The 144,179-nt window shown below is 44.0% G+C and overlaps 3 protein-coding genes, 1 long non-coding RNA gene and 1 other non-coding gene across 13 annotated transcripts in view; 4 read left to right on the top strand and 1 right to left on the bottom strand.

The window, feature by feature from the left end:
* LOC119168738 (Kv channel-interacting protein 4) overlaps positions 1-22,056 on the top strand; it is an 850,622-nt gene extending 828,566 nt beyond the window's left edge. For all 5 annotated transcript variants that reach the window (XM_075865793.1, XM_075865791.1, XM_075865792.1 and 2 more), the window contains 2 exons: positions 9,118-9,259; positions 18,600-22,056. In XM_075865793.1, the coding sequence (XP_075721908.1) occupies positions 9,118-9,168 (51 nt within the window). In that variant the 3' untranslated portion in view covers positions 9,169-9,259; positions 18,600-22,056. The remainder of the gene's footprint in view (positions 1-9,117; positions 9,260-18,599) is intronic.
* Positions 22,057-43,192: 21,136 nt separating this feature from the next.
* On the top strand, positions 43,193-44,772 carry LOC142764739 (uncharacterized). 2 transcript variants are annotated; one of them, XR_012883850.1, is made up of 4 exons: positions 43,193-43,344; positions 43,953-44,167; positions 44,290-44,449; positions 44,546-44,772. It is a non-coding gene; the product is annotated as an uncharacterized LOC142764739 (long non-coding RNA). The 2 variants fall into 2 exon arrangements; XR_012883849.1 differs by having other exon boundaries at positions 44,290-44,772.
* Positions 44,773-53,578: 8,806 nt separating this feature from the next.
* On the top strand, positions 53,579-53,662 carry TRNAL-UAA (transfer RNA leucine (anticodon UAA)). The gene has a single exon. It is a non-coding gene; the product is annotated as a tRNA-Leu (tRNA).
* A 9,025-nt stretch (positions 53,663-62,687) lies between these two features.
* Positions 62,688-115,643, bottom strand: LOC119168753 (uncharacterized). 3 transcript variants are annotated; one of them, XM_075865788.1, is made up of 8 exons: positions 114,915-115,643; positions 110,504-110,717; positions 79,671-85,766; positions 76,468-76,673; positions 72,730-72,804; positions 65,659-66,524; positions 63,135-63,294; positions 62,688-63,037 (listed from the first exon to the last, which is right to left on the bottom strand). In XM_075865788.1, exons 6-8 carry the CDS (start codon positions 65,824-65,826, stop codon positions 62,775-62,777), a joined length of 591 nt encoding a protein of 196 aa, XP_075721903.1. In that variant the 5' UTR covers positions 65,827-66,524; positions 72,730-72,804; positions 76,468-76,673; positions 79,671-85,766; positions 110,504-110,717; positions 114,915-115,643; the 3' UTR covers positions 62,688-62,774. The 3 variants fall into 3 exon arrangements, with proteins under 3 accessions (XP_075721903.1, XP_075721902.1, XP_075721901.1); XM_075865787.1 differs by having other exon boundaries at positions 80,620-85,766; positions 114,915-115,640; XM_075865786.1 differs by having other exon boundaries at positions 76,468-85,766.
* Positions 92,871-114,200, top strand: LOC142765186 (uncharacterized). Of its 2 annotated transcripts, XR_012884081.1 has the most exons (5): positions 92,871-93,596; positions 97,558-97,850; positions 101,727-101,912; positions 109,203-110,000; positions 110,426-114,200. XR_012884081.1 is itself a non-coding variant. In XM_075865785.1 (4 exons), the coding sequence occupies exons 1-4, from the start codon at positions 93,113-93,115 to the stop codon at positions 109,782-109,784; spliced, it is 1,545 nt and encodes a 514-aa protein (XP_075721900.1). In that variant the 5' UTR covers positions 92,871-93,112; the 3' UTR covers positions 109,785-114,200. The 2 variants fall into 2 exon arrangements, 1 of the variants encoding a protein (XP_075721900.1); XM_075865785.1 differs by having other exon boundaries at positions 109,203-114,200.
* Positions 115,644-144,179: the final 28,536 nt, after the last annotated feature.

The following is a 144,179-nucleotide window of genomic DNA, read 5'->3' as shown; positions in this document are numbered from 1 at the left end:
TGGTCTTTAGAACTAGTTATCGAGTTAAACAGAATACAATAATCTGCAAAAAGTCGAACGTTAACAGGTGGGTTTACACAATTTACAACATCATGACAGTATATCAAAAATAGTAGGAGACCGAGTACACTGCCCTGTGGGACACCTGAAGTAACCAGCAGAAGAATTGAGTTCTGATTATTAATGCACACAAACTGGGAGCGATCAGACAGGTAGTTAGAAATCCAGGCTAATAGAAAATTTGGAAGTCCAATAAGCTGTAATTTAACCATAAGTTTATCATGGGGAGTGCAGTCGAAAGCTTTGCAGAAATCTAGGAATATGACGTCATCTTGGCCACCCTTATCAATCACAGATGCAAGAGAATGAATGACTGTACATAACTGAGTTGTTGTCGACAAGCCCTTTCGAAAACCATGCTGATACGGAGATAAAAAGTTATGCTCATCTAGGTGTTTGATATGAATGTTGTGACAGTGTGTTTTAACATTTTGCTACAAGACTATATAATCGAAATTGGCCGATAATTGAAGACAAGAAGAGGGTCTCCCTTTTTGGGAATAGGGTTGACACGAGCCATTTTCAATTCTTTAGGTAACGTTGCAGTACGGATTGAAGCTTCAAAATTTGTAACAAGGTATTTCGACAAGGGCTCGGCACACCGTCGAAAAAATTCGTTCGGTATTCCTTCTGGCCCACCGGAGGATTTTATTTTTATTCTAAGAACCAAGTTTAAAACTCCCTCATATGAAAATAAATTTTCTGGTGGAGTATCTGCGGAATCATGTACAAAAGCCACAGGCTGAGAAGACTGACAGAAAACACTATGAAAAAAAGAGTTAAAATGATCAGCAATCGCTTTCGCATTCGATACCAGAAAACCGTTCACAGAAATTTGTTCTACGTTCTTTTTGCGATCGCTAATGTAGGCCCAAAACTTCTGCGGGTCATCTTTAATAAAATTAGCCAGTGTGGTATTGAAATAAAAGCTTTTCTCGCGTTGAATCGCTTCGTGTAAAGCAGAACGAACTTCACCTAGGCGCTGGGGAGCTGCCCTCTTTTTCCTGAGACGTTCAGCCTTTCGTTTTAGATGCAGTATAGGTCTCGTGACCCACGGAGTGAACTTAGTGCGTTTTTTTAGCTTAATGGGAATGAATTTATCTAAACAAAACGTACAGATGTTCTTAAATTTCTCCCAAAGGTGTTCCACATTGTCACCACAAAACTCAGCCACGTGATCATCCAAAAACTCAAAAATACGCGAGTCTTGAGCGTGCGCAAAGTTTTCAACAGCTTGGGATTGGGCACGGCGGGCATGGCAGCGGCATGTCGCTAACCAAGCCGTTCTTCTGCCTTGTGCAGGGGCTCTTCTGCGCAGGATTGGCTATGCAGTGCTGCTACTTTCCAAACTCGACCTCGCCGACGTTTCAACAACCAGCTTATGCGGCAACGCATTTGCTGCAAAATGATGCAACAACAAGCGACATCACCCTTCGTCCATCCTCAGCTATCACTCTCCAAACCGTGACGTCAGCAGATACAACGCCTATATATGAACCCCTCCTGAACTTCAACTTCATTGGGAACTGATACACATCCTCGGCAATGCCCTTCAACAGTTGGCCAACTTTGTCTTACTCTGACATAGAAGGGCTGAGAATCTTGCAGAGATGTTGTAGGCCCGTGTGCTCAGATTTGGGTGCACGTTAAAGAACCCCAGGTGGTCGAAATTTCCGGAGCCCTCCACTACGGCGTCTCTCATAATCATATAGTGGTTTTGGGACGTTAAACCCCACATATCAATCAGAATCTTGCAGAGCTTCAAGATTGCCTCTACATAGGTCGTGCACGTCTCTCCTGCGATCTGAGCTCTCTGTAGTAACGTTTGTTCGGCCTGCTTTCTCTTAGCTACGGAGTCTCCAAAGCACGCTCTTATTTCGGAAACAAAGCGATCCCATGACGTGAGGGCATCTTCGTGGATCTCGTACCACACGAGTGCTGTGTCCATTAAGGAAAATACTACATTGGTCAGCTGGGTCGCCGCGTCCTACTGGTAGTATTCGCTCACCCGTTTGTAGTGTGTGAGCCAGGCGTCCACGTCCTTGCCAGATTTGCCACCGAATGTGCCAGGCACTATCAGATCCTGATGCAACCAGGGACCAGCCGCACGCGAACCTAACACTAGCGGTGCTGCTGGGACTGGTAGAAGGTCTGCAGCTGCGGGGATCCGGCTTCCTTCTTCGCCGTGAGACATCTCAGCTGCCAGTGGTAACGGGGGAAGTCCAGCAAGGCGGCGGCTTCGTCGTAGATCAGGCGCTTGAAGCGTCGTGTTGCTTGGTTGATTACCCAGCGCCTCCACCACAAAACTGTTACGGTTGAATTAAAGGATATGTGAATTTATTTACAGGGTGAGGATGAAGTTCGGCAGTCGCGGTAAAGATGGAGTCCTCAGGCCGCACCAGCCAACGTCGTCTTCCTCTTTTACCTACCCGGCACATTCTACAGCCCGGCTCATACCGTAGCAATATTGTCAAAGGCATGAATACTATCGCATTCAACGCCCTTGCGTCGCAAAACCCTACCTGGACTCAAGATGTCGTCACCATTTTCCAGAGACTAGAAGAACTTCAGTCTCTTCGTCTTTGCCATGATGCCTCGGACATTCGTCTTCCTGCGGCCCTCAACATCCGTGCCCTGGTCCGCGACATCGTTCGTGAGGAGCTTCATGGGCGCTGATCTTCCTGTGCCTCACCGTCTACTTTAACCTCAGCTCCAACCAACTTGCGGGACATCATTAGGCAAGAGATGGCATCTGCGTCACATTCATCTTGTTCCGCCGAATCCAGACCTCGTCAGGTACCAACGTACGCAGAAGTCGCAGACGCTTCAGTCCACTCACGAACTACCAGCGCACGCCTTACCGGTTTTCTTTTCAGCGTTCGCCCTCTCCACCTTACAGTATTGGCCTGCCTGTAAACTCCCATGAGACTCACTGCTGCTCACAGTCTCCCAATTGCCGTTCTGTGTCACCTCTGCGACCCGCCTCCAATCTTCTGAATGTCCACTCGGAAAACTCCCCAATGCAGTTTTAGGAGGGGAAACTGCATCCACTGGACAGCCAGCAATTCCTCCAGACAGACCATTGAACTAGTTAACAGTGTTAGTCGAAGGTATACGCGTTGAAGGTCTAGTGGATACTGGCGCTGCTAGTTCCACTATTTGCTTTGACCTTTGCTCCCGTCTCCGCAAAGTAACAACACCTTACTCTCGGGCCCGTCTCTCCGTGCTGCGACGAACGCCATTTGTCGTCCACTCGCCCAATGTAGAGTTCGTGTTTTCATAGACGGTATTCGTTATCATATTGCTGTTGCAGTTCTCCGTGAGTGCACCCACGAACTCATTTTGGGGTGGGATTTTTTGTCGTCTGCACGCGCTTCTATGTCTTGTCGTCAGCGCTTCATCCACCTCAATCCCACCGACTCTTCTGTATCGGAACCCGAACAGCGCATTCGTTTCGTCACCACTTCAGATTATGTTCTTTGGCCATCCCGAGAAGAAGTAATTAGCGTTGACTGCAGCAACATTGTGGATAGTGACGTGATTCTACTACCTTATGGCCGGCCACACGGTACATCGAGGCATTCCGATCATTCCAGGCCTTGTTCGTTTTTCTGAAGGGTCTGCTTTTATTGCCGCGTTAAATCAGACCCCCGAACCCTTATTGTTGCCCTTTGGATCACAGTCACATGCGCTAATCACCCGCATCCCGTTGCAATTGTCGCTCTTCCAAGTCAAGAAGACCTACCAGAGCAAAGCACGCCACCCCTCAACTCTCCCACTCCTCTATCGGTGACGATAAGCCCTGATTTGACAGCAGCCCAGAGCCAAGAATTGCTGAATTTACTGAACAGACATCGCTCTTTGTTTGACGTTCATTCCGCTGTCCTTGGTATGACAGCTTCTGCGGGTCACCGAATTCATACTGACGGCTCCCGAATAATTCACCGGCGCCCATACCACGTGTCTCTCGCAGAAAGGAAGATAATCGAGGAAAACGTATCAGACATGCTTCGACAAAATATCATACGTCCTTCCTCGAGTCCGTGGTCTTCGCCACTTGTGTTGATGCAAAAGAAAGACGGAACGGTACGTTTTTGCGTTGTTTACCGGGCACTGAACAAAATAACGCGCAAAGATGTTTACCCTCTCCCACGGATTGATGACGCACTAAATTTGTTGCATGGCGCAGAGTATTTTTCTAGCCTTGACCTGCGATCGGGCTACTGGCAAATACCAGTGTCCGAATCTGACAAAGCGAAGACGGCTTTTATCACTCCAGATGAGCTTTATGAATTTAACGTAATGCCTTTCGAACTTTGTAACGCGCCTGCTACCTTCGAACGTATGATCGACAGCGTACTGCGTGGCCTGAAGTGGAAAACCTGTTTATGCTACCTAAACGACATCATAGTGTTTTCGTCTATCTTTTCGCCACATCTACAACGTTTAGAAGAAGTCCTAGGTTGCCTTGCAAAAGCTGGTTTACAGCTGAATACAAAAAAATGCACCTTCGCAAGCAAGACGATCAAGGTTCTAGGGCACTTAGTCAGCAAAGACGGTATTCGACCGGATCCTGAAAAGCTTGTCACCATCCTCGAGTTTCCCCGTCCGTTGCGTCAAAAAGACCTGCGTAGTTTTCTCGGCTTGGCATCCTACTTTCGGCGCTTCATACGCAATTTCGCAAGGCTTGCCTCTACGCTCCATCAACTGCTCGCAAGAAACACGACCTTCGTCTGGTCCGATGACTCTGAAAAGGCGTTCCTGGCGTTGAAGCAAGCCCTGACATGCAACCTGGTACTATGTCATTTTGATCCAGGTGCACCCACAATTCTTCACACTGACGCCAAAGGTCATGGTCTCCGTGCCGTTCTACTGCAGCGTGACAACTCCGCACGGGAACCTGTCATCGCTTACGCCAGTCTTGCTTTGACTGCTGCCGAAAAAAATTATACAATAACCGAACAAGAGTGCCTTGCTGTTGTATGGGCGGTACAAAAATCTCGTCCATACCTCCACGGTCGCCACTTCACAGTCGTCACCGACCACAACGCATTGTGCTGGCTTTCGTCGCTAAAGAACTTATCGGGTCGTCTTGGCCGCTGGGTGCTTCGTTTACAAGAGCACAACTTTGATGTCGTCTTCAGGTCTGGTAAGAAGCACCAAGATGCTGATGCTCTCTCTCGCAGTCCTCTACCCAACCGTAATAGCCCACCGTCACCAATTTCCACCACAGCATTACCCACCGCAGGTCTTAGTTGGCTAAGATCCGGCCGCCCTTCTACCCTTGTGTCGCATCAACGCGTTGACCCTTACCGCCGCTCTCTAATAGCACGCTTAGAAGGTACATCCACTCCTCCGAACGCACGATGGTGTTTTACATCGCTATATTTACCACGTTGAAGGAAACAAATGGGTCCCCGTTATACCACGTTGCCTACAACGTCAGGCTCTTGAGACATTCCACGATGATCCTGCTGCTGGGCATCTCGGCTAACACAAAACGTACGACAAAATACGCAGTCGGTTCACCTGGCCTGGCCTTTCACCTGCGATTGCCAAATATGTTTTTTCGTGTGCCTTATGTCAACGGCGGAAACAACCCACTACTACTCCTTCTGGCTTTCTCCAACCTCTTCCTTGTCCCACTTTGCCATTTGAAGTCGTCGGGATAGACTTGTACGGCCCCCTTCCCGTGACCTCCAATGGAAATCGTTGGATTGTAACGGCTGTTGACCACCTCACTCGTTACGCAGAAACCGCCTCACTGCCCACTGGTACAGCCACTGAAGAAGCTTATTTTTTTTCTGCGTAACATATTTTTACGCCATAGAGTTCCACGTGTTCTGCTCAGTGACCGCGGTAAGGCCTTTCTTTCCTCTATTGTTGCCGAGGTTCTACGCACCGCCAACACCATCCACAAGACAACTTCTACTTATCATCGTCAAACAAATGGCTTGACGGAACGCTTTCATCGTACCCTCTCGGACATGATTGCCATGTACGTTAACCCTGACCACACGAACTGGAACGCCATTTTGCCATTCGTAACGTTCGCCTACAATACAGCTACGCAACGCACCACCGGCTTTCCTCCCTATTTTCTGGTCCATGGCCGCTCTCCAAGTGTAACTCTGGACGTCTCCTTCCTTCCGGCTCCTGCTACCTCAGCAAGCCCTTTATCCACACAATTTTTGTCTAGCCTTGAGCAATGCCGTCATCTGTCCCGAATCAACACCGGCATCTCTCAGGAAGCTCGCAAGTCTCGCTACGACTAAACACACCGTGCTGTCACGTTTTCCCCAGGAGACGAAGTTCTTCTGTGGACTCCCGTGCGTGTGCCCGGCTTATGTGAAAAAATTCTCAGTCGTTTTATAGGGCCTTATACGGTGATTGAACAAACGTTCCCCGTCAATTACCGCATCTCACCACTTAACGCTCCCTCCGACCACCGTTGCCGTGGGACAGAAATTGTGCACGTTTCTCGGCTGAAACTGTACATCCGACGCAATTCCTAATATTGTCTCTCGCGCGGCCAGGAGGCCGCTTCCAGCGTGACGGGGAATTAGTGTGAGCGCAGTCACTGACACTTCTTTATCAATTGGATGTGTCATCAACATTTGTATAATTTCCCCATCTGTATATATCATCATCAGTCTGTGCCAGTTCGAGCTCGCCTTCCTCATAATAGTTTCACACAGACCATGCGAAGTAATCCGTACAGTGGGCCATATTTTTGCAAAAAATTTTATTGCTCCACGTGTTCGGTCGTTTATTCAAGGTGCCCAAGAAAGATTAGGTCAAATACCGCATTTATTAAATATCTTCACTTTCTACGGACCCAAGTGAGAAAAGTATTTTTGGGGTTGTGTTTTGCCAATGTTTATCCTTGCAACGTTTGTACCCTGAAGAGTGGCTGCCGTCTCTATAACTGACATCTTAAGATAAGGGCAATTTGACAAAAACACGTATTTCGTGGGCGTTTTGGTTTGTCAAAACACCCTTATCGTAGAGTCTTAGTTATACACACGGCAAGCACTCTTCAGAATGCAAAGTGCTTTACAATGATAGGAACGTGTTTCAGTGGTAAGAGCAAGCTGCGCGGATGTGAGGTTTGCCGCGTAACGCCTAAGCAACGTAATCAGTTTTTGTCGAAGCTTACATAAATAATTTGCTAGTGACCTGAATAAAGGAGCCATCCAGCGGCTTGAAGCGGCCCTGGCTCGGCAAAAGCGAACGGAGCAAGCTCGTAGTAGCTCGTGCTGGGCCTGCCGTCGTTGAGGTCTAGATAGACAGGAGGGTGCGAACCCTGCGCGGCGCTCTCAGACTCTCCACGCAGGATTGCCCAAGAAAGTCTATTTCTCTCTCTCAGCTGCTGACCCGATGGTCACGGGTTCGCATCCCGGTTGTGGTGGCTGCATTTTAGATGGAGGCTGAAATGCTTGAACCCGTATGGTTATGACATAGGTGCACGTTAAATAACCCCACGTGGTCGAAATTTTCAGAGCCCTCCACTACGTAATCTCTCATATTCATATGGTGGTTCTAGAGCATTGAATTTAACCGCACGAAGCTGTGCACTGACGGTACGCAGAGAGTACTTCCGCAGCACTGGAAAGTGATAACGATTTGCATGATCGTTCGTTACATGTACCTCAAGAATTGAAAGGTAGAATATGACAATTAAAAGTGCATTTGTTGCTTTATTGACAATAGGTTGGATCCACGAGTGAACACAATGGCTCTCTCGACAATGAAAAGTGAATCTGTTGCTTTATTGACAATAAGTTGGATCCACGAGCGAACACAATCGCTCTCTAAGTGGTTCTAATAAGGGAAAGAAACGTGCCCCCGTAATTGTCTCTCCTTAATACGACACACACTTCAACTGGTCGGCACAGGAATGGGATAATGAGAGTAAACAATATGAGAAGGAAAATGAAGTAAAAAAAGATGAAAAATAGGACACATACGATCTACCTTTTTCAGCGCACGCCCGAAACACATCATAATCATTCCTAAATGACCTTCTTTGAGTAGTCACCATGTCTTGCCTCACAACTGCAGCTTATCAGCCATAGTAAACGACAGATCCTTTTTCATTTTTTGATAGCTCCATTATTTTATGGTAGTCTTCTTTCCGCAAGGGTAAACGCAGTGGGCATAACCAGCTTGCTCGATTCCCTTGGTTTCGCACGAGTCAGTATCACGTCATCAAAACTTCTTTTTGTGTTCATTGTAGAGCAAGAAAGTGAGAGGGCAACAGGCAAAAGTGACAAACGCGAACACACGAGCGCTTGTGGGTCGGTGTCATCATTCTTACTAGTGCGCTGTTATTTTTCCTCACTCACCGATATCACTTGACACTGCGTAAGCATCCTCCGTGGGTCGTCCTTGGAGAGTGGCCAGTTATTCTCAGAGAAGTTCGCATTTCTCGTTCACTTATTATAATGCTCGCAAGTACATGATTTCGAGAAGCACTGGCAAAAATGCTTACGTTTCCGAGATGTTCCCTATTCGCCTTTGTATGTGAAGAGAAAAATAATTTTTGCGTCACATTTCTTTCAGTCGTCTATCAATTCATAGATAGACACGCCCCGTCGCAGGAGTATTTTCAATTGTAATAAAATAAGTGTGAATTAAAAATATTTTTATTAACATTCAGGCTTCAACTGAATATCAATAGATTTGAAAATATCTGTGCGCTTGTCACGAGAGAGTATCATTATTTATGAATAAATAGATGAAAAATCACAAACGTTGCCCCAACGACATCTAGGGTCTACATGGACCTGCGCTCTTTGTTTTCTTTTTCCTTTGACCTCCTCGCCGCTTCAGCGTGAGAATTAAGTTGTGCGTGTCTTTTAGAGTCGTGGGAATGTAAAATTCCTAAATATATGAAATGCGTTGAATAAAATTTGTTTCACCATTATATTATTACAATTGTTTTGCGCAAAGCTTGCACAACAATATTGCCGACATATTAGGCGTTGTAAATGCTTCATTCTGAAGCTTCTCTAAAAACATGTAATGTTCTGTGTTGTACAATGTATTTTTCAGGACGAAGACATTGTTAAATCTCTGAATGTCCTGGACACGGTTCTGGACTAAAAGGTGCTGCCTTCGGCGTTAACTACGAAGTGTTCACAGCTGGACATCACAATGAAAGCTGGGCGTCAGCAGTTGTGTTATCTATCAGCAGGTGTGGTATTCATAAAATATTTAGCTTCTTCCTTAGAGCTATTTTAACCGAACTTCTCGTTTTTGACTGTCTCAGATATCACATGGTCCTATTGCTTCTCTATCAGCAGCTCCTAGACCACTTTTTCTGAGTGAATATGCATGCCTGCTCATTCAATGCAGTGTGTATTGATAGTACCAGTTCTACTATTATTGTTATATGCGAAACGTTTCTTGGTGAACTGCAGAAAGATTCTTTTGTATAACCTACCTACCTACCTACCTACCAACCTACCAACCTATCTATCTATCTATTTATCTATCTATCTATCTATCTATCTATATATCTATCTATATATATATATATATATATATATATATATATATATATATATATATATATATATATGAGATATAACAGACAGTAATGCCAAGGAATGTACAGGGGAAGTTATTAACATTAATGGAATGTAAATAAGAAGAAAGAAAAGTGGATGAAAAAATTACCAACTGTAAGCAGGAATCGAACCTACGACCTTCGAATTACGCGTTCGATGCGTAATTCGAAGGTCGAACGCGATGCGTAATTCGAGCATCGAACGCGTAATTCGAAGGTCGTAGGTTCGATTCCTGCTTACAGTTGGTAATTTTTTCATCCACTTTTCTTTCTTCTTATTTACATTCCATTAATGTTAATAACTTCCCCTGTACATTCCTTGGCATTACTGTCTGTTATATCTCTTTATTATTGTGTTAAAAACACGGAAAAACGAGCCCTTAGGTATACACTTCTTTCCCTTATATATATATATATATATATATATATATATATATATATATATATATATATATATATATATATATATATATATATATATATATATATATATATATATATATATATATATATATATCTTTTTTTCCCACCTGCGTCCAAGTGATCTGGACTTAAATTCGCATAGGAGAGTAAGGGGGCTGAAGGAATATAACTGTCCGCTCATTGCATAGCATCCAGTCATGGCATAGCATCTGGTCGTGGCACCCTTTCCTCAAGGCACGTATGGCCAGTGCTAGGCAAAGATACAATGAATTTGTGGGGCGATACAAGGTATCCAGGCTAGAAGAATCAGAGATACAAATACACACTACCACGAAATTTCTACCTGGTATTACACTTGCAAAATGAATTTCAGGTCATTAAATATATTAGCACATTTGTTGTTATTGGCCTCGTGTACTGCTGATGCGATGCAGGTGCGCTTAGAGTTGCACCTGCGTGACGTCAGTGTGGACACTTTCACGCTTTCGAGGCCCAGCGCTTTATAAAACCCAACGCGGTGCTAATACTCGACAAAGAAGATGGTTATCTTGTTCGTGGTTGCTACAGACGCTATTCGAACAATTTCGGTCTCCAATTTTAAAGTTCAATTTAAAAGAATAGCGCTGTGTTTCTGAGAACTGTGACCGCTCTTCTCCACGGCGAGCAAGGCGCAATGGTGAAGTACTGCTCTGTGCCTCTGTACAATCGTCAGCCCATGAAAAGGGCGTTAACTTTCACTACTACCCTACTAACCACAAGGTGAGGAAGAAGTGGACAGTCAGGCTCAGAATGGGAAAGCGCACCACACTTTCGTCGATCATGTGCAGCAAGCAGCTTATCACGTGGCTTCTCTGCTGTACCTGCCGTACGCGCCACTCTTCTGTAAGCTTCTACCCTGTTTCAGTGCCTCGCCAGTACTTAAGCCATACATTGCACGCGGACTACAAGCATAAGTGACTAACACTAGGTGCGGTGCTTATCCAAAACCAACCCCGAAGGCCACTAGAGAGAGAGCCGACTACGCGGCCTGCGAATCACATCGGGTAAGCGCGTCTAGTGAGCTCAGCTGAGCGGCGTAGGATATCTGAGGCGGACTTTATTTAGTTCGTGCACATACGTTTATACGTAGCTTACTGATTAAGACAAGCGCACGCCTAGCACGCTGCTAATCAAATTCATTATCAAAACTTGTGGTCGCTGCTTAGTGCACAATCTCTTAAGGTTTTTAATGAGGCAGTGTAGACACTTCAAGCAGAGCTCCTTAAGCTTTTCGTTATGCCTCGTGCATAAAAAGAATCTCTACCCAGCTTGCCGTTCACATGCTCTTCTCTGTGGCCCTGATTGTGTTATATATACTTAGCGAAAAATACTTGTTATATTTTTATAAAGCGGCGGGCCTGTGCGGCATTACAATGAACTACTTTTTCATATCGATCTCACTCTCACTGAACCAGCATTACATGAGCAAACTGCAGTCATTTTTATCAGTTAGGAGGTGCAACACGGCATCACATTCCCCCTTCTCTGGCCACGGCAGAACCTGCCCCTTGCTCAAATACAACACGTGCTTGCGCCCTCAATACAAAATCCTGCCGACGCCGAAGACTGTTTCCGAGCCCGATGAGACCAAATTAGGTAACTTTTGGCTACTTTCAATTTCTATTAGGATCTATACACGGTCTATTGACTGGCCGAAGAAACAATATAGACTACTGCGCTGAAGTAATTATCTGGTGCATTGTTTGCTAAAACCAGAGTGACGGAACAAAGCGATTGTGACACATTTCTTATGCTGACTGTCACTAGCGTTACACTGCAGAAAAAACTATCTAATGTTGAAGGGCAAGCGCGCAGTTTTCTTTAGAATAGTTGCGAAAGCTAACGTCCTCCTCACGGGCTGTCGGAGTGCACTAAGGCTCAGAGCAGTACATTAACAGTGTGCAGCACTAGATTGCCGCAGAGCAAAAATATATTCATTTGTAACACACTGCGCTCAGAGAAACTGTTCGGGAATTACTCGTAACGAACTTAATCCCCACAGAGACATTGTGTGGCGAGTTCGCAAGCCCATTTGTATGCAGGACCGGAGCCGTGACGGTGAACCGGTGACAGCCTTCACTACGCATCCAACAATGTGGCCTGCGTCGTACACCACCGCGCAGTCTATGAAACGCCGAGGAGAAGCACACTTATTTAAATATTGACGAAAGGCTCGAACTATATTCTATTGGGTGGTGGGAACTGCAGGTATGGTTTGCGAGAATGCTCACACATATTTACACTTCCTTACCAGCAATGCGGCCGGTGGCATGGGCAGGCTCATTTGGCCATCCGGGAGACTTTCGGACCTTGTAGATTGACCCGCAACTATAATAAGTTCATAACTGCAAGCCAAACATCCGTTGCACTTGTTAGCTGAACCTCGTCAGGCTGTTCGCTTGATATTGTTCCCGCCCGAAGTGCACGATCTGCGTAGAGGAGCAGCGGCTGCCACAGCGCGGTTGAGAGTCGAAACCACGCTCCTACTTCACACTTGAGAGGGTGCCCCTACAATATCTCGAGGCCCCGATACTGCTGTAGAGAACGCCTATGAACAAAAAGGTCTTTTTAAAACATGATTAGTTTCATTTATTTTGATTAAACTGCGTGCTATATTTCAAAAGTATTGTCCTGTGTCAGAGTACACTATAGTTTACTTACGAATGAAGTTATTAGGGTGGTTATAACCATTGCTCACAACAGCTCTTGCTTTGTGATTTCTGTAGTAGAACCTCTTCAAAATTCTAAATTTAGATTTCGTGCTGTGCTGTTTGCACCAATGGCGACTTGCCATTTAGTGAAAATGGTCTGTTAAAGCGCTGTTTGCTTACGCAATGACGTGAAAATGTTAAACTGCCTCTCTTGGCATAAAGGAAAGAAGCGTAAGCCTAAGGGCTCCTTTTCTTAGTTAGAAACATACTAATGAAAACTGACAGACAAAATGCTGAGGGAAGCATAGGAAATAAATAGGAAATAATAATAAAAATAATTTCATTGTATATGTGAAAAAATCTGTATGAAAAGATAACCTGCCGTGAGCAGAGGCCAAACCTGCGACATTCGAAAGACGCTTCCGATGCTCTGACCTAGCACGGCGGCTATGCCCCATTCACTCTATGGTATACAAACACTCATAACATACAAGCACGTTCAATTATGTACGCATCTCCGTAAGGACTAGAGGTGCCGTCATTGCTTGTTCGAATATACATTTTAAGGAAGTGGACTTACGTATTATGAACAGTGGCCATTCATGACAGTCGCTACAAAGCTTGCCGAACAGCTAGTATCCTGCCATCAGCCAGATGGAAAGATAGTGCTAGTAGCAACTTCTTTGGGATACACTGTGTATACGTAGAGCACATAAAAGTTCTATTACTATTCACGTGCTTATTATCTTTTCTAAACCATTCGTTTTCTAAATGGTCCCTAACGGGCACGCAAGTACTTTTCAACGAGAGAACATGTGCATCCTAGAAAATCCTCAATTCTATTAGGTGACGAATTGGAGACTACAAAAATTCCGGCAGTCTCTTTCAGAGAGACTAACCTCTCTAGTGGGCTACCTATACCAACAAGATTTTATTATTGAAAACTATCAGACAATGAAGCTAACAGATGTATGAAATAGATTATTAGAGTTATAACGTAAAAATAAATAAAGTGAATGAAAAAGATAACTAGCCACCGGCAGGATCTGAACCTGTGACCTTGGGATAACGTTTCTGGCTTACCACTGTGCTACAGTGACGGTCATCTCCCCGTTTACATTAAAGGAGGAACTCCGGTGGGTTTACGACCTTCGCCGCTTTCAAAAAAATAAAAAATTGAACATGTGTTCTCGTTGGTATCATAGTGGTATATACACTTTCAGACTGTAAAGAGAACGAGCTGTTCAGTTTACTTGAGGAATTCGGCTTCAAGTTTTCGGTCATTACCCCGAGTGAAACAATGATGCCAGTTTTGTGAATATAGATGGATAAAATGCAATTCACATGAGCAGAGAAAGAAGGTAATGGGGTGTACGCATAATTGTTAAAGATAGTGTCAGCTATGAGTACATTCATGATTGGTCATAAGGCTGTCATGTTTCTGAGAGGGTGTATTTGAAGAATGGAAAAATCTCATCACTCTTGTCTGCAAACCACCACATGACAGCATCAATAGTTTTTTCGACTTCCTAGACGATGACTTAAGTTAGCAAATTAGAACTGTTATACTACAGCGCTTGAAAGACGGTTGAACAATGACACGCTCAAAACATTCAAGAAAAAAAGTTGCAGCTTTGCCGCAAAGGCGAAGCAATGGACGAGATAGCAACATTTTTAAAGGCCACGCGCAGAATAGAAAGCAGATCGAAACGTGCGCCGTGTTTCTCACCCACAATTTACGCACGAAACGTACTCACAGGAACGAATGCACGCGAATGAGCGTCTCATTTGTTACTTCGCTGAGTCTGAAAAGCGCACACCTTTCGCGAATGGAGACTGCAATGATTGCAGTGACCTTTGCGCACCCGCTGACTACAGCAGAATTGTTTCACGCAAAGTCCGAGGCCAGCCAAGGCGTACGATACTCTCCTACTCGCCACCGCGAGATAAGGGAGCGCGGGGACGTACCTCTCCTTCTCTAAGCCTGGCAGACTACGCGTAAGAGATTAGAGCGGGTGCCGCTGCCCGATGTGGTGACGTGCGCTCATTGCGCCATCCTTTTCGTTGTGCCGAAAACACAACAGCGGTAAGTGGCATATAAATAGCTTGCCGCTTAAACGAATGAGAACGTTCTCCGGGGTGGCTCTTAATAAAAAAAAATTCTCCGGGGTGGCTCTGTGGTAAACACCTCACTTTCCTGACGCCTACGTCCCACGTTCGATTTCGCGCGCCGGAGTGTTTTTTTTTTTTCTGGATTTTTCTCTTTCTTGCATTTTCACACACATAGATACGTATACATATACGATACATGAAATCGACGCCGACGCCAACCCCGGTGGCAAAATCCAGCCGAGAGTGTCCATATAATTGCTATCGCAATACAAACTAACTTTTAACTGCTCTTTTCATAAATTTTTCCTTATGGTATAGCTGCCACTGCTTACGTCGCAACCACCACAATGCATTTATTATGTTGATAACAAACACTGCTAAGATGCTAAACCTTGGCATGGTTATGATTACAATTAGTCATTTGCCCATACATCTATTTACCAGTGTACTTGCTTTTTCTCTACATCTATTTACATACATCTATTTACCAATAGGTACTTGCTTTCAAGAGATGAATACACGGTAACTTGCTAAACTCAAATGACGTACTCTCTTAGTTTTTCATCACCTGAAAATTTCTATGACCACGTTAACGATGCCTTGTGCTTAGTATATTTTATTTATTTATTTATTTATTTCCTCATAACGCAGGCTGACGTCACCGGCCCAAAGCCGAGGGGGGGGGGGTAGACATATGTGAGAACATCAACACAAACAAGCGTATATAAAAATACACGTTCATAAAAGGTTGTGTACACAAACTAACAAAGTGAATGTATAAGCGGCACAACAATAACGCGATCACAGGTAAGTTTACAAGTAGTGCAAAAAGCCTATACAGAAGCCGGTACACCAGACACCGAAAGACTGCTATAATAGAATAACTGACAAATATTCTTCCAGACAGTGACAGAAATCAAGCGCTTGATTGAGGAACTCTGGGAGCTTTTTTCATTCAGATATCAATCTAAAAAACTGTTACTAGAAGCAACAATGAGGGCAAATATAGGCTTGAAAGCATGGGTTGATGTGTCAGGCGTTCTTCGTGACGTCAGTTGCGCTAAATATGACGGCCGCGTTATATTCACTCTCTTCCTTCTGCTCAGAGCAAGTAAAACGCTCGTAAACCAAGGAGTCTTGTTCATCCTATCAAAGTGATGAAAGAAAGATATGCACTCTACCATTTCTTCGTAGATACTCGTGACCCATGTGGGTGAGAGAAGTTAAGCGAATTCCCTACTAAATCGGGAAAGCTGGTAAAAGACGCTAAACGCGACTAATATACTCTGTATTTTTTTGCCTTGTGAATTGAAAGCAGATGTCAAATAAGCGGAATTCAATCGCATCACTATGGCAGCCCACCTATTGCTAATAAGGTAAGCGATAATATTTGGAGGTGAAGCCTAGCAGATAAACGCAATCGATATCATTTATAACTGGCTGAAATCACTCATGATCAGAATGCCATGGCGTTTTTACTGAGCGCCCTGGCATAGTCACTTTATATATACGAAATTCGCCACAGGAAAATTGTCAGTGTTCAAAAAAAGTCACAGATTTGCCGTAAAGGCGAAGCAATGAGAATAGCAACAAACTGGAAGGCCACGCAATATTGGCAAGCAGATCAAAATGTGCCCTGCGTTCCTCATACACAAATGACGCAACAAACGTTTCACAGGTACAAATGAACGCGACTAACTTTTCACAAACTCTACAGAATCTAACAAACGTGCAGAGCCGCTGGATATTTAAAAGTGTCTCAAGGGCCTTTCGCGGTGGCCATGTATACTCGTGCGCATGTTGTCAAGTGCAGTTTGTGACTGTGGCAGGGATGATTGCACGAAATCAAACTCACTGAATAGGTGCAGCAATGAATGTGTTAGCGCCAAATCGCCATGTTTTACCAAGTGAGGCTGCCAGTGAAGTATTTCATATTCGATCTCACGTAACTCTACAAAACACTGGTGTAACAGATCGTGGCCGCAACAGGTAAACAAGTGGCACTGTTTTTTCTGTGTTTGTTGAGAGCGCGGCTCGTAGAAGCTTCCGCCTGCATTAGGGGCAGAAGCACGCGCTGATCGTTCCCGTGATAACGCGGCAATTATAAGCGCCCCGATCCCCGTTGTTCGCTCACGAGATAAACACACACGCAAACGACTTTGGCTGGAAAGGCGATGTTCGCTTCGGAGAAAACGGAGGCTAGCGAATCCTTCCGCGTATACATACATACATACATACATACATACATACATACATACATACATACATACATACATACATACATACATACATACATACATACATACATACATACATACATACATACATACATACATACATACATACATACATACATACATACATACATACATACATACATTTATTTATTTATTTAAATACCCTAAAGGTCCGAATGGGCATTACATAGGGGGGATAGAGTGGGGTTATGATCACAAGTACAGTACAGAACATAAACGAAGGCAGAGATGGTATACATGTCTACTGCATCGAGAAACTGAAAGTGCAATCCAGAAACAACGCCATACAACAATAGATTACATTGAATGAAAAAAGAAGGGGTTCACGCGAAATACACTTTAAAACAGTAAACAAGAACAAAAAAGCGCGATCAGTACACTCAACAACTATGTGCAAAAAAGAAGAAAAAGAAAAAAATACAGAGAGAAACATAGAAGAAGAAGAAAATCAAAATAAAGATTTAGGCGTCATCAAAGAACTTCAAGAAAGGTTTTGAGTGCATGTTGAAAAGATGATGAATCGGACAGTTCTGCGATGTGAGCAGGTAGCGCGTTCCATTCTGCGATTGCAAGGACTAAAGGGGAGTTTTTATATCTTTCTGTTTTAGCGAAAATTGGTTTAACTTTGAAAGTGTGGTCTATCCGGGCGGAGATATGAGGTGGTGGAATGATATGAAGCTGGGAAAACGGCGTGCTACTGTGGTACAGCGAATGAAAGAAAGATAGTCGAGCCAACTTACATACATACATACATACATACATACATACATACATACATACATACATACATACATACATACATACATACATACATACATACATACATACATACATACATACATACATACATACATACATACATACATACATACATACATACATACATACATACATACATACATACATACATACATACATACATACATACATACATACATACATACATACATACATACATACATCCATACATACATACATACATACATACATACATAAGTGCCCCGCCGCGGTGGTCTAGTGGTTAAGGCTGCTAACCCGCAGGTCGCGGGTTCGAATTCCGGCTGCGGCGGCTCCATTTTCGATGGAGGTGGAAATCTTGTAGGCCCGTGTGCTCAGATTTGGGTGCACGTAAAAGAACACCAGGTGGTCGAAATCTCCGGAGCCCTCCACTACGGCGTCTCTCATAATCATACGGCGGTTTTGGGACGTTCAACCCGACATACCACATGCATACATATGCGTGAAAGACGGCGACGGCGGTGACGGTGAAAAACGAGCCAAGACTGTCCATATAATTTCTATCGCAATAAAATTCAGGCGGAGAAAATCTGACGATGTGATTGGGCTAACGATGAAACGAGTCTTGATGTCATCGACCCGATCGCGCATTTGGTCTCATTTTGGTATGTGCAGTGAATATCTTACCAGCCTGTCTTATAAGCCACCTCTTACTGATTCATAAATTTTTCTTGTTGTTTTCAGACCCACTACCTGCACTTGGTCTGAAAGCATTCAGGAAGACGCCAATGCCCAGCACGCTTGTTTTTCCCCTCTGTCAACTCAGCATTTTTTTGAGAATCGCTCAAGCCAGTGGTTGCTGTTATTCGTCATTATTACGTTTTCTAGTGTACATGGCCCCACTGAGCCTGTAGGGAGGCCCCTTTTTCTTTATAATGCACAACATATTGGATCCAGTTTGAAAGTATACTGTAGAATCGAGCACACTGCAGTGTTTTCATAGGTGTTGTGCTAAATTTGCATTTACCTTTCCACTATCTAGACGCTAGCAATATTGAGAAAGCTTTCACAGTGCCACAGGAACACTACCCGTGCCACTACGATTGCCAAGCAGAAGAAGAGCATAGCTTGTTTATTAACTCATGGTATTTATTGTAAACCTATTATTTAGAGCGTAATTGAAATAACGGGCGTAGCAGTGATCTTCTTTAAAACTTGTCATGAACTTTTGAAATCAATAATTTCTGTGAATGTTGATAGTCCTGTAACCTCACGTATTTTTGATCATCACAGTTTACCACTCTCGGGGCAGCATGTACAGATGCCATGTTTATATGCAATGCCTGTACTGTTTGCTCATTCAGACATTTGGCCCTCGAAAATTTAGTGCGACCTTTATAGCTGTACATTGCAGATGTCTCAGCAGTGCTGTAACACTTTAGTTAGGTGTGGTCATTTTTATTAAGATCTATGTTGCGGCATCCAAAAATGTAATTGACGCCTCCATCGATTGTATAATTCTTAAATGTAACGATGTTTATTAACGTGGCAGCAGCTGCGCGGCAAGCATGCCAACGCTGTGCTCGAACGAATAAAGAAACGCAGATAAATCCGAGCGTGAGATATTGTGTTACATAGTCACCAGTGGTGACGTAGGACTCCGCTGAAACTGTGGTGGCACTGTCCCTTGTCAAAAGCGTGAAGCAGTAAGTCGCCGTGACACACCGGGCTCACCAGTGACGAGATGGAGGCTGCGCACGCTTGTACCTAGTAGTCGCCTCAAATAAATTACGCGTAATCTTTGCTAGAATTTAGCATAAGCTCTTGTATCTTACTGTACTATTGTGTTATTGAAGTGAGCCAAGCGCAACACCCATTTCGAGAGGGTGTTACCTTGCAATGCCCCTTTCCGGCGGCACTAGCCAACGTTTTCTAGAAAAAAGGTCGTTTCATCGGCGATGGCGTCGAGCACTCGTTCACGTTTCATTCTCTCTTTTTCTCTCGCGTGCGCCATGGGACAACGTGTGAAGTGCATCCTCATGGCACGCCCGTCTTGCAGGCTGAGGCGAAACTTGAGCGAGAAGGCTTCGGAGCCCATAATGCTCGTCACCAAGCTGAATTCTCTGCTTTCTGGAGGCACAAATGCTTTTCTGCACTCCGGGTGGTAATTATGCAATAATCCAGAAGTATATGCCGGCAGACGCACTAAATAAAAACGTGCATCACTCAACCGCCACCACCTTCCTCACTACAGTCACCTTAGACTGTTCAAAGCTCTCCTTGAGGCGGCAATAGGTCTAGGATGTCATTTTGAAAAACATGTTGACAGGTTGAAATCACCGAGCCACATGCCTGAACTTGGCATCCCCTGGGGACAGCGATCCCTCCTCTTGCGTTTACGCATCGGCTGCTTCTGGCCTATGGGCCGGCGTAAACAGATTAACAGAGCCTTGTAACTTGCGGGCACAGCCTTTGCGGCAAAGGGAACGGCTGAGCACCCGTTGGGTACGTGTATGCGCAGCCACTCAAACACAATGAGATGCATTGATCATCACATTCCCTCACCAAGGTCTCTACATGGCGGCGTGGAAGACCCACTTCTTCCCGCTCGAGCGCCATACACAGCTCTTCCAGGTGCCTCTTCTCTTACGTGGGGAAACCGGGCTAGAGAAAAAGCGATAGAAGTCACACAGCCAGCCTAAGCATGGGGTGGCACTCTCGTTGTCTGCCCCACTTTTAAAATCTTTATGAATCTCTCCCCATTCGCGTGCAAGCGATGAGCTCAACTAGAGCTGCTGAAATTGCACATTACACGCGAAGCTGCTTATCGTCTTGCCCATGCTAGTATTCGGAGCACACACTCGATGGCTCTGTGGTAGAATGCTCGCTCCACATCGGCGCATGCTCTCGATGAGTGGAGCCCACAGCAGCACTGCGCTGCTTTGTATAATAGGTTGCCATTGCTCCGCTTAGTGATAGCACGACTCTGTTCAGGCAGTACCATCTCTGGCAGAAAAATAAAAACTGGAAATGTACGTCATGTGTTTTCCCTTCTCTCAACTACGCTGCCGGTCATTATTCTATGCACGTGCAGAGCTCTCGCGCTGCATTAGCAGCGCCGCGCAATGTACCGCTTGAAAAAGATCTTCCAGCTTGACAGTCAATGCGAAAAGCAAACGTCATCTAAGCAGAAAAGCTTGTTAATCACGCTTACGATATAGGCAGACTACAATGACGCCCAACTAAACGCGAAATACATTTCAGAAGCCCATGACATTGCCTTGTATGGCACTAATCGTCCAGTCCAGGCGAACCTTTATACTGCACGTGTTTAAAATACCTAATTATATATTTGCCCTACAAAAGGAAGCCACGCACTCAGTCGCTATTCGACGTTGTAAGCATGCAATAAAACAACAGGTGCTTGTTGTTTTCATGGGCATGCTCGCAGTAGCTGACACGAATACTGTCACAAACTTCGCGGTGCGCAAAAAAGAAAGAAAAAAGATCACACCGCCATCGCACTTTTTCAAAAAGCTTGATCAGGTGAGAGTCCTGTCCTCTGTACAATTGAAACATGACGCGCTGACTTCCATCAGTCAGTCAACCAAATATTTATTTGCTTTTATTCTATTTACACGCTCAAAAGAGAGGAGACAGGACTAATTGCGGATTGCGTTTTTTTCTTTTCTTAGATCTTTTTTATTGTGTAGTTGCACATGAATGTTAAACGAGTTTAGCTAAATGTGAGCTTGTATAAAGAAATAAAAAGATGAGTGCATGCATGCCTGTAGTGAGTGGGCTTGAATAGGCACCTATGAAGCAACTATTCGTACGGGATTCACTTTGCCCTTTCTTCTAAAGCTGGCAGACCAGCTCTGGGCCGTCCGGCAAGCTGAAGATGCCGCCCGGGTCCAAGGACTTCGAGCGGTCACCTGAGGCACAACCATCATAATCGACGGAGAGTGGCAAGGCACACGGGTTGATTGCCCCTTCCCCTACCTTACCCGGCGAAAACTGCCGGACATAAAGTTTATTCATTCATTCATTTCTGAAGTCAAGTGCCATACCCTGTTCCACTGCTGATGGGTTGCTGTGGCTTTGTCGAACTGTCATTTGACAACTTTTTTCTGGCCACCCTTTCTTCACCCTGAAGGTTGTTATTTGTGGTGAAAATAAAAGTCTTTGATTGATTCATTCATTCATTCATTGACTGATTGATAGTGTAGATTATACGAATTTCCTTTTCAGTTGCTACGAAAACAGTACCTCGAAGTGGCCAAAAATGCATGGGACATATAGGGCTTACCCGGTGCCATTAATGTGTCTGGAAGGTGCATTGACTAGGTCTTGCGCTCACATGACGCAGGAGAACTTTAATAACAAGTTCAGTTGATGCAGGAGTGCTTTGATAATGAGCTCTCAGTTGGCTATATTCAGTCCGTGCTTTTTTCGCTCGGTCATTGTAGCAGCAGCCGAAACCTTCCTTCAAAAGCCGAAAGCAGAAAAGAAAAACCCCAGTGGAGTAGTTGTCCAGTAAGCCCATAAGGTTCTACGCGAGCTTAAAAAGGTAGCTTATAGGTACAATATTGCTTTTGTGTTTTTTGCGCCAAAGAAGCTGTCAGGCCTGTGCTCACATATTTCAAGAGGCCTCAAGGCTACGGTAAGAACTATGCGAGCCCTCATGTCACCTGCGTGGTGGGAGTGGTCTGTGAAATACCGCACACCTGTGAAAGGGCTAGCATCAGCCAAAGCAGCTGATGTGTTGATAATAGAGCGAGAAAATGGTAGTTTTTAATTAACAGTAATCTTTCATCAAACTGGCCTGTGTACTGTAACACACGTAAATGTGGGGCTAAATTTGCCAATACCAGAATTCTTAGTAGAAGCAAGGAAGTACTCCAAAGAGATATTCCACAAGCTTACAATGCAACAATAACATTATGTACTGTGACGGGAAAGAGACCGACATGGAATAGTATGAACTGGCACGTAGCAATATTATATATATATATATCTATATATATATATATATATATATATATATATATATTGGTGTTACCAATACATCTTGTAACACAATCAGTAGAGTTTTAAAGTTCAAAGCAAGACTGTTAAAGAGGACAATTCACTGATATTTCGGTATTGGTCGTTCTGAGTGAAAATCAGACTTTCCATGAGCGAAAATTCAAGATAGATTCAGATAAAGAAATGAAAAAAATCTTTGGTTCGATTGGGAATTGAATCCAGGTCATTTAAAGCAGGGTAAGCATTTGGGCTAGTTGGCCTACAATTTTAGTTTACCACAGAAGTTGAGTAGCATAGTTGGCTTTCTTTCCTCATCGAGCACAAAGAAAAATACCTGCACAAATCAATATTGGCATTTCATGTCTGTGAATCTTGCTACTGAAAAAAGGTCTGTACGTTTGTAAGTCGTACCACTTAAGTTTGCCAAAATCCAGAAGACTTCACAGCCAACATGGGGCATGTGCATCAGAATCCCACCCAAAGTGGCTACCCTGACTCATTTGTGCAATCTTCAGAACATCAGCTACTACATCCTGACAACTCGTGCCATGAGAAACATACTTCTGTGCTGTATGTTCCTGAGATCAGCAAGCACCTTGGGCCTGTTCTATGCCCCTTTGATGTTCAGATACTGCATGTGCTAACAAACAAGTTGAGGAATCCCCATATGACGAGGGCAAAAGACAAGCTCCCATAGGAAGAATTTCCAGGTGTTCTCTACACCATCTCGTGTGCTGACTGTGGTGGCAGTTACACCAATAAGACAGGCAACTTTCAGAGACTCGAGCAGCATATGTGCAATGCAAGAAAGAAGAAAATTGCATAAAATGCACTGGCTTAACATGCGTAAGTGTGTGGTCAAGAAATAAATGAGAATAAGGCAAGGATAACAGAAAGGGAAAAGAACTGAATGTCTGAGCTTTATTTTGAATCTCTAACGATCCACAAAAATGGTACACACACTGAATCATAATGACAGGAACTTTCCACATGTCTATGCACAGTGCCCACATCACATTTTAAAAGATACATAACTGTGCTAAAACTGCTGCTTGGGTGAACTGGTTCATGATTAAGATATGGTATATCTACCAGTGCAAAGAAAGACCGAATACTCAGGAAGGATACATACACACAGCAATATTTTTCCGTCCTTTTTGAATGTTCTGTCTTTCTTTGCACTGGTAAATCTACCCTATACATAACTGGACTATATGTGCATTCATTTTTCATTTCTGAGGCTAACATGCAAGAGCTGAAAATGCCTTGCTTATATTTGTGGTCGGTGTTTATTTTAACTGTCATGTCTTGTACGTCCTGACCAGACAGGTTTCTGTCATACCCTTGACTCGTCTGCCCTTGAGCTCACAAAACCATTACGTGAGCATAGCATCACAGAACTGAGGAACAGTGATGAGGCAATTATAGTTGCATAAAGAAACTTTGATCACCTTAGAAGACACACTGACAGCAACACCGGTGCTTGCCTGCTGCAAACTTCACAGTGCCTGTAGATGCATGATCTCACAGACACAACATGTGCACAAGAGAAGGATGCACTGGCAATCACATGGGCCCGCAAACATTACCACTCCTATCAGCTAGGATTGCTCTTTCACGTGGAAACAGATCATGAGCTGCCATTAGTGCTGCTGTAATCAAGCCACCTGCATGAACTTGGTCTGTGTCTGCAACATTTTTAATTGGTTGTAGTTTGACTACACCACTGTGCACAACCCTAGCAAGGGCTCTCAACAGAACTACAGAAAGAGACGCACAGCCCACAACTGAGGACACTTTTGGCGCAAATACAATGAGGTCGCATAACACCTGCGCTGTGTGTCCTTGTTCTATTTATGCCAAAGGCATCTATATTGATAACCCACTAACAACTACCTCAAACCATAATTCGGCCAGAAGGAGCCCAAAAAAGGTCCACAATGAAACTGCTTCCCAGGTCACGCTATACTAGACAAAGGCAGCTCTAAAGAATGGTCCAGTCTAAGCAAGGGTGAAACACTACTGTACGACAGCGTGGCCCAGACAAGTCATCCAGATATGCTCAGGATTGGCCCTTAGATTGACAATGGTGGATCGCATTAAACTAAAAGACAGCACATCAAACTTACATTCAAAGTGAGCCACTCATGCAGTCCCAAGGCCAGGCGTGAACCAACACTTAGGAAGCCTGCCAAGAGTGCCAAAACCACATCCCGAGCCCTTCCTAAGCACCTATGGGAGCAGGGTTTGATCTTGACGCCTTGGTATACTCTTTGGCTACTTTGAACTTCTATGTAAATGTGAACAATGAGATGTGTTAATGGTATTGCGTCATCAGAAAAGGTAGGTGTAGAGAAGATGACGGACAAAAACTGATCTGTGTATTTGTTTCTCTTTTCGTCTGTCATCTTCTTTGCACCCACTTTTTCGAATCTTGAAATTATACTTTGGCACATTTAGTAGCCACTTTCAGTTATTTTATTTCATTTTATTTACCCTCAGGGCCATATGGCATTATAGAGGGGCGTGGAAATAAAGTTTACAAGGAAAAGAAAAATACATCATGAGAATATACAGCATAGAAAATACATATTATACAGCAGAATGTACAGCAGAGAAAATACAGCATGAGAATAAATAATGCAACAAACATATAAATAAAAAAAGTAAAGAAAAAGAAAAGAAAAACTTCTGATTATACAATAGTAGCTGTGCAACGACGTTGAACATAATACAATTTTGAGTAACGGTTAGCTCATACAATACTGAGTAATGTTTGACGGAAAATATTGTTATTAGTAATAGTGACGATGTCTTCGGCAAGGTGGTTCCAATCTACTGATGTATGAGGTATAAATGATCAATAAAAACACTGGGAGTTTCAGGATGCGATTCCAACCTTATGGCGATGGTTGATGCGGTGGAATATGTACTGAGGATTGAGGATTAATTGGGTATGTAAGGTGGCGTGATGGAATAATTTGTGAAATGTACTCAAACGAGATATTTTCCAACGGGATGCAAGGGAAGGAAGGCCTAGGCTGGATTTCACTGAACTGATACTGGCGATGCGATTGTAGTTAGAAAGTATGAAATGGGCGGAGTTATTCTGTACGCGCTCAAGTGAAGTAACCAGGTTATCGTGGTAAGGATCCCACACTGATGATGCATATTCGAGTTTGGAACGTATTAATGTTTTGTACAACAGAAGCTTTAGTGCAGAAGGTGCTTTTGCAAAGTTACGACCTATGTAGCCTAACATGCGATTAGCATTATTAGTAATGTATGCGATGTGGGGTGCCCAAGATAAGTTAGATGTGATAAGAATGCCCAGGTATTTATACGAGGAGACAGGATCAAGCGGGACGTTGCTTAAGTAGCATTTTGTTGGGGTGTTAGCAGATCTAGTTACCCGCATTACCTTACATTTAGCAATGTTTAAGTCCACCTGTCATGTGCTGCACCAAGCTGCTACTGTGTTAAGCCCAAACTCCATACGCGCGAAAATGCACGCGACAGCGACGAGCGACGCTATGAGCGACGAAACAGGGCGTTCGCGCGACGTGTCGCGTGCTCGTTTTCGCGCGATCGCTCGGTTCTCCAGATTTGGAAACCGTCGCTCATCGCCCGGAAGTGCTGGGCTCAAGCAGCCAATAGCGAAAAACCGGAAAAGACGAAGACTACATAGGTGCACGTGACCCTGCCCGAGTCACGTATGCGCAACAAGAAATAACGCAATGTTTATTACGCATGCGCATATAAAAAATGCTGCAAGGCAATAATAAACACTTTCCGTTCCATTACACAACAATATATCTTATTTTTAAATTGGAAACCGCTCGCTACGCGGTTTTCTTGGTGCGAGTTGACGGCCTCATGCCACCAACAGTGGAATTCGCTCGCCGAAGCCGTCGCGTGAATGGAGTTTGCCTGCGCGAGCGACTGATCGCGCGACGCCGATCTACGTCGCGTCGCTCGTCGCTGTCGCGTGCATTTTCGCGCTTATGGAGTTTGGGCTTCAAGGTCAGATTGGAGGCTTAAACTGTCATTATTACTGGTTATTTCACAAAAAATGACGCAGTCATCTGCAAAAAGAGGAATCTTAGAAGAAAGTGAAGACGTGAGGTGATTAATTTAAATTGGAAACAAAAGTGGACCAAGAACAACCCTTGCGGTACATGATTACAAATAAGCAGCGCACGACGTTTTACACAAAGAGAGACGATAGGGACACCGCTGCACTCTCAACTAGTTTATTTCGTAAACGACCTTGGTTATTATACAACAAGACATGAACAATCACCAACTCGCCCAACTTTCGGTGTTACTGAACCTTGCGGTACACCTGAGTGGACCGCAGTAGATGACGAACTGTGATTGTTAGCAGTAATGTATTGAACACGGTTAAACAAGACACACTCAATCCACTTGAGTAAACTATTGTCAATATTTAGTAGGCTCAGTTTGAAGAGTGGTAGTTCGTGACAGACTTTATTGAAAGCCTTACCGAAGTCTAAAGAAATGCAATCAGCACATGATGAACGGTCTAAAATCTGATACAGTTTGTGAGTGAAATATATTAGCTGTGTTTCGCATAAAAAATGTTTGCGAAAACCATGTTGTGCTAGTGTAAAAAAAGAATTCTATTCAAGGAAGTTAATGAGGTTGGTGAAAACGACATGTTCTAATAATTTACAGGAAGTGCTTATTAACCAAATAGGGCGATAATTTTTCGGAGAGTGTTTATTACCAGACTTAAAGATTGGGACCACCCTCCCGATTTTCCATTGAGTAGGAATGATTGATGTATCTAAGGACTGTTGAAAGACTTTTGTTAGCATCACTGAACTGTAAGTAACCGTGCTTTTCAGAAATTCGCTACCAATATTGTCATGGCCAGGGGATGAGTGAATGGGCAAGTTATCTATGAGTTTAGCGATACCGGAATGATCAATGGAAATTGGTGGCATGGCAATATAACTGAAGTTTTGCACATGGGGTTGGATGACGTTATCAACTCGAAAAAAGTTGTTTTTAAAAGTGTCATTAAGAAGATCGGCACACATGTCAGTAGCAACTGGATTGTCAAAATCATCTACTAGAACTATGCTGTTATCTGGTAAAGGGTTAATTAAGCGCCAAAATTTACGTACTTTATTTGCAAGCATATCTGGGAGAGTTCGAGAAAGGAAATGTAATTTAGAGGATTTTAAGGCGGTAAGGTAAGCGTCGTGCGCTGCTTTGTAAATCGCCCAACGGTCTTCAGAAGGCGCTAGTTTTGCTGATCTGTAAAGTCGTTTTTTACGGTTAGATAGGCGTTTGATGTAGGTGTTGTACCATGGTGCCTGGTGATTAGAAATGATGGTTCGGTTAGGAATGTATTTCTTAGTAAGTTCGTCTACTTTTGCTGCAAAAATATCCCAGTTCGATTGGACAGAGCGATCACTGAACTGGATAAAAAAGGAAGCAACGAAGTTCGACAGTTCGTCATTAATGGCATCGAAATTTGCATTACTGTAATTGACTATGAGTTTTTTCAGTCTGGTTCGTTTTGAGGGTGGCATTTTAAGGTGAAAAGCAAGCAGAGAATGACCACCGATACCAGGCATATAAGTGATTTCAGAGGCTAGATCAGGTGAGTTGGTCAAGATTAGGTCAAGGGTACTTGAAGTGGTACTGGTTATTCTTGTAGGTTGGGTCACCAGTTGACAAAGGCCAAAAACAGAACACATATCTACGAAATCCTTGGCCTGTGCTGAAATACATTGTTTCCTGGTTTTTATTTTGCATTAGTCGGTGCATTTGTACCATATACACCCCGCCAGCAGGCTGGTATGCAAGGTATAACAAAGTAATGTACGGCGTGCATCAAAAGACAGGGTGATAAAGTTCCAAGCCAGTTTGCAGCCTGTAGCATGCTGCTCACCATATATGCTGATAATGCACGCTAATTTCAAGTGCCAATGCAGAGCGGGTGTTCTTGTGTAAACCCGACAAGAACAGAGACACAAAAAAGAGAGGAAGAAACAGGACTGTTCATCTTCATCAAACTTTGCAATTATTTGAAGTTGAACTTTCATGGAAACCCTGCTAATGAATTTAGGTCTGTGGTTCGAAACAAAAATGACACCATCGCTTAATGTTCCTACCAACCCGCTGGCTTTATTTTTCATAATGTCTCTGTCATTTGCGAAGTCTAGACTTCATAAACTACACACAGGTGAACTCAACTAATTATAAATTATTCAATTATCTGTTACTTGCCTACGCCTTGAAGACGGCATTGACTGCTACGACCCGGTGAAAAACGCGCAATTTTCACCCAACTTGGCTTGGATCCGTACAAAGCTATGGCTTTTGGAAAACGGGTGCAGGTAACCTGAGGTTCTTTGCAGCGTTAAATCTGGTTTTCTGGGCATATTTTTCTTGCGTGTGTGATGGCGTGCGGTGGCTTTTGGGTAACAGGGGGTCAGGCAACCTCAGGCTCTCGGCCAACGTTACTAGAATAGTCTATAGTAACGTTGCTCTCGGCCGTGTCTCGGCGTGTGGCGTGTGTCCAAGCGTGCGTGTGTAGGAGGAGCTGTACGCGATCGCGAGCTGTACACATTTGTGTTCTGCTGGACGTGTGCTGATTGCTGTGTCTTTGTGGTGGACACGAGCTCTGCGGTTGTGCTTATCGTTGCCCATGTGCCTGACGAACGCGGATGGCGTTTGCAGCGCTTGAACTTGCACTCTAGTCCATTGCACTAGAGACCTTACTTGCACTGTCACTGCATGCTTAAGCGTTATTTTTGTGATTGCTAATATTTGATTTTTGTGTGTGTGTGTGTGTGAGGTGGCAGCGTTTGTTGTGCAAATTTTACTGAGCGTGAAAGTATTTTTTTCACTGTGCTTGATCGGCAACTTGCTTTGACTGTTTTGCCGCTTGCTCATTGAATGTATCAATTCGTTTCATTCTCTCTGATTATTCCCGGTCATCCAGTGTCACTAACATGAAACAAGTAGTACAACTACCTGATCTTGCAACCCGTCGTATGATATCCCGCCTATGTGTTTTCCATAAAATATTTTACACCAATCAGACCTTAAAACAATCCCTTTTTTCAGTTCCATCATACGTGTCATCCCGCATTGATCATCCGTTAAAAGTTGGTGTGCCAAACTGCCGAACAAACCTTTACCTGAACTCGTTTGTCCCAATGACCAGCGTGCAGTAGAATCACCTTCCAGCCTCCATCATCTCCATCAGCGACGCTGCGCACTTCAGGTCCACTGTCAGCAATCACTTTTTGTAACCACCCCGCTGTTGTCTTTTCTCTTGATTGTTTAATATTGTACCCCTCCTCTCTGTAACGCCCTACGGCATTGAGAGTAAATAAATGAAATGAAATGTAATGAAATTAATGAGTGGCATTACTGCTGTTTTATCGATCAGCGAGGCTGATTTTCTCTGTCGGTTAAGCCATTGCGAGTGTTGCATTATGTAATTTGCACGATCGGGCACAAATGGAGAAGTGAGTCGTTCATGGTTGAGAAACACGAATTAAATTGAAAGAGCCTGTATGGTACTACTCAAGCCCCATGCAGCTGCACGATCTATAGTTGTACATAAACAAGTGTTCGACGCCTGGGTATGTAGTACGTGTGGTTTGCACCCCGTAGAGTTTCCTGCCCACGCGTGCCTCATTTTCTGGCGTGAAATGGCACCCTTGTAAGCAAATAACAAACTAGTATCAATCCCTTTTGAAGATTAAAAAAAACAAATAGCTACCTGTCTTCTTTTTTCTATAATTGAAAAGTTAACGAACTTCTAGGGGGGGGGGGGAAGCTTCATCCATGTAGGAGAACTGTGAAAAAAAAGCACTGAAAAATGGGTGACTTCTTTTAATGTATAAAAATGTTGTACAATAACATAATTTACCGTTTGAGGCTTACATGTATCATTGAAAGAAGATGACTGTAGTGTATTTAGCAAAACGGACGAATGTTGTACGCACAGATGTATGTTCAACAGTCACATATGTTTTATATAACCAGTTGTTTACATTTGCACAATGATGCCAGCAGCAACATGAGTGCTAGCAACATCATTCGTGGTAAGTTGATATGTAGCACTTGTGCTCTCAAGCATGGTAGCCCCGAACACTGCTACATAAATCTACCAAAGTGTATGGCGCCTAACTACGATAGACGTGAACTGGTCGTGATGGCTGCATCATAGGAGTGCATCTGTAATTTTTATAAAATTCTATAGTTAGCATACAATTGACATTGTGCCTGAGTGGTATCTATTTCCACAGCAATGTTGAGACCTGGTGGGGCTATGTGGTAAAATACTTGATTGCCACGCAGAATGTTTGGTTTTCATTCCTGCTGGGGCCCTGATATATATTCATTACATTTATAAGGTCAACACTGACTTTTTCCTGGATGTTCTCGTGTTAAAATTATCAATATTATTTCTTGCCATTCTTGAGTAGACAAACTGTCAATCACCCGGGGCACATAACCGCATACCTGCCAGATGTGTGCCACTCATCTGGAAGAAAGGGTTTGACAACATACGCAGGGGCATTGCGGCATTATTCATGACCTGACGGGCAATCGTATTCGTCAAACGTTCTTACCCTCCCATACTAATTTGGTTTACCCAAAGCTAAGGGTGTGATCACGAGAGCGACCAGACGTAGGCGACTAGATAGATAGACCAATAAAGACAATTTCTCCTTTCTAGTAAATTGAACGCTGCACGGTGGAAAATTTTTGTTATGAGCGTAATGTAGCTTAACACTCAATTTCTCGTTTTCTTCAATGAAGTTATTTTTTTCAGCATTGTATGAGCAGGCCAAGTTGTATGTGCAGACTCCTTCTTAGAACAACTAAAGCATCTTGTGAAAATAGTCCACTTGTCTGCATCCACTGTTGCTCACGATCCCATCTTCCCCTCCCCACCTGAACATTTTAGATACCAGACATACAACTCGCAGATGACTGTTTTTTCAGGAGCAGCTTGCCACAACAACAGCGCTAAGAAAAAAGACATACACTCCAGTGTTTTCAGTTTTACAACTTAAAGTGGCATACTACAGAAGAATGCCCACCAAGTCTTAGTGCTGCATGCTCAGTTCATTTCTACTTCTCGCTATGCCTTTCTTGAGAATACCTAATATATTAAATTAATGTATAATAACGATTCACTTCTGAAAGCTGTCTTGTCACATTCATTGACCTACAAGTGAAAGATGTGCTTTAATTTCATTGTGCTTTACACACTTACAGATAGCAGCAGAAGGTGCACTGTCATTCACTGAAAGGCTGATGCATCTTTTCTCAAATAGATCTATCGTTGTCCTCTCCTTGAAGCCCAGTGCACCTGAATAGGACTGGGCTTGGTGAACCACAATCAGGTATAGCTGTTTCCAATCCTGCCCTTCCTTTGCAGCATGAAAAACTAAGAGCAAGACCATAAATTGTGCTCCACTCATTACCTTGTTGCTTTGCCACTTCACTCTTTTAGTTTATTAAATACAAAGCATTTCTTAGCAAACTTCGGCGACTGACCGTATCTATCTATTTAGCCGCCTAGGACTCTTATCTCTCCTGGGCATTTCGATAATGGTATCAATACTGAAATTGGTATGGTGTAACATGACTGTATGATGAGCATAAGTGACTAGTCGTAACATGAAAATTATTACATGTATGTCATGAATGTCTTGATTTACATTCCATGTTCTTGCTGCTCTTGCGCTGGTTTCGTTCACATGACATATTGCAAAACTGGTCTAGTATGACGTGACTGCACGCCGAACATAAGCGACTGACCCTAACGCCGAAATCATGACATGCATGCCATGTAAACCACGACTACATGCTACACTCATAGTGCTCTTTGGTTGTTTTGCTAGCTTCATATACACCGAATTTGGTGTTAGGAGACATCAATAGATGATGAAGGTATATGACTGGTGCAAACATGATAAACATGACATCATACCAGGCTCATGGTGCAATTGTGACCGTTTCGCTAGCCTCACATATAACAAATTTGGTAATTATGTGTTGTGAATGGACAATGAAGGTAAATGACACATGCAAACATGCTAATCATGATATGCATGTCATGTAAAACACCTCTTTATGCTATGCTCTTAGTGCGCTCGCGGCCGTTTCGCTAGCTCCACATATACCAAATTTGGTATCACAGGACGCGAATAGACGAAGGTAAATGACATGTCCAAACATAATAATCGTAACATGGAAGTTGTGTTCGATATAATTTACGTCCACTTTGTAACGTTCTTCTAAATTTAAGCAACATATCAACCTTCCTCATTCATGCTTCACACATCATCGATTCCCACTGTACGTGAAATCTGCCATTTCGTTTACATTAACAGACTCATTAGCCTATTTCTCATTTTGTGCATTCACACTTTAATGCCTTAGACCCTCGGTGCATTTTCTGGAAAAGCAGCAGAGACCAAGGTGATAAGCAATATTGCATCTCCAACATCCTCAATATAATTATTTCTTTTTGTGACTGATTTCTCCAGTCATTTTTTAGCATGTGGCAATATGTCAGGCAATATTATAATGAAAAATAGTGCCAAAATGTTCTATGTCAAGTTAGGGCTGTTTTCCGGGGCACAGTAATTTCGCTCGTGTGTAGGCTGCATTCGCATTGGACGGGATTAAGTTGTGTATTGCTTGATGGGGAAAAAATTTATTAGTGCCGTAAAGGAAAGGTGGGTGAAAATGACAAAAACAACATATGTGTCTTTTGCCTTCTCTAAATTTCATCTACAGCGCTGTTTGATACCCTCCTAAGAAAACCATATTCAGTAGTATGCCCGGAGTGTGGGCTTCCGTGCACAGTTTGAACAAGTGCTCCAAAAAAATCTGGAGGAGTCATTTGTTTAACAGAACCGGAGTAGAGGCACCATGTCTAACATGTATGGGTTACATCATTGAAAAAGAAAATGAGTATACTAAAGTTGCGAGAAAGTTGAAAGAATGTCAGCAATACTAAAGTTGGAGAGAAAGGGCAAAGGTTTTCTGTGCTATATATATCGATGAGAAACTTTAAACACATTTTTCTGGGAGAAACAAATTTTCGGGAACTGCAGGGCTATAGGCACTCTTTAATTTGTACTGTGGATGATCTGAAAGTATGGTACGTCGCATATCCCGGTTTACATATTGTGCATGCACATCTAGACTTCACAGCAAAAGTTGTTGCAAAATTAATTCAGCCAACAAAGTTTTCTGTAAATATTTGTTACAGCCACAGAAACACGGCTCATCGCGAGTTTTCTCTTTGAACCTTGTGTAGATTCCTACTGCAAGAGAAACGAATTGTGCAAAGTAATTAACGGCGTTTAAGTTAATGCGTAAACGAAGTCTGAACAACTATAGCTTCAAACCGTACATGCGCTAATTCGCTGCATAATATATTATGAATTGCTGTAGAGCCCACGTGAAAGCCACAATTGTAGCTTATAACAACCGAGTTCATTGTATAATTTTTATTATTGCTTTTGCTGCAAGTGCTGAACACGCTCATTTTTAGGCTTTCCACCGTCATGGCCGTACCAAAATCTTTGAAAAACTTCTACTAAATTGTTTTAGACTATTTGCAACCACGGCCCGAGTAGTTTAAACGCGAGCCTCCGCGATAACGACGCGTATTCTAAGGCTTCCCAATCAGTCAACTCGGTGCATGGAGTGGGGACTGTTGCCACTTATTAAACATCGTGACTGGACGCATTGGCTGGCTAGTTTTTATCATACTTATATGCGCAATAGCTCGAGGTAACCACATCACATCACCACGAATTTGTTCTCTCAGGATAACGCTGACTCTGATCTACAGGCTGGAGTCAAAATTACACTGATTTGACTCGAGGTGAAAACTGTTGAAACGAAAGTATGTGCGTTACTTGGCCCTGAATTGCCCTGTTTCAATTCAGACGGAGGGCTGTACAACTATACCTGTATAAAAGTGCATGAAGATATCACTTTGATGCGCACGGGGTGACAATTCTTATTGGCATGCTTGTCAAGAGCCACATCACAGAGGTCTGACAATGATATATTGTCATATGTAGTTAACTCTTGACAAGCACACCTTCGTTCAATGCTCATGCATGCACTTGGTTAAGAATTTGGCATCAGCCGCAGTCGCAATCTAATTCGCGATTTCTTAGGTTCTCTTCCACAACATGCTTGATTTCCAAGATCGAAAATGAAAGATATTCGCCTAAGTTGTTTTAAACTGAGTGCTAGCATGCACTCGTTCATATTTGCATTAACTTTTACGTAACCTGATCAAGCAACGCGTCATTTACATGCAGCATTCGCAAAAATCATTTTCTCTTGCATTTATTCAGGAAGTCACGTGCCACAATGTTTCACAATGAATTTTTAATGCACGTGTGCTGGCACATATTCACATGATTATTCGTCATTGTGCATAATTTTCGTTCACTTGTGCAGTGGTGTATGTAATTATTGGGTATATATGAACTATATCATTTCAACATATGTGTGTATCAGTTTTATTTATCAGAGTATTCTTTTATTTCCACATAGACTTATCAAGTTTTTGTTTTGTTTTTTTTTGCATATGTGCGCACGCTTTTTTTATCCTGCACATAAATGTGTGCTACAATTGTTTTTGCTATAATTGTGCTATAATTGTTGTGCTATAACTAGTTTTTTAATAATGTTATCTACTCACTGTCTAGCCGACCAGTAAGTCTTGCTCTCTTATAGATGTAAATATAAATTAATAAAACGGCAGTCATTATTTACGCGCTGGATGTAATATAAAGGCGCACGCAACGCATGCAAAATATCTCTGAATTCAAATTCAAAATAAAGTTCCCTCATCGAGGTAGAAAACGGGGCTGGAGGTACAGATACTGTCGCAATCATAGAATACGACAGTGGTCTTTGAACACATAGATATCTACACATGGGGAAGGGTCGATCGTATGTGCACCTAAAAACAACGTGTCATTTGTTTGGCTTCACTGCAGGACAAAAATGCCACACGGTGAAGCGTATTTGCTTAGCGGTAGAGCTTGTTAGCATATCGAGAGCGGCACTTCCTGATGTATACAACTTGTAAGAGCTTTTTGTGCAAGCTCCCACTAAGTTTGAACAGCGCGATTGAATGCGGACAGAAGAGAACAAGCACATACACCCACACCGAATAAACATCCTTCGTGCACGATCATTGATCGGTGTGCCTGTCAAAAATCTAGCTATATATGTAACGGAAGCTATTGGGCATCTTGGGTTGCTCATGGCAAGCAGACTAATACGAATTAACATCTTTTGCGTCTCAAATTAGTATCTCCGTGCGCTTTTACAGGCGTGAATGCACACACAAATGCAGGGATTGTAACATGACAATTCAGGGCTAAGTAACGCACATGTTTTCGTTTCCACCGCTTTCAACTCTGGTCACAACGGCGCAAGTTTTACTCGAACGAGCAGATCATAGTCAACATTATCTCTAGAGACCAGATTCGTGACGACATGACATGGTTATCTCAAGCTATCACGCATACAAGTATGGTAAATAAAGTAGCTAGCCTAGCTTCCATTGCATTTCAGCTCACGTACGCTTTGCGTCCAGTACGTAGTTCGATGTACTACATCATTCGTCAGGGATTCAGAACCGCTTCTCGTCTGACAATCTAATTCGTGCAGTACTATTGTCATGTGTGTTTATGACGGCATGACGTGCGGCCATCAGCTCTTTATAGAAGAAACTCTTAAATCGAGTTGACTTGTGCCCAGAAAACTAAGTTCACTCGGATCACACGTACACTCGCAGTAGTTCACGGCCACCAGTAATATAACCGTCGGTGGAACGAGCGTTATCGCGGAGGCTCGCGTTGGGAGCACAGTAATAAAAACTGTCTTAGTAACCTCTAGTACGTGTCATACACGCTAATAGTCTAAAACAATCTAGAAGTTTCTCAAACATTCTGGCGTGGCCTGCGCCGATCAATTTTTCATGGGACCAACATAATCATATAAAAAAAGAAATGAGCCAGTGTGGAATATCACCGCTATGCTGTATACAACCAAATCTCTTTCAATGACTCACTCAGAACTTTTCTGCACCCACCGAAAAAATCACAAAAAGTTAACCATAAAAACTGAGTCATACAATAAACTCGGCTGTTATAACTAATACAGTTGTGATTGTCACATTGGTTTTACATCATGCTGTTAATTTTCGCCTTCACGTATTCTTTGCACAACTTGTTTAATTTGCAGTACAAGTTCGTTTTGCAACAAATTTACGGGTGCAAAGTGCATCTTGGGTTCTCTCGAGAGAACCCAATATGTAAGCATGCAGTTTAAGTAGCTGCAAACCAAAAACTTGGTTCCCTAAATTCATCAACTGCAATAACTTTTGTTGTGACGTGATGATGCACATGTATGTGCACAGTACATATTAAGATATATGTGACCACACTTGAATCATCTGCAGTATCAACTAAACAGTACTACTGCAGTTCTCTGCAAATGTGATTCTTTCTTAAATGTATATTCAAAGTTTTTACCAATTAAATTTCTAGCATTTAAAAGACATTTCCTTTCTGTCGAGCTTTATATATATATAGATATAGAATTGCTGCCATATGCTTTCATAACAGTTTGGCAAAAATGGCATACTTATTACATACCAGATGTAATTGGTTTTGAAAGGAATGACTTCCAGAGGTTTTGTGAAACACTTGTTTGGAATTTGCTTGTGGCACATGCACAGTGCATGCAGGTATAGTATTGAAAACTACTTTTTTCAGGAGGGAATAACAGCCTTGTTGATGAAATAGAGAGAAGGCAATGGGACACGTGTGCTGCGTCTGTAATTTTCACCACATCTTTTTTTTATATAGTGCTGATCATAAATTCATGGCTAAATTAAGTCTATGCAAATACAACCTAATAAGTGAGACACTTGACTAATGTGACCCAGCAAACATTGCCCTAACTTGAAGCAGCATATTTTGGCTCTATTATGAGTCATAAGAAAGCTTGGCATAGACACACGCTAAAGAATTACTGACATATAGATCATAACAAAAGAAAATAGCTACATTGAGGACAGCATAGGTACAACATTGCTTGTAAACTTGGTCTCTGGTTTTATCTCTTTCCCTGTTTAAACAACGACATATGTATACTCTGTTATTTGTCCAAATAACCCAATTAGCAATTAGTCACTAAATCCATACTCGTTCTTGGAACGTACTAATACTGTAGAGAAGAAACTGTTTTTCTTTGCTGCGTTTTATACATGGCTACAGCAGTACAGGGGCAATATATATATATATATGTAGCACAAAACATTAAAGTAACGTTGTATTTTTGTTGCGAATTTTTAATAAACGTTTCATGTTTTCCAACAACGTTGTCTATACGTTTTACATGAAAAATATAACGTTCTTTGTTGTATGTAAAACGTTATATATATATTAGAAATACGCTTAAAATACCGTTGAATGTGGAACATTAGTGCAACATTCAAACAAAACATTGAATGCTGAATGTTATATTTCAAACATTAAAAAAATGTTAAAATTGCACAAAGAATTAACATAACAGGTAAACATTTCAGTAATGTTCATGTAATATTTTACAATCATTATTTGCCTAAAATGCCGATTAACCAAGAAATTTAATAACTTTAGCTGCAGGGAAATACTTCATGATGTACAGAGAAAACGTTAAATTTCATTTAAGAAATGAAATTGGTTTTTGCTAAGTGACACCAGATATTGATAGTTACAATAACATGTAGTGCAGTCAATCTGTGGCTATTCTTCAATTGATATTGCAACTATTCTATGCACGCTTATGAACTGGTTTTACTGCTTGAAATGTCATGCACAGCTGTCATTTGGTAATGTATTTGTAGTAGCTTTCAAGTTTCTCACACATCACTGTGTTATATACTACAGTGATGTGTAACAAACATATGTACATATGTACTTTAAAGTACATATGTACCAAACTACCATGGACGTCGGCATGAATGAGTCAAGTCTTGGCGGGGGGGGGGGGGGGGGGGGGTTCATTGCGATGGGGGAGTGCTGGTGTGGCTTGGGCAAATGATGCTTTAAATGTGCATGCTCCTGCTGATTCCCAAGAACACTGGTGACAAACAAAAGGTTGACAAAACAGTAATGCAATTTTTTTTATTGAGGTCCCAATGCTTTACATGCAGGAGTGAGCCAAACAATTATTGTAAATAAAACAAAGATTCTAAGGCTTCGCTAAAGCTATCCAAGTTTGAATGATGGTGATGCTCTTAGAAATACCGTTCCAGTCCTGGGTGGTCTAGCAAAGGAACGACAAAGGGTCACGGTGCAAACAAGAGGTTGGTCGACAGCCTTGTGGTAATGTGTGTGGGCTGAAGTATGATGAGCAGTTTGGAAGTTATATTGAAATGTATGCATTCGGTACTACAAGTACATTCTAGTGATTGTGCATTGCAGATATACATTATGTACGCCTGGGTTTGTCCTTATCTAAGCAGCACTAGCTGGTACAGTACAAGTAACAGTAGGGTAATCGGAACAGATTAATATAACTTCAAGGTTTAGGTCAAGCTCCATAGACATCATTTGGGCTGCATTCAAACTGCAGATGATTAATTTTGGGCCAATTCATGTTTTGTAAGCTCAAAAATTTGACTCATGGAGGGGCAAAATGCAAGTTATAATGAAAATAGCCAGAAGATTTGTAAGTATTGTTAACTGTCTTACTACAGAAGACGTTTCGATTCTGGTAATTCTTAAAAGACAAGACACTTAAGATAATTGAGAGACTACATCGTAGCGTGACCTCACCAGGGCTTTTGCGATCCTTTAAACTTCTATCAGCGAAGCTGTTTAGGAAATCGCGAGTCGGTGGAAAAAACTATCATTGTAAGAGGTATGTGACTCCATGCAGCCTACCAGAAAACTATCATCATCATAAATGGGTATGTGTGACAGAAATTGGGAAAATGTTACTACTCGCCCCTGGTTCACTAATAATGATGAAGGCAACAGTTAGCCCAACAAATCGCTTTAAAGCAACAGCGAACCGAAGACCCCTGAGCCCCTATGAGAAAATACTAGGAAATGAGAAAGGCAACAGCAGCGGCGAGAAGACCCCGAAGCAATGGAAGGCCTGTGCTAAAGACGTGCCCATCGATCTATAAGAGGTGTGGACGCTCAGTTTCAGGGAGAGTTTTTGTCTGTGGAATTTGAATAACCGTGTCGTGCCTAAGACTGTCTATGGGCTTCTTTGATCTAATAATCAATGTAAAAACAACCTAGCATCACCTAGCTAAAGCCTAGAAGCAACCATATAAGTCTTCACAATCGTCCAGTTTTGCTGTTTCAAGCCTTGAGCGGCCTAGTACAAGTTTTGCCAATTCTTGTACGTCACTGCATTAGAAGCGATATAAATATTGTGTATAGTCTCCACATCCACCAGAATCTGAGATAATTTAAAGGGCTTTTATAATTAACATGTCAAAACATTTCTCATCTCAGTAAGAATTACTGTTCCTAAGAAGTATGGTAGCGTGAGCATGTAAAGAATGCTCCTCATTCTGGCTTGTTTTCATTCACCGTCTAACAATCAGCAGTCAAAGCTACAGGCAAAATGCCAGAGGCCCATCTACAGTCGTCAGTAAGCTTAGCTCGAATGCTCCACAACATGTCCTGAAGCAGTTTGGTTGACACCAGCGCCACGCAGCTTTGAGTTTTGTTGCCAAGGTGTTACTCATGCATGCCAACATACAATCCAAGCTTACCGAGCTATTATCTCAGCAACAGTGCTCAGTGTTTCGCGACTCGCCTCAGTCAAGCCAGTACAAGACATGCTGCAGAGCGTTCGAGTTAAGCTTTCCGACAATTGTACGGTGCAATGTCGTTTAAGAACACCAGATCAACAATTGTACGGTGCAATGCCGTTTAAGAACACCAGATAGTTGAAATTCCTAAAGCTCTCTGCTACAGTGTGCTCATATTCATATTGTGGTTTTGGCATGTAAACGCCCCGATAATGTTATTATTAAAACTATACAAAGCCAGACATATGGACATGACAGTGAAAGTAGTCTGGCTGTTTAAATTTCAGTGCATAAAAGAAAACAGAGCAGTAGGAACATTTAACATGAGCAGTCATGTTGTACATTCTCTGTGTGCAGTCTGCTCTTGTGCAACAGTATTTCAACAAGAGCCAATACTAGATTTCACACAGTTTCTGTCATGTGCACCTTGAAATTGTGTTAAATTAATGGAGATATGGCAACTCGGTCAGGATTGTAGGCACTGCATTAATAGGACGAGGTTAGTTTCTACATTTCATCTGGAGCACAGCCCGAATGAAACTGGCCGAAAATGAGACGTCCCATGAAAAGCATTACGCTAACGTAACTCCTTAGCCAGGACAGCAACAGGGAAGCTACATATATGAGACGTAACGCAAGTGTGCCAGTAACACACCTCGTAGGCTGTACAACTGCATGCAGTCGGCCACTCGGTCAAAATAGCTGAACACTAGTCAGAAAATGTCCTGCCGAAAGTCAATCCGTGCACAGACATGACATCGCAACCAACAAAATATGGTCAACGGGCACATTCTCGTCTTCGCCGCTTCGGTGAATCATGAATGCAAGGCGTGAAGACAGCGCGCAAAGGCAGTGTGCAGCTGGGGTAGCTACCTTTGCTGGGCCGCACCACGAACTGAACCTAACTGGTAACGCGCTGAACACAGTAAGCACATTCCAGGCAACATGCCGTAAGGTGGGACAGGTTGGGGCAAGGTTTCTTTTGGCGTTGCATAAGTGGTTGCCAGACTGGAAGAATGGCTTTGCCAGATTGCCGCTAAATTTAGCGGACAAGTTTTTTTCTGTAGTTGTGGCTTCTCCGTAAGCGTTTGGTGCTATCCGCGGTGCATTTCGCGAGTGCATGAGCGACACTGGCCGTTTTAATTAACGGAATGAACCGAGCCTAGCAGAAGTCAAGCGCGGCGCTGCTGCGCAATTAAGAGGCTGTTTTAATTAACGGAATGAACCGCGCATTAGAGAATTCGTTTTATTTACGGAATGAACCGCGCCCAGCAGAAGTCGAGCGCGGCGCTGCTGCACAATTAAGAGGCCGTTTTAATTAATGGAATGAACCACGCCTAGCAGAAGTCGAGCGCGGCGCTGCTGCGCAATGAAGAGGCCGTTTTAATTAACGGAATGAACCGCCCATTACAGAAGTCGAGGCGCGTTCTCTTGCTGTGTGCGCAGCTGTGCGATTAAGACATCGCGTCTCAGTATTGGGGATTACGGGGAAAACTGAATAGAGTCGCAGGAGGTGATGCGCTGCCCCCCTCCCCCTTTACTTTTCTTTTTTTTTCCTCTCTCAGCTGATCGTGTCGCGTCGACCGCGCGCTACGACGGGGTACGCTACTTTTACGAAGAAGCCACAACTACAGGAAAAAACTTTTTCGCCAAATTTAGCGGCAGTCTGACAACAACCACTCTAAAGTCTGGCAACAAACTTATGCAACGCCAAAAGGAACCTTGCCCAGGTTGGCACCGATCAACGCACCAACCACCTTCCACGATCAAATCAAAAGCACAGTAGGCGAGCGCTGAGAGTCTCAAGATCTGTGAAGGCCAAACTGTGCGCCAAATGTCAGCGTCCAGTGTATATACATGTCGCAACACGAACAAATCACGAACGAACCCTACGATGATGCACACACACTCCATACGTTTTGAGACGATGCCCCACATCAAAATTTGTTACCATTATGATCTTTTACGACGCTGATTTCGCCAATGGGTCATTGCAGCGCGCAAAGACAGCTCTACCGCTTGCTTTGCGGCTCTACCTACTGTAACACGGCGTTGACTATAACCTAGTTTTTTTTTTTTTTTTTTTTTTTTTTACAATTACAAGCCAATTTACAAGCCACTTCACGGGTGCAGCCCAAGGAGGATATAAAAACTTGCAGGTTTTTATATCCTCCGATATAAAAACTTGCAGGTTTTTATATCCTCCTTGGTGCAGCCCCGTTTACCTCTGTTTTTGCTCAACTGAGAAGGTGGTGCTAGTAATAGTTTACTGATGTTTTTAAAAAAAATAAACATATTTTATTTAGATAACAAAATATTGAACATATTTTGAATATTGAACTATATTGAACAACAATCTGTTTTGTTTTGCAAATGTTTTTTTTTTTGCTGAAACACTAGCAGTCTTAATTAGATGCAGCCATATGATGCAGCACTTAATTTTTTTATGTGTTGGCTTGAATTGGCCACCATGAAAGCTTTTTTTTTTTTGCTGGTGTTTTAGTTTTTTCTGTTGCCTTGGCGAGCGTATCGTGACGACGAGACCGGCGCGCTTTTCGTTCACGCTTGTGAAGATAGTATATGAAGGTAAGCATAAATGACTTCATTGCACTTTAAAGCTGCTACTCTCGATGAAGTGAAACTACTGCATGCATGTAATACCATTGTCGCGCGGAACCGCGCCGTGGCTGACACAAAAGTACAGGAGGAGTCAACAGTTCCCAGGCCACGCTGCCATAGAAATACATGAGATAGTGGCCTAAGAACTTTTGATTAACCCTGTACGTCCCACCTTTTTACATGCACCTCAAACGCTAAGCGACATTTGCGTCTATACATGAACCACTGATGGTGCGCCCCCGTCACTTTCTATAGCGTTAAGAGACGCACGCCAAAACGGACTACTTCGCGTAGTGCTACATGTGCAGAAACTCCACCTCCGTAGCTTTCCGTGCAGTGCCAAGAAAAGTTGTTGCTTAGTGTAGCAGTTAATTTCACTCATTCTTTTGTTTTGTGTAATAGTTTACATTAATCGCCAATTGTACCATTCGCCGTTTATTCAAGTGCAAGCATCAGCAGCCGATCTGTCAAACTTTATTTTCTTTCTTTTTCTGTGGTAATATGCTGTGCCTTTCTTTTGTTCAAAAATCGACATGACAGTGCAATCATATGGTACATTTTTTTCTTTCCATCAGTTCTTGCAAAAGTGCTCACGCAGGTTGAGCGTTTAAAAATGCAGCTAGCTGCTCAAAGTGCAGTTCTGACAAGAATTGAGCATCGCCTAAATCAAGACACCACAGTTGAAAATGCCATGGATTTAAATGAAATGCCCCTCTACCCTGCTACAACTGAGGAAGAATTGAGGACACTTGAAACTAGTCTCGAAAACAGCGTCATTTTTGCTGCACTGGTAAGTGTTGCTGTTCATTGCAGGTGCAGCAAGCTGGTTGAACAATAACATAATGTGTTGCTTCAAAATTCCAGGACTACAAGAGTATTGTGTGAATCTTTTTCAACATCGTTTCATTCAAGGTGAAAGAACTGGGCCAAATTGGAGGTTGTGACATAAGCACGACCACAAAAAGAGTAATGAAGAGGCTTCCTTATGACAGTGTAGCGGTACTGTACAGCTATACTAGAAGAAAAGGCAAACGACGGGCAGCGGAGCTCAACATTGTTCGTCTTGTATTTGGTAAGGGGACGCAAATTTTTTATGTCCTGGTGTACTTATTACTGTTCGTGAAAAAAAAAAAATGATGGTCCTGGTTGCTATGCATATTATTTCCAGCTGCTGTACGTACAAAATGCAAGGCAACAGATGCTGAGATCAGCCACGTGATTGGCGATTGGTTACGCTTTGCCAATGCAAGGCTTACTGCGTCCAAGGCAAGCAAAAACTTAACGTTTATTATTTTATCATTCAGCCGAGCTATCACTCTTTTTGTCCTTGGCACCTTTAGGTTTATGGCATAACTTTTTTACAGGCCTTCCTGTGTTCTTTTGTAAGAAAGAGAAAGTGGTAATGTTTATACTTACACTTTTTTTATAGGTAATCTTACTTAGAATGTAATATATATATATATATATATATATATATATATATTACGAGCTCAGTTATGTTCTATTTTTGAATCAAAAGAAGGAAAAATGCAGCACATAACAACAGCTTGTGGTAATCAGTTTTATGGGAAGCAGTCTACGAGTGGTTGTGCTGCACTTTTTTGCTTTAAGTTAAACGTACAAGGTTGGTAGATGTGTTTTGGTCAGTGCAGTAGTTATGTGCACATAGGTTTCTTACTAAGCACGTTGGCTACACCAGCTTTATTTATTGCATACAGCTGGATCCCTGGGTTGTTAGATGACAGTATTTTTCCCACGCCAAAGATACCTGATGCCTTGTCTTAAGGTTTAGATGAGACTAAAAGTGATGACAGGTTATACCGCTTATTTTTTTCTGTCTGGGTAGAGCGCCAGTAAAAAGCACAAATTTGGATGAAAGCAAATGGTCTGGGTTGTATGGGGGCTGCCATGCTGCTGTAGGTCATCTTGGTTAGGGAGGCTATTGCGATTACCAGCTGGTAATGGCTACAGTAATTCAGAGTTTGCCAAGTACATGCCAAACGTACTTCTTATAGCTGTAGCGTCTCATGCAAGAAGCACAGCTAAAACCCTTGTATACGCTTAATGAAACAGCTTTGCCCGGAACTATATTGTATATACTGCACAAGTCTACTGCCAGAGTATTCCGCGTAGCTCCGGCAGCGCTGCAAGGTATCTGCTTCCATTCAGTGATTCAGTATAAGTAAGTCAAAAGCTTTAAATTTTGAAGTGCAAGCAGGCAGCAAGTGACAGCATATACCATCGAGGGACCACTATGGCGCTATCAAATGTGATGTGGGATGTAGACCAGGAAGGTAGCACTATTGCAAGGCAGTGCTGACAGTGAACATTATTGGTGGTTGGACGAAATTCGAGTTCTTAAACAGCTGCTGCGAACAAGTACTTTACAGAGCACTTACAAGGCTACGTGCATTAATTTTGCCCCGCCGCGGTGGTCAAGTGACTAAGGTACTCGGCTGCTGACCCGCAGGTCGCGGGTTCGCATCCCGGCTGCGGCGGCTGCATTTCTGATGGAGGCGGAAATGTTGTAGACTCGTGTGCTCAGATTTGGGTGCACGTTGAAGAACCCCAGGTGGTCAGAATTTCCGGAGCCTTCCACTACGGCGTCTCTCATAATCATATGGTGGTTTTGGGACGTCAGCCCTACATATCTATCTATCTACGTGCATTAATTGTGCAGTGGGGGTGAATGGTTTTCATTGTCCTATAAAAAGCATCTGTAATGTTTACGCTGCTACTAAAGCTATTTTGTTTGTTTATTAGCTGCAGTAATTCCTGAATATTTCTTGTTTTTGCAGAACAAAGTGCCACGGCCTGCTTATTGATGACAGCCAAGCCTCGGATGAGCATCGAGGAATAAAGTATATAAGGGCATCATGCAATAAAGTATATTTGCAATCAAGACATGCAGTTGAGATGAGTTAATGCTGCCAAACAGCTGCAAAATGTAGAAAGTCGTTGAAACTGCTGATTAGAGTGCTTCGAATCAGTCTGGTTCGGTCCATGCATATATATACAAGCCGCTAACACACATACATTCCATAAATAATTTAATGTCCTTTAGAATACCCTACTGCATGTTGAACATGTGCTCCAGCTATGATTCGCAAGTTTGTCTTTTCAGTTAAAAAGACTTCTGACATTGGGCCTGTTTTCAGCGTTGCATGAGCATAATTTACAGTAATTCTTAATGTTTTCTAAATGTTACGGGAGTGTAACTTGTAACTTCACTCTTACGTTTTGCTTAACGTTATGCAAACGTTATCATAATGTTTTATTATTGTTTACATTATGTTTAAGATAACATTATTTCAAGGTTTATTCAGAACATTAGCAGAACATTTAGTTTCGATGACATTAACAATATTATTTCAACATTAAAGCTGAACGTAAAAGTAACATTATTATAACGTATTTGTGCTACTTGACGTACACCCCTGACATCAACAAAGCCATAGAGGAAACCAGGGTAGGAATATTGCTTTATTTTAAATGCACAAGATTGTGCTATCCTATTACATATGAGTGCTAGGTCTTCGGAATCATTTGTCCTTTCTTCTGAAGCTTTAGAATTTCTGGCGTGTTTCTAACTTCCTGCAAGAGTGGTATACTCATTTTCTATTGTTGTTGTTTTTTTGTTATAGAACCTATCTGCATACCAATGTGGAGCTTCTGCTTCTATACTAGACTCTGAAATGAATAACTTCCTCATTTATTGTGTGGAGCCCTTTTTCACTATGTGCTTAGTAGCATACACTGAGGGTTTACTACTGAATACGTCCTTTTTAGGGGAGAATCGTGCAGCACTGTGGAACAATTAGAGGGAAGGCAACAGACATAACACGAGTCTGCCATTTTCACCTTACCTTTTAATTATGGTGCTGTTTAATTTCTTTCTCATAAAGAAACTGCATGGCAGAATTCAGCCTTGGCAAATGCAGCACAGTCCCATTTTGATATAGGCTACTGTACATAATTTTTGTAGAGCAGGCAGTGCTGTAAAAAAAAAGGGAGCTTGATTGAAGCTGAAGATGCAGGATGTTTTTGCCCCAGTGTGTATCAGAAGATGCTCAGCATAGACACATAATAAAAAATAACTGGAGAAATTAGTTATACCAATATAAAATAAGTATACTCAGCAGAACAATAATGCAGTATTGTGTGTTACCTTGGAACTGGGTTTTATCCATTTCTTAGTGCACTTAATTCTGTATAACGTGAAAAAAGCACTGCTAGCAATTTGTCACCTATCTTGTAATTTGCAGAGATCACTTCATCAAACAGTTACCATACAATAGAAAGCTTGTTTTTATTTGCTGCATTGCATAAAACATGAATAGAACTGTACATAGACTGTGCATGCATGTGTGGCATCGACAAAACCACACAGGAGACAGAATTAAGAACATCAGTTTATTTTGAGGCGCACTACATGTCACATTCTTCTTTGATACTGACAGGTAAGAGATCGATGAATCCAACTTTTTTCACACATACTGTGAACAAATTACAAAATTCTTCATTGCTGCAAACTCGTTCAGCAAGAAGGCAAGAGCCAGTGATTTGTGCAACATGGTAATCATGTGAAATAAGACACGCTGATTAAAGGCTCATTACAAGCCACTTTAAGGTTGTTTTCCAGGAATACATGCTTTCTTAGCCCCTTTGCCATAGCAAGAATGCAGTTCCAGACAAGGCACCCAACATGTGAGGCTTTAAATGTACGAGTGTTTTTTGGGTGCATTGGAGACCACTTCATAGACAAGACGACAATAAATCTATCTGCGATAGAATACAGTGCATACCATATTATAAATGACCATGCACCTTCTCCTGCTCTCTGCAGCAACGTAAAGCACGAAAAAAATAAGGCACATCTTTACTTTAAAGTTGAATACACGTGGTAATCAAGCTTTCAGAATTGAAACATTGTAAGGCACTGATTTCATACATTAAGCACCCTCTTGCAAAGCAAATTATATGTACCGGAGCAAAGCGGTGCCAGTTATGTGCCAGTGTGAAAGAAGACAATGTTCGTGTGGTTCGTGCTTGCCGGGTTTGTGCCTGAACCAGCTCGTTGTGGCTAACACTTTGTCAATAATAATAACAACTCTTCGTAGGCGTACTCGCTTGTTGCATTGTAACAAGTTGTAGAGATGTATAACTGCAGTGGCCGGAATCAAACTCCCGAACTTCGGGTCAGCAGGCGAGCACCTTAGCCCCTGATCCGCCGTGGTGTGCGCAACTTTAAGCAGCCGTGTGGCTCTGGGGTAGAACAATTGGCTACTTCACAAAATGCCTGAGTTCACTTTTGGCTTTAACTGTGATTTTTATTCTGTATGGTCTAGAAATATTTTACTCTCCGGCATAGTCACTGAAACAGACAGCAGGGATTTTTTTTACATGAGCTTTTTAAAGTTATCATGGTAAGATTTCTAATGTCTGTTTTAGCGATACTTTTTAGATCTGTTTTAGCTTCTAACCTGCGGGACCCACCCAAATTTTATGGGTCATGGGTATGCACCAGATGTGTATGGGAAAAGGTTTCATGCTTTACTCGACAGGTATTTCATGTTATTCAAGCCATGACGCATCAGTCATGTTTATCTTACACTCATATATATGCCGGTTTTGGTACGTACTAGTAAAGGAGGCGATCACCCGAGCACCCAGACGCAGGCAGCTAGATAGATGGATAGATCGAAACGCTCAAAATACCATTATTTCGCTAAAAAATGCTTTGATATTTGGATGGTGCACACACACTTAAGAACAAATTGGAAGATAATTAGGAACATAGTAAAAGATTGGGCATGTGATAACCTTTTCCATATATTAACAGTGGAACTGTTTAAGCAGAGCATTGGTTTGCGATGGGAGAACAGAAATAACTATCACCATGAACGGGCACATGCTCTCTTTGGCCTCTTGTTCATTTTTGTCCTGCTGTGCTTCACTCCCAGAAGACATGCGCCGATACGTCCGGCATGGGATGCATTACGACTGATGGACTAGAGAATGAGTGCAAAGAGAACGAAATGTTGGCATAAAAAAATCTCAATGAGACGGTATTCAAATCTCTGTGCTGACAATCTGAAAACAACCACTCGGCTATCCAGGCACGCTAGCAAAATTTATCACAGCTGTTTATAGTATAGAGGGCAAGCGGGTTGGAAAGATAAGCGAGTGAGGAACAGGGAAAAAGGTGGGGAGGGAGAAGGTGTTGCACAGAAAGAATGAGGAAGGAACAGAATCAAAAAGTAAGGGAGAAAGGTGAAAAAGAGAAATGGAATAGAATCTAAAATAGAGACAAAAATAAATTGTAGGAAAGAAGACAGAAATAACAGGTAAAAAGAAAAAGAGGAAGAAAAAAGACTAATAACAAAAAAAAAACAAGGAAGTTTGTTCAGTGTCATTTCTTTGAGGCTTGGCACCACTATTACAAATCTGCCCCAATTTTTTTGTCCCATTGTTATCACGTGAGAACAACACTTGGCACTGGTTGCAGATTAAATCAAAAGCCTGAAAAACGTGTCCTGCTGACCTTTCTTGAGTGACCAAGTCTGCACAAAACACTCTGAAGCCAATATTCTTACCCTAGTGACGAGGCCCTGCGATCGACCATGAGGATCGTCTCTCTAGAAGAATACAAACATTTCTTCTTTTGTCGCTGCTACATTTTGCAAGGCATCAAGCGAGCATGTTCAGAGCTTCAGCAGCTGTTTTGTACTTTACAAGGAAGAAAGTTGTGTAATTTTGCTAAATAGCACTTGCACTTATTTCTTGCCTCTTGCTCTTGATAACGTGTTCAGGCAAATCACACAGATGTAATTGGTCTCAAGCTTTTGTTCCACAAGCACCCCATGCAGCCAGAACATACCAACGAAGTAAATGTTCTTTATTTTGTAATCAGCATCCGTATTTTAGCCATTCTGAATGTCGGTATCATCTCTCTCGAATTCTAATGACAAATCTCTCTAAGAAATGTCCCATATATATGACATGGTAAAAAGGCCTTTTAAATTGCATTACATGACGTTTTTCACCCCTCCTCCACATCAAATTTCTGCACCATGCTAGCCTTTTCAGGGCTAAACTTTGTGATTGTGGTCCACCAGACCAGGGGAGTTAGATACTTTCGGTTTCCTTCTAATGGTGTGCTTTCTCATAAGGTTAGTTGGGAGATGGTGCAGTGTTGTGTATTTGTTCTTCCTGTGTCCTCGTTTTTTTACTGTGTCAATTTCTTATGTGATTCTTAAATAGAAAAGATGAGGAAAATGAGCCCCGTAACTGTCTGCATCAAAGTGTGACACCTCAACAGTAGCTCACGAGGGTGGGGGTAAGGAGGTATTAAAGGGATAGGAGTAAAGGTATATATACAGAGAGAGAGAGAGAGATGCGCAAGGACAGTGAGCGACGACATAAGAGAGATAGGAATGATGGAAACACGGTCACAGGAGTATGAGGACGGGGCACCACTTGAGAGAGCTCTTGTCGGCGACAGGAGAAGGCGTAGAGCTAATCCCGTCAGCCAGAGTTGCGCTGATGTCGTCGTAGGAGTCCGGCGGCAGGAGGTGGCTTAGGACCAACCCAGTCGACCAGAGCTGCGCTGTTGTCATAGATCGCGAGGGCACAACCGGTCGGCACGGAATCCAGCGAGCGAGTCTGACTGTGTCGATTTCAACATGCATAAAATGTATCTGTGCTGACTATTTTATATTTTGAATGTATCTGTGCTGACTGATGAATACAGGCAAGCCAGTTCTTTAGCAGATAGGAACATCGAAGGTTTAATGTCACCAGCTTCCTTTAGCTGTTCATGCAGCCTCAATGATAATCCTGGTGCTATCACAAAGGTGAGCTGCAATAGCTTGTTTTCTCGGACAGAGGCTGGCAACCACATTCTCAACAATCAGAAGCCAAAGAACCATCTCTATCTATGGTTTTTACCTTTTGGCAATGTTCCCGCAACCGTATACTTAGGCACTTGTCTCATTGACCCACATAACTGTGTCCAGAGGACCAAGATATGCTGTAATCAATGTCTCCTGCACAGTCAACAAAGTTTTGCCATGCATAGATTGGCCATGGTTCAAAGCTCTTTTAACATTACAAGTTCAATTACATAAATGAGATTGCTTATTCAGTGCATTGGTAAAATGGTAAAGTATCTAAACATATGGTTACAGGGTAATTTGCAAAAAGTAAAATACATGAATAGAGACGAATCTTTGGGTTCTCATAATTAGAAATACGATTGCCAGTGCCTGTTTGAGAAAACACAAGTTCTTATAACTCATCCTCATGATGGCACCCGGAACCTTCAATACTTTCGACTGCAAATAACTGCCTTACCTGGATTCATTGGCATGTTTTATGTCACCGCTTTTTTGTATGTGTGTGAGGTCTCTGTTAGTTTATGCTATACTTCGATTTTTTTTTTCAGCATAAGCATGTTGTTTTTATCTCGGGTGTAGGCAACACAATTGGGAGTTGAGATGAATTTCAGTTGGATGTCGACGCTGATTCTCGTCTCACTTGTGCTGCTGTGTTTACCACTGAGCAGCTTGAAGTATGGAATACCAACTAGTCCGCAGCCACATATGTTGATCCATGCGCAGAAACCCTGGGATGCTAGCCGTACGCTCGTAGTTGAATGTTTTTATATCACTCGTGCAGCCATGGAAGCGAATAGGGAGGCTTGATTGAGCATGCGGGTGTCACATTGGGACTTTCTATTGAAGGTGAATTTATGCACCGTGATTGACTCATCTCCGCATCAAACGCAATCAAGAAACTTTGACCGGATAGCCATATGATGCCTGTACTTTGAAATTAGAAATGGTTGGCAGCTTTTCTGAATGATGTAGTGGTTAAAGTACCGCTCACTTAACAGCTCAGCTGATACGAGTTCGATGCTACTACGCATGTAAAAAAACGAACAAGCGCAAGAATCTGAGCAGGTTGACGAACGGCCGCGCAAACCACAAAACACGTGCCACAAAACTACAAGCGCACCCAGCAAAACTGGCAACACGTACGGACCACCACACCGTCACCACCTCACACACAACAGAAGTAAATATCACGGATGTCAAAGAGCACTAAAACAGGTTGACGAGTCCTAGACACCGTGGCCTTCACGCAAGCTCAGGCGAACCACAAAATTCAGCGGTTCCAAACGCGAACACAATCTAACTATTCACGTTCACAAAACACATAGCAACGGCAAACACAATCGCAGTGTGCGCCAACGACGTGAACACCGAGCCGACCATAAACATGAAAAAAAAAAAATACACCCGATGTGCCTTCATCAAAAGAAAAGCTTCCACAGGTTGCCTGAACCGGCGTTGTAAACATTGACGAAAAGCCACAATGTTCCACAAATCCGCCTAGATCAAAGTCAAGTTGGGTGAAAATAGTGTTTTTGTTGACCTTTTTGACCAGGTGAATATAGCATAACGGCTATTATCACCAGGTCGCAGCAGCGGCGGCCTCTTGAACATTGAAGACCATGTGATTTAGATATCTAAAAACGTTTAGGAGGCTATGGTTCTAGTCAACGTTGACTAGAACCTTGCTGTGGTACCCCCGCATGGGAGGAGCTATGTGAAGGAGCGTCTTCTGCACCTTTCCTTCCTCCGTGGTCTTCTGTAAGAACGGTGGACTGGTGATGCCGGAGTTTCTCGTCGGAGCGATGGTAGAGCGTCCTCGGCTTGACACCCCGTAGGATAGATATGTGATCACTCGAGCTTAGCTTCATGCGTTTCCATGGCGCCAACTGCACTCTTCAACGAGTAGCAGCAGTAGAGGTTTTACGGCAGTTCGACGACGTACGCACACAGGTTGAGCTGAGCACGCACACACGTCAGTACCGTAGTTGATGCCACACCGAGTCGACCATGCAGTCTATTAAACGTAGGCAAAACAGATTGAGCGCAATGCGCCCAACGGCATAGCATAGCGGAGAACATCTTCACCGATTGCCGTTCGTTAAATGTAGAACACGCGTTGGCTACAAAACTGTGTCTTGCTGGCATATCGTACCGTCAGCCTCGACTCGTAAGTCTGCAAGACGAAGTATGTAACTTGATAGTTCGTATCAACCAGCCGTACTACAAAACATACATAAAACAAAAACGTCAAAATATATTTGCACAAATTTATGATAGCTTTTTATGCCGCACGTACCATATCTGTCAGGATGGCCGAGTGGTCTAAGGCGCCAGATTTAAGCTCTGGTCCTCGTAAGAGGGCGTGGGTTCGAACCCCACTTCTGACACAATTTTTTTAAAATTTAACATTCACTATTAGTTGTAAGATTGTGCATGTGCAATTTTTTTACTGCTTACGTTTTCATCGAACCATGCAGATCGTCCAAGATTTTCAGAGCGCAAATATAGAAACAACTTCCCTGCTGCATGGAAAAAAAAACACAAACTAGAAAACATGAGCGGCGTTTCTGTCAAGTCTGTTCTTTTTTTTCTGATATTCACGCGCTGAAAAAAAAAAAATGCCAATATGAATACATACCAACTAGCCTGAGCCCTTGTATGCATATCGGGCATTAAATTGTCGACGGTATTAGGTGAGGGTACTTTCAGCCGGAGGTCGAAAATAAACATGTTGTTGCTAGTAGCGCTCTGTCCTCTCAGTCTATTCCTTCCTGTGTCCGTTTTTTCGCCTCACGCTACATAAATTTCTTTCAAATTGCTTTAACATTTGCGCCTTCTCATCGGCCTCCCGTCAGCCTGACTTGCTGCTAGTGGTGGTCTTTTATGTTTGATAACTCTCGCAGAATTGCCCACATTTATTTTAGTAAAGTGTTTTGCAAATTAGTGCTTTAAATCAGCGAGACGCAAAAAGATACGAAAAACTCAAACGCAGCTGGCTGCACTGGTTTCTCCTGCACAGCCGCGAGGAATATTTATTTCCATGGTTTATGAAAGTTTTGATGGCAGAAAGACACACTGCAAGGTAGTCTCAGGATATTTTTTTTTTTTTATGTCGCTCAGTGTACCATTACCTGACGAGGTAACCAGCAGGGCGCTTTAAAGTACTGACGTGCCACCGCAATGATCTAGGCAATCAGCACTTGATAAACCATGTCCAAGGGCAAGTGCCGACGGCGTTAGCCCATCTAACTACAAAGTAGCTTGTCTGCCTTGCTGAATAACACGCACGGCCTGTGACAGCACGGGAGCATTTACGTCGCAACGGATGAGAACAGCCGTACATGTTCGCACTTGACAAAACAGCCGGCAATGCAGTAGCTTTGGCCTTCGGAGATCACACGCTTCGTAAAAACACTGCAATAAAGTTGTTTCCATCCATCGTAAGAAAATTTTGCACACGCACTGGGGTTTCATGCATGTGCGTCCGGTCAGTCACACGTGAACTGTGCAAAAGCGTTTATTTCATCGTCGACCTTGTTTTTCGCGACAAGCGAAACTCGGCAGCAAGTACACTTTCACCTTTGGCAGCACCACGCTTGGCATTGCAATCTATAAAAAGCAGCACGTTCAATAACAATAATCCGCACTTCATACTGAGAAACCTTATGGCGCACACACAAGGATAAAGCTGCGGCGCGGTGGACGGCCGTGCTAGCTACAACCGTCAGGTTCAACTGGGCATCTAGCCATCACATGAAGCATCGACGACACAGGGTCTGCGGCCCTCGTTGGGGGCGGCCTAGGCCATGTCCACGATTTTGTCGGAGTTTTCACCACACATCGCAGGCAGCTCTCATCTCGCGCTGTTTACCTTTCGCAGCCGCCGCGCCTATGGCGCCTCCTGTATTTAACATACTAGCTTTATGGGTTTATTTAACACTTAAGGGTTGATAAACTTGTTAAACACCTGCTTAGTAAAATATTTGTAGGTTTAAAGCATTACACATTAATAATTTATACATTTAAATAGCTTTAAGTAATAACTTTTAAAGTGACGTCACTTCAGTGCGGCGCAGAAGCCACTTTTGTGTGGGGCTGGCTCCTCCTTGGGCTGGCTGCTGCGGCGTAGAAGACGCTGCTTTTTTTTTTTTTTTTTTGCGTACTATGGAAGGAGTGGAATCAAAATCATATGTTGAAACGGTATGCGTAGTATTATCGTCCCTAGAATATAGTAGTATTTGGCCGTTGGAATTCATAGCGCCAGCAAAAATCTTGTCGTATTTTACTGGTAACTGCATAGAGTTTCCTAGCTAATATAAAATGGGTAATTGCTTAGTGGCCGCTGGTTCGACCAACCAACGTTTGAGTTTGGACCCTGAGTTAGACCAAAACCTCCTGTTCAACGGCTAGGTTTTCGATGGTGGCGCCTTACTCCTTAGCGGAGCTTTTTCGATCGCCGACCGGCCTCGGAAACCAGCAGCCGCCACGGAGGGCGAAAAAACTGACCACGGCCGACCACGTACCTACCACGGACCACGGCTACCACGGTGAATCGTAGAACACCTGTGTACAGTGTACTAAATTCTAGTACACTGTAACCTGGGCGAGTTTTGTCGAAACGCACTTGTAGTGAAGTCAGGCCCCGGAAACTCTCAAGGTCCCGCGATGGCCGCAGAGGGCGAAAAAATCGACCGCCGCCTTCTTATTCATGATGTATTTACAAGGATTAGAAGCCAAATTAGAGGGCAGTGGACTTGGCTTCAACCTCTTTTTCATCAAAGAAAACTCATCGAAGTGGCCTCGCCCCACCGCGGTGGTCTAGTGGCTAAGGTACTCGGCTGCTGACCCGTAGGGCGCGGGTTCAAATCCCGGCTGCATTTCCGATGGAGGCGGAAATGTCGTAGGCCCGTGTGCTCAGATTTGGGTGCACGTTAAAGAACCCCAGGCGGTCAAATTTTCCGGAGCCCTCCACTACGGCGTCTCTCATAATCATATGGTGGTTTTGGGACGTTAAACCCCACAAACCAATCAATCATCGAAGAGGCACTACCAGCATTGATGTACGCAGATGATATACACCTTTTCACCGGAAGGAAAAAAACACCGCCATGATGGGCTGTGCGCGGGAGAACAAAGGCTAAGGGCGCAGCATTGTCAGTGCATTTTCGAGGGGACGCGCCAATTTGCACAGCCCAAGGAGGGCTATGGCGGCGCCAAGGGAGGCGTTTACGAAAAGGTGAATGGCCGATAACACGGAAGATTTGCAAAGATTGATGGACATTTGCGGCAATGAGGGAGATAGGTTATATTTCAGATTCAGTAAGGAAAAATCAGCAGTCATGATTTTTAATGATAATGAAGGTAGTGAGCTTAGGGTACAGGAGGTCACGCTGGAAATAACAGATAAATACAAATTTCTGGGCGTATGGATAAGCAATGGGACCAAGTACCTAAGGGAACACTAAATATACGTAACGACGAAAGGTAACAGGAATGCAGCAGTGATGAAAAATAGGGCACCGTGGAATTACAATAGGTATGATGCTGTGACAGAAATAAGGAAAGGAGTCATGGCTTCTGGACTGACGTTCGGCAATGCGGTCTTGTGCATGAGATTAGAAATTAAGCAACGTGTAATAGGTAGGCTTGCTTTAGGAGCTCACGGTAATACACCAAATCAGGGAGTACTAGGTGATATGGAATGGACATCATTTGAGGGCAGGTAAGCTAGCAGCAAGATAAAATTTGAGAAGCGATTAAAAGAAATGGGGGAGGAGCGTTGGGCTAGGAAGGTTTTCAGCTACTTGTACATGAAGATTGTCGATACAAAATGGAGGAAGCGAACCAGAATATTGATGGGTAAATACTTAGAAACATGATCATCAGCCTGACTACGTCCACAGCAGGACGAAGGCTTTTCCCACGTACCACCAATAAACTCGGTCCTGTGCTTGCTGCGGTCAATTTCTACCAACAAACTTCTTAATCTCATCTGCCCACCTAACCTTTTGTCTCCCTCTAACCCTCTTGCCTTCTCTGGGAGTCCAGTTAGTTACCCTTAATGATCAGCGATTGTCCTGTCTACACGCTACATGCCCGGCCCATGTCCATTTCCTCTTCTTGATTTCAACTATTATATCCTTAACCCCCGTTTGTCCCCTAATCCACTCTGCTCTCTTCTTGTCTCTAAAGATTACACCTACCATTTTTTTTCCATTGCTCGCTACGTCGTCCTCAATTTAAGCTGAACCCTCTTTGTAAGTCTCCACGTTTCTGCTCCGTAGCTAAGTACCGCCAACATACAGATGTTATATACCTTCCTCTTGAGGTATAGTAGCAATCTGCCTGTCATAATTTGAGAGTGCTTGCCAAATTTGCTTCACCCCATTCGTATTCTTCTAGTTACTTCAATCTCGTGGTACGGCTCCGCGGTTATTTCCTGCCCTAAGTATACATATATAGGCTATATATAGCCTATAGGTAAAAGGCTATAGCCTTTTACAACTTCAAGTGTACTATTACCTATCTCAAGGCGCCGCTCTCTTCCGAGGTTGTTGTACATTACTTCCGTTTTTTTGCATATTAATTTTAAGTCCCACCTTTCTGCTCCCCTTGTCTAACTCCGTAATTATGAGTTGCAATTCGTCCCCTGAGTTATTCAGCAATGCAATGTCATCGGCGAAGCGCAGGTTACTAAGTTACTCGCCATTAACTATTATCCCTAACTGTTCCCATTCTAGGCTTCTCAAAACCTCCTGTAAGCACGCGGTAAATAGCATAGGGGAGATTGTGTCCCGCTGCTTTACACCCTTCTTGATTGGTATTCTGTTGCATTCTTTATGATGCACTATAGTAGCAGTTGATCCCCTGTAGATTTCTTCCAGAATGTTTATATATACTTCATCTACGCCCTGATTCCGCAGTGTCTGCATGACGGCTGATATTTCTACTGAATCAAACGCCTTCTTGTAATCTATGAAGGCTATGTATAGTGGTTGGTTATATTCTGAGCATTTCTCTATTACCTGACTGATAGTACGAATGTGGTCGATTGTTGAGTAGCCTGTTCGAAATCCAACTTGTTCCTTTGGTTGATTGAATACTAATGTTTTCTTAACTCTGCTAGCAATGAATTTTGTAAATAGCTTGTATACAACAGAGAGCAAGCTGATTGGCCTGTAATTCTTCAAGTCTTTGTCATCTTCTTTCTTATATATTAAGTTGACGTTAGCATTCTTCCAAGACTCTGGTATTCTTCCCGTCAGGAGACACCTCGTAAACAGGGTGGCTAGTTTTTCAAACACAATCTGTCCTCCATCTTTCAGCAGATCTGATGTTACCTGATCCTCACCAGCAGCTTTGCCTCTTTGCATGCTCTTTAAAGCTTTTCTTACTTTTTCTATCATTACTGGTGGGGTGTCACCTGGGTTACTGCTAGTTCTTATAATAAGGTCGTGGTTGTCCCGGCTACTGCACATATCTCTGTAAAACTCCTCCGCTATTTTAAGTATCCTATTGATATTGGTAGTTATTTTGCCTTCTTTGTCCCTTAGTGCATACATCCGATTTTCCCTATCCCAAGTTTCCTCTTCACTGCTGGGACGCTACCTTCGTCTTTCAGAGCGTGTTCAATCCTCTCCATGTTATACCTTCTCACATAGGATACCTTACGCTTACTAATCAACTTTGAAAGCTCTGACAGTTTTATTTTGTCTGTTGTACTGGAGACTTTCGTGCTTTGACGCTTCTTAATGAGATTCTTCGTTTCCTGGGAAAGCTTGCCAGTGTCCTGTCTAACTACCCTGCCTCCAACTTCCACTGCACACTCCGTAATGGTACTCGTCAGATTATCATTCATTATATCTACGCAATGGTTGGTTTCCTCAATAAGAGCCGAGTACCTGTTATTAAGCGAGGCTCCGAATTCCTGTACTTTCCCTCACGATGCTAGCTCATTGATTGGCCTCTTGCCTATCAGTTTCTGTCGTTCCATCTTCAAGTCTAGGCAAATTCGAGACCATACCATTCTATGGTTGCTGTATCGTACCTTGCCAACCACCTCAACATCCTGCACAATGCCTGGATGTGCACTGATAATAAAGTCTATTTCGTTTTTAATTTCGCCATTAGGGCTCCTCCATGTCTACTTGCGGTTTCCTTGTTTTCGTTAGAAGGTATTCAAAATCCGTAAATTATTGCGTTCTGCAAATTTTACTATAGCAGCTCTCCTCTGGCATTTCTAGTACCGATGCCATAGTCTCCTACTGCGTGGTCTCCAGCCTGCGTTTTCCCTACTTTTGCAATAAAGCTTCCCATCAGTATAGTATACTGTGCTTTTACCCACTCTAAGTTCTCTTCTGTCAGCCAAGCCCCGATAGCAAAGGACGTGCCCAATCTGTAGCACTGTAAAGGCCTCATCTGTCCTCCTAACTTCACTGAGCCTTATTATATCCCATTTAACACGCTTTAGCTCCTCGAATAGTACAGCTAGGCTTGCCTCACTAGATAAAGTTCTAGCGTTAAACGTTGCCAAGTTCAGGTTCCACACCTCCAAGCAACAAAGCAGACAATAAGCCTGATTCGAGCTGCATATTGTCAGCTGCAGGCTTTATTGCAGTTCGAACAAGCTAAGATACGGCCTGTTTCTAAGTGAAAGTTAGTCCCTTCACAGCTGAACAATCGTCACATTCCAATTTCGTAATACTTAGTACCGGTTCGTTCGGCCAGGCTCGAGCTAAATCACGCTAGTGATGATATTTTTAGATGAAGAAGATGTACAGGTGATGATGATTACAAAGAGAATAAAGAGTCATTCGCTTGTCGCGCTCACACTAATTTCCCCGCGCGGTGAAAGCGGCTGCCTGGTCGCTTGACAGTATTATGAAATGCGTCGCGCATAAGGCTTTAAACGAGATACGTGCACTATCTCTGTTCCTCGGCAACGATGATCAGGACTAGCGCTAAGAGGAGAAACGCGGTAATTGACAGGAGATGTTTGTTCGACCACCGTGTATGGCCCATTGAAGCGACTGATGAATTTGTCGCATAGGCCGGGGACGCGTAGTGGAGTCCATAGAAGAACTTCGTCACCAGGGGAAAAACTCGCAACACGGCGAGACGAGTCGTAGCGAGAATTTCGAGTGTCTTGAGAGAGGCCGGTGTTAACACGGGCCTGGTGACGGCAGTGTGCGAGACGAGGTAGGAATTCTTCAGAGAATGGAGCCGTCGAGGGTGCAGGGGCCGAAAGGAAAGAGACATCCAGAGTGAAACTCAGCGAGCGACCATGGACGAGAAAAAATGCAGAAAAGCCGGTAGCGCGTTGAGCAGCCGTATTATAGGCGAATGTCACGATGGGTAGAATTGCATCCCAGTTCGTGTGCTTGGGGTGAATGTACATGGCGATCATGTCCAATAGGGTCCGATGAAACCGTTCAGTCAATCCGTTGGTCTGCGGGTGGTAGCTAGAAGTGGTCTTGTGAACAGTGTTCGAGGCACGCAAAACTTGCTCGACAATGGAAGATAGGAAGACTTTGCCACGAAAACTGAGGAGAATGCGTGGAGCTCCATGACGCAAAAAGATGTGGCGAAGAAAGAAATCGGCGATCTCAGTGGCAGTCCCAGATGGTATAGAAGCTGTTTCTGCGTAGCGGGTAAGGTGGTCGACTGCCGTGACAATCCAGCGATTCCCATTGGATGATATAGGAAGAGGGCCATACAAGTCGATTCCAACGACTCCAAAAGGTGAGGCGGGACAAGGAAGAGGTTGCATTAAGCCAGCCGGAGCAGTTGTCGGTCGTTTTCGCCGTTGGCAATGGACACAGGAGGCGACGTACTTAGCGACGGCTGAAGAGAGGCCAGGCCAAAAACAACGACTTCGTATTTTGTCGTAAGTCTTGTAGTAGCCTAGATGAGCAGCGGTTGGATCATCATGAAATGCTTCCAGAACTTCACGTTGCAGAGAACGTGGGATGACGGGTACCCACTTGTTGCCATCGATGTGGCAAATGTGGCGACATAAAGCATCACCGACAAGCTTAAATTGTTTAAGTTGTCGACGGAGTCTGGCGTTTGGAGGAGTAGTAGAGCCGGTCAAGCGGTCAACAATGGTGCGGCAGTATGGGTCGACACGTTGTTGTGAAACAAGGACGGATAGGGTGGCAGGTGATGAACTTAGCGCTGCGATTGGAGAGGTGCTGTCGTTTTGGAGTATCGATGGTGAATTGCTTCCGTTGGGCAAAGGACAGCGCGATAGAGCATCAGCATCTTGATGCTTCTTCCCAGATCTGTAGACGACTTTGAAATCATACTCCTGCAAGCGAAGCGCCCTGCGACCAAGGCGACCCGATAAGTTTTTCAGCGATAAAAGCCAGCATAGGGCGTTATGGTCGGTCACGACGGTCAAATGACGGCCGTGAAAATATGGTCGGAATCTTTGCACTGCCCAAACAGCAAGGCACTCCTGCTCGGTGATAGTGTAGTTCTTTTCTGGAGCGGTAAGAGCACGACTTGCGTAAGCAACGACGCGTTCGCGTGAGTTTTTGTCACGCTGCAACCCAGGCAGCACGCCGCCGTTGGACCAATCTTGGACCAACATCGGCTAACATCAGCACCGATGTCGGGCCGACGTCGGTAGTGCAACTTCTTCCGATGTCGGGCCGACGTTCAAGCCAATGATGGGCTGACGTTTTACCGATGTTTTAGCCAGTATGCAACCAACATTGGGCCGACGAAGGCCCATCGTATTGCCGACAAAGCTGCCAATGTTCGGCCAACATTGGGCCATATTTCAGCCAATCACATGCCATTTTTATGCCAATGTTTGCTGCACGACGAATATTGGCTAACGATGTAGGACCGACATTGGACCAATCCAGGGCCACATTGCAGCCAATCAAATGCCGTTATTACACTGATGTATCCTGCACGACGAATATTGGCTACTGATTGGCTTGCCATTATGTAACCATTATTAGTAGGGAATTTTTCTTACCGGAAAATTAAACAATGTGCCTTGATGACCCGCTCTTATAGCTTTGCAGCCCTGTATACTTGAGGCAACAGAAAATTGAATGCTGAGAACTGAAAGCAGTTACTCGATCTATTTCATCATTTATACCTCATTCCCTTTGCTAACACTAGAAGTGTAGTCTATTTACTTACCAATCCATCTTTTGCAATAGCGAGTGCTTTATTTGGTACTGGTATTTGGTGCAGCAAATTGAAAAAAGTCCTTAGGAAGTAAATTCTGAAAGCATATGTCCCCCACATGCAATCCCCACATATGTCCCCCACATGATAATCGAGAATATTCATACAGTTTAGAGCATTTTTTTTGTAACTAAAACATGGTGATGGTGCTTCCGACTCAGCATAAGCTAGCTGAACAGTGCACCACCGACAGTCTTCAGACAATTTATTCTTTGTTTTTTTTTTATTTATTAGGTACAACAAAAATATATACATTGAAAAAAATATATACACAACTAAAAAGGGCCCGCTCTACTGCAGGTCAGGTTGTGTTGGGGGCACAGTGGCAGTGGTGCTGTGAAGGCCCTGGCCGCTGTGGCTGGGCAGGAAGCCAGCTGCCGCGAGCAGCCGATAATCTCCACTCTGAGAGTGGGGATCATCGGGCTGCTCCACAACAAATGCTTCTCTGAAGCGGCGCTTCCTGCCCCCACAGTGGTCACCAGACCCTGGCAGCCACCTCTTAATAAAGTTGAGGGCCTCCGCCTGGTCGCACCCTGCTTTTTGGCAGATGACATCTGCATACAAGAACAGAAATACCATAGTACACATGAAGCACTGCAGTACAGAGAATACACAAGGGTACACACACATAAAACAATGAACAAGTCTAACCTGTCACTAATCCACAGAGCCTCAGGTTCACAAAGGCCCTTTTCCTTTTTCTGCCATGAAGGCTGTACAGCACTTGCACGTCATGTGCCAATACAGCCTTCATGGCATTCACACCAATTTCTCGGAGGCCATGTCCCCCAATCTGCAGGAGGTGCTTGCGCTGTAAAAAAATGCAAGAAGCATAGATGGGGTGAAAGCAACAGCATATCGAAATGTTTTCATGATAAAAATCTGCAAGAAGAGGAAACTGAAAACAACAACTTGAATTTTTGGGCATCACAACATTTCATTGTTTTTACGCTAACTTCAACTCACTTGACCTAAAATGGTTTCCACATCAGCCCTCTCACACTCAGTGTGAGAAGCTTTCAGAGTCCTCTGATATGCATAGTTTTGCTGTTATGAAATCAAATACACCACTGTTATAACCCTTAATAAATATTGATTCTAGCTATGAAATAGTATAATTATTTTGTAGAGTGCTCAAATTCCAATACACTTTTCTTCGAGGTTACGATGCCTTTGCCTGAATGTTGACCAGGAGTAGCTTCTACAGGTGAAAAACGATAAAATATGTGGACTTCAAAAAGAAGCTTGGACATGTTTTTAATCGATGCATTGTAAGCAGAGCGCAACAAGATAAATGAACATGATCAAGGCGTACTAAGAGGCAACCTTAGAGCGACCAAATCTTGGTCATAGATGAAACTGATAGAAATTTAAGGGTCGAACTAGATGGTCGCACCATTTGCTGTTTATATTTTTCTGTGATAGCCAACAAAGAGTCATGTGGCTATAGAAATCTCATCACAATAAAAAAAGGTGCATTTTTTTTCACCCTGCAAAATGGGGTGCATGTTAGATTTAAAAAAAAAGTAAGAAATCGGCTAACACAAGGCAGGGTGAACTGTAGCTCAAAGTAAAGAGAGCCGCAGCAGACACGAAATAGGGTGATAAACGAACAAAATCACTGCATGTCTGTTTTAAGCAGGCTATTGCTAGTCACTGCCCATCAAACACACGATGCCGCCTACATCGTCTGCTAGCTTAGGACAGTTCACTGGGACTTCACAGACTATAGTAAATACAGTCGAATCTCATTAATTCCAACACACTTAATTCGAACTGATGCTGTGGTCCTATCAAAGCTATACCGTGCTCCGAAAATGCTCTCAGCACCCGCCCAATCCTGCGGTGGCACTTCAGACACCTCATCACTGTGCTTGAAGAAAATCAAGAAAAGGAAAAAAAAGACTGCGGTGGAATGTTTGTTGAATGCCAATCTGCGACATTCCTGTGCCACGCTTCGGCTTTTTTCGTCCCTGCCACGTAGAGACCCTTCTCTTAACACCGCGCACGAAGAGAAAGAGGGAAAAAAAAAGCTGTCACAGAGAGTTGGCTCTCTCTCATGCCGATTTGCAACGCGCCGGTGTCATGCTTTCCTGTTTTTCGTTCCTGCTATGTAAAGACCCTTCTCCTTCCAACACCGCGCATGAAGAGAGAAAAGAAAAAAAGCTGTCGCTGAGTGTTTCTCTCTCGAATGCCGATCTGCTTTTCTCCAGGTGGAGACGCTCCTCCTTTCTCATCATGTGCTGGCCACGCTCCGGCTGCAGCGCAGATCGTAACAGTGGAAACACAGTTGTGGTCTTCGAAGAGTGTCAGCACTGGACATTGCCGCGTGCAACTTCTTTTGCCAGGAGGATACTGAAGCCGAAGTACAATTGCTTTGCAAACTGCACGCAAAACTGGTTGACTCGTTGCAAGGCCAACGTGTACAGACATGTATTGATTACTTTAATTATTGACGGATGTCCTGTAATTTGTGAATAAAACTTCCCCATGCACATGCACCACTGCATGGTGAGCCCTCCGCTCATTTACCGTATTTACTCGATTCTACCGCGCCCTCAATTGTAACGCGCACCTGATTTCCACGACAAAAAAAAACTAAGACATCGATTGCAACGCGCACCCATTTTTCTCGTCGGCCCGCCTGATCACACCACTCGGGAAAACGACTCCTTTTGAGAGTGTCTTCCGTTTAAATATGAGGTACGGGGGAAGCTTGTCCTATCTGACGTGCAACGAAGCATTGCTGTCACTCTAGTTTTATCGTGGCCCGATGTCAGCACACGAACTTGCTTCGCCCCCTTCTCCTCGACGGTTGTCGTGCCAGGAATGTCGAAGTAAAGAGGCGTCTGATCGGCATTCCCGATTCGCCCAAGCAGGTAGCCGTTGTTGTGCCGCAAGTTTAGGAGGAACCTCTGAAGACTCTGAAGCTTTTCTTCGTACTCCTCCGGCAACTTCCGGCATATGCCCGTTCGCCTTCGGAGGGAAAAGCCTTTCCTCTTCATAAAGTTAGTTAGCCAGCACCTGCTCGCTTTGAACTGGCTCTGCATTAGCCCTTTTTCTAAGGCTAACTGCATAGCCTGCACTTGGAGCAGTTCTGTCGTCACGGGCCGCTGTGCCGCTCACTGCTTAATCACATACTCGCCGAGTAGCTCTTCAATTTGTGGAAACTGACCCTGCTGTGGTCCACTGAAGCTTTTGCGTGAATCTTTGCTGTCGACAATATCCTGCTTTTGTTTCCGCCACTCCCGCACGCACCTTTCGGGAACTCCGAACGACCGCGATGCGGCCCAATTTCTGTCCGTTTCGGCACACGCGATGACTTTTCTTTTAAAAGCAGCATTGTGGTACACTCGTCGAGTTTTTGGAGTCAGCCCTACCATGCCGTCGATGCTAATGTACTACAAGATGACCAACTCTTCAGCACACGTACGAAGTGCCGCACATAGAAAACACATAAGCAGAAATGGCCGACGCGCTATGCCGACGCACGTAGGGGGCGGCCATTTTGGAAGTGCCGATGGCAATAGAATGACCATATTCATTTTTTTTTTACTCGATTCTAACGCGCATGCGATTTATGAACTTGCTTAACCGGAAAAAAGGTGCGCGTTAGATTCAAGCAATTACGGTAACTTTCATTATTTTGAACTTCTTTTAATTTGAACAAATTTTCTGGCCTCTTTGAGTAAGAATTATTCATATTCGGCTGTAGTACAGTGGCTCATGAGATTACCTGACTAGTTTGTTTCCCGAAACACAGTATCTTAAAGCAGTACTAAATTTCTGTATGTTACATAGGCATATTAAAAATCAAGGAATACAGACCAAAGCCGCAGCCACAGCTTCACTCTGCTGCCTCCACTTCTCCAATTGTACCAGCAGGCAGCTGGGGAAGGTCAGCAGGGGGCTGTGCTGGCTAGGCGTGCTGAGGCACGGACAAGAGCCGTACCTTGTGCTTCAGCTGTCACACCTCCTGCAGAACCTCTCTTTGTTGCTGGCGGATGCCAAGTTGGACCCGCAGGATCCGTAGCAACAGAGCTAAAACATACAAGAGTACATACCATATTTACTCGCACAATTTGCATCCTCACATAATTTGCTCACCAGTATAACTAGCCAGCCTGCTTCACTACAAGAAACTTTTTGCGCGCATACTTTGCCCTCCCCAACCAGCCCGAGCCACCTTGCCAGCACACACACAGACACATTTGACTTCATGATGCTCTGGTCAGGCACATCTCTTGTCGAGCAGGCGAGTGCAGTCTTACGCAAAGTCGGCTGAGTGCAAGGTCCCTTCTTCCATGAACTTTTATGCTTTTCCTAGAATATCGAACTTTAAAACCGAAACCTGTTTATGTGTAGTCCGAAATGCTTAAAGGTTTGCCTCCTATCTTCCCTCCTCTTCGACGGCAAGAATGTATTCCCGAGACACAGCACAGATGTTGGACACGTGCAAGGACCCATCACATCAACAAGATGAGGCAGGTTTTCGCACTCATTTTCTTTTTTTTCGGTTTCGCCATTTGTCCATTGCGTTTTTACTGTTCCTTTGTGATAGGCTACAATAACTATATACCGTAATTACTCGAATCTAACGCACACCTTTTTTCCGGTTAAGCGAGTTCATAAATCGCATGCGCGTTAGAATCGAGTACGAACAAAAAAATTACGGCCAATCTATTGCCATCGGCAAATCCAAAATGGCCGCCCCCTACGTGCGTCGGCATGGCGCGTCAGCCATTTATGCCTATGTGTTTCCCATGTGCGGCACTTCGTACGTGTGCTGAGGAGTTCGTCATCTAGTAGTGCATTAGTATCGACGGCGTCGAATGTACGACTCCAAAAACTCGAGTGCACCACGATGCCGCCTTTAAAAGAAAAAACATCGTGTGTGCAGAAACCGACGGAAATCGGGCCGCATCGCGGTCGTTCGGAGTTCCCGAAACGTGCGTGCGGGACCAGCGGAAACAAAAGCAGAAGATTGTCGACAGCAAAGCTTCACGCAAAGGCTTCAGTGGACCACAGCAGGGTCGGTTTCCGCAAATTAAAGAGCTGCTCGGCGAGTATGTGCTTGAGTAGCGAGCGGCACAGCGGCCCGTGACGACAGAACTGCTCCAAGTGCGGGCTATGAAATTAGTCTTAGAAAAAGGTCTAATGCGAAGCCAGTTTAAAGCGAGCAGGTGCTGGCTAACTAACTTTATGAAGAGGAAAGGCTTTTCCCTCCGAAGGGGAACATGCATATGCGAAAACTTTTGCGGAGGAGTACGATGAAAAGCTTCACAGTTTTCAGAGGTTCGTCCTAAACTTGCGGCGCAACAACGGCTACATGCTTGAGCAAATCGGGAATGCCGATCAGACGCCTCTTTACTTCGACATGCCTGGCACCACAACCGTCGAGAAGAAGGAGGCGAAGCAAGTTCCCGTGCAGACATCGGTCCACGGTAAAACTACAGTGCCGGCAATGCTCTGTTACACGTCAGATGGGCACAAGCTTCGCCTGTACCTCATATTTAAATGGAAGACGCTCCCGAAAGGCGTCGTTTTTTTCGAGTGGTGTGATCGTGCGGGCCAGCGAGAAAAATGGGTGCGCGTTGCAATCGATGTCTTACGTTTTTTTTTTTCGCGGTGGATATCGGGTGCACGTTACAATTGAGTGCGCGGTAGAATCGAGTAAATACGGTAGGTGGCAGATTGCTGTTATAAAGCTTACCGAAGAAAACTGAAACCGTTCCACCGCCAAGCACATCAGCGTGGAGTTCTTCGACATGCTGATGTGCTCAGTATGGGAGCCAGCAGAAGAGTGTGTTGAATAAGACTTAGCATAGAAGCTTGGGTGTGTTGGTTAGATATCGGAGGGAACACAACGCAATAGAAGACTGGAACAAGGAATGGGGACACACACACATGAAGGGCGACACACACAGCACTGTGTTGGCATCGCGGTTCCTTGTCTGCACCTTACCGTAATTACTCGAATCTAACGCGCACCTTTTTTTCGGTTAAGCGAATTCATAAATCGCATGCGCGCTAGAATCAAGTACGAACACAAAAATTACGGTCAACCGGATTGACAAAAAAAAGGACACATATTATGCGAGTATATACCGCATTTGACTCTGTAGCTTTGATGAACCAGGCAGATCACAAATTTATCTAAAACTCCATTGATTCTGTTGCAAAATTATTCAACAAAAAATTGCGATTTTATCAATGTTACTATACGATTGTGGCACTTTACCATTGCAGCTTTCCAGAAGGCACACATAGTGCACCGTTAGTTCACCACTCACAGTTAATTGTATGCAGTAGGTTGCTCACAGCGACTGACAGCATGCAATGGTGAACATCTTGCATGCTTGCACCGCTGTTTCAGCATGCTGGCTTCCCTATACGCCTATCAATTGATGTTGACAAAATTGGGAAGATCAAGAAAGACTACACAGTGCCCTCTGGCCACCCTATACCCCAAACCTCCAGCCAACAAACAAACAAAAGAAACAGAAGCATGCAGATGAATATTATTTCTAATGCAGCTGGAATGAAGTGTAGTTTTCACCGATTCTGTGTGTTAAGTCAATATGGAGTGAGTTAACTCCATAATGTAGCTTTTCTCGTAACAGTGTTCACTCTATTGTAACACAAGGAGTGACTTCATAGCAGCTAGAAGGAAAAATAGAATCTTCCATATTTGATTGAAATGTGAGGCTCCACCTTAAAACAACAATAATCTGGAAAAAGAACTCATTACATTCGAAAAAAAATGGTAGCACAGTTGATCTCTTTTACAAGAGACACTGATGTAACAGACAAACGGGGATAAGAGGCACCAGTGCGCCTACCGTAAAATACAGGTTGATAAGAAAATGCATATGTAGTACCCTGCTGATAAGAGATGCCTCAGCTAATAGAGAAGAATCGCTCCCCGGTGCGTTTCTCGGTACATCGCTCTCAAGTGTAATACCAACTTTACTGGCTGTCTTGCAACTACAGCAGGAACAATAAGTTTTTATGCACAGCAGCAGTATACAACTGGTCATGCTTTGGTACAGTTAAGTTTATCATGTCACCACCAATGAAAATACTTTATTTTCAACTTGCCTGCAAAGATGTCACCGTGCATATAATAAATGGCTCAAAATGAATTTTCCCAGCTTTCATTCTACTCAAATACCTAAGGGCGGCATTTCAAGACTAGGAACAGACATTAACATACTTCTCTAAAATACCAGAGCATTGCACTCGGAGCTGCATTGCCAATATATAAAGAACGCCACATAGATTCTCTCTTTGTTTTTTGTCATGGCTACAACTGTTTAGGCCATCAGAGGTGCCGCCGACGGTGTAGCGAAACCACAAAGAAAGGAAATTAAAACACGAGAAATCCCCTTGGCCCGCATCCTATGCAAACCTGCAAACACTACAGACTGAAGATAACCTTTGCAGGATTTCTTGCATAGGGCACTAAGTCTAGTGATTCCACATTTTTCCTTTAGATGCGAAGCAGCCTGTGTAACCTGTCCATCCATGTCTCCATGCTAAAGCGCCCCACTGCGTTGCCCAGCCGCAGTTGTTGGAACGATGCCAAGTAGGTCAAGCCACAGCTGCACATTGACATCACTCTCTCCCTCAGCCGCAGCAGCTCCCAACAAACCCAGGTGGTGTTGCTTCTCTACCTGCTCGCAACAGACTTTTCTATCGCTTCACCCTCTCCACCACCCGCAATGCTCAACCGCCCGTCGAGTGGAAACACTCCTTCGGCTCCTTTATCTGCGATGAAACTCCAACCCGCCTCCCGTGTCTTTGCGTTTCAAAAAAACGTTTACTTGAGTAAAGGTTACACAGTTTCACTTCAACCTGTTCTTTCAGCGTCTGCCTTGACGCCTGTTTCAGCCTAGTCAACATTGGGTATACCACTGCTGCTTCCCATCCCATCATGATTCTCTTTGGGGAGATGGTCAATAATTATTTTTTCTGTGATGCTGCATCGCCTACAGCACTTCTGAATGCCATAACATAGTTGAAGTCCGGACGATAAACAAAGAGAAAAAATTCCCAGCAGGTGCGCTAATACAGACTGTGCCGGCTGACATTTGGCCCATCATGCATCAGGCACTTCGTAGATGTGCCTGTGCAGCCGGGAGCCCTGCAGTCAAGCATGCTGAGCAAGACTGTTGACCGCTGTACAATGACACATTGCCACAAATTTTCAAAACTTCATTTCACAGACTTCTGCACAAGCTTCTTACACTCTTGCATGATTTTTGCACAAGCTTCTTCTCTCATTCTTGCGTGATTTTCGTCAGAACATATAAGTGTTGGAAGTTGTATGTCCCCAAAAACTTGCACAATACAAATAGCATACATTAAAGTCCATCACTTAATACGTGCATAGTGTAACAATGAAAGCAAACTCAAGCATGGTTTGCTCCGAGCCTTCCCCCAGCGGTGCCTCCTTGTGCCTTGGAGAGCACTGTACAGCTAGAGCAAAGTAGCATCAATCCAGTGTTAATGGCAGGTTAACAAGACAACAAAACTAACCCCCATATTCATAAACGCTCCTCGACTCGACTTTCACCCTTCACTTGACAGAGTTGAGCACTGTGCCGCTGCTCGTTTGAAAGCGACGCTACGCTACTCGAGAATCACAGCAGATTATTGCTGACATGCAGCGACTTTCTCTGCCTAAAGACGGCGCTCCCATCGGTCATTTCAAGTGAAGGTGAAGCGTTGAGTGGAGGGACGTTCTAGAATATGGGGGTAAGATTGGTTGCAAGAACACTACAATTGACACACTTAATTTTTACACTTCATCTATATTGTACAGCCACACACATTCTGCATCCTTATAATGCAACATATTCATACAGGCTTAGAAAGTAAACACTGTAGGCTGCTCAAATAACACCTACACAAAAAATTACCCAAACGTGGCCATGCACAAAGTACTTTTATTTGAAACTCACAAAACTTTCGCAGTGATGGAGAATGAATAAGACAGGTTACGCTTGGAGGCACATGAGACCTTGGCAGCTTTCATAAAGTACAAAAAACAATATGCTGTGTGTGTGTGTGTATGTACATATGAAGCTTCAGCCTTTACATGCGGTTTCTTGAAAGAATCGACTATGAATTTTTATGGCACCTGTGTCCTTCAGCGCAATTGAAAGCCTGCTGATCAGTGTGTGCAATCGTGGAATAGTTACATGAAAAATGGCGTGAAACACTTGAAATTAAATTTTTCTAGCTAGGAAATATACAGCTGTGTACACACAACACATGCTGCAAACAGTGGGAGGTGAGCGCAAGAGTGATTTGAGTGTAAACGGCAGTATTCCGCATTCATGCATCCTGCCATTTTCAACTGTTGCCCAAAAGCAGCACCACTTCTCAGTGTGCTACTTTTTTTTTTTTTTACATCATCAACAGCACGGAATACAGCGAGAATGAAAACAACATATGCAATCAAATTTTGAACACTATTTATGGTGCGCATGAAAAATTAGGCCTTCGTACAACGACGAATTCATAATTAGCCTTCACGGACCTTCTGTTAGGCTGCACCACATACATATATATCTTTCCTGGCTTCCAAAAGAGATTTGAAAAAATAATAACCGTGTTTACTCTCGTCATGAACGCACTCACTAAGTCACCCCCATTTCAGTCGCCAAAATTTTGATTTTTTTTTTTCCACATATTAAACACACACCCTACGTTCATCCGCTGCAGTCCCACAGGCTCCCCCCCCCCCCCCCCCTCCCGCCTCCAGTTCATTGTGGTCTTCATTGCCTAAAGAGAACGTTTATGCATGTACATCTATTTTAAACGACAGTTAGATATGAAACAAATAAGTGGACCTTTTAAGGTCGCATGAAGTGGCAAAAAAAGCTTATACCGTATCTTTAAAAATGAAATACTGTAGTGATGGAAGCCCCATTGTTTTCCTTGGATTCAATGAGCACTACCACATTTTGGGGCATTAAGAATTGGAAGCTACTATATAACCACAGTTTCCAAATAGGATGGAAATTTAGGCACTGTATTATTCATAAACATTGCTTTTGGTTTACACTTCAGCTTGCCAATTAGATCCGAATGGTTTCTTCAGGTTAACCTCCTAGCTAGCTCAATTATCAAAGTGGTCATCATCTCTTCCAAACTTGTTTCACCTTCTTTAACAGGCATGATAAGCAGGCACCAGCTTACAATTTTATGTAAGCAAAGCATGAATGTAAGCAATTACCTGATTGCTCCGTTGTGTCTGCCGCTAGGCCGTACTGTGCACCAGTGGCACGGCGCTCAGCTTTCTCAAAAGTGCCTGCGAACGAAAGATTTTTTAGAGCAAATCATAATAAAGGCAACATAGGGTCACGCAACTAGTTAAAGAGTGCCCGTCTAATGCTCAGAAAGACAAACGTCCCTAGAAATAAATTTGCAACCCTAGAAAATATTGAAAACAAACTCGCACAGCTATGATCAGAAACTGAAGAATGACACCAAAACAACCGTTTTAAAGCAATGAAACTTGAGCTGTTTGCAGAACTTTTTATGGAGGTTTTAAAGATATAATTAGTTTTTTCGCAAGCTGCATACTTTGAGTCCCGCAACGTGACAAAGCAAAAACCTCTAGCCTCCCCCCCTCCTCTTTCCACTACTAACTGATAGTTCATAATATTTTAAATAAAGTATAGAATGCAGAAAGCCAATTAGAAAGTGTATACAAAATCTGTAATAGTCGTGAAAAATTACAACATAGAAAGTCTCTGTTTATTCTACCCTAGTAAAAGTTTACATAGAACTAATTTTTTTACTATATAAAAATACTGAAATTGAAACAAGGTAACCGCATTTCTCGTACTTTGGAATGGATTGGGTGAACTGTATGCAGATCCAAGCACCAGAAGTACCCGAAAAAAGAGGGGCACATTGCAAAAAATGGCAACATTTATTTTGTGAAAAACGAGTCGGTTAAAACTGCCACAGACGACGTATATTGACAAATCACGGGCTTTCCAGCTGGTGGCTGTAAATGACTCATGATGCATTGGCCAAAGTTCAAGCCAAAAATTGCCGCAAATCGGACCAACTGCTCATAGCCCATTCCTACAGGGTGCGCTGCCACAACAGCTTTCCCACTGGCAGCACAGCTATTGCTTGAGCTACACCTTTCCGGGTCCATAACAAAGATAAACACACAAGAAAAGCTTTCAACTGTGCTGCTTGACGAGACATGAACCCCGCAAGTAGGCTCTACATTACACACAGTGGTTATCCCCGATCCATAACACACAATATAAAAGCCAGTCGCGGCATTAAAGAAAACTGGGTAAAAGCATGCTTCTGTTTATTTCTTGCACTGAAGCAGTGAAGAAAACAGTAGTTATTTGAAGAGTGAGGGTTGGCTCTTTGCCTCATGCGATCGACAATGGCGAGCGGTGGCGCATTATCAGGGGTAAGGTGCTCAAAGACTGCACACTAACAACTTTTTAACAACTAACTTGTGCTCTTTAGACACAATTTTAAAGCATTTTTGGTTGAGTATCGACATATATATCTTCTTTTGGTACAGTAAAGGTTCTATTCTTAACAGGTGAGAACAAAAATTTTAAATTTTTTAGAAAACTCTTGTTTTGCGACCCACATCTCTCCTTAACAGTTCTAGATGTTTCTACATGCTTTAAAAGTTATCAGTCGTACATATTGTTAGGAGTCAGTTTCATGACCCATGGAAGTGTCATGTTGCAGTACATATCTTAATATGTGTTTATACAATCAATGAAAAAGTGACCAGTTTAGAAACACCAACAATTTGTACAAATTCACTAAGCTGGTACTCATTGTAGCGGCGTTCATTGTAGCGGGGTTCAACTGTAGATGGCATGCTGGGCCAGTTGGTTGCAATCACTTTTTAACTTAAATTACAGCAAAGCTCAAGATGAGGACAACAGGAAGAAAAGCGACAACACAGTGCCGTGCTGTCAATTCACTCCCTGTTGCTTTCGTTTTGTGTTGCACTGCAACCAAGGTAAGGATAGATCACAGTATTGCAAAGCGGGCGGCAAACCTAGCAAGTGGTGACAAGTTGTTAAAGCTAAGACATAGTTTGTCCGTGCAAGGCAACTATTCGGAAGTTGCCACAGCAGATTATCACAATGTGCTTTCACTCTCCAATAAACACCCAGAGCAACACATTTTCAGCAGCAACTTAACCCCCAAAATATCAGCACAACTAAAAGCGTCACGAGCACAATTCTCAAGAACTCCATGGACCAAGCACCTGCCTTTCGTTTTACTAGGTCTTCACACAACGTTGAAAGAAAACACGCAGCGCTCGTCTGCAGAGCTAGTTTTTGGCACTGCAGTTTGAGTACCTTGCGAATTCTTTACTTCAGAATTGAAGTAAAGTACAATTGAGGTACACTACTATGCCGATTGCCTGCGAACTACTATGGCTACTGCCGCAGTACCGCCACTTCGTCATGATTCCAAGACAGCTTATACCAGCCGCATCTTCATCCACTATGATGTTACTCACGCTCCATTACAAGCACCTTACAATGACCCTTTTAAAGTCCTCAAGTGCGATTTGAAGTACTTTATACTTTTAGTTAACGAACACAATTAGACAATTCTTATAGACTGGTTGAAGCCAGCTCATGTGGACATGTCAAGAAGATAGACTGCTTGATGGCAACATCTTGCTTGCTATAATAGGTGGCCATTTAGTGGACCATGTGCATGGTGTCAACGAAAAAGATCGAGAGTCTCAGAAGCTCCGACTTCATGACAGTGACATCAGTTCAGTCACCCAAATAATTTGTTTGTTTTGAGCCTTCTGTTCCCACATGGCTATTGCTATGCCGAACGTCGGTGCCACAAGGTGTCTAAATTAATTTTTAACCAATTCATATATATTCTGAAGAATTCAAGCCCAGTATTTTTTCAAAGCCTAGATTCATCATCACGAAAATGTTCATAGAGTAAGTTGCATGCGCCAGAATGAGAACGCTGTGCATTACACAGACGCATGATGCATGCCAGTCTCCGGGGATATGTACGACTAATTGGCAGTGTTGGTCCCCGTTCTTCAGCTGGTGTCGGCTAGAGCCTCAAAGAAAGTAAAAGTGTTAGGTGACTATGTACCTAGTGAAAGATCCATGAACAGTGGTTGTCACTGTGCCGAACTTGCAGTCTCTTTTCATAAGTGCCTACCATAGCAGGTTTGTATTATGCTTTCTATGCCCTCCCGAAACAAGAGGGGCAAAGAAAAGGGCAAATAGAAAATGAGGCGAGAAAAGAATTAAGGCAGCTTAGCCCTGCTGCTGCTAAGCCTGAAGGAAGTGTGGAGCCTTTTTTGTTTCTCTTTGGTTTTTTTCCTCCTCTCCTTTTTCCTCACTTTTTTCTGTATTTATCTTTGTGTTTCTATTTCTTTTACTTTGTATCCTTTTTTTCCTTTTCTTATTATTTTGCCAGCTTCCTCTCGTAATTTTCACGCATGGTTTGCATTGTCATGTTTGTGGAGCGATAAGAAAGAAGTGTACGCTTAAGGGGTCATTTTTTTGTTAGACAGAATATTAACGCTGCACCTAGCCATAGTAGTAATGTCCCACCTTAATATCACTGTTGAAACACTCAGAGAAGAGGAGGAAGACTTCTTTTAAGTGTGAGCATGCGCTCAATATGCTGTATGTAGATTTGCAGGTGTCAGGCCAAGCAACAGTGACAGCATACAACAGCCTTACCACCTGAAGTGCTCTGCATTAAAAAAAATTGGAAGAGATACTGAGATAAAGTGGCATGCCTAATTTGGTGTGTGAAGAGAAAACACAACAATAAAACAAAGAAAACTAAGGGACAAGGAAAGTGGCACATGTTAATGTGCCCAAATTTCGGGTTTTTCTTAAGTGAAAAGTTTTTCTTTTTTTTATAATTAGTCTGATGTGCCCAAGGTAAACACAAAAAACTCAGAAACTTCACTTACTGCAACAAGTCACAAGACAAACTGGGTACTTTTGCCAGACTGCAGTTGCGTCCACCCGGTCTCGAACCAATTCTTCGACCCGAACACCCCTCCTCTTTGGAGGCCAGTGGCACTGGACCCGGTCTTCCGTTAGCCACGAGAGTGGCACAACGGCCACTTTATCTTGTTCTTCGGGAAACGTCACGACAGCAAAAAGCTTTCGCATGCTGTAATCAAAGTGGTAAAGTTTGTAGCCAAGATACCGCGTCAATTTTGTTCATTCACTGATAACGAACTACATGTCAAGTCCAGAGCAGCTCTAATAAAGAAGACGCCTCAAACTTCAAGAAAAAATTCAATGTTTATGAATAATGAGAAGAGGTACCAAGTGCCTTACATGTTATGTTGTAACCACAGATGGCAACATACACTGAAAAATGGTAGCTTATAATTTACATGAATGAAAAAGAGAAATTATAGTGTATAGAGTGCTAAAAATGAAACAAACTGACATCTTTCACATTATGCTACAAAGGTTTTTAATTGCTCTCTGCAATATGCCTAATGTAAATAAGGATGTATTGGTATATTAATGATATTCGATAAAACTGCACACTGATGAAATGTGACAGCACTGTCTGTACAAAATAGCATAGATTTTTCCTGAACGCACTGCAGCTGACAGCTTGTTCGACCTTGTCTAGTGTGCCATACAAAGTACTGCCACATGCAACAGTGATCTATTCTGTGCCTAATAGCCCCATGGACAATGTGGAACAGCACAATAATTGGTAGTCTTAGATGTACAATGAATACATGGAAGCTATGCAAAATGATTTATTTGGTGCCACAGGTGCTCTGCTATGTAGATGCACCATTAAACTAATATTTTTGATCAACTGTGCATTTCTGAAGTTTACCTTACAAGTACGTGAAACTGGCATGCTTCTTGATCTACGATACACATGTGGCTTGTCTCCCTTTGAAGAAAAAGTTAGCATACAATGATGTAAATGCTTAGAATTTGAAATATTGAGGCAGCAGCACACCGGAGATGATCACATGGTAAAGAAACGAGTGCTGCCTTATTACTGGCAAGTTGTCACTTATATGTACAAATAAATTTTGTGAGCTAAAAAAAGTACAAAAGCACAGCGAGACAATGATGCGGTTCAACCTGTGGATTCGCTTCATTTATCACGCCATATGATGAAGCTTCCTTTGGTAAAGCTGCCCAGATAAGAAAAAAGTTTGCTGTCCAATACAGCAACTACACAACTACACAAAGTGTGCACGTGCATCTCGCAGTGCCTTTTCGTCACTTCCCAAATGCGCCACCGACATGTCCGGGCACCAACCGAATCTATCGCCTACAACTGCCATGTTGTCTCCTCGTGCTTGCACCCGTTTAGTTTTGCCTCACGATGCAAGTTTGAGAAATTATGAGCTGCTAGTGAGGCAAGTTGATTTAGTAGTCCACGCAGAGGGAGCAGAGCTTAGGGTGTTTCTTCGCTGAAAGTTATTACCTAAAATTGAGAACGCACATTGCAATTTTCCTAAAAGTACCAGCATATTTGGCTGGTGCAGATTAACAAAAGCTACTTGAAGAAACTTTGCAATACTTGCATCTTCAGGTGCAACTTCATTACAAGTAAGTGCCATAGCCAAGTATTTACCTGCAAACAGATATAGCTCACCAAGATACTGTACATACAAACTTGTCCGCAGTTAAAATCATGAAGGCGAGGAAGGCGGTTAAAATCGTGATGGCGATCACGGAGATTTGGTATTGCATTGAAACAAACTGTAAAGAATGGGAAACAATATTAGTTCACTTTGAAGTATAGCCGATCGGTTCAAGTTGGGCATCAGGATTTTTTTTAATTAGTCAATTAATTCTATACACGGTCTCTATCATGTTCAGTGACTCCACTGTACATTAGCGTACAACAAAAGCAAAATACAAAGTGAAAAGTGTGTTAAAGCATACGCGAAAAATAAAGTGATGACTGGCATTACCGCGGCACACACCACGCAAAGTCGCTATCTGCCTTGTATAATATTTTCCTCGACTATTTCCACAAATTGCAATCAAAGAGGCTCAAGCTCAACATCAGCACTGTTTAAAACACTTGGGGGGGGGGCATTGCTACTTCGGTGGCGTGGGCCGCGACAATATATTCATAATATTATATCTCTTGTAAACTTGCCTAGCTCTGCACGACTAGTTTTCGATGGGAGCTGCTGCGATTCGCACATCCACTCTTAAAATTGCGGCTCGAGAGATTTTGAGCTTTCACTTGTTTTTGGGCCAGGCAATTTGTAGTGAAAGCAAGATAATAGGCCCTCATAGGTTGTGGCGGGCAGCCGGTGTACGCCGTGGCTGATGTATGTGTCGCACATCTTGATTATCTGGTCTTGTATCGAGTGAACGAGCAAGGCCTTCCTGATCCAATGAACTCGTTAAAGTAAGACAACAAAAAACCACAATGCTTCCACATCGTTCACAGCAACAGATGACGAGCCCCAAACAAACTGCACTGCAGCACGTGAACTGCCGTAGGTATCCAGAGAGTTACCCGGGCATGGCGGGAGAGGGCGACAACGGCAGAAGTGACATCACAAGAACACTATGTATAAAGGGGACATTTAAAGACTTTTTTCCCATTTTTAAACTTCATGCACTCTTCTGTCACAATTTATTGCTCAGAATAGTTGTATTTTGAAAAGGGCACTAATTCATAAGCCCAATGGTTCAAGGATGGGTGCATTTAGGGGGCCCATTCTACGTTTTACTTATGCCCTTGAAGAACTTGCTTACAGGGCCAAAGTCCTGTTTCAGAAGGAACACGCTAGTGCATAACCAGCAGTCCGTCAAGCACTAGTGCTGGTGAGATTTGGAAATGCAGCGCATGCGCATCGTCATCTGCTACTTCTCTGCTCATGCTCTCGGGGCTTACTTGCGAGGCACGGTTCTTCGCACTTTTCATTTTCACACTGTAAATCAACTGATACCAACTCTGCCTTCCATTATTTAATAAACCAATATTTCATGGTCTCGAGGACGAGCTTAAAATGTCTGCTACATCAGACCTGAACAGCATTTTCAGTCATCGAAACTTGCCAGTTGCAGCGAGCATTACGCGAAAAATATGATGTGCTTTACGGTGACAACTTGCAAAACACTGCAGCAACGATTAAAATCATGCATTTTTTGTGCTCACAGGAAATCCCTGAAGCAGGAGGCACTGGGCTAGATAAATTGCGCAGATAAAATACGGATGCGCTTTTCAATGCTGTCATGCGTACAGGCGGAGAAATGGCCGACAAAACTGGGCGCACCCCGATTCTATGCGCATGCGTCCCATTCACAAGCCTCGCTGCCAGTTAGCATCACATGGCTCACTGTCTATGAGCTCGCTTGTTTCCTGTAACAGTGGACAATACGGTACACCTATTTAAAAACGAGGATAGAATGTATATAATGCAGCATCTGATGAAGCCATGATGATGTGTTGCTGATGAAATCTGGAACTCTAGTTAGTACCCTTATTGTAAACCAGCCGACCGACTAGCAAAAAGATTAGCTACTGAAATGATGGCATCTACACCTGCCCTTAAAGGGACACTGAACAAAGTTTTTGCCGCCGAGATTTTCAGCCAAAGTGAAAGATTGGGCCATGAAATTCATAGACAATAATAATTTCAAGCAGAAACTACGAAAAAATACTGAATTTACTGAGCCTTTTACAAAATGCCACGTCCAGCCCTTAGACACGGCGTTTTCTAAAAGGTCGCGACATTTATTTTTCAAGTTTTTTTTTTGTTATTCAAGACAAATCTACGGTGCATTGTTCACAGAAAACAAAATTGCCTCGGTGGGATTTCTTTGCGAGCAAGCTAGCTTACTAACTTTAAGGCAGGCGCGTTGATTCGTGAACTGAAGGATGCGAGTGATCGATCTTGCCAGCTAGTGGCTAGGCGACGAAGGCTTTAGCTCACGTCCTGGTGTAGCTAAGTCACGCAAATGGAGCAGAAAATGTGCATTATCATTTATTTCACCTAAATATCGCACGTATGTGACTTATTGCCGGCGACAGGTGATCACGATGAAGTCGACAAGTTGCAAATCTGAACAAGAATTCACTCGAATGAAAAACCACCTATACTCACGTGCACGGTGAAGTCGAACACGTCGTCCGTCAATGTTGTCGCTGATGCCCGAAGGAAAAGAAAAGAGGACAAGCGACGGGGTCGTCTCTTTCTATACAGTCGGCGGAACTGCCAGAACGGCCAACACAAAAGGCATCGGGTTGGCATTCCTCCATCCAGGCATCATCAGTGGTGGTGGTGGTGGTATCAGTCACTCCATCCGGGCAGCGAGTTTACAAAGGCGAGCGGATAGAGCCACCCACAATGCACCGCGGCTCAGCGCTCTTGGAGACTATGCATTTCCGCCGATCTAATTGTGATATCGCGCTGTCGCTCCCCGCACTTTCGTATAGTGTTGCCGGAGGCTGCTGCTGCACCTAGCGGGGGCCGCCTTGCTGGCAAAGGAAACCCCTCAAGGCTTTTGGACCTGCGGCGAGTTGAGTTGGATACTCGCGAAGAAATCGTGTGCGCCCACCTGTCGCCTCTCGCAACCGAAAGCCGGCTCGTTCATGACGCAAGTGGGCACTGGAACGATGTGATCAAGAAAAGGAAAACCCTCTACGATTGACATCTCCCAATCGTTCATGTTTCAAGCAGTGCGCGCGCCTTGTATCGCCGCTGCGCTGCGCTCCTCGCTCTGCCCAACGTTTTGCCGGCCTGTTATCAACGATGTAAGTTTGGATGTTTACTAAGTCGTATGCAATCAACACAAAACGACGCGATCACGTACTTGTGCAAGCCTTGCCTCGTCGCTGGTCAGAAAGGGGGTTTCGGAAAAATCACACTCTGCTACGTCGCGGTCGTCACTTCAGGGTTAATTAGCTTTAGCTGATGCTCAGCACTGACTTCTAAGCTACGCATTATGAATAGGAACGTGCCATGCCACACGGAGACCTTCCAAACACCATTGTGCGGCTTAAAAAAAGTAAAGCTTCCGGCCTCGCCCGTTCATATATTCAACGCCTCCTTGATATATTACACGGACAAGCTAATACGCCATCGTTAAGGCAAAAGAACGCCGCTGAATAAATATTGCCTATCGGCGCAAGTAAGGTTCGAACAAAAACAAAATTTTTCTGGTGCGTCCTGCAGAAAAAAGCGCCCGAGTTTTCTTTTCTTTTTTGGCGCTTCAGTGCAGCATGCATGTGTAATGCTGTGAAGCTGTGAGGGCACGCGCAACTTTATAATATGCGACCGAGCACCTCGACATGATGTTTTTCTCTTTCTTTTTTTCTACAACCCGCCCTTGCCCAACAAGCAGTCATGCAAACTTGATGGCAAGTAAAAAAAAAAACATACCTAGCCACAAGTGCCACATAGCCGTCACATAAAATTGAAATAAAAGCAGGAGTGCAGACCATGCATAGAGATACACTGGAGGATGTTCTAAAGCATGGACCATGCTCTGAATGAAACATAGAGAACTTTGATGCTAGTGTCTGTGGCAGCTGCAACGCACAGCACTTCAGCTAGCATGGCAGGGATGGGTAGTACACGAATGTGTCTAATGTTCGTTCTTTTAGCTCCGTGTGGCCTGAATTCGCTTTGCCACAAGACAAAGTTTAGCAAAGGTTTAAAATCAATGCATAGCTATAAACACAGCCACAAGTGCATGGGAAGCCTGCAAACACGAAAACTAGGCAAATCTGTGAAGTACCCATCATTCCCATGGCAACTAAACGACTGCAGTGCCAGAGTTACTTTTAGGAAACTATGAGACCATAAAAGACACCCAGGATCTTGCAATTACACCTTGTTTTATTTTGCATCATTTAAAAACAACGCTTTGCTGGTGAAATGTCATTCGAAGTATCACAGGATCATTGCTTGCTTAGACCCCTCATCATCCAACCTTGTATAGGTCAGAGCCAGTCCTTACGCATGTACCTGTTCAAATAAACATCCGTGCATATGACTGCCTGATTTGTGCAAGGATTATAAGATGCAATAAGACTTTGGTATACACTTTAGAAACAGATATTGAATTCAATGCAGCAAATAGTTCAACTGCCTTTTGCAACACAGCATATGCCAGGTAGAAAATGCAGCAAAGGCAAATATTTTCTGGAAATTGTTTTGCAAAGCCTTCACAGGCATGGTGGCAAATATATCGGTTAATGCCAGCAATGTCTATTTTCTGCGAAGCTCTGAAAGCTCTTGCACGAGTTGTCTAAAATGCCTATACACCTCTTCAGTCTATGAACTTGGCGTTTCACTGCAATGTAATGTTAAAATCAGAGGAAATAGTAAACCGCACCGCCTGTAAGACTTGTAAGCTGTTGTAAAAAAAAAAGCAATATATTTCTTAATTTTGAAGAAGCATTCTGAACAAAATTAGACCAACCGAGGCTGCCACAAGTGGCCTTGAAAATGTAAAAATACTTGCCAACATAAGCTGCTGGTCTAATGTGAAGGCCACGCATTTCAGTCAGCTGTACACATCGATGCTAAGTCTTTGTAATGCTATGAAAATATTCATAATAGCACCTATAGACACAGCGTAATACACCCAGTTTATTATGTCTTTTGGCATTGAGGATAAAAGATAGTTTATTCCTTTGCAAACATTTCTAATATTTTTGCAGTTATCAAGATTAGAAGCTTGACGACTACTGGCATACTAGTTTATGTTTCTCAAAGAGATGTGGACATCTATAAATCCAGAAGCCCGAAATATAAATTTGGAAAAGTGCGAGGATATCCAAATGCAGAGCTGTGAAATGTTATGCTCACACCTCTTATTTAATCTCTATATGAAGTTTCGATTCAGCAAGGCATTATACAAGTATCGATGTTCATATGCCTCATGACTGGCATGTGTATTTGCACAAGTTTTTCACTGCCATTCAGGGTTGTTGCAAGTACTGTACTGAGCATGTGTTCCTCTCTCCCCCTAAAATATCCCTGGTGACAGCACTGTTGCCAGCACCATAAATGAAACATTGCAAGCAGTGACTACAGTGCCAAATGCATGAAACACCTCGACATTGAGGTCTCGTCATACAAACTAGCTAATCTCAAACTTTGCGAATGATTGGGCTACGGCCCAAGTGGTGCAAGGGTTTCTTGCGCGAAGAAAAAAAGTAATAAAAGTGAACTGCTCTCTTAGCCCTTTCAGATAACACCTACGAAGAACTGTATGTACTCGTGTGAAACTGACATTTCAAGGCACTCGATATTCTATTGCAACAAAAATAGCGGCATAACACGAGGTGCATTCAAAAAGAAACCGAACTTGTGCTTTACTGTAGTCTTTGACTTTGTTTCTTGGCCACAAGTATGGCCAAACAAAAAATTTCATCTTGGAAGTGCCGCCTGCTACCTTAGTCCATATCACAACTATGCGACATCTGGTGAAGGTGGTTTCCTTTATGTTCTGGGCGCCCCCATCAAGCCATGAACCCAGCTCCAGTGCCAAAAAAGATACCCGACGCCGACCTTGAGCCTGTAATCTTCAACTTCTTCAAACATTAATGTTTTTTAGATTACTGCATAATTTTCAACAAAGTAAGTAGTGGTAATGGCAGTTCATTTCTCCAATCTTACCTCAACACTGTAGCAGCTTGGTGGAGCACGTGGCAAATAGATTTAAACATGCGTAAATTTAAGCAAATGTACGTAAGAAGCTATGCAGACATCTTGCTAACATATTAGGTAAATGTCCTACACAATTGGGTCAGCTCACATAAATAATTAGGTGTTCTTATCACATTGAACTTACCTCACGCTCCTCACACTGAATATGTTACTAATAATGCCGATTACAAGTTAGGCTACATATATTGCACCTTCTCAAAACCCCGATATACACTAAAAATACTCCTATATGAAACATTATTACGTCCCAAACTTGAATGTGCCTCTTCTGTGCGAGACCCTTGCCACGACAACTTGATTCACTTGTTTGTACAGAATAACTCCATCCGCTTGAAACCTTCTCACTGTAATTGCATTGCTGGTATAACTTCAATAAAATCCAGCCGAAGCCTTGCTTTTTTTGCACCCCCTTGGAAAATATCCTATTTGGCTTCATTTCACGAATTATTCTGTCATACCACCCCGCATGACCAACTAATCCTGAATCCTCAGTACATATTCCATTGCAGTGACCTCGTCATAAGGTTGGCATCGCATTATGCAACTCCCAGTGTTTTCATCTTGTACATTGGTACATTGAAACCAACTACCTGAAGACATGTCACTATTAGTAATTGTTTTCCAATAAACTTTACTCAGTATTCTGTAATTATCCAAAATAGACTAACATTCTGTATTTACAGGCTGAATTATGTATTGTGTTTGTTGTCCTTACACAGCTAACATTGTGTAATGATGAGTTTATTCTTTGTTTAGTAACTTTTCATGCTGCATTTTCCTTGTCTACTTTGTAACCAGTCCCCTCTATTAATACCATAAGGATTTCGAGAGTAAATAAAATAAAAATAAATATGCAACTGTATGCTGCAAAACGAAGTTAAATAAAGAGATTAGAAAGTCAATATATTTTGATGTTTCTTAGCCCCTACATATATAAATAGAAAAATCAAGGGGCGTACACAATTGTGTACATAGCGTGTCAAATGGTTGACATTCACCCAACATTCCTTACAAGCACTGAAAGCCGATGATTCAGTCCTTTTTATGCCAACTTAGTCGGACATCAGGGGTTGGCACTCCTTTAAGAAGTGGAGTTCGCTTGTTTGGGATTAAACAAAACCAACTTCATGCTTCAAAAACTAACATTTTTCAGGCAAAGTAACATGAAGTATCAACATTTTTAGGCTTGCTCTTGTAATTATTACAGTTCATTTATAATTTTAGTGAAGTAAAAGGTTAAATTATGTGACAGCTTTGTGTTAGTAACAACAACAAAGCATTCAGAAATACTACACAAAGGCAGCTGCTGTCCCTATCACAGTACATGTCCACAATGAGGAGAATGTTACTATACATTGTGTAGCACATGTGAGAAAAAGACTCGACAGGTTTTCACACAACCAATGTTTTCATTTTCTGTCCCCCTCGCGCCAGTATTGCTGCTGGATCGCACGTGATCCCGCGCATCCCCTTCTTCCATCATGACGCGATCCCCTTGCTGTTGGTGGCACTACAACCCAGTGGCATTCAAGCCCTTAGCATCGAGGTTCACACTGTTTTTGGTGGCCAGCCTGCAAGTAGGAAAGATACCAAAGTGTTTTTAAGTATCGAGTTCTGTGACCTGCTTTCAAGTCAATTTTTATTCTAGTTTCGCAGAACTTTGCAAGGAAACATGAGGAAATGGAAACAGTCAGCAATCTTAGATGTATCAGAACTATAGTACAAGTCAAAAAGAAGGCAGGAAATTGAACACACAGAGAAGCACACATGCAGCACAATAAAGAGGACCCCGAAACATAATGCATACAACACCATGAGAAGTGCATTGTCGATGACATATTTTGATCACTAAGCTTACCAGATATATTTTCGGCAAGCAGTACACCTATAGGGTACTGCACATGGAGATGCATGTCAACTGTGGGCACACAGTATTGAGTTAACATGGCTCATATTTTTCTATGCTTCATGGGCATGTAGGACTGCCTTGTGGGGGTGCACGGCAATGGATGGTGGAGCTTGTGCGCGGAGAAGCAGCAGAGGTGGCTCAATAAGGAATGAAAGCACCATTTGCAAGAAAAAAAAAGAGAGTTCAATTATTTTTTATTAACGGCGTGTTACTATTATGTCCTTATTGTACCAAACTCATGAAAATGAACATTGGTGATTTTATTATTTACAAGTAAGCAAATACACAAGTGAAATAAAAACTGTCTGTTTGCATCCTTTTTCACACACCCCATGGGCATCGAGAGGCTAGACGAGACCATCTGAAGCTTCTGGTGGGTAGGGTACAATGACGATAAATCTATTCTAGCTTTATTTAGCGCTCATAAGTATATAGGATGACTGCCAGTTGGGCGTGTCGGTAAAGGTTCATGATGAAACAAGCCCAAAGAAGTGCAGTGTCCTCTCCGAGTCTGGGCTTATAAGTAATTTAGTCATTCGAATGCAAGCTCTGAAGGCCAGAATGCAAGGCAGCACCCCAAGTAAGTTTTTCACTTTCAAGTGACTATGATAGTCCTCCACTGCTTTGCTGTTTTGTATCGCAATAAAAAGCATACGTCTGAAGTGTCCAACATTCCAACGGCTTCTCTGGCCAGTGTGTAGAAATCCTCGGAAAAAAAATTTTTATTCTGCGTTCAGTCTTCTTCCATTGGAGCGATGAACGCCCGGAATGATGGCTGGTGGACGTGATCACAGTGGCGTGAAAGTCTAAAACTGAAACGGTGACCAGTTTTTGCAAGGCCTTCACCAATAATACTACATACACCGTTCTGGTCGTATAAAGCATGGAAATTGTCAGATAATGTATTACCGAAGTTTCTCCAGCTTTGTTTAGTTAGCCTCAAAAACCACCACAGTTGAGGGGAAGAGTTTGTTCCAGCAACACTGGTACGCCAGCATTGTGAAACGAACTGTAGTGGTTTTACTCCTGCCAAGTGTGCATGCAACTAAAACAAACATGAAATGTCCTTCACAAAACAGCAGAATGACCCCGCTGTCTTGCAGTTGTGTTTGGGTGTTCTGCGTTGCATATGGGATGAGAGCCAGCCTGGGTAACATGATTAAGCGAAACGTGATGGCAAAATGTTCTCCAATGTTAGAACTTTGGTAAGTACTGTTGTGCACTTTAAGCACGAAGGCTCGCGCAACATTACTAGATGACACTGGACCCATGGGCAAGGTTTGAAAATTTACTGAAATCAGTTGTGCTAATACTTGCCAAAGACTTTTTTTTGTTGTTGTTGAGAGCGGCGCCAGACGCAGCACTCGCTTTTCTCCGCCGTAGGCAAACACGCGACCGTCTTGCCGGCAGTGCCACGGTGCCTCTTTGAACGCGTGATAAAACAAGCAAAAGTACTCTCTTGTGCAGTCTAAAGTTGCCTCAAGGGAATGAAATGCAATTTCAAGTTAAACATGTTTGTTTTTAAGCAAAATCAGCCTACTTGCGAGCATTTCTGTGTGGATAAATAGAACCACATAGCTGCTGGGTGATGCCAGCAGTTGCTTTGTAGATTTTCAACATCAAAATTACTCCTTTTATATGGTACAAAAACAAGCTCATTGGTGCTGATGAGATTAACAATCTTCTCATTTTCACCATAATAAGCAAAAAGTTCTGTGCAGTAGACAGTCCCTTTAAAAAAATTGTACCACAATATTACAGCTTCACTGCACTACAAATACTGCAAATTGATTACATATAGCGAGCCCTCGTTGCAGCGAATTCTGAATAAGCATGAAACCTGACACGACAGCTTGTATATGCTTGGTAATCTTCAGTTCTACCATTCAACATTTGAAAAACATAGGCCTCCAACAGTTCGCCCTGTCAGAAAACATGCATGTGATTTTCGGCCACAACTTCTTCCACGCACCTGTCCAAAACAGCCAGAAGAAGCAAGAACTGCAAGGTTTAGTGATGGGCAAATAGTTATGTGAGGTAGAAAAAGTAGTAATTTGGTTGAATCATTTAAATCAAGCATTTTTACTATGATCCAATAACCTTAAAAATTTTACGAATAAGAATTAGGCTTGTACGAATATCACATGCGCTTGTGTAATTTCCTCGCCTCTTAGCAGTGTCCTTTTTTGCTCTTATACCAGGAATGTCTCTTTCTTGTAGATATCAGTGAACTCACTTCAGAGTCTACTCACTCTAACTCGGATGGAGACGCTAGTCTCAGAATGAGTTAACATTTCTGTGAGTGTGCGTCTAAATGAGTCAGTCTGTGGAAAATTTTGGTGTTTCTGAGTACGAGCGAGTCCAAAGTGCAAGATACATTTCCTGAGGGAATCTGAGTTCGATTTTTATTTGCCAAGCTATGGTCATACCTACTCGTCTTCAGTATTACTATCTGCTTTACCTAGATCAGCGTTCATACTCGCGTCAATGCTAACATATTTCAAAGCCGTGTCTTTTTATATACCATTTGAATATTTATTGATCAGTGGCATAAATTACATGGTGGAAGGCCTCGACCTTTCCCTAACCATTGACAACTAAAGGAAGTTGGTGATAACCTCTCCTTAAATACATTTAATAATAAAAAAAAGTTGGTGAATATATATTGCGCTGTCATCTCTTTCAAGAAAAACAACCTTACTGGTTTACGAGCACTCATAACTCGTATTCGAAGGCACCATATGAAAAGGTGCCAAGAAGAGCATCGATTACGTGAAATTTCGGTGTTAAAAAGCACTGGCATTGTGGTCGAAAAAGACAGTGAGTCCGAGCGAGTGCAGCTGAACAAATTTTTGTGATAGTGAGTACGGCTCCCAAAAATGTTTATTGAGTCCGAGTCTGAGCAAGCTCCACAAGTTTTTCTGACTTACGCTACCTTGGGTTGAAGCAAAGTGGAAGCAAGTTTCTATTAAATGTATGATTTAAATATGACTACATTGCAAGTTGTACACAGTGAAATATTTGTGTTTAAAGGTTTCCTACTTGGCCCATATAACAAGCTTTTAAACTTAATAGGGCCCTCAAACACTTCAAAAAGTGCACTGTTGTAACCAAACACCGTCAGCAGCTAACACGAGAGATTATGGAGGCCAATGAAATGCAAATGCTGGGTGATCGATGTATCAGCATGCCTTCGCTTGCTCTGACTAAAAAAGAAAGCGAGTTTCTGGCTTTGACACAATTGATTGTGAACTTGTACTGAGCTGTGGCGTTGTAACCATATAATGAGATGATGATTGTCTTGCTGTGATGCAATACATTGCGCGGTGGTGTTCCGTCATGAGTATATATTTCCTGCATTTTCGTTAATAAAATTTCAGTTGTCAGCGCTCTTTCTGTCCTTGTCTCTTCTTCTGTAGTTACATCGTAACTACTCGTAGTCTTGCGCTGTACAAATATGTTGAACCCCTATCACCAACTAGCCCAAGCATCTGTCTTATCAAGTTATGAAATAAAAACACTGTATACCCAAAATTTCCAAAACAAAGAAAATTCAGAATATACAATTTGAGAATAAATGACCCAAGAACAGTACAACAAATTTATAAATGATGCATATGATGGTTCTATTCAAATAGACAAAGAAAATTGGAAGCGAGGTGCCACCTCATTGCTAGTGCCGTGCGGTATAAAGCATTGCTTGATTTTTTTTTGTAGCACACATGAACTCAGTTTTCTCAATAAATTTTTGTTCTTATTGCGATAAGAGCCCACAAGTGTTTTAATATAGATGGATGTTATGATATGATCCCATTATAAATACAAATGTCCAATGAACTTCGCTGTTTAAAATTAACAGCGTTGCAGGCACTATAACCTAACTCAGTCTTGAAAGGTCGCTTCACGGCATTGCGAATATCCCCAAAGTGGTTGGTTTCACCGCACAGAGAACCTATGCGGCAGTGAAACCGCCTTTCAAAGCAGTTACACACGGTGAAGTATGTCTCACAGGCGCAGCCACTCAGTGATGTTCCGTGCAAGAAATTTTTGTTTTATCGGGGAATATTCGCCTGTCATTTTGAGCCAAAAGAAATCTTCGCAATATTGCAGGGTATTTCAGGAATGGTTAAATTCTCGTATGACGACCGATAATTAGCGGTCACAGTGCACCTTCATCTGCTGTTATCGGTTCTGGTGCATGCACCACGCTAGCAGAACCTTTGAGATTTGATATACGCGGAGAGATTTCTGGTTCATTATTGGTGTTAGACTTGAAGCCCGCAATGTGCAGTGTACTCTCACTATATGAATGAATATGCCATGGCTTTGTTGTGCGGCAGCGGATGGGCTAGTCATGATTTCAAAAGTCGCCAGTACGTCATACACGTGTAATTATAGTGTTTGCGTAGATGAGGGCGGAAATGAGTACTGTTATGCAGGAAAATATGCTGGAACTTTTGTCAACGTTAACAGGAAAAAATTCCCAAAATAGGGAATTTTCATGTCTATGACCGCGAATTCTTCAGCGTAGAACGAAACATCACTGGCCACAGTGTACATGCTGAATCGGCGGTGACGTCAGACCACTGGGTCGTGTCCACGTGGTGTCCACGAAGGCGATCGCTCCACGAAGTTCGTCCTACCACTGTGGTTGTGACCGTCAAGTTTGTACGAGTGCCGATCGCGTTGTTGCACATTATCGAGGCACAATGGAGGAGATGCGTCAGCCACTTGAGGTCGTAAGAGATGACCAGCAGTCTACTGAACACGAGTCCGTGTTCCGAGCGAACTTGGCCGACGAAGACGCCGTCAATGAATGGATGGAAGCGTACAGCGTACGGACCAACACTTCTTGGATCGTCGGCCCGTCCAGAGTGCTGGGGAAAGGTGGGTTTGCCTTGTTGATGCCATTTACTGCACTACAGCCATTTGAGCGATCATTTACACAGGGCTTACAGCTGAAATCATAGTTTCGAAATTCCGCGCCGCGCTACAAGGCGATTTTATTGATGTCATGGCAGCAGCTCCATTTGCGGTGATGAGGTTGCTGCGGCAATTGCGCCGAGATGTGAAAACTGCTACACACTGAAACATTTTGACAGAAGAGGCACAATTAACCCTGAGCGTGCGCCAAGACGTTTTCAGGGTCTTTCGGCGAAAAAAAAAGTGGTAGGCGATCGAAACACGAGTGCTCGACCATTTTTCACCATGGCGAAAAAACGCACTCTGTCCCGTGTCCTCTACGTGCCTACTTGCGCATCATATTCAATTGTGCTGCCAATCGGTAGCCTAGGCTCCTCAGGGCATGTGAGCCAAACATAGCGCAGCACGTGAAACAGAATTTACAATTCTTAAACACCTTTAAATCGTTCCCTCTTCTCTCCCCCCAATGATGCCGTCAACCTAACCGCGCCATAAACTCAAAGTGGACGGCCACTGGCTGATTTGACACCCCATGATGGGCAATGTTACCGCGGCCGTCACAAAATGCGGCGATGTTCGCTCGCTCGCGCTGCAAGTAGCTTAGCATTCCCAGAAAAAAAAAAAAAAGGCGACGCGCGCTGGCGAACAGGTGTGCCTAATCTTGCCTTTTTTTATACATGCTTGTGTAGCTTTCAGCCCGCTCGCTAGTACAGAAAGCACTTAAAAACGCGACCAACCCCATTAACTCTGGCCATACTTGACACTGAAAATTGTTGCGGCAGTCGATTCGTACGACAATGAACTCCTTTAAATAGCCATTAGATGACTACTTGAAAAATGTAGCAGGGTCTCTAAGTTACTGCTGTAAATTTTAGTGCTCATTGAACAACACAGATAAGAGCTGCATAGTCCTAAAATCTCTCCAGGCCAATAACATCTAGGTGGAAATACCAACAGTGTAGTAGACACGCCACTTGGCAGCCTAGCGTCCTTCCTGTCCCTGTCTTTTTTTGCCTTGGTTGCTTCTGCATTCTGTTCATGCTGCTGGGGTTCCCACCAAGACTATATAGCAACTTGCCCAACAAGCCATCTCAACTCAATAACTGAATACTCAACAGAGATTATTTGCTTGAGCTAATGATAATGAAGAGGCAGTTGACAAAAGCCACCTAGCTCTTGGTTGAGCTCACAATATTCATGTATAACCACCATCTGTTCGGAAACTTTGCCTGCTGCAACCGGTCTTGCACTACTGCAATGACATGCGCACACTGCAGTATCTTGAATGTGGTAACTTCAGCACCGAAGCATGTGCCCTACCATAAAACTTTGCTTGATGCATATAGATTGCAACATGATGTGTCATTTCACCTAGCAGGCTCTGCAAAAGCTACAAGTATTGGCCTAACCAGCGATGCTGAAAAGGGTAATAGCTGAAATTGCCATGTGTTGTAGCAGGCCCTTGGTATAAATACCCAACTTGATGTTAATGTCACGTTCATATAGTGCCCGTCTCTATGCGATTCTGCCACAAATTCTAGATGCCTCTTTTTTTTTTTCTGGCTCGGGAGGGGAAGAGGGGACCGTCGCAAACAATACCAACTACAACTTATTTAACACATTGTCAGGTCTGGCAAAAAAATATTCACTAAGTTGTGGAGTCCAAAATATGTCATAATTGGTGAAGTTAAAGGTTATTGTGAGTACTGAATAATTCTTTGTTGCTTTCAGTCAACAGTCTGTATAGACAGAGTCCTTTCCTAACGTGCACTGAGCCAAACGATTGTTCAACACTACCACCATCTTCATGATGGCATGGTGGCTGAAGCACCTCTGGGGTGCCCCAGTGAGATGTGCGACAACCACTCATATGGGGCTCATACAATCGTACGGTGCCATGCCATTGCACAGAATACAACATACGAGCAGCCAGCTGCAAATGTGATAAAAGCATAGCTATTACAGCAGTGCAACTGTGAAAAGAGTTTCGTACTTTTAGTTATTCTTACTTAGATAATTATATTTTACAAAGCAGTGCATTATGAAAGAGCTTATCCCCATTTGCACCCATGTGTGTCATGCAGGATGGCTTTTCATAAAATTTGGCGCTGCCAGCATCACACAAAGAACAAGAGTGGCCCACGCAACGCCAAGTGCATGGCCAAAGTTGATGTAAAAATAAAGCTGGCCACGTTTGACACCAAATGCAGGGACAAGTATCTGCAGAGAGAGGTGCCTCTTTCTGCAGTGATACGAATCGACGACAGGCACAGCCACAGCACCGACTCAGCGGATACTCTGCGGCTACTTCGCGGCACCAGGTCAACAAGGCAAACATTCCTCCGTTACTTCAGCGAAGGCATGACCCCTAGTGAAGCAAGGAGACTGCATGAGAGCAAGCTCTCTATGGAAGATGATGGCCCTGCAAAGCTGGCCAATGCGGCTTTAAATCCACCTCAAAGAACGGTCTACCACTGGCACAGCGTTTGGAGGGAGGCCTGTTTTGGTGGTACTCACATCGACCCAGTGCTGAAACTGGAGGAAAAGGCCTCTTTGTATGCAGCTCAAGGTATGTCTAAACTTGTGGGAGAATCTGTCCTCTACGTAAAACAGTATTCATAAGCACTCATTTTCAATGTGTGAATGGTGAAGTTGTAGCTATGACAAATTACAGACACAATCAGCACAAAACCTCATCTACTTGTGATTCATGCCAGTGGCTTGGTTGTACACTGCACCTGCCAGTCAGAGAATACATTTACCATTATTTTCTTGGGAAGTAAGAAATGATGTATTTACTTTGAAATCCACAACTTTTTGATGAATTTATGTCCCTGTGAAATCAGAAACATCAAATACTTGGAGTAACCTTGAGTATGGCAAACTTAAAGCCCAAGAGGTGCACAGGTGGTCGGAGTTTCAAGCGGCGAAACCAGAAAACCAGATCAGATTGATAGGAAAACCAAAATGATGAAAAAGAAAGGGGGGAAGAAGAACACATACATGACCAGATAAAAGAAATAACGAAAACGTTATTTATTTTCTTTGAAAGTGACACTGACTTATTTTTAAAAGGTTTTTGGTTCAAGACATAAGTTGGCAATCTAGACCAACTGACACGTTGCATCAGCATCAATTCACAGGGAACCAGCATTAATGAAGCTCGCGAGTCAGCCCATGGAAACAAATTGTGAAATATAAAACATGAAAAAAAGAGATGAGATGCCTCATACTGGCCGGCCTATGTTTCAATGTAAGTATTTATCTTCGTCAAAGGCATTTTGTCCTTCTTGGCTGTTACTAGAAAGGATTAGTTGTAAATGTCATTAAAGGAAGTGTTGAAGTTTCGGAAAGCATGACAGCAGCAGCAACCAGAGCTGTACAGAGTGTCAGCCACACAGGTCAATCTAGAGAGGCCATTTAAACTTGGGAGAAAACAAAAAAAGAAAAGAAGCGTAAAGCGCAAGAATGGGACAAAGGAAGGCGATACAAAATGGGCGCTGACTGCCAACTGAAATTTTAATCAACAAAATCAAGGATACATGGATACAAAAAAAAAATGGTTAGATTACAAATCTTCAGTCATGTGCGTCACATCAAATTGATTTTTTTTTTAAACAGATTAAGTAGCGGAGTGCTCACACATATATGGCCCCTTTGGTGGATGGCAAAAGCCTCAAATATCTCCCGTGCGATCCTTTGACAACAGCATTTTAGGACTAACATCCGACAGACGAAGCCATGCTGCAGCCATGCCTAGCACAATGTGTGGCTAAATTACTACAAACACCAATCTTTACATGAATTGACACGATTGCGAGGCCTATAACTGATGCACCGCCCAGTCTGTACCACAGACACACAGCCGCACGAACACTGAATTATGACATATATTGATCACTGGATGAACGGCTTGATATGTTTCTTCGAACAGCGTGCTCCGCTTCCTTCCCGTTCGTTCGCATGGCGGCACATTCCGCCTAGCTTGGTGGCACCGATTGCTCTCACTGTTCAGAAAGATGGTCAGGTATCTTAAACCTATCTTATCCTGGTCCTGGCGCCATACCATTGAAGACTGAGAAGTAGAGCCGAAACAGAGAACACCTTATTTGACAGATGCGAAACTAACAAAAAAAAAAATTCAGCAGATCCCACATACTTTGGGACTTCACATTATGTGAAGCATGCGGAGGGAAGGTGTCCGTGTTGTAATTTTTTTTATTCAGCGACATGTTATGAAATGATGCTAAATATATGTACAAATGTTGCAGGAACAGATGCATATTGAACAGTTGCAGATGTTTCTATAACCAGTTGTTTGCACTTGCACAATGGTGCCATCAGTAACATGAGTATTAGCAACACCAGAAGTGATAAGCTGATATGAAGGGTTTGTGCTTGCAAGGATGGTAGCCCTGGACACTGGTACATAAATCCACTTCTGTGCATGACACCTAACTACAATGCACGTTTACACAACATAAAGGTTGTAGCATTGGAGTAAATATGTAATCTTTATGAGATTGCATAGCCAGCACTGCGACCAAATTTGACGTTTTACGAACATTACGGTCTATTTGAAAAAATAGTTCCGAGATCTAGCATGGCTCTGTGGTAGAATTCTTGATTGCCTCGCATTATGCTTGGGTTCGACTCCTGCTGGCACCCTGACAGATTAATATGTGGAGTTTGACGTCCCAAAACCACCACATGATTATGAGAGACGCTGTTGTGGAGGGCTTCGCAAATTCCAACCACCTGGTGTTCTTAAACGTGCACCCTAATCTGAGCACACTAGCTTATAACATTTTTGCCTGCATCGAAAATGCAGCCGCCGCAGCCAGAATTCGATTCCGCGACGTGCAAGTCAGCAGCCGAGTACCTTAGCCACTAGACCACCGCGGCGGGGCCCTGCTCGCACCCTGACATTTTTCTTTGTGTTTGTCGAGTAAACGCTGCCGCTGTCAGTTTTGTCTTAAAGAGGCCCTGCAACACTTTTTGAGCATGGCCAGAAAATGTTGCCATTTGGTAGAAGAGGCTCCCGAGAACACACGGGCCAAATATTATAGTGCAGCATGCGGCTTGGAATTTGCAATAAATAAATGACCAAAGTCAGCTAAAAATTGCTTTCTCTCGTTTCAACAAATGACGGAGGAAGCTGAAAAATCATTCAAAGGCCATCTATGAGCCATTCGCTGATTTTAACATGGCGCGTTCGGTCCTTACAGGGATCGCCGCGAGAGGCCGCAACTTGTCCCCACGCGCGCTCGCGATCACACAGAAAAGACCATGTATTCAAAGCGGAAAAAAACAAACAAAGAGAAAGTTTTCAATGACAAAAGGCACGTGTGACATATATATATATTTTTTTGCCCATGCCATACCCCCATCGGCTTAGCTCCCAGAGCTTTCGCCGGGATGAGAGCAGAGCGAATGCGATTGCAGCATGACAAATCTTTGCGAGTCCGCTCATACTGGACGTATTCTTAAAATTTTTGCAGCGTTGAATTCGTGAGGCAATAAGCTCTTTTAGTGAATCCATTTCATGGTTACTTAAAAAGGTGTTTCAGAGTCCCTTTAACGTTCATGCGTTACAATGGCCCATGTGTGTTCTTGTCGTTTTTGGGTAGATACCAAGTGTCAAACAGCTGTGGCAAGGTATGTGCCACTGTTTAACTGTTTAACAAGAAGTGTTTAACAATGCATATAATGTTATTTGTGTTTTGACCAGCGTGTCATAATCATCAAACCCTCTCATATTAATTTAGGTTCCCACCAAGTTAAGGAGATTATCACGAGAGCACCCAGACGTAAGCGGCTAGATAGACAGATAGAGATAGATAGATAGATAGATAGATAGATAGATAGATAGATAGATAGATAGATAGATAGATAGATAGATAGATAGATAGATAGACAGACCAACAGACAGACAGACAGACAGACAGATAGATAGATAGATAGATAGATAGATAGATAGATAGATATAGATAGATAGATAGATAGATAGATAGATAGATAGATAGATAGATAGATAGATACCGAAAGTGCATGCAGTACGCAAAGAAATGCTCTGCATTCATAAGGGAATGCGGGCACCTGCACGGGTCCATGCTCTCTTGATTTTGCTCATCTTCCCTGCTCTATCGGATACTAATATGTAACAATGCTCGCTGATGTAGCCTCTTTCCCTTTGTCATTAATCGCTGTGTAGCTGACAGTGTGCTCGTGGAGAATCAATAAATGAAGTACAAAAAGATTGCAGTAAACCTGAACTCCACTCATACTTCAAGGAGTCAAAATATTTTTGCTGCAATTGATTTGTGAGGCAACAAACTCTGACAATGAGGTAATGTTATGATCGCTTGAAAAAAGCCTGCAAGACGTTTTTAAAAGACAAGGTGAAGCTAGAACTAAAACTTACTTTGCAGGAACACTTTGCACTGTACAGAGAGCAAAATGGCCATTAAAAGTCATGCGCCTGAAGATTGTTCTTAAAAGACCACCTGCCATTCCACATAACTTTCCAGGCACTCACATAAGTGTGACTCGTGGTGGCAGCAGTGCCTGCTGGGCAGTGGTCGTGGTTACCCCTATCATGCGACGAGCTCATAACCTCGAGCTGGCAAGGGAGATCGTCTTTGTTGATTCGACTGCCTCACGCGGCACCACCAAATCCACAGTAACAGTGGTGCTGACTGCGACCAAGGCTGGTGCTGTCCCACTCGCAGTACCAATTCACAAGGAGCAGAGCACCGATGGCTACCTGGCTGCTTTCAAGCTCCTCAAGGAAGCTCATCCTCTCTGCTTTGGAGGCCAACCAGTAAGTAAGGGAGTAGGCACAAAATTGTAAATTTTGTGCACAGTGAATTGCTATATATTAATGCCATCCCAATTCTCTACAATAGCATTGTTAACACAAACTTACAAGAGCAACTAGTGAAGAAAATGTAGAGGCCAGTGCTCAATGCGTGGCTTGACTATAATTCAGTATCTGAACTACAGGTTTTCCCGCCCATTTTAATCCAAGTGCCAGCTTAAATAATCTGCTTGCCATTGAAATAATCTGAGCGCTGAGCTATTTAATCCATGTGCCAAACATTTAATCCAAGCGCCAGCTCAATGAGGCCGCATGTCAGTGAGTTTAATCCAATTACCAATGACTAATTAAAGTGCCAGTCATTTTAATCCACGCACTAGAAACACTAGTTTGCCGCTTTAGACAGTATAAATGTGAAAATAACGTAAACATGAAGTCACAAGAAGAACTTTTCCTTCACCTATACATGCTTGCGCTTATGAAATGAAGTGCGCATTGCTATTTCCTCCTAACATTTTGGTATCATAGCTTCAAAATAAAAAAAGAACAGTGTGTGTTAATTGCATTTATGGGTACTAAGAGTATTTGCTCATAGAGTCAGTGTATGGTTCGTCGCTACTGCATAATTCTGGCTAACCATGTACACCATCCCATATGCATAGATTCGTGTCGTCTGCTAAGCAGACGGCTTTCGGCTACTTATTCGCTGATGCATTCGCAGTGGTCTGCTCAGCCCAGTGATAACGGTGATAGACAGATGATCACCAGGGCCTTTCTCAAGCCCTTCTCGCGGCTTTTAGCCTTGGCGACCCTCCATTTTTTATCTAGTAAATAAATAAAGTTTGATTTGATTTGATATTCATTCATTCTTGAAATCAGAAACAACCATTCAAAACTCAAGTTGCATTTGTTTCGGTTCATTTGGAATTAAGTTTTTTATAAAAGCATCAAAAGAGAAACTCTTGTTTTCATATAAAAAGACAACGCTAGTATTCCTGACGCGTGTTTGCTTGAAACACGCGTTCAGCGAATGCACATAATTTTGTTTGAATAAAAGATAACTAATATGAATATAAAATATGACTTCTGTTTTCCACATCAGGGTCACGAGTTTGCGTCTTATGTGCCCTGCAGGACGAAAGCCTCTTAAATGATTTCTAATTTGCTCTGCCCTAATTTATTGAGCATGTACCTGTTTCTGACTCATCACTGCCCACAGTCAAGTTCTTCATACCTTGTTATGCATCCCGGCACTCCAATAACAATATTATGTCTGCCGCATTACATGACCTGGCCCAGACATGTAATGCTATACAAATCTAATTATGAGCTTTGTTGACGAACACAAAATATCCTTGCTTTTTTCTTTCATTGCTATTAAAATGACTCCACCCGGGCCAAGCACTCATCTACAAACTTGTACATAGCACAGTATAAGCACTGTAAACATGGCTCAAGAGAACCACGGAATTTTTGTTTCCTTGAATACTAGCGGTGAATACTAATAATAATGATTTCTTCTACTTTCCGACTATAGTATTTTATATTGTAGAAACTGCATTTCAAATGCATTGCCATTTTTATGCCCCGTATTGTGCTTTTTGTGCATGGATTGAACTGACTGGCACCTGAATTCAAGCCATTGGCGATTGGGTTAAACATGGTGGCACTTGGATTAAAATCACTGGCACATGGCCTGATTGAGTTGACACTTGGATTAAATATGTTGGGGCTTGGATTAAATGTTTGGCACATGGATTAAAGAGGTTGGCACTCAGATTATTTCAATGGCGTGCAGATTATCTAAGCTGCCACTTGGATCAAAGTGAGCGGGAAAACCTGTAGTTTCCTATGGAACTTATGTAACTACTTTTGAAGACATTTCTGAATTTGCATAGTGTAAGTAATGACACAATAGCAAATAGCTCTATTAAGCTGGACCAAAAAAAAAAAAAGTTGTACCAGGACAGAAATTATTTGTGACAAAAACAAAAGTAAACAATACTGCACAGACTAAGCCACAGGAGAGGGTCTTTGTGGTTCTTGTGGGCATTTATAGAAATCACCTACATGCTCTCATCATCATCATCACACATTTGGCTATGAATTCTAATCTTTCCCATGTGACACCATCATTGTGGGTGAAGTGTGCCTGTTCTGTGCAATTCACTCAGGCTAGATAAGCGTTTCTCAAGCTAAAAAATGTGCCCACACCATAGGTCGGCATAGCTTGTGGAACTCTCTCAGGCTCATTCATGAAATATATCAGTCTGTTCAATTTGTCTGCACCACGTGAACCAGTTCTAGATGTTTTGCGTCTTGCCATTCGTTTCAGCGGTGCAGCATTGACAACCTCTGAACCCTGCCATTCATTTCTAAAGGTGCAGAAGAGGTACAGCGCTGGTTCACGATTTTCCCGCCCCTCCCACACTGACAGTGCCGGCTCGGTGCAGCCGCGCGTGCAGCTGAGCAGACGACGCTATACTTTGGTGTAGGAACCGTACCTGCCTCCACTAACACGATGTGTTTTTCGCTAAGAAGTTTGTGCCTCATAAACTGTATGCATAATCATTTGGCCATCGGTCAGTGTTACCTTAACGGTGTTAACTAAGTGAACAGAAATAAGGCCTGCATCAGCACATCGTCATTCGTTTTGGGTGTTGCATTGTGCCTGCACCACTGAACTTGCACTTCACAATTTCTGAACTTTGCATGCACAGCCGTGAACCGGTTTCAATTGGTGCAGGTAAATCAAATGCACCTTGTATATTGAACTTTCCACTCATTGTACTCAGACTCACAAAATTTTTTCTGAGCTGAACTCACCCAAACTCTCGTTCACACATATTTATTTATTTAACAATACTGTAAGCCTTTGTACAGGCCCATACAGGTTCTTAAGCCGGACTCACTCAGACTCAACCGCACCAAAACATTACTCAACCGCACACACTCAGCCTCAGACTCACGGCTGGACCTGAGTGTGAGTGAGTACTACTGAGTCAACTCATGAGTTCGTCAGAATGGAATTAGCTTCTTTGATTGTAGTGTCAATGCTCTTTAACACCAATATCTGATGTAATCGCTCTTCTTGGTGCCGCTTCACACAGCATCTTCGAAAACGAGTTCCGAGTGCTTCCAAACAGTAAAGTCATTTTTCTTGGAGGAGATGTTAAAATATAATAGTCGAGAAATTCCCTGGAAGACTTAGTTTGGGACTGCCAAGGTGCCCCCTTGTGTAATTAAAACGTCTAATTAATAAATATTGAAACGGTGTATGAAAAACACTGCTTTGGAATAATGAATAGATGTGAGTATAAATGTGAATCTAGGTAAGGCTGAGTAATGCTGAAAATGTCTAGGTGGAACCTCAAGCTGGCAAAAGAAAGTGGAACTCACTCAAGAAATATATTTTGCGCTTTAGACACACTCGGACTCAGACTCTCCGAAATTTTGCTTAGCCGAACCCGCTCGGACTCACACTCACTAAAATTTTCTTCAAACAAACTCTCTCGAACTTTGACTCACAAAAATAGTGCTTATCCAGACTCAGACTCATAATGTGAATATGAGCGAGTTCGTGTGAGTTGGCCAATGAGTGAGTTCGTGGACCTATTGCCTGAACTCTCTCCTCTTTTTAAAATACTGGTAACAGATGCAAACTTACACTTGTCTTTAACCTTGAAACTTACCATAAATGTTACTGCTCTCTATAGTTTATTAAAAAGCAAATAGCGAACTCAAATTCAATAGAAAATTATAAGCCAAGGCTATTTATATTTTTAGATTCACCCACGAAAATTGTTCTCACAACATCCACGACTTTTCTATGCCTTTATAACTATGGACAGCTTTCAACTTTATTGCATTGTCTGCCAGGCCCCACAGGTACTCATGAGTGACAATTCGAGTGCTGAGAAGGTCGCCCTGCAACAGACATGGCCGTCAGCAAGGCAGCTTTTGTGCCATTTTCATGTGGCACAAGCGGAGTGGCGCTGGCTGACGACATCTCACAACTCTGTCGACAAAGACCAGAGGAGACGATTCATGTCTGCCTTCCAACTGGCAAGTTTTTTTGCAATGTAGTTGTAGCTCTAGCTCTAAGATACGAAGTGCATTCGTTGCGTCTGCACTTAGTGAACAAATTCACAATGGTCTGCTATTTTAGCATTCGTTTCATGTTTCCAAGATGATGGCGCTGGCATAGCAGCATAGGTGTATAAAAAGCACAGCTGTCCTGCAAGGCTAGTGCATGAATTACCTTCACTTCCTCGTGATAAAATTTGGAGTGTATGCCGCACAAGATGCCCTAATCTGCAGATGACAACGCAGACAGTATTTGTGTCCATTTTAATCACATTTAAAAAGTACACCAGTAAACGTCTGGTGGGTTCAAATGCTTTCAAATGCCATAAAACGAGGCTTGTACAAATATTCAAATGCTTTGAATATTCAAATGAATAATGCAGTAATCAAATTTGATTTGAATCGAAGTTAAATTGCTGAAAATTTTGAATTATTGAAACCGAACAAAATAGGTGTATATAAGTCCACATGTAACACTTTGTAAAGGTGGTTTCACGGCAGTGGAGGGATGCTAAACCATGAAAGCTTTTACCCAAGCATATTAGACCACATGTAAAAGTGGTTTCACTGCAGTGAATTGGTGCTAAGCCATGAAAACACGTAATCAAGAGAAATTCGCACTGCAGCAAAGCCCTACTTCAAGGTTTTAATAAAGAATTACAATGACATTGATTCTGCTTTTTTTTGTTTTCAGTTTAAAAGCTCGTTACACAGATTTATATGCTCTAAGTAAAAAAAATTGAAACGCAGCATATTTTACTGGCTATTACTTAGACTGCACCAAAAGTCGAATGCTGCTACAATTCGAAGTTGTTGCCACTTCCTTTGATGAAAAAAAAATGGCCTTTGCATAGGCCCTGCTTCAATTTTTAAAGATCTGTGCAAGTTTGTTTGGCCATGACAAATATGCCCCTTTTTGTTTATAATATTGCCACGAGGAATTGTTAAGGCGCAGTACAACGCAGACGTTGTTAAAAGAGGAACGCTGACGGCATCGCTACGACTCATGAAGCCCGCCGGAAGGCACGAGCCGGCCCAGCCTGTGCACGAGCTGCTACCGAGCAGCGGAAAAGAAGAGAAGAAGAGGACGACGAGCGTTCGCTGCTTTCTCCCAGCTACTGTGTAGCTCTTTTGGCTTTGGGCACAAGTTCGCCCTTATTAAACCTTGTAAATAGGACGTCCCGGTTGTGAGGTTGTTATATCCGTTACATTTTCTGGTGGAGGAGCTGGGTACATGATTCCGAGCCCCACGCAAGAGCGAAGTCCAAGCACTGACCAGCCGCAACCAGTGGAGCTTACACCGGTGCACCAACGAGTCAGCCGCCGTATCCGAGGAGAGTTGCCAGAATTTGGGCCACTCCCTTCTGTATCAAGGGCATCGGTGACGGAGACAAGCGCCGCCACCACCATGACGAGCCAAGTTACGCCGGCACAACTCATCGTAAGCCAACCGGTCATCCCAAAGGTGTTTCATGGTGACCCATACGAGGACGCCGAAGACTGGTTAGAGCATTTCGAGAGAGTGGGAAATCTAAATCAGTGGAACGAGGAAGGCAAGCTGCGTAACGTCTACATTGCGTTGGAAGACTCTGCACGAGTGTGGTACGAAAACCACGAGGCATCTCTGACGTCGTGGCAAGAGTTTCGGCGGCAGCTACTGAGTACGTTCGCCAACAGTGATCGCCGGGAAAAGGCGGAAGCAGCTCTCCGCACACGGATTCAACGAACGAACGAAACTGTCGCGATGTACATCGAAGACATGTCCCGCCTTTTCAAGCGAGCTGATCCTGGCATGACGGAAGACAAGAAAGTGCGCCACCTCATGCACGGGGTAAAGCAAGAATTGTTCGCGGGACTCATCCGCAATCCGCCCCGTACTGTTGCTGAGTTTCGGTCGGAAGCAACAACCATCGAAACGACGCTTCAGCAGAGAGCCCGACAGTACAACCGCGACGTAGCCGGTGCATCCGCAGGAGTCTACTCAGCAGGCGTCGTGGATAATCTTGACACATTGCGCGAGCTCGTCCGGTCTGTTGTCAGGGAAGAATTAAGGAAACTGCAGTCACCTGATGTCACCCCCGAGCTGTCTCTTGCTGAAGTTGTCCGAGACGAAATTCGACAGGCCATGCGGGAGCCGCGGAGTGATGTGCCGGCGACACGACGGGCGGTAACGTACTCCGAGGTGCTCAGGCGACCTACTCTGCACTGTTCGCCGATCGAGACACCAAGTACTTATGTGCAGACAATGCGCAGCCCGCCTGAAATCGTAGAGGCAACACGCACTCCACCTCGTGCGAGAGAGATGATGCCACGGAAGAGCGATGTGTGGCGAGATGCCACACGTAGGCCCTTGTGTTTCCACTGTGGAGAGGCTGGCCACCTGTACCGATTCTGCCGATATCGTCAAGCTGGTCTTAGGGGATTCGCCATCAATGCACCGTGTCCGCGAAACGGCGAAAGACCTTCCGAGATTGAAGAATACCTATGCTCACGTCGGGAATTTGACCCGCCTCGTCGTCATCAACCACGCTCACCATCCCCTATGCGCTACCGCTCGTCTAGCCCACGTCCCTTCCCAAGCACGTCTAGGCAGCGTTCGCCTAGCCCAAATCCGGGAAACTGAAGAGGGCGACCTGTGGAGGCGAGGCCGCTGGCGACTTGGGATGTGAAGATCCTCCACTGCGGTACGAGCCTGATAACGACGACTGTTTCCAGGTAAAGGAGTGCAGTACAGAGAAAATTACTTCAGACTTGCCGTTGGTGATTGACGGACTAGAGCTCAATGCTTTGATCGATACTGGTGCGGATTATTCTGTGATAAGTTACGAATTAGCGAAGCGACTCAAGAAAGTTCTGACCGAATGGGGTGGACCTCAAGTACGTACTGCAGGTGGTCACCTCATAACCCCTTCCGGCCGATGTACCGCAAGGGTCATGATACGGGGCTTCACTTACGTCGGTGACTTTGTCGTCCTGCCTGTGTGCTCGAGGGAAGTGATACTGGGAATGGATTTCCTACAAGCTAATGGTGCGATTATCAATTTACAGAGGTCGAGCGTGTCCTTTTCGACGGAGCAAGCTTTAAAGGTAGCACGATCAGATGAACGATGTACCACTCCACTGCGCGTCGTCGACGATGATGTGACTGTACCGCCACGGAGCAGTATAATGGTTCTCGTGCATAATGATGCATTCAGCGACTACGAGGGTGTGGCGGAGAGCAACGTGGATGTTTTCTTGAAAAGAGGCGTTTGTGTGGCACGAGGGATTATCCAGCTGCGAAACGGGTGCACAGACATCCTCTTGACGAATTTCGGTAACGAATTCCAGCACATCGCAAAAGGGACGGCAATAGCGTTTCTTCATGAGTTCTGTGAAGTGACAGAAATATGCAGTCTTGAAACGACGTCACCGAATGTGAAACTTCCATCTGATGCCTGCGACACAATATACGTAAATCCTAATCTTTCAGAGATTCAACGTCAACAGCTATACGACCTCGTGCGGGAATTTGGCAGCTGTTTCTCCAACAGTTCAAAGGTACGGCGCACGAGCATTACAAAACACAGGATCATAACGGACGAGACAACCAGGCCGGTATGCCAGCACCCGTATCGTGTTTCCCCTAAGGAAAGGGAAGTCATCAAGAAGCAGGTACGAGAAATGCTTGAAGATGATGTTATCCAGCCTTCTAACAGCCCGTGGTCATCTCCCGTGGTGCTTGTCAAGAAGAAAGATAACACGCTACGGTTTTGTGTCGACTACAGGAAACTGAATGCTGTGACTAAACGGGATGTATATCCCCTTCCACGCATCGACGACACGTTAGATCGACTTCGGTGTGCCAAGTTCTTCTCATCACTAGATCTGAAAAGTGGATACTGGCAGATCGAGGTTGATGAACGTGATCGCGAAAAGACTGCTTTTGTTACCCCGGACGGACTTTACGAATTTAAGGCTCTCCCGTTTGGTCTCTGTTGTGCGCCGGCAACGTTCCAACGCATGATGGACACTGTGCTTTCCGGATTGAAGTGGCAGTGTTGCCTAGTGTACCTAGACGACGTGGTCATCTTCGCGGCTACATTTGAGGAGCACATCAAGCGCCTTCGGTCAGTGTTAGAGGCAATCCGTTCGGCAGATTTGACAATCAAGCCAGAGAAGTGCCGATTAGCTTTCGAAGAGCTTCGTTTTCTTGGGCATGTCGTCAGCGCCCAAGGTGTTCGCCCTGATCCTGATAAGACGGCCGCCGTCGCAAGGTTTCCGGTGCCAACAGACAAAAAGTCAGTACGGAGATTTCTAGGTCTATGTGCGTACTATAGACGATTTGTGAGAAATTTTTCAAAGATCGCAGAACCCTTAACGAGACTTACGAGAGAAGATGTGCCTTTCCAGTGGCAAAACGAGCAACAAAGCGCCTTCAACGAATTGAGAAAGAGGTTAGAAAACCCCCCGATTCTTTCTCACTTTGATGGGACAGCCGACACGGAAATACACACAGATGCCAGTAACATCGGCCTTGGATGCGTTCTAATACAGTGGCAGAAAGGTGAAGAAAAAGTGATAGCTTATGCCAGTCGGACTCTAACAAAAGCAGAGACAAACTATTCGGCCACGGAAAAAGAATGCCTTGCCGTCGTCTGGGCCATCAGTAAATTTCGGCCGTACCTATATGGTAGACCATTCAAGGCAGTCAGCGATCACCATGCGCTTTGCTGGCTGGCGAACATAAAGGAACCATCTGGACGACTAGCAAGGTGGAGCCTCAGACTGCAAGAATACGATATAACCGTCGTATACCGATCTGGCAAAAAACATACCGATGCCGACTGTTTGTCACGGGCTCCTACAGACACACCACTATCAGAAGAAGACGACTTTCCGTTCGTAGGAATTGTCGAGACCACTCAAATAGCCGAACTCCAACGTACAGACAAAGAATTACTCCCGCTTATCGAACACCTGCAAGGAATTGACGTACAAGTACCCCGTATATTTTCTCGAAGCCTCGCATTGTTCTGCCTCCGAGGAAACGTTCTCTACAAGAGAAACTTCAAGCCCAACCGCGAAAAGTTCCTGCTTGTCGTTCCAGCAACTATGCGACAAGAAATACTTCGAGCGTGTCACGATGAGCCCACATCTGGACATTTGGGTGTGACGCGAACGCTTGCAAGGATCAGTCTCCATTATTATTGGCCCAAGCTACTAGCTTCAGTGCAACACTACGTCAAAACATGCCGCGAGTGCCAAAGACGAAAAACACCACGTTCTAAACCAGCGGGCCTTCTACAACCTATAGATCCACCGAAAGCGCCTTTCCGCCAAGTTGGAATGGACCTCCTTGGACCCTTCCCGACATCTTTACTCGGCAAGAAATGGATCGTTGTGGCCACTGATTATTTAACTAGATACGCCGAAACAGACTCTTTGGAACGAGGAACGGCAGCAGAAGTGGCCCAATTCTTCGTACACAAAATAGTCCTGCGACATGGCGCTCCAACGGTTGTAATCACCGATCGCGGAACGGCTTTCACGGCGCAACTTTTGAAGTGCCTGCTCAACATGACTCACACTGTTCATAGGAAAACCACTGCATATCATCCTCAATGCAATGGCCTGACCGAACGCCTTAACAGAACTTTAGCGGACATGATATCCATGTATGTGGATGTCGAGCACAAAAAGTGGGACGAAATTTTACCATACGTCACTTTCGCCTACAATACGGCTGTGCAAGAGACCACCAAAATCACCCCATTTGAACTAGTTTACGGTCGTGCTGTTACCACAACACTGGATGCTATGTTACCAATAGACCAAGATGACTACCCCCCCGATCTTGACGACTTTCTACAAAGAGCGGAAGAAGCCCGCCAGTTAGCAAGATACCGAATACGCCACCAACACCGCATCGATGCCGACCGCTACAACCGAGGAAGACTTGACACGCGATATGACGTTGGCGACAAAGTGTGGATATGGACTCCAGTACGACGACGAGGCCTCTCCGAAAAACTCATTTCACGGTATTTTGGCCCCTACGAGATCGTACAGCGACACAATGACCTCGTCCACGAAGTCAAGCCTGCAGGCCACCTGCATTCGAGGCGACGCAATCCCACGGAGCGTGTACACATTGTACGGATGAAACCGTACTACGACCGATTCCAAACCTAGCCACCCCAATACCTTGACGTACTGCAACCTCATTTTTACAAACTTGCACACACAAAAAAAAAAAAAAAAAAAAACAGCCTCATCGCAAGCATCGGGGCGATGCCGCTTGAGAGGGGGGATAATGCCACGAGGAATTGTTAAGGCGCAGTACAACGCAGACGTTGTTAAAAGAGGAACGCTGACGGCATCGCTACGACTCATGAAGCCCGCCGGAAGGCACGAGCCGGCCCAGCCTGTGCACGAGCTGCTACCGAGCAGCGGAAAAGAAGAGAAGAAGAGGACGACGAGCGTTCGCTGCTTTCTCCCAGCTACTGTGTAGCTCTTTTGGCTTTGGGCACAAGTTCGCCCTTATTAAACCTTGTAAATAGGACGTCCCGGTTGTGAGGTTGTTATATCCGTTACAATATGCAATATATACACTATTACAATTCAATTAGATATTATTCGACCAAAATCACTATTCGCTTCGAATTCACTTCGAACCTAAAATTCCCTATTCGCACAAGCGTACAGAAAATGTCAGCAGCATCAACTTTTATGGACCACCGCTTGGCAATTCGTAGGGCAGACCGCGGCAATCAATTTCCAGATTACAGCGCTGCGCACCGTGCACAGCCTCCATTTCGAAAAACAATTCCTGCGCTCCTTTCCTACACCTGACCAATCCTCCTTTCATGAGCAGTGACACAAATTCGTCGATCGGCGACTTGACGAAGCACGCAGCTCATCGATTGGGTTAAACCAGTCACGACGGCAGGCTACGCCTTTTCCTCCCTTTGAAAGAGAAGAGTGGCGAGACCGCACAAAAATTTGAAACTAGCTGAAACCAATGTTTTAACCCCTGTGAATTCCTTAATAAAGTATTTGCAAAATCCTTGAGGAGGCAGCATGTTCACGGAGCAAAGGTGCACATATTTTTGATTTTCGGTCCTTGGGGGTTGTTTACCGGCCCTTTGAACTGGGGCAAGCATGTGCAGATCACAAAGTGACTTCAATGCAGACAGTGAAGCATGAATCTGTTTTATGGTATAGTTTAAAAAAAGTGAAAATATCCAAATACGAGCACCTCATTGAAAAATTTCCTGCTATCTGCAGGTCATGTATGCAGACACAGCAGAAAAACTTGAAGCTGCCACTGCCGAAGTGAAGGCCCTACAACACGATGCCTTCGTGTCTAGAGTTCTGACATTCTTGCGCCGACAAGAAGAGTGGGTGCAGCTCTACCGTTTGGACGTGTTGACAAGGGGCCACAACACCAACAATTTTGCGGAGGCAACCATACGCGTGCTCAAAGACATTATCCTGAACAGAGTCGAAGCATTTAATGCAGTCGCACTCGTAGACTCGGTGGCTCTGGTGTGGGAGAAATACTTTGAAAGCCGTATCCTCCGCCACCCCTACAGCCGTGTTGCAGCCCATCAACTATTGTACAAGCGGCTGCTGTCGAGAATGCCGAAAGATGCAGCCGAGGCCATCCAAGTCGTAGGCCAGGGACAGTACATTGTGCCTAGTGCGACCCACCCCAGCTCCAGTTATGAGGTCTATGCTGACATAGGACTATGTACGTGTCTTTTTGGTAAACAAGGTGCATTTTGTAAGCACCAGGCTTTGGTGCAGAAAAAGTACGGAGGACTGTTTCCGAATGCTCCGGCACCGAGTACTGACGACCGGTACTAACTGGGACAGCTGGCCCTGGGCGAGAAGTGTCCCCCCAGGATATTTTTCGAACCCTTCCAAGAGGAGGAGCCCAGCAGTAGTTCCAGAACCACGGCAGGTACCAGTGCCCAGCAGGAGGAGCCAGACGAACTCCAAACAATGCAAGGCACCAGCACGCAAGAGGCCACACACCTCGCACTTGTACCGTCGGTGCCTGATGCAGCTTAACTTGCCCAGGTAGGACAAGCCCCTTGAAAGGGCCCTGAAGTACTTTTCAATTAAACATAGGGAATGCTACTGAACAGTAGTCAAGGCTTCTTTTATTCCTGTAAGCATATTATTGTGCTCCACCGCACTCACGAATTTACAATTTCATATTGGTGGATGTCATCATTCTGAGGGCGATTTCAAGATTTCAACACTATTGGTGTCGTATTGTTCCATGTTTGGGACTACAGGTCACCAATTGTTGGTATTAGCAGCACTTCCACTAACAGAATAGTCAAAACAGGTGACAGGAAAACCTTAACTTAAACTAACTCCTCAGCTTGAACTTTATTCTCGAGCAGTTGTCTGCAGTTAGAGAGGAGCAAAATAAATGTGCAGTTCTTGTTGGTGTGCTGTACACTTGAAGTATATTTCTTTCATCACTTTTTGTGCAGGCCCAAGAACATGCATATGAGTTCCTGGAGGTCCAGTTGCGGCGTGTGCATTCTATGAATGCACACAATCCAGCTTACCTTGATATCGTGAAGGGCCTTGCAGAGGAGCTTGCTCGTGTTCAGAACAGCAGCGATGGGACAGGACTGATGCTGGCATTCAAGGCTACCGCTGCAGCAAGACGTCGCCGGGCCCGTCACATAAGGGTGCAACCGACCAGCACTGCTAGGTGTAGGCCAGGGCTTACAAGGGGGTCCAAGAGGGTCCCTACAGGGCACCCAGCAGTTGAGCCAGCTGCCAAGAGAGCAAAGAAGAGGCCCCATTCTTTGAGCCACAGCATAGAGAAAAATGTGCCTGGTGCAACGCTGCACTGAATGGCAGCTGCCTCCCACCAACTGGGCTCACGACAGTTCTAGGCACAGAGCCAACTTTGTTTCAAACATCATTTCTAGGGTTTTATGTGGCGAAACGATGATATGATTGTGAAGCACACCGCAGTGGGTGACTGATGATATGTGGGGTTCCAAAACCACCATATGATTATGAGAGACGCCGTAGTGGAGGGCTCCGGAAATTTCGACCACCTGGGGTTCTTTAACGGGCTCCCAAATCTGGGCACACTGGCCTACACCATTTCCACCTCCATCGGAAATGTAGACACCACAGCCGGGATTCATTGCCACGGCCTGCGGGTCAGCAGCCAAGTATTTTAGCCAGTAGACCACCGCGACAGGGCCCACAGTGGGTGACTTCGGATCAAATTAGGCCATGTGGGATTCTTTAAAGTGAACCTAAATCTATGCGAAGGAGCAGCTCATCGCCACTGCTGCACTTGATGCTTCATCTTTGATTGAACCAAAGCGAGAACGACTCCTCGCACTAGCTGTAATGTCATAACCTTACAATTAGTCACCTTAGCCACAGGCAGAAGAATTTGGCTCTGCACTACTACCTCAGTATCATGCATACAGCCTTGTCAAAGCTGATGTTAAAGAATGGTGCCCACTAATCCGACTAGTCTCTTGGATCCACCAGGTGTGGCCCTCACAAGTCACAATCAGATACTCATCAATGTTGTGCAGTAACATTGTGCCATTCCACCATGAGCGACTTTTGTTTCGCCTTACCGTCAGGAGTAACGAGCTCTTCAATTGCGTTTTTTGAGTGGCGGGGGGGTTAATGTCCCAAAACCACGACACTGACAGTATTGTTATGTGCCGCTTACCTAGAAACCGAAGAAGTTAGAAGACTAGGTGGTGCCTGTCCTGGCCATCGTGGTTGTTTTTAACCGCAGTATTGTTACTATGAATATTGTAAATACACTCGTTTTCTGTCATCTCCCCGTAATATCTTTGGTGGAGGTGCTGGGCACATCAGGAGCACACAACGGAACTTCGCAGCGGGCGTATTCTTGGACAGTCCATCATGCGGGCAGACAATTCTGCTGATTCAGCCCCCGCTATGCCGAATGCACCCAGTCACATTGTCGTGACCCACCTCCGAGGCCCAGGCCCCTTCTGCTGGACTGCTGATAACAGTCAGGTGGAGAAGTGGCTGGCCAACTAAGAGTGCAGCTGCAAGACCAATCGCTGGGATTCGACTCTGATGCTTGCAAACGTCAGGTACTACCTCAGGGGTAGGGCCAGCGTGTGGTTCGACACACACGAGGAGAATTTAAACGTACGTAACAAAAAAAAAAAGACGTATGTAAACAAAAAACATGAAACACCTTTTTGGAAAGCCCATTGCACGCCAACATAAAGAACTCTCGTGCCGTGCCCAAACCTGAAAGGAGCTGCACATGGTTTACAAGATGTCTTAGTCTTGTGCAACATATACGTCGTAACACGAGGCAGCTGGCTGTCCGCCTTTATTTTATCTGACTGAAATCCAATGTTGCCTATGGACACCAATGATGCCTCCTTCAACATGTCCACCCACTGAATACGCTCAATAAGCTATAGCCCATGCCGACCATACACGTCAACTTGTGTGCATTCGGCTAACCGACTCGCAAGCGGGCCAACGATTTCGTTACGAGAGCAGTCATATAAACACTCACTTTCCTCCAGGATTCCTGTGCTGTGGTCTCCAGCACGCTGTATTGGGCTTTTTACAAAGCTACTGTTCTCGCCCTCCGGACCGTACCCTATGCACCGCCAAGTGACCGTCGTGACATAAGAAATTGAATTGTCTTTGTCCTCGTCGACTCAACCCCGTACCAACATCGTTTACGTTGTACGTCTGAAGCCATGTCATACACCGGGCTGCCGCAACGCACATGTATAATAACCACCTCTATACCGTCTGTCTCTGACTGCACCGAGTCGGTGCCTTCACCACCGGAGGGTAACAATATGTGCCGCTCACATAGAGAGGACGAAAAAGTGAAGGACTAGGTGGTGCCTGCTCTCGCTATCCCAGTTGTTTTTACCCGCATTACTGTGACTGTATATATTGTAAATATACCTGTTTTAAGTCATCTAGCAGTAACAATATCATTTATGAAACACCCGTTGGGGCACAGACATATTTTCAGAGAAGGTTTTTGGGCTATGATTCTATTTCGGGCCTTACAAGGTTTTACAGCGAAATACTGAAGTACCCTATGAGGTTCTCCCAGAAGGCACCTCAAGAAACTGCTATTAGCTTCCAGAAAGTGTAGTCGCGCACGTTTCTAGACTTTACCCGTATTTTTCTTGCTCCGACTCGTCTAATTAGCAACATTACAGTGTATTGACAACTTAGCATGGTTTCTTTTAATTAATCTTCTCCATTTTGTTGTTTGCTGTTTATTCTTATTTGATACCTTGCTTGATAGCGGCCAATTGAGCTATTTTGCGTTATGACACGCCGTCCCATTGTATAGTGCACTCATCCTTTTTCTTTCATTCCAATGTGCTGCATCGAGACTGCCACCGCGGCCGGGATTTCAATACCGTAACCTGCAGGTCACCACTAGATGTGGTGGGTTGGTCCTCAGTGCTGTCGGCCCACATCACTCAATGTATAAAACGGTACCAGAACACCACTTGTCACCACCAAGTTCCCTGCAATGCACGCTTATGTGTTAACCCGGCAAACTACCAGTGCTGTCAGCAATAGTATGCCCTTCTGTGAACACCACATCATCCAGTGCATCATTATATGATGGCCAACTACTGAGCCCACATTTTTAGTACCGATGTGCCACTTGCATTTTCAATTTTAGCTCAAAACAACAGAGCCCTACTCTAGTCTCAAGATGGCTGAGCCTAAGTGAAGTATAGTGCTTTCTGGTCAACAGAAAGTCAAATTGATATTGCCTGTGTATGCACCATGCTTCATCTGTGTACTTTACTCACATTGGCATGACAGCATCGTGTCGATAGTGTCCATTTAATATACGTGCCTGCTATGCCGCTTCCACTGAAATTCTAACAAAGACTTTGTGCTTTTTGAATCAATACTTCTTTGCAGACTAGTTGGTTTCATACTTGAAAACTCTGCTTGCAGTGCAAGCTGATGGAAAAACGAGAAGGGGGACAGGAAAGAGTACGCTCTTTCCTGTCTCCCTTCTCATTTTCCCTTCAGCTTGCACTGCAAGCAGAGTTCATTTTGCTTTTCAAAGTTATTACCATGACTGTTCATACATGAACTCACCAATGTGTACATTCACGTATGTCTATGCTTGACGCATGAAGTGTTATCTTTGTTGTGCCATTCTTCTGTAAATACCGTCAGTGTTCTCTCATGGGACAGTTTTCATGTTAATAAATTATTATCTCATGTATTGTATATTTATTTTTGCATGGATATAGTGGTTACAACAGTTGGCAGCTGTGATTTTAGTAAGCTTTGCCCTAATACATTCTTTTATTGAAGAAGCCTCTCAAAGGAGACATCATGCAGAGTAGAGCCGCATGGAGTGCACTCGACAGTTTCATAGAGAAGGGTGGCAGATTATTTTCAGATCACATAATAACACAGTGGGGCGAAAAAAAAAAAAAAAGCGACAACCACAAACGGGCGAGGATAACTGCGAGTCTAACTTGCCTTCACCTGAACACGGGGCCGTATTGCAGTGAAGCCATGAAAAAAAAAAACATCCGCGAAGAGCTCTCCAATAAGTTTAATTCTCTTGTCTCAAATTAGTTCGACTAAAGACAATGTCTTGAGGCTGCATGCTTTACTTTTAGCTTCGACATTGTGGTAGTGAAGCACGACAAGGTTTTGCGCGCAGGCTTTCAAGGATTTTACGATCGCACGCATGTATCACCACTACATTTCTGTCCTTGCTGCCCGAACTCGGTTCGTAGCCTTATTTAAAACGACAGTATCAGAAACGCGCTTTCAATAACAGCATGCTGTCAAGGATTTTACGATCGCACGCATGTATCACCACTACATTTCTGTCCTTGCTGCCCGAACTCAGTTCGTAGCCTTATTTAACACGACAGTATCAGAAACGCGCTTTCAATAACAGCATGCTGATAATCAACAAAAACTCACCAAGTGGAGTTCAGTAATCTCCGGTGCGGCGTTTTTCGCAGCAGGCCTAGATGTATCAGGCGTAGTCAGTCGACTCGGCTTCAATGCATCCTGAACGGCGCGGCTTTGCGACTCGGCAGTGAAAGGTGGGGCACACGCTTTCTTCATGAGTATCCAACTCGGCGTAGGGCGTTCGTTCAGTGGGAGGTGGGCGTACACGCTTCTTTCGCGAGTATCCTACTCGGCGCAGGGCTTCCTTCCGAGCACTTGGCAACAGGCGTAGTGGCGACTCGGCTTTATTGCGTCCTGATTAACGCGGCTTTGCGACAGTGAGAGGTGGGGGCACACGCTTTATTCACGAGTATCTAACTTAGCGCAGCACGTTCGGTCAGACGAGCTATGGTGGCTAGAATTCTAGCCACCATAACGATTACTTCGCGAGCATCCGGTTGCAGGGCCATATGCCTTGGCAGGGCTTTCTTCCACGAGCGCGACCCTCTGCAACACTATACGAAAGTGCGGGGAGCGACAGCGCAATGACACAGTTAGGCTGGCGGAAATGCATAGCCTCCAAGAGCGTTGGGCCGCGGCGCATTGTGGGTGGCTCTATCCGCTCGCCTTTGTAAACTCTCATCCGGGCATGCAGCTGCTATGGTGGCTAGAATTCTAGCCACCATACAGCTGCTACTGGTTCTACTACTATCCTCTTCCCGACATTGCAGTGTTGCTGCCATACTCGCGAAGATTTTTAAATTAAAGCACGCAATTATGTATTATTGTGCGCCAAACTAAACTTAAAAACAGTGCGCCGGTACATGAGATCACGAAGCGCGGTCCACGCCTTCACAAGAGCAATTAGAGAAATGAAACAAAGAAAACAAAAATGTATAAAATATTTTGTCTCAATACGATCCGCAATCCAGTTTCCTGCAGCGGCTTTTGGCTTTGTATGAACGGCCAAGCCAGTGCCAAGCCAAGCTTGCGTCCCTGATCAGCTGTTTGTTTCCATCGAGAATTCAAAGCCCAGTGAACTGGCAATTTGTTTATATGATATTGCTAAAGGGCTTGAAATTGAATATTTCTCTACGTACTAATGCTGTACTTTTCCTCTCTGTTTCCTGATCACAGTAATGAGATTGAGGAGGTTACAATTTCGAAAACAGCAAGTGCAGCTCAAGCATTGCTAGTATCGCTGCTTCGGTAATAAAATGTTACAAAGATTTTGCCCCGTGACCTGCTTGCCGTGTTCGAGCACCCAGTAGAAATTTACGGTGCCGCGGCTGAGAGAGTTGAATAAAATTGCAATATTACGAAAGGAAGGCTCTGAAGCAACATCGCATTTTATCAGGCCTACACCTCCCACACCTAGACGAGTAAAACTCGTCGATATTGTCTTGCAAAGCTGTGTATAATATTTAAAACACATTCTTTAGCCCACGATGAATTGTTCTCTCGTGTGTCTTCTCCATTTGGTACTGTCATGTTAACTTACAAAGGCAAATTTTCATATTTAGTCTCTTTAGATGTTGCAAAAGCTTGACACGTGGTGTGTGTGTGTCATACTGATAATTCTCCTCGTAACCTTGGTCCACCTATTTAAACAGCGTCGCATTTTATTGCTCGCAATTGTGTTTGTCTTATACTGTAAGCCAGTTGTGTGATTTCATCAATATTCACGAGTGTTCCCTGACTATACAAACACGTGCGTTTTATTTGGTGCGGTGCACGTTTGTATGTAGCAAAAATGTCATTTCGTCAGTGTATGTCTGCACACACTTGCATGCCCTGCAGTACGTGTACATAATTAATGCAGTAAGGACTGCAATGCATAGCCTTGCATGGGACATATATTCCATGCACCCTCAGAGAAATGTTGTTTGTTATGAGCCTACTGTTTATCATTACATTTTTTTTTTCGTTAAAGTTTCATCTCCATATAAAGCAGCTGTATACAGGCACGAGCTTCAGCAGCTTCCTCGTTGTTCCATTTTAAATACAAACACCAAGCCTACCCGAATCAATGATCTGTTTGCTATCATTACTGTTATGTGTTCTACGATGTACACAAGGACAGTAGTATACAAAAAATAGGGAGGGGATTGAATGCCCTGCCTGCATGGCTGCGCCGTTTCACAAGATCAGGCGCTGCGCTGTGAAGCTTCCTACCGGCCTGCAGAAATTCAAGGGAGCTAGCGTACGATAGCGTGGTTCAAGAGGACTTGTGGGGAATACTAGACACACTGGGTGTAAAAGATGGAGTCACTAATCGTTGAAAGGAAATCTATAAAACTAACAAGGTAGTTATAAAGTGGGAAAAACAGGTATCCAAGCCCACAGTGGTGAAACATGGACTTAGGCAGGCGTGCCCACTGTCACCCTTGTTATTCATGATGTACCTACAAGGATTAGAGGCCAAATTAGAGGCAAGTGGACTTGGCTTCAACCTCTCTTTAGTCAAACAAGGAAAACTCATTGATCAGGCACTACCAGCATTAATCTACGCAGGTGATATAGTGCTAATGGCCGACAACAAGGAAAATTTGCAGAGGTTGATGGACATCTGCGGTAATGAGGGAGATAGGTTAGATTTTAGGTTCAGTTAGGAAAAAATCAGCAGTCATGATTTTTAATGATAACGAAGGTAGTGAGCTTAGAATACAGGAAGTCACGCTAGAGATAACAGATAAATACAAATAACTGGGCGTATGGATAAGCAATGGGACCGAGTACCTGAGGGAACACGAAATATACGTGACGACTAAAGGTAACAGGAATGCAGCAGTGATGAAAAATAGGGCACTGTGGAATTACAATAGGTATAATGTTGTGAGAGGAATATGGAAAGGGGTCATGGTTCCTGGGCTGACGTTCGGCAATGCGGTCTTGTGCATGAGGTCAGAAGTTCAAGCAAGATTGGAAATTAAGCAACGTGGAATATGTAGGCTTGCTTTAGGAGCTCACGGGAATACACCAAACCAGGGAGTACAAGGTGATATGGGATGGACATCATTTGATGGCAGGGAAGCTGGCAGCAAGATAAAATTTGAGAAGCGATTGAGAGAAATGGGGGAGGAGCGTTGGGCTAGGAAGGTTTTGAGCTACTTGTAGATGAAGAATGTCGATACAAAATGGAGGAAGCGAACCAGGAAATTGACTGGTAAATACTAAGAAAACAGCAGGTGGCCAAACCAAAAAGAACTATCGGTTAAAAAGAAAGTGCAGGAAACGGAGACTGACATGTGCAGAATTGGCATGATTAAGAAGTCCGCACTAGAGATCTATCGAACTTTTAAGCAGGAAATTGCCAAAGAAAGCATCTATGATAATACTCAGGGTAGTTCTTTACTGTTTGAGGCCAGGACGGGAGTATTGCGAACCAAGACATATCGGGCCAAATACGAAGGGGTAGACACAGTATGCAGTGCGTGTGGAGAAGAAGAAGAAACTGCCGAACACTTGATAATGTTCTGTAAAGGGGAAGAAGAGGAGAAGGAGATCGGCATTACGCGCAAGGCCCGGAATACCGTTCGTTTCCGGCTTGCAAGTTGAGACCGAAGCTGTTCGGACGCCATCACCGCTGATCTTCCGCTGAACCGGGCTTCGTTCTGAACCGGGCTCGTCCCTTCGGACTCTTTCGGACGGTGGTTTGGCTGAGTTTTGGGTGAATTTGACCTGTTGAAACTAGCTGACACGGCATATTACTTCTTTAGGCAATCGAATTAGTGCTAATGTCTAATTCATCTCCTGGCCAAGGGCATAGCCCTTGGTCTGCCTCCTTGCCCAATGATGAATTGCCATTGGAATATTTTTTCCGCAGTGGTGTTGTAAGCATCCCTGTTGCGCTGGTGCCCTCGAGTGGTGGATTTATTAGGCTCAACAACCCGAAGGCGATCCAGGTGGGGTTGCAGGCCATGACGCCGCACTTTCAGCTGATAAGTGATGTTCGTCAGTTCGGAAGAGGTGGTTTGGTATGCAGATCGTCAGATCCTTCGTGCGTTTCTGACATCCTAAAATGCAAGACATTTGCTTCGGTCCCGGTAAGTGCATTTATCCCGCCTCATTTAGCGTGCACTAAGGGAATTGTACGAGGAGTCGACTCTACATTAACGCCCGCTGAGACTCTGGAAAAGCTGTCTGATGCTGGGGTCATAGCTGTGTACCGATGCAACCGATTAGTTAATGGTGAGAAAGTCCCCACTGAGTCGGTTATTGCTACCTTTGCCGGCACTTCCTGTCCATCCGAGTTGAAAATATGGCCGCTCATTTTCAGAGTCGAACGTCTCGCTTCTCGTCCTCTCAAGTGTCAAAACTGTTGGCGTTTTGGTCACAGTGCAGGGGGCTGTAAATCAAATTCACGTTGCCGCATCTGTGGCGATACCCACCCATCGAAGGAGTGCATCGCCGAAATCGAAAAGTGCTGCCTCTGTGCAGGAAATCACGCGGCCGATTATCTGAACTGCACCGCAAGGTCTAATGAAACGCAACTTCTAGAAATCATGGACAGACGTCGTTGCTCGCGGCGAGAAGCAATAACAGTTGTGAAGGATAGAGCCTTTGGATATGCCGAAGTCGCGTCGAGGCACGAACAACTAAGTGAGACGAAGATTCTTAATCTTATTGAGGCTGCAGTAGAAAAGGCGATGTCGAAAGCGCTGGAACACATAGTTACGAGCGTAAGTGAGTGCATCTCTCAAGTGTTTTGCTCACAGATGACACAGCTGGCTTCTGCGATAGCAGTACCGATGGCCTAGTCGGCACCTTGTGCAGTGGAAGTTATACCGAATTTAGCCCCACAGCGACAATCCCGCGAGGAGAAAACCCCAATTTCGTCCGTACCTTCTACGTCGACCTACGCGGAGGATCAGAATGAAATGGACGTATGCCAAGATTTCAGGCGTCAGAAGCGCACTGGATCTCCATTAAAATCTCCTTGCCCAAACACAAAACCCAAAAAGGGCAGCGAAAATGCCAGTGCACTTTTTAAGGAGAGTATTTTAGAAGCTGCCGTTGCTGAAGTGTTTCGCTCGTCAACGTAGATACCTTGAAAGTACTACAGTGGAATTGTAGGTCTTTGATTTCTGCTTCTACTGATTTACTTTGCTTAATTAATCAGTTATATCCGGATATAATCTTATTACAAGAAACCTGGCTTAACCCTGTTAAGAATTATCATTTAAACAATTTTAGAGCATTTCGGTTAGACCGTCCATCACTAGGAGGTGGTCTAATTATACTAGTCTCGAATAAATTTTGCCGCACAGCGAGCATAGCTTTTCAGCTTATGTCCACAGACTGTGAAATTTTGGCAATAGACCTCTGTCTGCCCGGGCACCACCCTTTTTCACTTATAAACGCATATTTTCCAACGGGTTTGCATAATACTCAACAATTAGATACTGCCTTAGCTAATTGCAAGAATGATTTCCTTCTGACTGGTGATTTCAACTCACATCATGTTTCATGGGGATTTCGAACAGACCATTCTGGTACTCTTTTGTGGGATTGGATGATTAATAAAAATCTTACCTGCCTAAATGATAGACAGCCTACTTTTATTCGCGGACGGACACGATCGGTATTAGATCTCACGTTTTGCAGCCCAAGTGTTTCAATAAAGTCTTGGAAAACAATTGATTTCTCTTCAAACAGTGACCATCTTCCTGTATACTTTGAAATCTCATGTGCTGTGAAATCTATTGAAAGGACAAAGAAAACATTGATCAATTACAAAAAATTTAAAGACTGCTTGCGTTCCAACATTAGGGCAGTGTCCAGTGGTCAAAATGAAGACCTCGGCAGAAATCTCTGTTCTGCTTTAAAAATCTCCAAGAACACTTCAGAATTTGTAATTGCTTCGTCGTCATCCAAAAGTGCCCAACCTAGTAGATGGTGGAATGATGAGTGCACACGAGATTATAGAAGAAGAAAAGCCGCATTGAAAAGACTTATATGTAATCAGAGTCCAAAAAATTGGAAGGATTATCAGTTCATTGCGGCAACATTTAAACGCACTGTATCGCGAGCGAAAGAGCAATATGACCAAGAACATTTCGAGTACCTGTCTAAATCAAATAACAAACGTGCTTTATTCAACTTCCTTCGTGGTAGGAAGAAGACCCCTATACCAGGAAACGTTGACTCAGTAGTTTACACCTCACAGGAACTACAGGAATCATTGAATCAGTTGGCTAAAGAATTAGAAAACAGGTTCTCAACGCATCTTCCTAATTCGGCTTACACAACAACCATCTATGACTACACAGAAATATCGACTTCCGAATTAAATCAGGCTATGGAAAGATTGCCAAATGCAGCACCAGGCCCCGATGGAATAACAAATACAATGCTAAAAATACTTCACAGGGAATATCCGAATGATCTGTTAGGTCTCGTCAATTATTCCCTTAGAAGAGCATGGATCCCTTCTGAATGGAAGATTGCGAAAATTATACCATTGCTTAAGAAACAGGGGGCAGGCTATAATTTAGACAACATACGACCGATAGCCTTAACATCTAATGTAGTAAAACTTATTGAAAGGGTACTTCATGGTCGTATAATTAGGTTTATTAACGAGAAACAACTGTTGAGTTCTTCCCAAATTGGCTTTAGATCTGGATATTCCATATGGCATGCACATGTAGATCTGGAAAGTCGTATTCATATTGCCCGTCACAAAAAGCACTTTGCGGCTTTAGTAACGTTAGACATATGTAAAGCATATGATAGTGTAGAGTATTCTATCTTGACTAATCAGTTATGGGGTCATGGACTTCCACCTTATATAGTAGCATGGGTGACGGAATTTTTAAGTAGAAGAGAATTCTATTGTTATCAAGGCGGTTTCTCTTCCTGTAAGCACAAGCAAACCCGAGGTGTACCTCAGGGGTCAGTACTTTCCCCGGTTTTATTCAACTTATTGCTTAGTACCATCCCCGTTCATCCAGAAGTGAAAACCTATGTTTATGCCGATGACATTGCTTTCTTTGCTATGGCACATGACTTCCACTGTCTCTACACTATCTTGCAAACATATCTTAATAAAATAGAACATTGGTTGGATGTATTGATGTTGAACCTCAATACCGGTAAATGTGCTATTCTTGTTTTTCCAATCAAAGATCCCGTGCACATATCTATTAATTACAAGCTTCAAGATATCCCACAAGTACAATCATTGAAATATCTTGGAGTTATGTATAATGAGCATTTAAATTGGCGCCCTCACATTGAATACATCGCGACAAAAGCAGTACGCGCGATGGGGGTATTGCGGAGGTTGAGCAATTGCAGATCAGGTATGAGAAGAAAGGCACTTTTGATTATATATAAAATGTATGTCCGACCTGTGTTGGAGTTTGGCTGCATTCTTTTTTCTGGTGCGCCAGCCTACAAACTTCGGCCGCTCGTTCTGTTGGAAAGAGAGGCTTTACGGCTCTGCTTAGGACTTCCAAAGTATACTGCAAATGCAGTGTTATACCTTGAAGCACGAATACCAACCTTATTATGTCGCTTTAACATTCTTACTGTGCAGACCTTTTTACGACTATATGAAGCACCGTTTAACCCTGAACAAGTTATTTTTATTTCCAATCCTGACCTATTCTTCTCCGTGCATTGGCCCAGATTTACCAAACCACAAATAGTATTTGTTCAATCGTTACTTGAGCCCCTAAATGTACACGTTCGTGATCTGATTCCTTTAACTGAGCAACAAAATTCTCCAGAAATTGTTTACCATGATATCTTCCCAACTCACGCAAAGCTATTACCTACAGGCATTTTAAATGGTTTATTGCAGGACCATTTAAGTACTCTGCCAACAAATGTCATTATAGCAACGGACGTATCTCAATCACATGAAAAATCAGGTGTTGGAGTATATTGCCCCGTACTCGATTGGTCATTTTCACTTCGCTTACCGGACTTTCTTCCTGTCTTTCTGGCTGAATTCATGGCAATAATGTTAGCTTTGCGAAAGGTAAATATTTCCATTCCAGTTGTAGCAGTCATAACTGATTCATTATCAGTGTGCTCTTCTCTGTCCGCATCTGGTCACTCACCTATAGTGAAACTTTTTAAATCGTTGATCCCCTGTCATCTCCGAAGTATTCATTTAATCTGGACACCAGGGCACAAAGGTTTGTTGTTAAACGAAATAGCTGATTCTCTTGCGAAGGCATCCCTTTCGACACCAATTATTCCTATTTTCCCTCATACAGTATACATTACGGTGGCGCGATTTCGCACACTTAAAATCAGGCAAAATTTATCTGACCCTGCACTGACGGCTTCTCCAGAGTACAAACACTTGTTATTTCCCTGGCGCAGTGAACTGACTAAATCAAGGATGATGGAAGTTGTCATCACGAAATTTCGTTGCCGCGTTACCTCCCTCAATTTTTACTTGCATAGATCAGGCATATTGAATTCCCCTATGTGCATTTACTGTAATCAAGAGGAAACGATCAGTCATTTTTTATTACATTGTCGCCGTTTCGATTTATTCAGGCAAAGCATACTAGCACCACCTCTTCAAAGACTGGGCTTGCAACTATCACAGCCTGATCTTCTTTCATTTGGAGCCTATACACTGGGTTTCAGCCACAGGGATGTTTTATTCGCCGTTCAAGAATACATCACTGCGACTAAACGATTTTCTTGCTAAATTGCTGTCTCAAAATTTTTCTTATTTTTTTTTCTGCAAACTTGATATCGGTATTTCAAATCAAAATTAAGTTACAAAAAAATTTGTAGGAATGACACAATGCTGAAAGTTTAGGGCAAATTCACCTTAAAATCGGCCAATCCCCTTCTTTGGGTACGAGCCATTTCTACAGGGAAACAACAACAACAACAACAAGGGCTTCACCTTATAGTTCAAGATGATGGCGCAGAGTTTTTCAAAGCACTGGTGTTTAGGGACAGGGAGGGCAAAATAGACTTTAAGCGGGTACACTTAACTAGAAGGAGCTTATCTGATTGGTGGCTAAAGTCAAGGCACGAGTGAAAATTAAACCCTTCACTTCAAAGTACCCGTCCAACTTTACTACTTAAAGGGGAAAAAAATAAATCCGGTGGTTAGTTCACTAAGCATTACGGCTAGGTGGCGTTAGCCACCGCCCGATCTAAAGGGTACAGCCACATCCATCCATCCATCCATCCAAGAATATGCTCTCTGGCCTTTGGCTTGTTGCTCCAGGCCTAGTCAGGTAGATTTTCTGGCCTCACCGTTGAATTGTTTGCGCGTGTTGTGGCTTGCAAACGTTGCGGTTTTGGGCTTCGATATCATCTAGTTCTGTCATCATGTCCTCCAAGTGGAGGACATGTCGCAGTGTGAGGAGGGAGTACGACAAGGCGCTGATAGAATGAGGTATCAGTCTTACCAGGCAGGCGGTTGAGAGCACACCGAGGCAGCTGACGCACACCAGCACTATCTGCTTCCTGTATAATACAGGCTAGGGCATTATAGAAACACAGAGCAGAAATCAACTCTTGTGCCTCTCTCAGGCACTCACAAGGCGGAACCTGCTTCCAACACTGAGGACCGAGCTAAGCAAGACCATGCGTGACGATAAATCATGGTCTCCTATTGCAGTAATGGTGAAGGCACGCGTGCAACTTAAACCATTGTCACGCAACATGAATTTACAGCACCATTGAAGTGAACCCAAGGCATGTGCTGATTATTATGTACGGTACTAGCGCAAAATTCATGCAGACGTTTAGTTAGCGCTGCAGTAGGCCTAGTTGAAGGAATAGCCACAGCTACTGCTGTGAGGGAGAACGGGCTCATTAACATCTTCATGTATAGATTAAAACGGCTTACCCCGAAATGGCTGGGAGTGTCACGCTATTCTAAGCAGTGGCACATGCAGTTGTGTATTTTACAATTACAGAAATGGCGTACCGATTTCCAAAGCATCTATCAATACTTCCGTCAAGGCGTAGTACCAAACACTTTATCGCACATTTTGGGAAACATTCTTTTTTCTCCCCATCTGGTGGCTAGGCATGACCACGCCAAAGAATAAGCATGTTAGTATGTATGTCGGAGGTATTTCCATCTGAACCCTGAAAAATTATTTCCCTAAACCCATGGGAAAAAAAGAAAATGGAATTTGCACCTGTCATCACATTGCACCCCATCAGAGGAATGGGATCAGATTGGCCGGGCGCTCAATACTCCCTTACGCTTAATCAGAGCTCGGTCTGGCACCAGCTCCAGACAAAACCATTTTTAATCTCCTGTCTGGCACATCTATTTTACTCTGCTCTGGATGGATGGATGGATGGATGCTATGAGCGTCCCCTTTATAACGGGGCGGTGACAAGTATGCCACCAGGCTCGACAAAAAAAAAACCCTTTTTTCTTTTTTTTAAGTTGGCCTAATGCCTCCACTTCGATAAATTCTATCTTAATGGAAAAAAGGTAAATTTTCAGCTTAAGTTCTCTGCCATTTACGGCACACTGTCCATATTTTATTTTTCCAATATTTATTTTTGTCCTTTCTCTCTAATTTTCTGCCACCAATACTCTAAGCGTCTCTTACTTATTTCAATCGCGGGTGTGTTCAGCTTTCGATTGTTGTCCCTAAAACCCAAGGCTTCCTGTAGGCTCGTGCTCAAACGTACACCTGGGTGGATATCTCCACATTCAATCAGAACATGCTCCGCCGTTTCCTTATCTTCCCCGCAGCATGTGCATTGTTCTTCTTCTTTACTGAATCTTGCTTTATAACTACGCGTTCTAAGGCAACCCGATCTCGCTTCAAACAGTAAAGCGCTTCCCCTTGAATTATCGTAAAATGCCTCCCTCCTTATTTCATTTTTGCCCTTTCGGTAGTTACTCAAAGCCGGTTTTTTCTCCATAGCTGCCATCCAGTAAATCCTCTCCGCCTCCCTGACTTTTCCCTTAACGCTCTTTGTTGACATATGGCTCACAATACCAGCCGTATATTTACTAGTGAGTCTTCTAGTTCTTTTTCTCCACTGTGTGTCCACGCTCTTCCTATACAAATAACGGAACACCTTCTCTGCCCATCTACTCTCCTTCATATTTCTTAGCCTTTCTTCGAACCTTATTTTGCTCTGCGCTTCCCTCGCCTCAAAACCTGCCCACCCCATATCGCCCTTTACAGCCTCGTTTGTCGTCTTCCCGTGAGCACCCAACGCGAGGCGTCCCACAGTCCTTTGATTTACATCCATTCCCGATTGCACCTCTGCCCTCATGCACACCACTGAGTTCCCAAAAGTAAGCCCTGGAACCATTACACCCTTCCACAGACCTCGAAGCACCTCATACCTATTGTATCCCCACAACGCTCTGTGCTTCATTATTGCCGCATTCCTCTTTCCTTTTACTGCCGAGGCTCTCAACCAGAGTGCACCACCTGTGGTTCACCCCTGGTGGATCTTTTTCACTGTTTGTGAATTGCACACAAAGCCCTTACTGGTAGATCCTATTCCCAATTCTTCACTATTCTCACGGGAGGCCACTATTTGGGCAACTTACATCACGACATGTGCGTGTCATGATGTCAGTGCCGTCTTTTTCAGAGTCGGCGCCGTCTTTTCTTTCTCTTTTGCTCCTTCCCTGTCCTGTGTTTCTGGTGTTGCGCTGCAAACAAGTGAAGATGGTAAAGAACACCTGATGTTCAAAATTTGCTTCTCATTAATATATCTTGGTTTTGGGAATTAAAACCCCAGATATATTGAAGAAGTATGCATGAAAAGGGAAGGATGATATTGGAAACTGGCAAAAAGTGGATGACAGACTTCTGAAGCTATGCTGCCATTGAGATTTTCAGCTGTTCACGCAATTCTCACACGTGGCTTTGATGCAGCTATGCACATATTTCATTTCATTTATTGCATCCTTAAAGGCGCGAGGGCATCACATAAGGGGGGGGGGGCAAAAAATACGCTGTGAGTGTGTATAATTGAAGTTGAACAAATTATTTTAAACAGTACAGTTCTAATATGGTAGTTTGGTCAAAAATGACAACAAAAATGAATCAAATAACACACAAAAAACGCTTTGGCTGGGAATTAGAGTACAAACAACTAGGCACAAGCAAATTATACATACAGTACGTTGGTAGAATATATTTACAGCCACGGGTTAATGGGTGGAATCAAAGTGGGATTCCAATTTTGCGCGGAATGATGTGCGGTCAGGTGTGGCAACAATGGTGTCGGGAAGGCGATTCCAAAGAGTTATTACAGTGAGCTAGAAGGTTTTTAGTGGCAAGAGCGAAGCGGGCGTCTATAGGAGGCGCTGTGACGAAAAAAGCTGTCCGCCGCGCGTAGCGCTGCAGTCAGATTCGCGAGGCCAGCCAGGCAGGCTCGACCGGCGAGTTGACTGCTGTCAGGGCGCTTTGCTGCTGTGGCTTTCGATTCTTCTTGTATCTTTTTTCTGTGCTGGAAGAAAACGTTCTCGGTACCAGCATGAACAAGAAAAAGAAGACGGATACGCACTGTTTCGTCCCGGGTTGCCGGTCAGGCTACCCCGGCAATCGCGTTGAAAACGGGCGGAAGATTTCGCTCTTTTCGGCACCAAAGGACGAAAACCGACGAAAGGTTTGGGAGCGGAACCTCAAGAGGAAAGACAAACCTCTAACGGACACATCCGCGGTTTGTGAAAAACACTTTGCAGACCATTTTGTCGTTCGTGATTATGTCCACATCATCGGTGGCAATGAGGTACGAATCGCTCGAGGAAAGCCTGGTCTTACTGCAAATGCAGTGCCAACGTTTTTACCTGACCTGCCCGCATACCTTTCCACATCTGTGAAAAAACCAAGGCCCGAGCGAAAGCGCTGCTTAGTTTCTACGTCTGGATCGGCGAAGAAAGTTCGTCTCTCTCGTCGCGATGAGCACGAAGCGAGCTTGCTCGGCGAAGAGAATTCCGACCCGAACACGAGCCCAGCCGAAAACATGCAAGCGAACCCGCTTAAATCAGGTGACTTAAGGGACCTTGCCACCTGCTTAAGTTTTCCAAGGCTGTGGACGAAACTGACCACTCCAGACCTTGATCTCCTTGTGTATGCTACTACACGCACAACAAAACAGCCTTTCAGTGTCTCCCACGAGAAAGTGATCCGTTTCAGCTTAGATAGCAACAGTGATGTTGTGGCAGGCTGTTATCTCGGTGCGAGAGAAAAGAAGTACGGCAAAATCACCTCCCTTCTTGAAGCAACAAACATATTTCAAGAAGTTGACACTGCATTGCTTTGTTGAAGCGCTATGAGCAAAGACGCTTATGACGGCCTTGCTCAGAACCTGACCGAGAAGATGAAGCGCACCCTCACCCCCGCGAGTGACGGCGTGTTCAGCAAGAACTGTCTTGGAATGGTGACAGTCAAAGGTGTGTGTTAATATTTTTAATAAGAAACAATGTACTTTCTGTTCTAGCTAACATAGCCTGCTACTTTTTTTTCATAACCTTTTTTCATAACCTTTTTTCATAACCTTTTTTTTCATAAGTGATGCTGGAGGCAGTGATTCTAGCGGAAAAGGCTGGGCTATTTGTTGATTTCATAACATGCGACGGTGCGACCTGGAATCGAAACATGTAGTCCACGATGGGCATTTACGCGACTGAATCTAGCACAAAATGCAAAGTGCAACATCCAGTGGACAACAAGCGGTCACTTCATTTCATTTCTGACTTCCCACATCTTGTCAAATGCATCAGGAATGGGCTACTCCAAGCAGACTTCACCACTCCAACAGGACCAGTAAGTACAAAAACTTATGCCTTTATCAATATGAGAATGTTTTTATCCCCAGGAAACATAAAAACACAGCACTGCAGTGTCTTATGAAGCATTTTGTTTTTCCATGCAGGTATCGCTTCGTCCTGTACAAGAGGCTTTGACACTTGATGGCTCGAACGTGACTCTTCAAGCCATGCCCGGTATCACAACCCGTCACTCTCAGCCCAACAACTTTGAGAAAATGAGGGTTACCTACGCCTTCCAACTCTTCAGTGACACGGTTCTAAATGGCGTCTCTACAAAAATGATGTTGAGGACAAATGCGGGAGCATCCAGCCTGTTTTGACCTTTTTCGGGTAAGTTTATTGCCTCAAGTACTGCTCCACATGTATACAAGCTGTTAGGAGCATACTTATATTTCACTTTTTTGTTTTTATTTACCTTTCGCTGCAAATGAACCTTCTAACCTCTTGGCTAACTGTTTTAAAATCTTATTGTGTGCTCTATGCATTTCAGCATGATGAGAGACCTTATCGAGATAATGTCATCTCGATTCCCCGCCAAGGCTCTTCGTCCGGACTCAGCTGCCGTGGACAAGCTGCTGTCATTTCTAGCCTACCTTGTTGAATGGGAGGTTTATGTAGCAGAAAACTTGCGTCAAGCGAAAAACGAAGGCCGAGCCGAAAAGCGGGGCCGCTTTTTGTCCGAGTCTACCGCAGTTGGATTGAGGGTCACCATTGCAAGTGTCCTGTCGCTGCTGGACTACCTGAGCCAACAACTCGCGTACAAGCTCATCATGACATCAAGGCTGAGCCAGGACCCAGCTGAGAACTTTTTTGGCATTGCACGGCAGTCGTCAGGCTGTAATACTCACACCACACCCCAGCAGTTTTTGATTACAGTTTCTTGCTTGAGTTTTTACAGCCTTGCCAAATCTGTGTCACACGGGAATGCAGAGCCAGGCATTTTGACTGCACTGCTTGGGGCTGATGCTGCCGGTGGGGATGACCGTACCAAACAGTTTCTGCTGGACCAGCTGATTGCTGATGGGGATCTTTGCAGTGCTGAACTGGCATTGAACAGCATTGAGAAAGCTGCACCAGATCATGTTGCTTGTGTGTCTGCCAAAAGTGATGAGCGGCTAATTTTTTACGTTGCTGGATATGTAGCACGGAAGTTCTTGGCCAAAACCAGCTATGATGCCTGTAAAAACGTTCTGCTTGCAGACAAAAACGACATCAAAAACCTTCAAGCTGCTCAGCTAACACAGCTAAAGGATAATAGCGGCCTGCTGTACCCGTCGGGTTTCCTATTTAGGTTCCTAAAAAACCTGGAGAACCTTTTCACGGGTTGCTTCAGTGCACAAGAGCTTCATCACGAAAGCATCATGGATGTAATTTGGCTAATCAAATCCCGACCACAGCACCGTGTTGGATGTACTGACCACGCTGAAATGCTTACTGCTAAGATGGTGGCATTTTTCATTACCACTCGGCTGCACTTTTTCGTAAAATCACTCAACCGAGCCAGGATGCAGAAGCGGGAAACGGCAAAATACCTGAAACTTAGCCGCTGTACATAGACTGCTCTTGCCCCCATTTCAGCATTCATATGTCTGCAGGGGAACCGTCTTTAATTATCCATTTTCTCTGTGCCATTCTTGTATTTTTATGCGTACTGTTGTCATAACTTACTGTGCAATAATTCTGTGCTTTTGCAGAATTTATTTGGAGTCTGTCTGTTACAAACGCCTAGTTCTTTGCAATTTAACAGTTTTATTTGTCATCAAAACCCTCTTAATGTATTTCTGGTATTTTTACTTCACTACGTGTAAGGTAGAGTGCTTGTTTGATGTATTGAACTTCTGACAATTGTTTTTTTTTGTTATCTAGTGAGCTATTTCTCTTCGACATTTTATTTTTTCATAGTCACATCGTTGTTTGTCATTGTATAAATTTTTAATGTATAGCTTTATGTTAAAATGTTTTTAATGTGAAAGCCTTAGATCTCTGTTTCATGGAATACATGAGGTACTCAACATCATTGTAAGGTCCACAAAATTGTACAGAACATTGGAGTGCTAGCCGGGAAGGGAGCACTGCAGCAGAAGGGTTGGAGGAGGGCTAGAAAGTTAAATAGCAGTGCAAGAGGGGAGGTCGCTGCCATGTGCAATATGATGATGATATATGGTGTTTTTTGGCGCAAGGGCCATTTGATGGCCAAAGAGCGCCAGTTCATGGGACAAAGAATGTGGACAATGATTGTGATTAGCGGCTGTATAAGGGCCATAAAATTCCTCGCAACAAGGCGGGTAAAAACATACAAGTAATAAAATCATGACCATGCCGTGAAAGGTGTGTGTGGTGTGAATAGGTGACAAAAGTTGGTGATAATGAAAAACGATGGTGGACATGTCTGGCATTAGCACAAGTGCCTCACTCGTTCATACCCTTGCGTCCAAGGGCCGTGAGGCAAGTGCTTTCTTGGGTAACCACCGCAGCAAAAACCTCTCTGGAGAGGTTGTGCTGCGGAATGCCCGGGTATACGATATGAAAACTATGAAGTGCTTTTAAAAACGCTAACAAGGACTTATGACTAAAAAGCGGTTCCCTACCAACCAACATTGCAGGGTGTAACGGTATACGTTGTCGGTAGGGTAATGAAAAATGTTGTTTTCTTAGAGTTTCTAACTGTTTACATTGAATTAAAACGTGAAGAACTGTTAATTCCTCACCACATTTATCACACAATGGTGGATCACCACACAACAAACGATGTGTGTGTGTCGTGTATGTGTGTCCTATCCTGAGTCTTGTTAGTGTTACCTCTGTTAGACGTGATTTTGATACTGGTGGCCAATGGCCAAGGTGTGGCTTGATAACGTGTAGTTTGTTTTGTGTGTGTGTATCCCACTTGCTCTGCCAGTAGTCCCTGAGGTTTCGTTTGAGAGACGGCTTAAGATCAAGGGCCGGGATTGATATGCATGTAATGGTGGTGCTCTCATGGACGGATGCAGCGAGCTGATCCGCCCTCACGTTGCCTTGGATCTCACGGTGCCCTGGCACCCAGCACACTACAACATGTTGTTTGAGTGTGTAGAGTGTGCATAAAATGGAGTAAAGTGAAACGAGGACAGGGTTTTTTGTTTTTTAAGACTGTGCAGAGCCGTTACCACACTGAGGGAGTCTGTATAAATTACTGCTTTTTGTATTTGTGATTGTTTGATGTGTTTAGCTGTCACAAGTATCGCGTAAGCTTCCGCTGTGAAAATACTTGTGCCTGGATGTAGAGGGCCAGTATCCGAAAAGGAAGGGCCAACAGCAGCGTAGGACACAGAGGAGTTAGACTTAGAGGCATCTGTAAAAAACTCAGGACGTGTGTATTTGTGTTGAAGTTCGAAGAAGTATGTTCGAATATGGGCAATAGGCGCATGTTTCGTAACTTCTAGGAAAGACACATCGCAATCTATAGTCTGCCACTGCCACGGTGGCGGGTATGCTACAGGAGCCATTAAACTGTGTTCGAGTGACACTCCAGTGTCCTCAGCTAGACCCTTCAGGCGAACTGAGAAGGGCTGCCTCATTGAAGGCCTGTTTTGAAAAAGAATGGAGCTCGACAAGTCATTAATAGTAGAGTATGAGGTGTGCCTCTTGTCTGCTTTCACCTTAAGGAAATATACAAAGGACATGTAGGTTCTTTGCAGATGAAGCGACCACTCATTTGACTCAACGTAAAGGCTTTCTACGGGGCTGGTGCGAAAAGCACCCGTAGAAAGGCGGATGCCCGAATGGTGCGCGGGATCCAGCATCTTCAAAGCACTTTGAGTCGCTGACTGATAAACAATGACCCCATAATCTAAGCGGGTGCGAATAAGGCTTCTGTACAGGTTCATGAGGCATTTCCTGTCACTACCCCACGTAGTACGTGACAACACTTTTATAACATTCATGGCTTTTAAACATTTTGTTTTTAAATACTTTATGTGGGGTACGAAGGTCAACTTGTCCAAGATTAAGCCTAAGAATTTATGCTCGGCTTTGACGGACAGTTGTTGCCCGTTCAGTTGAATGTCGGGTTCCGAGTGCATGCCTCTCTTTCGAGAGAACAAGACACACGTGTTTTTTTGTGGGTTAAGTCGAAATCCGTTTTCATCTGCCCATTTGGAGACCTTATTTAAACCCAGCTGAACCTGCCGCTCACACATGGCCAAATTGCATGACTTGAAGCCAAGCTGAACGTCGTCGACATATGTACAATTGCGGGGAATGGACAAGTGCAAAGAATTCATTTTAATAATAAAAAGTGTGCAACTAAGCACACCACCTTGTGGCACGCCTGTTTCCTGGACAAATGTTTGGGAGAGCACACTGCCCAGACGGACACGGAATTTCCGGTTTGACAGGTAACTTTCGATTACATGAAACATTCTTCCGCGCACACCAAGGTGGGACAGGTCTCTTAAAATTCCGTAACGCCATGTAGTATCATAAGCCTTTTCGATATCGAGGAACACAGAGAGAAAATATTGTTTATGGACGAACGCGTCTCTGATCTGTGCCTCGATACGAACAAGGTGGTCTGTGGTGGATCTACTTTCTCGAAACCCGTACTGAAATGGGTCGAGCAAATTATTTGTTTCAAGAAAATGTACAAGTCGGCAGTTTATCATTTTTTTCGAAGACTTTGCACAAGCAGCTTGTAAGTGCTATAGGCCTATAACTCGAGGGTAAAGAAGGGTCCTTGCCCTCTTTCAAAATGGGAATAACAATAGCCTCTTTCCAGGAGGTAGGAATAGTGCCAGAAGACCAAATAGCATTGTACAAACAAAGTAAGGTTTTTCGGGTTTCGTTTCGTAGGTTTTTTAACATTTCATACATCACACGGTCAGAACCTGGGGCAGAAGTACTGCAGGAGTTTAGAGATGTTTGGAGCTCAGCTAGATTGAAAGCTTGGTTATATGCCTCGTATCTAGTGGATTTGTGTTCGAGTTTCTGCTTTTCTATTTTTGTTCTGTATTTTTGGAAAGTGTCAGTATAGTGGGACGAGCTGGATACCTGTTCGAAGTGTGCACCGAGGAAGTTTGCCTGATCTTTCAAGGTATCACCCTGAGTGTTTACGAGTGGAAGTGTGTGTACTTGTTTTCCTGCTATCCTACCGACCATGTTCCAGACTTTAGCCTCCTGTGTGTATGAATTAACCCCTGATGAAAACTTCTGCCAGCTTTCTCTTCTGGCCTGCCGACGCATTCTCCTGCCTTGAGACTTTATTTTCTTGAAGGTTTCAAGATTTTCGGCTGTCGGTGAGTTCCGAAGCAGCCTCCAAGCTCTGTTTTGCTGTTTGCGCGCGTTTCGGCATTCAGAGTTCTACGATGGCACACATCGTTTTCCAGGGTGTCCATTTGTTTGTGGGATGCATTTTGTTGCAGCATCAATCAAAAACGCTGTGAAGTAGTTCACAGCAACATCAATGTTCAAAGTACAGATGTCATTCCAACCTAGACAAGCGATAGTATGAAACTGTTCCCAGTCGGCTCTGTTTATGAGCCACTTCGGAACACGTGGTGGACACTCAGTTACTCTCGTTGTGCCCAAACTACGGGGAAGTGGTCACTTCCGTACAGATTACTGACGACTTTCCACTGGAGTAGAGGCACAAGAGATGGAGATACTATGCTCAGGTCTATGGAGGAGTAGGTGTTATTAGCGAGGTTATAATAGATTGGTTCTTTTCGATTTAGGAGACACGCGCTCGACGAGATAAGGAACTGTTCGATCAGTCGACCTCGCGCGTCATACCGAGAGTCACCCCATAGCCTGCTATGCGCATTAAAGTCTCCAAGGAGAACATAAGGCTCCGGAAGTTCATCAATTAGAGAGTGTAAATCGCGTTTTTGCAGCTGATAGCTAAGAGGAATGTAAATAGTGCAGATTGTGATCAGTTTATCAAAAAGAACCGCTCGAACAGCCACTGCCTCAAGGGGTGTTTGGAGTTGTAAGTGTGTGCATGCTATTCCTTGATTCACTATGATGGCAACACCTCCGGATGATGTCATAGCATCAACACGGTCTTTTCGGAAAATAACGTATTTGCGAAGAAAATTCGTGTATTTTAAATTAAGGTGTGTTTCTTGTACGCACAGCACTTTTGGCGAGTGTTCATGTAAGAGTTCTTGGATGTCGTCAAGGTTTCTGAGAAGGCCCCTGACGTTCCATTGTATAATTTGAGTGTTCATGGTGAATGTGAAATAGTGCTGTGTGTACGAAAAGCGAGTGGCTGTTTAGACGGGGAGTTTGAGTTCACTTAAAAGGGCCATCACCAGGCCCTGTTATTTGCTTTTTTGTTTTCTTGGCACGCTCCAAGGAGCCACGCCGCTCTTTCGGCACCAAGGGTGCCGACGTATCCATTGCCTCCTCGGAGGCACTGGATGCCCGCACATGCGGGCTGTTAGTTCGGATTTTGGGCCTCGCCTGGTGAGGGGAGGCCTTGAGACCCGAAGACTCTGGAGTCTCCGGTCTCTGTTTGGGAGTAGGCGGTGTAGCCTGGGCTCCAGCCGCCTTGGGGGCAGGTGCCACAACCGCCGGCTCGGTATGTGCGGGCCGGAGGGGTGGCGAGGGCTGGTGCGGCGGTGCCCCCTGACGCGCCGCATCAGCATATGTAGCGCCATAAAATGGCGACACTCTTCGTCTTGCTTCCTTGAATGTGATACTTTCTTTAATTTTCAATGTGATGATTTCCTTTTCTTATTCCCAAAATGAACAAGACCGTGAGTATGTGGCATGATTTCCGCCACAGTTCACACAGTGTGATGGTTCTTCGCAATTGTCAGAATTGTGGCCTGACACTCCACATTGTGCACAAGTTTGGTGACCACGACAGCTTTGTGAGCCGTGGCCATACTTCTGGCATTTAAAACAACGACGTGGGTTAGGTATGTATGGTCTGATCGACGTCTTAGTGTGCCCTGTTTGAATACTTTCTGGCAGATTACTGGAAGTGAACGTGAGTATTAGGTGATTGGTTGGTGTTACCTTGTTGTCTCTTCTAATGGTGATCCTTTGTACATTGGTCACATTCTGACTCTTCCACCCCTCCAGAAGTTCCTCTTCAGTCAAGCCGAGCAAATCAGCATCAGAAACTACTCCACGGGTTGTGTTCATGGATCTGTGTGGCGTTACAGTGATGGGAGTGTCACCAAAAGTTGAAAGATTCTGTAGCTTTTCAAACTGTTCTTTTTCTCGAACTTCAAGGAGGAGGTCTCCGCTAGCCATTTTGGTAACTTTGTACCCGGCTCCTAGAGTTTCTGTGAGACATCTGGCTACTACAAAGGGGGATACAGTTCTGGCTTGCTTGCTGCTTATCTCACTATGTATAACATGAAAATGGGGGAAGTTTTCAGTTGATCGGTTGAAAAATCCTAAGTCTTCGGTGCGTACGCGCTTTAAGGCGGTACGATCACTTAATAATGGAAATGCTCTATGCATGCCAGTTTAATTTTCTTCAGAAGCGTTGGCGGCCACCCACCACGGAGCCCAATGAGGGGACGCTACAAGTTTGCGGGTGCTAAGACCTGCAGACGCCAGTTGTACAACGCTACTATAACCCAATGCGCCTAGACCAAGGTAGGCTATTTGCACAGGGTTAACTCTAGCCGCCAGGAAGTTTGGAAGTAAACAGAAGAGAGGAGAAGACAGGACAGATAAAAAGTGAGAGATAAAGACGAATATGCAGGGAGAGAGAGATAGGAAAAGGCGACTGCTGATTTCCCCTGGGTGGGTCAGCCCAGGGGTGCCGTCTACGTGAAGCCGGGACCAAAGGGGTGTGTTGCCTTTTCGGGGGGCCTTAAAGGTCCAATCACCCAGCGTCGGCTCAACCCCCAGGATTCCATTTTCCCCGGACACGGCAAAGCCACGCACGGCTAGGCGTGGGAGGGAGTAGAAACTCCCCCGTTAGCTCGGGTCCGTGGTGTCGCTACACACCAAACGCCTACTTGCGCAGGCGCCCCTGCAGGGTGCCATGTGCAATATGAGCTGCCTTCAGAGCTGAAGGTTTTGACGGGTGTGAACAGGAGGCTTCTGGTGTTGTTGAGCCAGGATAACAAGCTTTGGAGGATGCTGTCTATTGTGCTATTCAAGTGGTGATGGGAACTTTCGCAAAGTTCAACAGAAAGTTCAAGAACACATTAACAGAACTTTCAACTAAACTTTCACCGTCACATTTTTGGAAAGTTCTATATGCACCCCCGTAATTGTTAAAACGTTCCTAGTATGTTTACTGTACTGTGATAAGTGAAAAGTAGACTGCCCGTTTCATTTATTGCAGTCGTAATGGCAATTCGTGCAACCTGGCAAGCCGTTTTAATTTTGCACCTGATTTGTTCATAGCCGCACCATTGTCTTTGAGATTTCCTTTGAAATATTTTAAATATATGTGTATATTCCTGTCTTTTTTTATTGTGTGAAAAGTAGACTGCTTGTGTCTTGCATTGTACTGTGCTTGTGATCAGTTTTTGCTTTCTAGCTGGTTATTTTTGTTTGACATCTCACTTGATTAGTTCATTTGGCATGTAGTTACAACCTAAATAAATGTTGTATCAAGTGTTGCCGAAATATTTCTTTCATTTACCATTTTGTCACACAGCCTCTTCTTTATAATAACTATTCTCCTGGCTAAAATACTGTGGGACTCCAAGTGATGAAAGCGGTGCTGACAGGGCTATCTGTTTGGTCTACAAACTAGTGTAGTCGTGCAAAAGTTGTCCGCATGTGAACCAACAGCAAGAAGTCCTGCTCTACTGAAAAACGAGTACCGCTTATGGCACACATTCGAAATGGAATGCAGTCCATAATACACCAGAAAGCCGATAATCGAGACAAACATTGCGGTTCGAGCCGCTAAATTGCTACTCTGGTCAAGGGCATCACCATTCGTGGCTCGTGGCACGTTAATGACAAAGAATTCATATCAGATATCCGTGATTTGAAGCTGAGGTTCTCTGAAAAAACACGAGGCTTATTACAAAAAAAAAAATTGCTCGCAGCTTCCCTCGGGGGAGCACTGAGGAGGATGCGGACCATATAATTGGTTTACGGGGTGTTAAAGTGCGACTTACTTGGGTCGATGGCTAAATTGGTTAACGTGGTTGTGAAATGGGGTGTTAAATTGCGACTTACTTGGGTCGATGGCTAAATTGGTTAACGTGGTTGTAGGAGGGGGTGTTAAATGAGTGAACACGTACACACGTATGCGAAAGGGCGGCGCTGGTCGAAGGGACGTCGATCATCGTGTTTGTGGATTCGTTGGAATTCATTTCACCGCGACCTTGGACGTCGACGCGCCGTACAAACCAACCGACGAGCGGCAACTGAGCGAGCGAGCGCCGACCTTGAGTATATATACAGCACGACGGCGCATGCACTGTCAGCTGTTGAATGTTCTCGAAGCGCGACGCCACATGCGCGTCCACTGGAGAATCAGGAGAATTGTAGATGTCGAACGCGGTGTGTAGAGGAGGAAGGGTGCACAGATGGTGGAGGAGTGAAGCGCGCGCGGTGTGTAGAGGAGGAAGGGGTGCACAGATGGTGGAAGAGTGGGCGACGGCGCGACGGCGCATGCGCGCGCGTCAGCTGTCGAATGTTCGAGAAGCGGTGCGGACGGCGCGGACGGCGCACTACAAGGCGCGAGTATAAGATGCTCCGCATCTAAAAAAAAAGCCCGTCCGACGCTACGCTGCGAAGTCGACAGGAGCTGCACATGATGCTGCTCTTCACAGTGAAGAACAGGCTCGCAAAGCGTTCAGTACATAATCTCAGCACGCAAAACCGTTCGCCAGGTTAGTCGATTGTAGCTGCCCATTTTTTTAAAGTGCGATGCAACGGAGAAAGAAAGGGAAGAAGCTTGCGCAGCTGTTCGAAAGATGCCCAAATTTTCGCAGCAGCACTTCGCGATTACTACGCCAGCGCCGCCCACGGCCGGCAGCTTCCTGAGACTCACGAGCAGGGGGGCGCTTTTGCCACTACAAAGTATTCTAGTTCACTGTAGTGTTATTGTAGAGTGCCTAGAATATTTCTCCTAGTGTCATGAACGGGCCGGCCGAGGGGAAATGGTATGCGATACAGCCGCCAAGTGGCAGTACCGCTCTCTGGCGCGCTGCTTTTTCGGCAAGCTGGGGAGGCAGCAAGCCGGAGCAGACGCTTTGCGTTGAAATTGCAGTGGTGGTTTGATGGCTTAGCACGCGATTGCCTTGTTATCCTGCGTTTTCCATGCAGACTGTAAATAAAGCGTGTGAATTTGAACGAAATGTATGCGAGCTCTCTGCCTTGTTGAGATTTTGTGTCCTCCTGCCGTGCCGCCTCTTCATAGATTGGCTGCTCGCGCGTTACCAATGCTACTTTTTAAATTGCCGTAATTAAGGGGTGGCCGACCGGGGGCTCCCAGCGGTGCGACTGTTCAACACAAAAAATCACATATTTCTCTCCTCATCCGCGACCACCATTCCCTCCCGTAGGCTGCTGTCGCGACTTTGTTGTCATGTGCAGAATCGCAGGCACTGTACAAACCCTCTTCTCGCAACGTTTTATATATACAATGTATTATGGACACTTACTTTCCCTGCACTCGGTGGCAGGCCTGGACGCACCCACGTACAAGGGTCATTATCTCTTCGATTGGCCCTTCACGCCTCGAAGTAATCAGAAAAATAAATAATGCCAAAGCAATGACAGTGCGCCAGGCGAAACCACTGGCGAACAGGACCCCCTGCGAATGAGTTACCAGCAGTAAGGAAAAACAAACCAATACAAAATGTCAATTTACAATATCAACATCTATTGCAGAAGTCAGTGTCAAGAATTTATTTACATTTTTCACTTTGGCAGCTCCGAACTCCTAACAGATTCACAATGCCAGATTTCTTAATTGCGAAAGCCACTGTACCGGGAACTTATTTACATTTTTTACATGAACAGCACTGAACACCTTACTGACACCGCCGCATTTTTAAGAGCTTTTGCTTCTCTCGCTTAGAGGACAGGCTCTTATTTGTTGCTTTCGTGAAGAAGTGCAGTCTGGTGAGTGCGTAAAACTTAATAATCGCTGATGTGAGCTTACGACCGTGCTCAATGCAGCCAACTTTTTCAAGCTCATGACCCTGAAGAAAAAGCAAGAAGCTAATCAAGCTTTCGGCATGAAGCTTGTTCCGGCTGAAAAACACAGTGAAAGCATTTTCAAGCTTTGTGATGAGCTTTTCAAGAGTGTCTGATGGGTAGAGCAGGCCCTTGCTTGACGAAAACACTACGTGTTTCAACACGCACACGTCACCCGGCACTGTATTGTAGTACCATGCGAAGCACAATGCCTCTGGCTTATTGGAGAAGCAAATTTTGCTGCAAAATGCCGACGGCGGCGTTATGCTGTGAAACGGGGCGGCGCCTGTGCTGTTTCCTCGCCAGCGGCAGCATCAACACAGGCCTGGGAAGTCGTGGGTTCATTCGGCGCTTTACGCTTAGCAGGCGGAGCTGTGCAGTCAGCAATATTCCTCTCTTTTCTTTTTCGAGGCACTGGTTTAGTCAGGTAAGCGGGGCCATCCGGGAAAATGGTAGGAACGGCGTCCGGCGTTAGCGATGGTCATTCACGGTCGAATTCGACGTCCTCGCCGTTGATGACATGCTTGAAAGTTCTTTGGATGTAGCGATCATCAAAATGACGAGAACACACTACACAAGTTTCGTCTAGAACTTTGTCACCTCTTTTGATGTCTCGCGCCCATTCTTGAAGACGAACAGGGTCTGCCGGAGCCCTGAACAGAGACACCTTCTCCTTGAAAGACTTGTACCCGCCTTTGCACAAAGGCACAAAGCACGTTCTTCCTTTTTTTTTCAGGCATAGTCCCACACAATCGCTGCACGAGAATTCACGGCACATATTCGAAACGTAGCGAGAACACGCTTCACCACACAGACAAGTCGCCACTCGACACACTGATCTCCACTAGGGTGACCCGACACAACGTTGAAAGGCCCGGCCGGCACGCAAACTGACGCGCCAGTTGCAAGTAGCGCCCCCTAACGCTGAATCCAAATCAATTTCCCAGTCGCCGATGGGGAAGGCGCCTATTCATGACACTAGGAGAATATTCTAGGCATTCTAGTTATTGCTTGGGGGAAAAAGGAGTCGTTCATTGCGGATGTACGGCCGTTGATTCATGCAATGGGGTTTGAATGGTTAATGCGGGAAGAAGTTCTGTTTGGGGGCTGTAAAAGTTCGTGTCTTGATTGGGGTCGGAAAAAGAAACTGTGGAAGAGGCATAGGCGCGAGATGAGGTGGCAGTTCAATTGGCAGTTCAATGGCAGTTCAATTGATTGTTTTAGGGCGGTGACGCTGATTTCTCTGGAGAACTGTGAGGTTATAAAGCGGGCAGCGCGGTTTTGAACTGCTTCTAGTTCGCTAACGAGGTATGCCTGGGATGGATTCCAAATGGACGATGTGTATTCGAGCTTTGGCCGTACGTATGTTAAATATGCTAGTTTTTTAACGTCAGGAGATGCTGATTTGAGGTTACGGCGCAGAAAACCAAGCGTACGCAGAGCGTCTGTGCAGATGAACTGTACGTGCGGTGCAAATGAAAGAGATGGGTACATGTGTACTCCGAGATACTTGTATGACGAAGCCGAATCGAGAGGAAGCGAATTGATAAAGTAGATATGATGAACAGTGGTGCGTTTACGGGAAAATGACATCGATTTGCATTTGGTTAGATTTAACGGCATTGATGAGTCTTGGCACCATAGCGCAACTGTGTCGAGGTCTTGCTGTAGTTTAGTACTGTTTTCAAGGTTGTGAATGGGGGAGTATATGACACAGTCATCTGCAAATAGTCGAAGTTTTGTTGGAATGCTTGTTGGCAGGTCGTTTATGAATATTAAAAATAAAAGAGGTGATAAGCCCGCACCCTGAGGGACTCCTCTAATAACTCCTTTAATAATCATAACTCCTCATAACTTTCAGCTGACGCCAGCAATAACGGTGAAACGGCGGGCCAATAATGCCGGTCTTATTGGATGGCTCCGCCCATATTGGCTGCTACTTGTACAACCTGGCCCAATGTGTCTGTTCTAATAGGCCGGCACAGCCTATATCGGAGGAAAGTTCTGAAAGCTGGCCCAATATAACCGATCTAATAGACCGACACAGCCATCATTGGCGGAATGTTGTTAATGCTGGTCCAACATAGCCATTCCATTTGGCTGGCACAGCCAATATTGGGGGTACGTTGTCAACGCTGGTCCAACGTCGCCGTTCTATTTGGCTGGCACAGTCAATCTTGGCGGTGCGTTGTGAAAAATGGGCCGTTCATGGGCCAGGCAATGCCGATCTATCCCCAATATTGGGTCAACCTTCTGTGCTGCCTGGGAAGAGTACCGCACCAAGACCATGACTACTTGCGTCGGTGTGAAGGATGGTGGGTGCGGTGGAATCGAAGTGGCACAGTACCGGATCCAACGTGAGGGCTTGCTTCAATGCCGTGAAAGCGCTTTCGCAGTCTTCGGACCAAATGAAGGGGACGTTCTTTGCGAGGAGTTGATGGGGCGGAGACGCAAGTTCCGCGAAACCACGTATGAAGTGCTGGAAGTAAGAAGATAACCCAAGAAAGCTGCGCAGGTCCTTTTGACGTAGTGGACGAGGAAAATCGAGGACAGTGGCAAACTTCTCGAGGTAGGGCCGAATTCCTTCTTTGCTGACAAGGTAGCCGAGAACCTTGATTGTCTTGCTAGCAAAGATACATTTCTTGGTGTTAAGAGTAGATGACGTGTTCCATGATCTTGGAGCATATGCTGGTGAGGGAAACGGGACGGTAGTTTCCAGGGGAAGACCGGTCACCTTTTTTGAAGACTGGAGTGACCTTCCCTGTCCTCCAATCATCTGGCACTGTACCTGTGTCAAGTGAATGCTGAAAGATAATACAAAGAATTGCACTGCACGCATATTTTGTACTTTTTAGTGCTTTCGCATTGATTCCATCAATACCACAGGATGAAGAACACTTCAGGGAGTCAATGACCTTGACAATGCCCTCTACCCTGAATTCAATACCCTCCATTGGAGGAAAATTGAAATATGGAAAGTGTGGTAATGCATCAGTACTTGCTTTTCTGAACACTGAACAAAACACTAAATTCAGTGCGTCGGGAACTTCGGAATAATCAGCAATGGGTGTCCCCATGTTATCACATAGTGAAATGGCACTTTTATTATTAGGCTTAATCGCTTTCCCAAAACGGCGCGGGTTAGACTGCAGCATATTTGGTATGGTAGTCGAATAGTAGTCACGCTTGGCGCGTGCTTTTAATGAGTTGTATTCTTTAACGACCTCATTGTGCTTTTGCCAGGCCGAGGATGAACCAGTTCGTTTAGCAACTCGAAATAATCACTTTTTTTATTACTTAGGCCTTTTAAAGACTTGTTAAACCAGGGGGAACGGGATTTTTCATTTATAGCGATAGTTGGGATGTAAAGATTCATTAACTGCAGCATTTCGGCTTTGAATAGTATCCAAATGCTCACAGTTGAATGCTGCCGATATGTAAGGGGGCAAGTTTCTCGTGAAAAACAGAAAGTTCACAGTTGATGCTGGAATAACCGGCTTTGTCGTATAGCGTGAGTACTTTTTTAGATTTCTTGCTTTTTAAGATGTTGCAAGGAAATGTTGCATGAATGACGTTGTGGTCACTAAAACCACGGATATACGTAAGGGGGGCCACATTATCGGGGTGTGACGTGAAAAGGAGGTCCAAGACTGTTGACGAGTGTTAGGTTATTCGGGTAGGTTTATTGACCAGCTGTGAGAGGCCAAAAAGCAAACTTATGTTTACAAATTTTGCAGCCATGTTATTTTGTGCAAGACATGACACAACATTACTCCAATCTATTGACGGAAAATTGAAATCGCCGAATAATAAGACAGCAGTGTTGGGATACGTTGTTGTTAGTTCTAACAATGTGTGCCCCGCCGCGGTGGTCTAGTGGCTAAGGTACTCGGCTGCTGACCCGCAGGTCGCGGGTTCAAATCCCGGCTGCGGCGGCTGCATTTCCGATGGAGGCGGAAATGTCGAGGCCCGTGTGCTCAGATTTGGGTGCACGTTAAAGAACCCCAGGTGGTCAAATTTTCCGGAGCCCTCCACTACGGCGTCTCTCATAATCATATGGTGGTTTTGGGACGTTAAACCCCACAAATCAAATCAATCAATTAGTTCTAACAATGCTTCGTGAAAAGACGAAAGAAAGGAGCTATCGGCACTTGGTGGACGGTAGCAACAGCCGATTAACATGTGCGGTGAAGTGGCGTGGCAGCACGTGCAAATCATTTACAGAGAATTTTTAACATTTACAGCAGAGCACTTAAGCAAGCGATGTGTGGCGATCGCCACACCGCCCCCACGGTTATCATCAAAGTGGTCCTTGCGAAAGATATCAAAATCTGGCAGATCAGGAAGAATCTCGGAATCAAGTATGTTAGAGGTTAGCCACGTTTCCGTCAACAGAATGACGTTGCTAGAAGAAGAAGAGATCA

This window comes from Rhipicephalus microplus, chromosome 6 (assembly GCF_043290135.1).
Source record: "Rhipicephalus microplus isolate Deutch F79 chromosome 6, USDA_Rmic, whole genome shotgun sequence".
NCBI lineage: Eukaryota > Metazoa > Arthropoda > Arachnida > Ixodida > Ixodidae > Rhipicephalus > Rhipicephalus microplus.
Note: the sequence above shows the minus strand (reverse complement) of the source record. Positions and strands in the feature narration are given on the sequence as shown.

Coding starts and splice junctions, on each gene's coding strand:
- LOC119168753 (XM_075865786.1), bottom strand. CDS start 65,826: ATGCTGCTTTTAAAAGAAAAGTCATCGCGTGTGCCGAAACGGACAGAA. Junction 63,295..65,658: donor CTTCAGTGGACCACAGCAGG/GTCAGTTTCCAC, acceptor ATTTTTTTACAG/CGCAAGCACCTCCTGCAGAT. Junction 63,038..63,134: donor GCTCTGTGGATTAGTGACAG/GTTAGACTTGTT, acceptor TCTTGTATGCAG/ATGTCATCTGCCAAAAAGCA.
- LOC142765186 (XM_075865785.1), top strand. CDS start 93,113: ATGGCTTTTCATAAAATTTGGCGCTGCCAGCATCACACAAAGAACAAG. Junction 93,597..97,557: donor CTCTTTGTATGCAGCTCAAG/GTATGTCTAAAC, acceptor ATAACTTTCCAG/GCACTCACATAAGTGTGACT. Junction 97,851..101,726: donor TCTGCTTTGGAGGCCAACCA/GTAAGTAAGGGA, acceptor ATTGTCTGCCAG/GCCCCACAGGTACTCATGAG.